The 144,179-nt window shown below is 45.6% G+C and overlaps 2 protein-coding genes and 1 long non-coding RNA gene across 10 annotated transcripts; 1 reads left to right on the top strand and 2 right to left on the bottom strand.

The window, feature by feature from the left end:
* Nucleotides 1–1,028: 1,028 nt before the first annotated feature.
* On the bottom strand, nt 1,029–9,563 carry NKX3-2 (NK3 homeobox 2). Its single transcript, XM_059675609.1, has 2 exons — nt 7,827–9,563; nt 1,029–6,347 (listed from the first exon to the last, which is right to left on the bottom strand). The coding sequence occupies exons 1-2, from the start codon at nt 8,290–8,292 to the stop codon at nt 5,809–5,811; spliced, it is 1,005 nt and encodes a 334-aa protein (XP_059531592.1). The 5' UTR covers nt 8,293–9,563; the 3' UTR covers nt 1,029–5,808.
* Nucleotides 9,564–24,879: 15,316 nt separating this feature from the next.
* BOD1L1 (biorientation of chromosomes in cell division 1 like 1) lies at nt 24,880–71,198 on the bottom strand. Of its 8 annotated transcripts, none has more exons than XM_059675558.1 (26): nt 70,815–71,198; nt 64,273–64,397; nt 59,417–59,607; nt 58,087–58,701; nt 57,140–57,289; nt 54,862–55,028; nt 53,657–53,768; nt 52,759–52,897; nt 51,424–51,496; nt 44,047–49,903; nt 43,236–43,300; nt 42,090–42,174; nt 40,691–40,734; nt 39,332–39,392; nt 37,708–37,778; nt 37,040–37,112; nt 34,677–34,756; nt 34,076–34,160; nt 33,652–33,725; nt 32,602–32,677; nt 32,485–32,519; nt 31,588–31,633; nt 29,732–29,781; nt 29,550–29,634; nt 28,989–29,145; nt 24,880–26,223 (listed from the first exon to the last, which is right to left on the bottom strand). In XM_059675558.1, exons 1-26 carry the CDS (start codon nt 71,049–71,051, stop codon nt 26,106–26,108), a joined length of 8,871 nt encoding a protein of 2,956 aa, XP_059531541.1. In that variant the 5' UTR covers nt 71,052–71,198; the 3' UTR covers nt 24,880–26,105. The 8 variants fall into 8 exon arrangements, 4 of the variants coding, with proteins under 4 accessions (XP_059531541.1, XP_059531550.1, XP_059531558.1 ...); XM_059675567.1 differs by having other exon boundaries at nt 29,004–29,145; XM_059675575.1 differs by having other exon boundaries at nt 29,016–29,145.
* A 241-nt stretch (nt 71,199–71,439) lies between these two features.
* Nucleotides 71,440–118,878, top strand: LOC132221319 (uncharacterized). Its single transcript, XR_009449947.1, has 3 exons — nt 71,440–71,519; nt 84,793–84,911; nt 118,736–118,878. It is a non-coding gene; the product is annotated as an uncharacterized LOC132221319 (long non-coding RNA).
* The last annotated feature ends 25,301 nt before the right edge of the window (nt 118,879–144,179 follow it).

The following is a 144,179-nucleotide window of genomic DNA, read 5'->3' as shown; positions in this document are numbered from 1 at the left end:
TACAGAGAAGAGAAGTTAATTGCCCAAGATTCATCAAGTCAGTGACAGAGCTGCCCCCTGGGGCTGTGGGCTCCAGGCCCCAGGCAGACTCGCTCCCTGGATCTGTCAGGCCGGTGAACACGATGTGACCACTTCCCACCCAGGTAAGCCCTGGGACGCAGGACCACATCGGCGGGAACGCTGCTCAGCCCGGAGGCCTGAGTGTGGCGCCGGGAAGGAGCCTGGGCCGGGTCAGAAAGGAGTCTCCGAGAAGCTCCCGGGCCTGCACAGCCCCTGCGCGGGATCCTCAGGCCACAAGCTAAACTGGCGGTTGCAGAAACCGTGGGATGACGCAGGCGCTCGCTGGGGAGCGTGCAGACTGTGCGGGACCAACCGCCCTGGACTCCGCAAGGTTCCCGCACCCTAACAGGCACTGTGGGCGGGGGCGCTGAGAGGGGAACCCAGGCTGCATGTGGGAGGGTGGGAGAGGGAGAGGGGATGAGAGCGTGGGCTTTAGGCCGGGACGGCGTATGACTCCCGGCACACTCACGAAAGCGTGGAAGAAACTTTAGAGCCCCGAAGCGAGCTTACCTCGTGGGAGGCGCCAGGGACGGTGATGGCGGGGCTTCCGCAGCTATGGAGTATCCCCTTTGAACAAGACTTCCCAACAGGAGCAGAGCGCGTTAACCCTTCCTTGCTCGCTATTCTTCCGGGGCTTATCGGATTCTGGTTCAGCTCTGGGTCTGCCAGAAGCCAGCTCAGAGCAAAAAGCTGCAACAGTCATAGCGCCCCAGGTGGGGTGCAGGGCTGCAGGCCCTTTGCCCAGTTCACACATGTGTGAATTGCCCCCAGAATGGACCTTCACAGAAGGCATGGCCTCATATACACACCCTACAGGTCTGAACGAAGTTCACGGTTCCACATAACCTGGAACCCCACGGACTACCCCTGCTTGCAGGGCCCTGGGAATCAATCTTCTTTTATGAATGCTTTAATGGTTGGAACAACCCGATTTCTGTTGAATAACTTCTATGTGCAACTACAGGGGAAAAAAAACACCCTTAATTTATTACATGATGTAGCCATTTACAATATAGCACATTTTTTTTGCAACCCTGCTTTGTTATTTCTTCATCATTAAAGCATATTTATCCGGAGAATGGAAACCTGGCCGAGGCCCAGCGTCTCCACACCTGAGGACCCTGCAGTGAGCACACAGCTGGACACCTGGGAACCTCTGTCAGAGGCAGTAGTTCAAGGAAGATCATCACACATCAGCCAAATCAGCACTGCCCAGAAGTTCATAATAACAACAACAATAATAATGGCAAGAATAATGGTAAGTCCATACAGGTTGTGCAGTGCCAAAGGGTTTTGAAAGCACACCCACACTTTGTGATCCCACCATCCCAGAGCCAAGCCTGGGAGAGGCACGCTCTCACAGTCCACCCACCCAGTCACCTCAGCTCCTAGGTTTCAGAGCTTTGAAGGACCCTGACTCAGCCTCTGAATGGCCTGTGACTGGGTGCGGGGCAGACGCAGGAAAGGCAATGCCCCAAACGAATGGAGTTATCACTGTTGTTACCGCTGTCGCTGTCGTTCTGTATTCTTTGGCTGCTCCTTTGGGCCTCCCTCGGATTAGGAGCCTCTTTGCCTGCTTCCTTCCTTCTCAGGGCATGGTGGCCGTGGCCTCTGCAGTAGCCATAAGCCACCAGCCAGTGCAACAACCTGCCCCTACCGCCCACAGCGCTCTCCAACCTACAAAGTGCTGTCAAGCATTTGCTGGGCCCTGCAGTCCCCACGCAGCTCTGTGTGCTTCCCAGCTATTATGATTATTAGCTGAGGGAGGTTGGTGACCTGCAAGATTGAAGCCCTGTGGCACCTAGGCCCTGGCCTAGGCCCCAGCACTGGTGGGCCTGCTCCCCAACTCTCCCTTCTGCCCAGGAGCTCCTCCACCAGTTTTTGGGCTTTGGGGAAATACCTAATTTCCTTGCTGCTCAGGCTCTGTTGGCAACGGCAAGAGAACTTCTGTAAAGCGAGGTGAACTCCGTGGACTTGTGGGAGGCCATGTTCTGCCTTTTCCTGGCAACCCTGATGGGAGGTAACATGGTTGAAATGTGGGCCTGCCTGGGACGGAGCTCCGGGGGCTGGTTGGGGAGTCCCAGTCACTGCATCCCAGCACCTCCGGGAGTCTGCAAGCCTTGGATGAGATCCTACCTGGGTGGAAGGCTGACTGTGGCTATCATCACTGCCAGTTCCCGCTCCCCCAGATGCCACCTGCCCCAGCCTGAGTTGGGGATGCAACTACCACAATCCCACCTGTCAGAGGGAAGGCACATCCAAGTCCTCCCTCGGACCTTTTCCAATGAACAGATTCACTGTCACCTCTCCCCCTTTGCTAGAGTGGCCTGTAAGACATTTATTTTCAGAATGGATGGCACCCCTATACACCCCCTGCTTGGTGGATACTCTTGGGGGTCTGAGAGTGGGACTTGCTGGAGTGGGAATCAACTTGGGATGGCTAAGGCCAAGACCCACAGGCTTTGGGGTGGGAGGGAAGCTTGAGTTACACACACACACACACACACACACACCAGCGACACTGGCAGTTCAGAATGAGATTCATAGGCTGGGCCTGGAGCCTTGGGACTGATTTCAGGGTGAGTCACAGCCTTTCTGCCCCCCTTTTCCAGCCATTCCTTCTGCCTTAGTTTACCCTCCTCAGTGTGTGGGTCCCCAGTAGGCCCCCAAGGCCAGCTCTGAGATTCAGGAAGGGCTGAAGGGGACTGAGAAAGATGAAGCGTTCAGAAGTCCCTAGGGCTCGGGTGACAACGCTCTGCTCCCCCAGGCCCAGAGCAGACCTGAGACCAGCGCCCAGCTCTGCAGCTGGGGCGCATGACCCTCCCCCCCCCGCCCCCCGCAGGGCAGGCAGGGAGCAGGACCAATTGTTCGTCCTCTAAAAAAAAGGGTCCAGGCGTGAGTGCAGAAGGAAAAGGAAATGAAAATAGTAACACTACACATTTCCAACAGGAGCCGCTTCTGCGGCGAAGGGAAGGGCCCAGTAAAGGCGACCGTCTTGGGTCGCAGAGCAGCGGGAAATCCTCAGAGGCCAGGCTGGACCCAGGGGCTGCCTCGGGCTGCCGGATCTCAGGGCGCTCCCGCCAAGGCCGGCCACAGGGCGGTTCAGAGAGAAACTGCAACAATCCGGGTCAGATGGGATCCGTTTGAGTCATTTTCCCCGGAAGTTTCTAGCCAGCCCAGAAGAATTGGCCCTGGCAGGGAGCCCGAGAGAGGGCGAGGGGGGTAGGGGCGCTGCCTGGCCTCCCCAGTCCTCACGACTCCAAATCCGCAAGGATGGAGCACAAACCACCCTCTTAGGACGCAGCTACAACCAACTGCCGGTTTCAGAAGAGGAAAAAAATCACCTCCCTCCCCGCAAATCAGTAGTGGCGACCTCTGGAGAGAGGAAGGCAGGAGAGTCTAACATTATCGGAAATGTTCTTTCTACGAAAATAAAAAAAAAAATGGCATGCGTGAATAGGAAACCAAAATTTCACTCTTAAACGTGTCAACAAGAAACAAAATGACTGCGGGAGCCGTTTGGAAGGTAGCTGGGCTTGGGGACGACGGCGTGCACTTCCCGAGGGCCTTGGCCTTTCCCTTTGCCTTTCTCAGTTTCCAGAACCGGGAACCGTTTCTTAAAGGCTCGTGGACACTCTCTGCTCCGCCCGGTCCCTGGGGCTGCAGACGCCAGGCCTGCGCCTTCAGGTGTCAAGGCCCGGTGGTCGCGTGGCGGGGTGAGGTCGCGGCCAGAGGAGGAGGACAGCCGGCCCGTCCCCTCCAGGTGAAATTGAAAGTAGCCGGAGCCTTGTTTCAGCGTTTCCCAGCTCGGGGCCTCGGCGCCTGCCCTGCGCGTTAACCCTTCCTTGCTCGCCCGGTCCGGCGTGAACGAAGGGGAGCGGTGCGCATTTTGCTCGGGTGGATCCGTGGCATCCTGGCGCTCATTCCTCTATAGAATCAGGTAGCAACGAATCCTCGCCCAGCCCTTCCTCTGCTCCTGTCTTAGGTTTCGGTGCCGATCAAATGACCCAGGGCTCCCGGGGAGTGGAGGCGCCTTTTGCACCCCGCTGAGGTCAGAGAGCAAGTGACCCTCCCGGGGGACACCTTATTACAGCCTCATTCTCCCCTCATCGTTTCGGAATCTCAGCGAGGGTTTTTGCTGGCCTATTCTCCAAACAAAATAAAATCAGAATCACTTAGAAAAACACGAGGAAAATGGAAAGCCCAGAGATGTAGGCAGGTGGATGGGGTCAGCAAGTTAGGAGGAGGGATGGAAACTGGCGCAGGTTCAGCTATGGACTCTTCCTGGACTCTGAAACCAACGCCCACGAGGAAAAAGGGAATCCTAGGGATCCGCTCCTGATTAGTGGGACTCATCCTGGGCTCCTGCAAAGTCCCGGGAAGCCGAGATTCCCTGAGCTGCGAGGGTTTACACCCTCCCCGGGGAGGGGGCGGGGGGGTGGTGGCCAGCAAGGGTGCTCCCAGGAGGGGCAGGCAGCCTGGGTCCAGGACTGAAAAGAGGTTGGGAAATGGGACCCCAGATATTTCCATGGTACTGGCTTCCCCAAAGCCCGGCGGAGAGAGGCTCAGAGAAAACAAGGCGTCCAGGAGGGCATGTTAAACTGAAAGTTTATAAATTAAAGGGGAAAATACAGCGAATAGAGCTTCCCAACTTCACAAATCTTTTAAAAGTTAATAGTCTAGTTGAATGCACAGTGCCCTTAGGGAGGCGAAAAGCGGCGAGGTTGACAGGATCACCTGTCTTAGGGGCAGGGGCAGGGACAAGGACGGGCGAATCCTGGGTCAGGACACAGCGATGGTGGAGAGTGGACATAAGAGACAAAGGGCCCAGCGGCTGGAAAACTGCGGAGGACGCCATAGAAAGGCTGGTCAGGGATATTCACATTGAATACAAAAATAACCATCATTTGAATACAAACAACTGAAAAGTGCTACAAGTTTGAACCCCCCATTTAAAACAAATAAAAAGAAATAAAAGAAACATGTCTGCGAAGGGCTGCCAGCCTCGTTCTCTCCTTGTTCTGGGACTCCCAGGAGCTTCCCAGTGTCTTGCGGCCCTGGCCTCCGAGAGGAAAGATGAGGGGGAGGCGGAGGGGAGAGAGGCTTCCTTCCTTACATTCAGCACTCAATAGGGCACCCTCACCCAAGGTCTGCCGCCAGGGAGGGAGGGGCCAGAAAACCAAACCCTTCACGGTTCAAACCAACCCCTGGCCCGGGGTTTCTAGGGGCTGCCTGGGTTTCGCACCCCCTTTATTACAAATGCAATTTCCAAAAAGAATAGATATGTAGATACACATAGATTGGTAGCATGGATACCATGAACTAGTGTGGCCTAGCGCACGAAGCTCCCGGCAGGCCTGAACTTCAGGGGATTCAGGCTATGTGGTCTCCAGGAGTTCTCTCCACTCCGGGGAAACGCCATCCCCACGCAGATACAATCCAAATCCAACGCTGTCGCGATAATAAATAATGTCTAAGGGCTTCCAGGCAGGTGGTGATGGGGGGGGGGGCAGAGCCCCTAGGCCACTGGGTGCCTCTGTTCAAATTGGAAAAAGGCGCCCCCTCCGGGCAGACTCAGTCCCATCTCCAGGGCGCACGTCCCGGATAGCAGAGCCAGGGCTGGATTTGATCCTCCACTTGCCCCCTCGGGTGGGCGCCCCAGTACAAAGCATGACCTGCACAGCCGTCAGCTGCCGGCCGTCTGGAGCTGGGGAGCCGGGAACACTCGCTGCCTCGCCCCAGGCCGGCTCACTGGGTGCCCGCGGCGGCTGCGCACGTAGAAAGCGCCCAGCCCGGGAGGCAATAGTAAGGGTAGTAGTAGGAGGGCTGCAGCGGCAGCAGCGAGGGCGGCCGCAGCACCTCGCCGGGCAGGTACTGTCTCTGGTCGTCGCGCACCAGCACCTTCACCGCCACCTTCTTGGCTGCGGGCGCGGAGGCCAGCAGGTCGGCAGCCATCTGCCGGCGCTTGGTCTTGTAGCGACGGTTCTGGAACCAGATCTTCACCTGCGTCTCAGTGAGCTTCAGCGACGCGGCCAGGTCGGCGCGCTCGGGCCCAGACAGGTAGCGCTGGTGGTTGAAGCGGCGCTCCAGCTCGAAGACCTGCGCGTGGGAGAAGGCGGCCCGCGAGCGCTTCTTGCGCGGCTTCGGCGCCACCGGCTCCTCCTCCTCCTCCGCGCCGCCCGCCGGCCCGCCGCCGCCGCTGCCACCTCCCGCCCCGCTGCACAGCGCGGGCACGCGGGCGCCTTCCGGGCCAACACCGTCGTCCTCCGCCCTCGGGCTGCGGTCGCCTTTGGACCCCAGAGGAAAGAGAAACAAGAGATGGTCAGCGAAGCCGAGGAGTGAGGTTGGGCCTCAACTGCGGGGTGGGGGTGGGGAACGGAAATGTCCTGCGATCCCACCAGGGCGGTGGCGAGGGCCTCCAAGCCCGGGTTTTTGGAGACAGTCTCAGCACCAAGTTCCACTCACTTCCCGCATCTAGGCCTGTCGGGTGCGGCCAAGGGACTCCGCCGCTGTATCAACGCTGTGCGGGCGGCCCAGATCCAGCTCTCTGCCCTGTCTGGGCCCCAGGCTCCCCTCGGCAACGCGGGGCACTGAGCCTGGTTACCCTCCAAAGCCTTGTCGGCTCTCAGAGCTGAGCCCTGTTTGGATTCACCCGCCTCCCTACACTCATGCTTACACATACACATGCGTTGACTGCGCGTCAAGGGAAGGTGTAGGGACAGATTCTGGGGACAGAGGTATTCAGAGTCTTCCGCCTCCCACCACCAGAATTGCTGCGAGAGGTGTAGCAATGGGCTGCCCCCAGGCCTTGGGCAGACTTCTCCCTCTCCCTTTGCAAGGAAATTAGACAGAGGCTGGCGATCGGGGGTGACAAGAGCAGGGTGTCCCTGCCTCCAGTCCTTGGATTCACATCTGACTCCAGTTCCCCGCCCTTTCCCGCGCTCTCTGGCCACAGCACCCAGCAGAGAGGTCCGGCGCTCTGGCCTCTGGCGGAAGAGACAGGATTTGCCTGGGGCCGGAGCGAGGCCTACAGCAGCGTCTACCAGACCGCAGGGCAGGCGTAGGGGTCTTTCTGACCCAATGAGTTGCCAGGAGCGGAGGAGGCCCCTCTCCCTGCTGCTGCTGCTGCGTCTGGGATGACCCACATCAGCCCCTCTGCTTCCAGCTGGTTGTTGGGTTTGCCTCCAGCTCTTGGGTCCTCATCCCAGAACAGCTTCCCAGACCCCGGGGTCTGGGAAGCTAAACAAACCCTCCTCTCAAGCCCGGGCTCAGCAGATCCTGTCCCCTGGCCCGCTCGGAGGTGTCCCTCGCTACCTGTCCTTGAGCTGCAGGGCCTGGCCCTGGGACCTCCAGCCCGGAGTGTCTCTGCTCTCTGAGTGAAGGCCAGGGCACTGGCTATCCTAGATCTCTGGGCCTCTCGTTCTTCCCCCTCCCAACTGATTTGGAGATTTGGAGACAGACACGGCCTGCCAAAGGCACTAGAAATGAACTCAAATCCAAGCTGCAGTGGTTCCCTCCCAGCCCTGTCCGGAGGACGTCTCAGGCCTCGCCCCAGGACGCAGGGCTCTGAGGACGCTCTCGGTTTTCTCTCTGGCTTACATGCCGGAGGGTTAGAGCAGCCCGCGCCAGAGCGCAGAGCTTGGGGTCCGGATCAGCCCCTGGGCCCCAGGGCAGGGTGCTCGCGGCAGGCCCACCCCACTCGGCGAGGTTGACCTCCTTGCCCAGCCCCTCAGCCCGGCCCCCTTCCCCGGGAAGCCTCAGCGAACCTGAGACGCTGGCGGACATCTCGCTGTCGCTCCGGCCCACGGCTTCCTCCTCCAGGTCCTTGGCGGCGGGCAGCTCGCAGACCGGCTGGACGAGGCCCAGGGTCCCTCCCGCACGGCCGGCCCGACTGGCCCTAGGCGCGTCAGCGCCGCGCCGCCCGCCCTCGTTGTCCTCGCTCAGCGCCGAGTCCGAGTCCCAGCCACCCGGGCTCTCCGCGGTCCGCCCCGCAGCCATTCTGGTCCCGGCAGGCGACGCCAGCAGAGAGTCCTCGGCGCCCCCCAGAGCGCCCCCGTCGTTCTCCCCAAAGAGCCGCCAGCAGCAGACAGCAGGCGCCCCAGCCACTGCTACCGGTGTGCCCCCGGGTACCCGGCGCCCCTCCGGCGCGGGTAGTCCGCCGCGCTCCTCTTTCTTGTTGAGGATCGCCTGGATGGAGAAGGGCGTCAAGGTGTTGGCGCCGCGCACAGCCATCTGCGCCTCGGGCCGGAGCGGCCGGCCGGCCGGGCGGCTGGGAAGCGGGGCAGCTCCGAGCTGGACGGAACGCTCGGGGCGCCGCGGCGCGAGTGAACCCGGCGCGCGCGAAGCCCCGGCAGCCCACTCCTGCGCGGTCCAGTAGCCCGCGCCCTGCTCTGGCCCGGGATCAGCGCCGACCCTCACCCCTACTTCCGAGTTTCACCCGGCCCGGAGACCCCCCCCTCCCAATCCAGAGTCAGACGCCCTTCTTTCGCAGCTCAGCTGAATTATCTCATCGCCTAGCGCTCCGAGGGGCGGGCCGGGGTCGGCCCCTCGGAGGGCATTGGGGGGAGGATCCGCGGGGGCCCCTCGGCGGCTTGCAGTCCCCTCCTAAGCGCCTCCGGAGCGCACGACCCAGAGTCACTTTTTCTTTGCGCCTCTGTCTCTTCCCCGCCTGCAGGATTTCGCTCCTGGCTTGTCCTCTCGCTTCCCCGCTGGGCCCACGCTTCCGGAGCCCACCCCCGGCGGCAGCGGTCGCGGCGGCCGCGGGATTCCGAGAGGCGCGGGGCACCTTTTTACCCCCTGCCTGGGTTTTATCTGTTTCTTCTCTCTTTCCTTCCCCTGCGTTCCTTCGGACCCCCCTCCCGCTCGGGTGTCATTCCTCACCGCTGAGTGACAGCCGCAGGCCACGCCCCTGCACTGGGCGGTCCTGGGCGCTCCCGGCCGCACATTGGCTGGCTCCGGCTGGGAGACGTTCACTGAAACAGACAAAACTGGGCGCGTTGCGCGTAGAAAGTCGGGGTCTGACTTAACCCCTTTCCTCCCAAGTCTGGTTCGCGAAGCATCTTCCAGCAGCTAGGAGGCCGCAGACCCGCTGCTCGAGAAACCGAGGGTCTTACCTTTGTGGATGTGCCCACCTATTCCCGCGCTTTTACGCAACACCGTGTTTAGTTGAGTCCAAGTCCAGGGCTCTAGGCGGAAATCCAAGATCACGCAGTTCCATACATCGCGCGTATAGTTCCTGTTCTCTTGGAAGGTGCACAGAGATGAAGAACAAATTGCGTCTTGCACTTTCACACTTGCCCCCTTACACTTTCGCGGCTCTTCACTGCTAATTCTTTACGCTAAAATAATCAGTTCATGAAAACCACTCTTTTTTTTTTTTTCTTTCCAGACCGTATTTTATTTGATTCGCTTTCTGTAGAGGAATTGAAAAAAAAAAAAAAAGGTACAGTTAGAACTAAAATCAGGCGAGAAATTGGAGGGCATGTTTAGGAGAGTTTCTGGAAATTGCGTGATTATTCCCTGCACTGTCAATGCTGAATTTTATTGGAGTTAAATTTTGCACCAGGAAGAAGAAGAAGAAGAAGAAGAAGAAGAAGAAGAAGAAGAAGAAGAAGAAGAAGAAGAAGAAGAAGAAGAAAACCCCTTTCAATTTGTTCTTTAAATATTCTGTTCCTTGTGAGTTGAATAAGATTAGAAGATATATATTTGTTTAAGAGAATTTCTAGGAATTACCATAGTAATGATCCTGAACTGGCATTAAATGCTCTTTTTTTTTTAAAATAAGTAACACATTGTTTTCTGTACAAGAAAGAGCCGAGTTAAGAAACACAAATATTGTGGGTATATCAAAACATTTGTTACTAATTTTTGTTGTTTATTTTTAAATAAAAAAAATTGCACCAGTAAAATGCTTTACTGTCTTCCATAAATTTTGCCAGAGGTTCAACTTAACACCACACAACTGGAACCATTAAATGCGTTTAAGAAACTGTGATTTTAACTTAGTCAAGTGTGGGGACTGGTGTTTTTGGTGTCACTAACATAAATAACATCGCCCTTGTTGCTTTCCTTTTGGCGGCTCGCAGAGGGCACCGCAGGATGGAACACACCCACTGTTCACAGTTTTCAGGCTCAGTGGCGGCTTTGCAGCATCTCTGCTTCCCAGCCCGTCAGCCACAGGATGCCTTTTGCATCCCACATACACTACAGTGCAGATCCTGTCGTGGATTCGGTGGGGAAAAACCTCACGCTCGCAGAGGTCATTGCCCTGTGTAGATCTTCACGATGACATCAGGTTTGGAGAGAAAGGTAGTTTAAATGTGGTGTCAGTATCCCGCTAGTGTGAGGAATCCGAGGCTCTCCAGGCCCGGAGGGGAACAGAACAGAATGTTTCCCGGGCTTCCAAAGAAAGCGTGTCCTTGCCTTCCTCTCGGGACCTGGATTTAGTCTCTAAATAACCCCTCCCCCACCTCCCTAAGCAATGGGTTGTTAGTCTCTGGGGTCCAGCCAAGGAGGGGGAGGTGGACCCAGGATGCCCAGAGGTGAGAGATGGCAGGTGTGAACTGGGTGTCGCAGACAGCTATCCTTTTGTGGGGTTAGGACTTGGTGTGGACACATAATACGGACACTCTGACAGGCAGAGAAGTTTTGGGGCTGAATAACTGAGTCTGAGAGTAAGGGTGGGGGCTCTCCAAAGACTTACTTAGCTGCCCTTTATTTTTTAAAGACCCATCCACCTCACCCCCCGCCCCTGTCCCCCCAATTCAAGTAGGATATACCCCTTGACACAGGCTCGGGCAGAGGCGTTCAAAGCGTGGAAAGCTATGGTTCGGTGATTTTGTGGGCTCGGAGTGTAAGACTGGCGGCCTTCCGAGTCTCCAGGAGGCGCACAGCCCGGGCGCTCGGTCCTCGCGGGCGGGCGCGGTCAGTGGATCGTTAGGTCTGGTGCTTGGCTGCGGGCAGGCCGGGAGGTGGGTGTTGGCCGAGTGTAAACACCAGGGTCTGGAAGCTGCTGGTGGGGAATGCAAAGGCTCTGGGGGCGGTGAGCGAAGGTGGTCGGAGGCACAGAGATTATTTCCCCGGGGACGCGCAGAGTAAAGGAAAGGCCGGCGAGTGGGTGGGGAGGGAGGGTGCGTCTAGTCTCAGCAGGTCAGCGCTGAACGCACGCAGGTCCGGAGATCCACGGGGACAGGGAAGCGTCCGCGCCGGCGGGGACCCGGCTCGCAGCTCACCGAGGGCGATGTCTCGGCGTGGCCGCGAGCTCCTGGACCCGCGGCGGCGGGACGGCGCCTGGAGGGCGGTCGGCGCCGCGCTCGGGCCCGGGAATCCGCGGAACCGGAGATGGGGACCCCGAGTGACCCACCCGTCTTCAGGAGACGACCGGCTCGCCCCGCGCGGTGCCTTCCTCCGCCCGGCTCTTCCCTTACCTTCCCCAACTCCCCTCTTCTGACTCCCGCAGCTTGGTTCCTGCGCGCCCCCTATTTGCCCCAGAAAGCCCAGGTCCCAGGCGCTGCTTGGCGGCGAGGTTCCCCGGGCCGCGTGCGGAGTAGGGGATGCGGGTGTGAGAGCGGAGGGAACGGAGCTGGGGAAACGCCGGCTCTCGGGCGCGGCCCACCAGGGGCCACCGCGCGCCGTGCCCCCGGCGCCCATCACCCGTGGCCTCAACCAGCCTTCGTCTTCCGGGGAGGAGTTGCCTTCTGTGCCCGGGTTGGCCCGAGGGCACGCGCCAGGGGCTGCGCTGCAATGGGAGACCACGCAGGACTCCTCTGTGACGCGGATGACTTCGCCTGAAGACACTGGCCTTTTCTGGGCCGTAGTTTCTAGTCTTTGAAACCGAGGGCTTGGACCTGGTGCCCTCCGAGGCCGAGGCCACCGCTGAACTGCTCGAGCTGGTGTGTGTGTGTGTGTGTGTGTGTGTGTGTGTGTGTGTGTGTGGCTCAGGTGCAAGCTCTCAGGCCAGGTCCAGGCAGAGGCTGCACCGGGAATCACCGTGGTCCCCACCAGCAGGCTCCCCACCAGCAGGCTCCCGAGGGTGCTTCAAGCATCCCAAGCGCCAAGCATCTGGCCACCGTCCCGCCAGCAAACACCAACCAACTCCTGAATTCCTAAGTCGTCTGCTTTCAGACACCAGGGTTTTTTCACACACGTGGTCCAGGTATATCTGACTTCACAGGGAAGCATTGCTATGGGTCAGGGTAGTTTTATATTTTAAACAAATGCTGTGCACCAGCAATGTTCCAGGAGCCGAAGCCTATTGTTTTATTAATTTATTAATTTATTATTTTTTAAATGTATTTTTATTGATTTCAGAGAGGAGGGGAGAGGGAGAGAGAGAGAGAAACATCAACGATGAGAGAGAATCATCCATCAGCTGCCTCCTGGACACCCCACAATGGGGATGGAGCCTGCAACCAGGGCATGTGCCCTGACCAGGAATCGAACTATGATCTCCTGGTTCACAGGTTGACACTCAACCACTGAGCCACCATGGCCAGGCCTATTGTTTTACTTAATCTACACAACCTTGAGGGTGTGGTGAGTAGAAAACATTATTATCCCTACTTTACAGATGAGGAAACGCAGAGTCACATAGTTTAAATGACTTGACCACCGTACACGGCTAAATCTGGATTCAAAACTCTCTAATGTCAGTCCTGTTGGGTTTTCTAACCAGTTTTTCTACGAACCTTCGGGTTTATTCTCATTAAATGTTTCTTATTGTCTTCCTGACCCATTTCAATAGACCCGTTCATCAGAAAAAGAGCCTGGAACTTAAGGAAATCAAAGGAAGAATTCGGGCAGGCAAATCTAATGATTTTTCTGTTTCGTGCCTTTGAAAATAAAAGACGCCAAAGGCCCATGGATCTGGACATAAATCTTGGTATACGGAAAGAAAGAAACACCATCATTATTATAATCAATAAAATGAACCATGTGTAAAGGGAAACGGTTGGTTGCGTTCAGAAATATGGGGACCTGGGCCTTGCTCGAGGATGCAGCGATAAAGACCTCACGGAAGACGTTTCCTCTTTGGAACTTTGGTTTTCTTACGGGTGAAAAGCCCCTGTTGGGGGGAGATGACTTCTCACGTTTAGAACAGGAGGTACGGTCTCGCGAACCCGCCTAGGTACAATGGAGGACGAGCGCCACCTAGCGGGAACCCTTGCGGAATGCGTGGCGTATGGATCTACTGAAACACCGAAAAGTAAAAGTTGGTTTCACAAAACGGAATGCTTTTGCTGTTAATTGTCTCCACAGTCTCACGTTACGAGCAACCTAATAACGGAGATGTTCCTTTCAAAAGACTCATGCGGACACAGCCCGATCCCCACTGAAAAATCACCGCACTCAAGGGCAGGGATAGGTAGGGGATCAGCTGTAGTTGCAGGGCCCAGAGACCTGACCTAACACATCATCCTTGGTTCCTCTGTGCTGGCTCCCCGGGCTGCCTCTGTGAGTGCTCCACCCAGGCTCTGACCGGATGCTAATTTAGGGCACATGTAGTCTGTATGCGTAATTGGAGTCATAGGAAGGTTTTTCAGTTCTTCAGAAACTAATTTTGTCGTGAGACTAATGGGGGTATTTCACCCTAAACATCAGAAAGTTCAGGCATTACAAACAAGCCCGTCTTGTCCCTCAGGTTTTATTTTCTCATTTGGGTTGTAGATGGTGCTATTTCATTTTTTCTGCTTTTGTGGGACGAGGTTAGGAGAAGGTTTCAGTGGATAAACAGGAAGATGATATGTCTGATTGTTTGTGTTGAGATGCTTATAAAATTTTTTAAAAGTCTTCTGATTTTATTACCTTTCTGAGTCTAAGTAACTATACGGGGGACTCTCAAGGTATTATGCCAGGTTCTCCTTGCAAAATTTCCCAACTCATTTCTCTATTCTCTCCCTTTCATTCATTTAATATTCAACAGATTTTCCCTGAATGCCTATTATGTCTCAGATGCTATTCTAGGCTCTGGGGTTCAAGGACCCCTTAGACCAGGGGTGGGCAAACTTTTTGACTCGAGAGCCACAATGGGTTCTTAAACTGGACCGGAGGGCCAGAACAAAAGCATGGATGGAGTGTTTGTGTGAACTAATATAAATTCAAAGTAAACATCATTACATAAAAGGGTACAGTCTTTTTTTTTTTTTTTTTTAGTTTTATTCATTTCAAACGGGCCGTAGTTTGCCCACGGCTGCCTTAGACACTACTCTCCACAGGCTAACATTTCAGTGGTGGAATACCATCAAGAAATAAATGCTTGCCCAACTGGTTGAGCATCGACCTATGAACCAGGAGGTCATGGTTCAATTCTCAGTCAGGGCACATGCTTGGGTTGCAGGTTCGGTCCCCAGTGGGGGATGTGCAGGAGGCAGCTGATGGATGATTCTCTCTCATCATTGATGTTTCTGTCTCTCTAGCCCCCTCTCCCTTCCTCTCTGGAATCAATAAAAATATATTTAAAATTTTTTCTCCTAAAAAAAGAGAAATAAATGCTTAAGTACCACAATGGACAAAACATCAGATGATGTAAGTGCTATAAAAAATTAAAGCACCATGGTTGGGAGAGGTGATCTGGGTTTACTTTTGATGGAGTGAGATGGGAAGCAGAAGGAATATAGGGACGAGATTTTTAGACAAAGAGAAGAACTAGACCAAAGGACACGTAGTGGGAACCATTAGAGTATGCTCAAGGACCCAAGGGGATGCTCCTGGGGCTAGAATGGGCAGAGTGGCAAGAGTTGGGGTCCCAGAGGCAACCGGAGGCCAGACTGTGCAGCCTTCATAAGCCACAGAAAGGAGCCACAGGAAGATTCGAAGCAAAGAGTTAAATGAATATGATCTGCACCTGAAAAAGATCATCGCTCTGGCTGAGGTGCAGAAAGGCTGTGGGGGTTGCAAAAGGAGAACTGTGGAAATCTGTTAGCAGTTACTGAGTCCAAGCCAGAGATGATGGTGGCTTCTATTAGGTGGTGCTGAAGATGGAGGGAAGGGCCGGCGTGGCATGGATTTGGGTGGTATTTATCATTTATTTTTTTTAAATTGTGGTAAAATATACATAACATAAACTTTACCCCCTTTGAACCCTTTTGAGTATGCTGTTCAGTGTCGGGAAGTACATTCACTATGTTGTGCAACCATCACCACCATCCCTCTCCAGAACTTTTCTCGCAAGAGCAAAACGCATTAAACTGCACCCATGAAAAGATGACAGTGCTGGCTGGAGTGGGAGCCTGAGTATCAGGGATGTTAGTTGGAAAGAGAAGTGGTTAAAGGTTTGGGAACTTAGTGAAGACTTCAGAAGTGCTGCCCTAGCCAGTTTGGCTCAGTGGATAGAGTGCCGGCCTGTAGACTGAAGGGTCCCAGGTTCGATTCTGGTCAAGGGCACATGCCCGGGTTGCGGGCTCGATCCCCAGTAGGGGGCGTGCAGGAGGCAGACAATCAATGATTCTCTCTCATCATTGATGTTTCTCTCTCTCTACCCCTCTCCCTTCCTCTCTGAAATCAATAAGAATATAAATACATACATACATACATACATACATACACACATACACTGCCTTAAAAAAAAAAAAAGACTTCAGAGGTGCTCAGGTTATCCGTGACACCCAGGTGATGGATGTGAGTGGAGGCCTTGAGTACTGGAGGTGCCCTTCTGCCTTATTCTCCCAATTCCTCAAACAGCCCAGCAAACCTATGATATTCCTGTGAACACCTCCCCCCACACCCTTGGCTCCTGTTTCTCATACCTACGTGCCATCTGTGCTGTTCCTCGCTGTGGAGATCCTACCGACCCACAGGTCTAGAAAAGGACACGAAAATAAGAAAATATACTATTTTTAAAAATATATTTTATTGATTTTTTACAGAGAGGAAGGGAGAGAGACAGAGAGCTAGAAACATCGATGAGAGAGAAACATCGATCAGCTGTCTCCTGCACATCTCCTACTGGGGATATGCCCGCAACCCAGGTACATGCCCTTGACCAGAATCAAACCCGGGACCCCTCAGTCTGCAGGCCGACGCTCTATCCACTGAGCCAAACCGGTTTCGGCAAGAAAATATACTATTTTTAAAAGATACTGTTCTTCACAGCCAGGCTCAGCTCACGCATTCCTTTAGTTCTGTGTCCTTCTTAGACTCTCTCACCCCACCTGCTGTGACCTTTCCCCCTGGAATCCGGGAAGCCCAGCTAGCCCTCTTTGTCTTTAATTAAATCAACTCATGGAGCAAGTTGCCACCTGGTGATGATAGACAAAGACACATCCTTGGAAAGTCTAGCGTAGCACTTCATACACTACAGCCATTCACAGACCTCTTCGCACAGCTTGCCATCTCTGCATATCCACCTAGATCACTCTTTACTTAATACCTTTATGTAAATGATTGTAATCTAGACCACCAACTTACACCATACATAAAAATAAACTCAAAATGGATAAAGGACTTAAACGGAAGACGGGAAACCATAAAAATCTTAGAGGAATCCACAGGCAACAAAATCTCAGACATATGCCAAAGCATTATCTTCATCGATACAGCTCCTAGGGCAATGGAAACTAAAGAGAAAATAAACAAATGGGACTACATCAAAATAAAAAGCTTTTGCACAGCAAAAGAAACCATCAACAAAACAACAAGAAAGCCCACTGCATGGGAGAACATATTTGCCAATGTTATCTCCAATAAGTGTTTAAATTCCAACATTTACAGGGAACTCATACAACTTAACAAAGGAAGATAAACAATCCAATCAAAAAATGGGCAATGGACCTAAATAGATACTTTTCTAAAGAGGACATACAGAAGACCAAGAGACATATGAAAACATGCTCAAAGTCAATAATCATCTGAGAGATGCAAATCAAAACAACAATGAGGTACCATCTCACACCTGTCAGAATGGCTATCATCAACAAATCAACAAATGACAAGTGCTGGTGAGGACGTGGAGAAAAAGGAACCCTCATGCATTGCTGGTGGGAATGCAGACTGGGGCAGCCACTGTGGAAAACAGTATGGAGTTTCCTCAAAAAACTAAAAATGGAACTCCCATTTGATCCAGTGATCCCACTTCTAGGAATATATCCCAAGAAAACAGAATCACCAATCAGAAAGGATATATGCACCCCTATGTTCATAGCAGCACAATTTCCAATAGCTAAGATTTGGAAACAGCTTAAATGCCCATCAGCAGATGAGTGGATTAGAAATCTTTGGTACACCTACACAGTGGAATACTACAATGCTGTGGAAAAGAAGGCACTCTTACCATTTACAACAGCATGGATGGAACTGGAGAGCATTATGCTAAGTGAAATAAGTCAGTCAGAGAAAGAGAAATATCACATGATCACACTCATAAACTGATGAACAAAAACAGATCCAGAGATAGAGAAGCATCGATCAGACCATCAAACCTCAGAGGAAAGGGAGGGGAGGGTGGGGGGAAGACGGAGAGATCAACCAAAGGATTTGTATGCATGCATATAAGCATAACCAATGGACACAGACACTAGGGGGGTGAGGGCATGAGCAGGGGGGTGGGGGGTGAGAGATCAACCAAAAGACTTGTATGCATGCATATAAGCATAACCAATGGACATAGACACTAGGGGGGTGAGGGCATGAGCAGGGGGGTGGGGGGGCAATGGGGGGATAAGGACACGTATGTAATACCTTAATCAATAGAGAATGAAAAAGCTCAAAAGAAATGATTGTTGGTGAGCTTGAAACACCATATTTTCAAAAGAACCTTTGTATAAATACATACAAATAATATAAGTATATTTGTATGTAAATATATAAACAAATGGAGCACCTCTCACCACATATAATCTTACCCATATATTTTTTTAAAATTTAGATTTTTTAAAATTAATTTCAGAGAGGAAAGGAGAGGGAGAGATAGAAACATCAATGCTGAGAGAGAATCATTGATTGGCATGGCCCCTACTGGGGATTGAGCCTGCAACCCAGGCATGTGCCCTTAGTGGGAATCAAACTGTGACCTCCTGGTTCATAGGTCAATGCTCAACCACTGAGGCACCTCAGCCAAGTCATTTTCTCTTTCTCTCTCTCTCTCTCTCTCTCTCTCTCTCTCTCTCTCTCTCTCTCTATATATATATATATATATATATATATATATATATATATAAACTAGAGGCCCAGTGCATGAAATTCATGCTCTTGTGTGGGATCCCTCAGCCTGGCCTGCACCCTCTTGCCATTTGGGAGTCCTCAGGGGATGTCTGACTGATGGCTTAGGCTTGCTACCCATGGGGAACGGGCCTAAGCCATCAGTCAGACATCCTTAGTGCTGCCATGGAGGCAGGAGAGGCTCCTGCCATGGCCACTATGCTCACCAGCCGTGAGCCTGGCTTCTGGCTGAGTAGTGCTCCCCCTGTGGGAGCACACTGACCATAAAGCCAAAGGGTTGCTCCTGCGTTGAGCATCTGCCCCCAGTGGTCAGTGTGCATCATAGTGACTGGTTGTTCTGCTGTTTGGTTGATTTTCATATTAGCCTTTTATTATATAGGATGCTGATAAAACAGTGTTAGTAAGCTAACGAGATATAGCGGGATGCTGAAGTGTGGGCCTGAAGTGCTCTCTGTTATAAGGACAGATGGACAAGGGCTAGAGAGATATTACCGCACGCTAGCATCCACCTGAGGCTTTCTGATGTTACCAGAAAGACAAGAAAGGAATTGACCCAACAGGAATGTGCACGTAAGTTCACCAAAAGACACATGCCGGAATGTTCATGGCCTTAGCTTCTAGTCCCCAAAACCTGGAACCTTTTCCAAGGCTCATTAAAAGTAGAATGGATAAGTCAGGTGTGATCTGTTCACAGCATAAGATGTTACACAGCAATGAGAATGAACAAGCTACAGCTACATGCAGCCATATGGACCAATCTCATAAATGATGCTTCCAGTGACTCACCATGTGTCCCAGGTGCCTAGAATGAGCCTGGCACTTGGCAAATATTTACTGAATGGATGGTCTCCTTTTAACCCTCTGAGACCAGTGGGACAGGTACAGGAATTTCTATTGACAGATGAGGAACCTGGGGCATAGAGAGGCCAAGGGAATTATTCAAGGTCACGGTAAACACAGCCATTGAATCAGGACGCTTGTCTAACAGCCTGTTCTGTAGGCCTGGCTGGCTCCCCATCGCCCTCAGGTACACAGCTATTCTCTTAGCTTTTTAGCACAAATAACATAGTTCAGTTTCTTTTGTTGTTGTTAAATCATTTTCCGAGGCAGAACTTGGAGATGTTTATTTCCATGATGGGATATTTTGGAAAGGGAAAGGGCCAGAAGGCTGTGCTTTCAGAAAAAAGGGGTGTGGGGAGAGGGTGGGGAGAGAGCTCACTGGGGAGATTTATGTCCAGGAATTGCAGCAAGCTGTCATTCTGCCTGAGTAAGTGTGGCTAGGAACAGGAAGGGGAACACAGGATATTGTGGGAGATCGCAGGCTTAATGGAATGTCAAGTGGACAGATGGGACCGAGCTGTCCTGGGAACCGTCAGAGGAAGAAGCTTGAGGAGGCTTCGAAGAGAGATCTCCACACAGACGCAGATGACTGGGGCTGGGACGTGGACTTCCTCTAGGTCAGCGGTTCTCAACCTGTGGGTCGCGACCCCTTTGGCGGTCAAACGACCGTAGCCTGAGACCATCCTGCATATCAGATATTTACATTACAATTCATAACAGTAGCAAAATTACAGTTATGAAGTAGCAACGAAAATAATTTTATGGTTGGGTCACAACATGAGGAACTGTATTTAAAGGGCCAGAAGGTTGAGAACCACTGCGCTAGATTCAAAGAAGGTTCTCAGGGAAATATCCAAAGGAAAAGGAACGGTGCCTTCTGTCCCAGCCATTTTTCTAGTCAATCTGTATCCAGGTCAGAAGGAAGTAGGACAAAATAAAATGCTGAACAAGACAGATCTAGAGACAAAGAAGCATGAAACAGACTGTGGAGTCTTAGAGGGAAGGCAGGAGAGGTAAGGTGGGTGGGAAGAGATCAACCAAAGGACTTGTATGCATATATGCATAGGCCATGGACACAGACAATAGGGTGGTGAAGGCCTGGGGCAGGGGGTGGGGTGGGCAAGAAGAGGTCAATAGAAGGACATAGGTAATACTTTCAACAATAAAGATTTTTTAAAAAACATGAACAAAAAAAGGAAGTAGGGATGGGGGAGTGGTTGGAGAGTGGACACATTTACTGAAACATGGATTTCACTTAAGGGTTAGCTTTACTTTTTAATTTTAAGATCCAAAGTGACCGATTATATCTTTTTAAACTCCAAGGATGTTTACTGGGAAAGAATCTTTCTGAAGGGCCAGAGGACCCCACAATGACAGGGATGAAGTTAGCAACAACGTTTGAGGGTAAACAGAGACCTAAGAGCCAAAAATAGGCGAAGGCAAGTTCTTGTTGAATAGTTCCTTTTGGTTGAAAAAAAATGGGAGTTTGACTATTTTGAGTCAGAGTTGCTGAAGACTGACAAATTGGTTCCCGCAAATAAAAGCAACTCTGAGCTCTGATGATAAACTCATTTTGAAAGGAAGACATTTTAAACAGAGCCTGGGCCCCATTCTGGGAGAGGTCACAGGGAAGGCATGTTCTAGATGCCAACGAGGAGACGGGTCCTTCAGGAGGTCTAAGCTGAGTGAACGAGGACACACAGTTTCTGCAGAGGGGCTGAGAGAGAGAGATGCCCGTGGACTGGCCATTTTAGAAAGCAGGGCATCCTAGCATGTGTCCAGGCCCTGCTGCCACGGAGCGCTCAGGTGCCAGGTGAACGAGTCCCATACTTGAATCGCACGCTCAGAGTGCGTTGCTGAGCTTACCAGGGAAGAAGGGAATCCACAATCACAGTTATTTTTTAAGACTTTTTTTTTTTTAATATATTTTATTGATTTTTTACAGAGAGGAAGGGACAGGGATAGAGAGTTAGAAACATCGATGAGAGAGAAACATCGATCAGCTGCCTCCTGCACGCCCCCTACTGGGGATGTGCCCGCAACCAAGGTACATGCCCTTGACCGGAATCGAACCTGGGACCCCTCAGTCCGCAGGCCGACGCTCTATCCACTGAGCCAAACCGGTGCTGGCTTTTAAGACTTTTTAATTGAATTTTTAAAGAGGGAGGGGGAGAAAACATCTATCGGCTGCCTCCCGCATACCCCCTACCCGGGATTGAGCCTGTCATCCCTAGGCATGTGCCCTGTCTGGGAATCGAACTGGCAACCTTTTGCTACACAGGATGACACCCAACCAACTGAGCCACCCTGGCCAGGGCATAGCTGTTCTTGTACAGGAATTTAAGTGTGCTCAGGAGGGTGGGTGGGTGGGTGGGTGTGGGTGAGCAGGCGTGTGGGTTGTACCGATCACTAAGCTGTGGTCCCTTCACGTCATGCAGCCATCCCTGCTCTGCTTCGTGGTGGGGGCTGGGAGTCTGCAAACATCATTTCTCCTCAGCTGGCTGGCTCTCAGCTTCTGTCAAGCAGAGCACTGAAAGGAGGCCCGAAGGCTCAAGTGCGAGAAGGAATTTGCTTCCTCTTCTTTGCTCACCCTTCCTTCCGTTAGTTAGCTTCCCCTGGCCATGGCTCTTCCCCCGGCAGTGCCAGTGGGTTCCAGATTCCTTGCTCGCCCAGAACCAGCCACAGGGTCTGTCTGAGGCAGACGGGCAGCACCCTTCTCCAGGTCTGAGTCTCCACTCTGCACCCATCCCCTCCCATCGCCTCCCCACTCAGGCTTCCCTTTTATTTCCCAAGCCCAGGGCGCGGAGGGCTGCTTTCTGAAGTTACTCACTCTGTGTCACATCATGCTGCCCTATTGCTTTTTCGTTCTTAAATAGTGGCTGAAGGCCATTCTGAATATTCAATTATATGTTAAAATAGCTGATGCGGTCTGGCTGGTGTGGCTCAGTGGATAGAGCGTCGGCCTGTGAACTGAAAGGTCCCAGGTTCAATTCCGGTCAAGAGCACATGCCCGGGTTGTGGGCTTGATCCCCAGTGGGGACTTGCAGGAGGCAGCTGATCCATGATTCTCTCCCATCATGGATGTTTCTATCTCTCTCTCTCCCTCTTTCTTCCTCTCTGAAATCAATTAAAAAACAAATAGCTGATGTGGTTCCCAATAGCGCACTGCGCCCTAAGACAAGGTCTCCGGTGCAGGATGCAGTAGGAAGAGAATGGTTGGTGTTAGGCCTTCAGTCCCACAGGGAGGGGTGCCCGGCAGAGGAAAGTGACCTGGAGGTAGAAATTCTTGTCCACTTTAATGTTTGACCTTTGGACAAACGGCTGATGGGGGAGTAGGTACTCATGGAAGGTCTTTAGTGGAAGGTGCCTGGTCTCTCCAGGAACAAGATACACAAAGAAAACCCCTGGGAACCTAGTGGTTTATGGGGCACGGCTCCCTGGAGAACTTCACACTAGCCAGGTCACCCGAGGGGAGATGTCCCACCCTGTCATGGCGTCCATCGTGTGTGGAGCTGCAGGTGTCCTCAGACACTTCGTGTTAGTCTGGGCACCTTGCGTCCTGGTGGGAACGACCCAGGGAAGTAGGTCGGCTGTCCCGAGCTCTCGACCTCACTTTTGCCCAGCGACTACTTACATCCTTGGTCTTATTAGTAAGCTCGATGCTGGGTATCTCTCGCTCACGATTCTTAGTTATTGCAGAAGCCATTTCTTAGATGCTATTAGTGCTTCAGCAAACTAGGGGAGCAAACAAGCAAGAGGAAAGTGTGGGAAACAGGTCTGACAGGATCTAAAAGGGAAGAGATGTGAAGGGCAATGGTTAGAGACAGACCTCAGGGGGTGAGGCGGCCAGTCCAGACTGGAGCAGTCTGACTGAAGCTGTCCCAGCCGCATGCCTCTGGCCTCAGATCCCATTAAAATCTTCCAGTGCCAGGAGTTTGGCCTAGACCAGCGGTGGGCAAACTACGGCCCGCGGGCCGGATCCGGCCTGTTTGAAATAAAACTAAAAAAAAATAAAGACCGTACCCTTTTATGTAATGATGTTTACTTTGAATTTATATTAGGTCACACAAACACTCCATCCATGCTTTTGTTCTGGCCCTCCGGTCCAGTTTAAGAACCCATTGTGGCCCTCGAGTCAAAAAGTTTGCCCACCCCTGGCCTAGACCCTTCTGTGGACTTGGCTTCCTGGGTCATGCATTAATATTGCTTTCTTTCTTCTCTATGTCATAAACATGGGAGGCAAAACATCAAAGCTTTTAGAATATAGATATGGTTTTCAGCCAAGATGCATCAAGAACCACAAAATGAAGTTTCTATTCACTTACATTAAAATTAAAAACTGTTCACCAAAAAGTACCATAAGGAAAATGAAAAGAAAAACTACACATTGTGTATATGTGTGTACATGTGTGTTGGAGAGTATTTGCAACACATATACACAAAGTTTTATTATGCTGAATATATATACTAGAGGCCTGGGGCATAAAATTCATGCATGGGTTTGTGTGTGTGCCCCTCAGCCCAGCCTTCACCCTCTCGAATCTGGAACTGCTGGCTCCCAACCGATTGCCTGCCTGATTGCCCCTAACTGCTTCTGCCTGCCAGCCTGATCACCCCCTTCACTACTCCCCTGCCAGCCTGATTGACACCTAACTGCTCCCCTGCCAGCCCGATTGCCCCTAATTGCCCTCCCCTGCCGGGCTGGTTGCCCCTGTCCTCCCCTGCAGGCCTGGTCAACCCCAACTGCCCTCCTCTGCTGGCCTGATTGTCCACAACTGCACTCCCCTGCCGGCCTTCTTTGTGTTGGAGTAATGGTCAATTTGCATATTACTATTTTATTAGATAGGATGTTTACTAGTATATCTTCATATAAGAATATATGAAGAACTCCTACAAGTCAGCAAAAAACCCCCAACCAAACAAAAAAGCCACAAAGAACAAAATGGACACAAGACATGAACAGGCATTTCACAGGAGAGGAAGAAGGATGGAAATAAACACACGAAAAGATGTTCAATCTCCTTGAACATCTCACCACAGTGCGGTCTTTCCCACCTCCCTCCCAGAGGCACACCTGAAGCAGCCCTGCACTGAACCAGGTCAGGGAAGAGAAGTACACTGCTGGCAGGAACACCCCGTGGCAACAGCATCTGGGAAACAATCTGGCATTATCCTGCAGAGCCGAAAGCAGGCGCACCCTAGGAATGAGTTGTACCCTGGAGCAGAAAGCTGGTGTGTCTTGACGTGGGGGATGGGCTACATTCAAGTCCTAGCCTTCCAAGTGCCGGGTGGGCTGGTGCTCTGGTTCACAAGTTATTGGCCCCCTCGGGCAGCAGCCAGCCTTGTCCTCCCACTTACCTCCACGTGCCGACAAATATCGATTTCTGCACGTACAATGATAGTAATAAGTTTGGAAAGGTCTGCCTGCCAAATATTTATAGGATATTCATAGAAATATTGTTTAACCTGGAAACCATCTGAAGACCATAACAGGCAAATGGATAGCTTAGTACAGTGGTTGGCAAACTGTGGCTTGTGAGCCGCATGTGGCTCCCGAGCTGCAGTTTGCCGACCACTGGCTTAGTATATTGTGATATAGTCTTTAAATGGAATACTATGCACCAATGAAAATGAATGGATGGAACTACATACAACTCTGCCAATTCTTGGTGAACCTCGTCAGAAAAGCAATGGCACCCGATATTCCGTTCTATCAAGGGGGACACCTTCACTATTTAAATGTGAAAATGGAACATGTCTAAGAAGAAATGGTTTTCACAGGGAGAAATTGTAAAGTTCAGGAAAAAAAAATTCTTACCACTAAAGTTTTGGGAAACATTTTATAATTTATATATAAAATCTCAGTAAGAAACCATGTAAAATGACAGAAATAACCACTTTACATTGAGTCAAAAAAAATTTCACACACACTGAATGTAAATTTTAATTACAAAACAAGAATATGAATAAAACATTTTAAAATAATCTCAATTATTTGGCAACTCATCACATCATTGCTAGAGACAAATTTGATCGTAAGAACAGTTTAATCTTATGAAAAATGTAAGTTGGACAGTTTGCTCGTATGGGAGTTGAAGGTGTTTAAAAAAGGACCTGGCAGCAAAGCCAGTCTCTATCCTGAAGTAATTGTGCAGGAGACAACACAAAATCCTGAATCATGATAGCAGTGACCTGATCTTCGAAGCGTTTCTCTTCCGGAAAAGGTGATGGGGAAAGAACAGGGCCTCAGTCTAGGGGCAGCAGAGGGGCACGGCCTCGGGCGGAGGGGTTTCTGCCGCAGGCGACAGCTGCCAATGCTACCAGACCAGAGCCCCTCCTGCCCGTGGGCTGGTAGTAAAGTCACAGATGCGAGAATCGTCTAAAACAAGTCACATTCCTAAAACACCGACCCACGACTGAGCAGAAGAGCGGCGGGCCGTGAGCTAAGCTACTTCACTGGCTGCATGCGCAGAGGCTCCGGAGTTCCTGCCAGGCCAGGCTGAGACAGGTACAGGGCAGGCAGTCCTAAAACACTTCTAATGACTGCACAGCCTTTAAAACCCTTCCATTAATTAAAAAAATAATAAAATAATAAACAGATATATAGTAAAGTTCACAGATAAGTTTTCTCTGTAAAATAAATAAAGTGTTCATTGATTAGCATCATACACAGAGTAAAATACAACCTATTTTTACATGTTTATATACTGTACACAGGGGACCCGCAGGCGGCCTGGTGTCTGATGGGCGGGAGGGTGTGTGTTGGTGGTGTGCCCCGTGGGGAAATCCCAATGTTAAAATATACAGCTCCTTTGTCTTGAGTTCAGATACAAAGTAAACTTATTTTCCTTTATCTGAAGTAAATGTACATAATACCTTCTATGAACAATAGTTTATAAAGCTGTTTCAAACCTAACGAGGAAAGCTTGCACTAGGAACTCAGCACATGCATGCCTTTCCCTGGTTAAAGCCCGCTGACGGCGAGGCTGGAGCGTCCTCCCTCTTCTCCATCGAGACCGCTCGGGCTCAGGACGCCCGGGGTGGCAGGCAGATTACCGCTTCACCTTCTTCGTGGGCGCTTCCTCCACTCTCTGCTGGCCTCGCGTGCGCGTCCCTGGTGGGCTGGCCTCCCTCTTGCGCTTGGTGGAAGGGGACAGCTGTGCCTTCGACCTGCAGTGGACAAAATCCAGGCAGGGGTGAGAGGTCAGAGGAGCTGCTTTGAAGGGTTTGGGAATTCTTTAAAAAGATGGAAGGTTTTTGACCTTGAGCGCCCAGAAGAGAAAGCTGGGGTAGGGTTCTATGGGAAAAGGAGAGTCCGGAAGAGCTGGAGCCGACCCGCTATTTGCTGATGGCCTCACCCAGAGTCAGAAGCCTGGTCCGGCTCTGCCACACTCTAGGTGCTGACCTTGGTCAACTCGACCTCTGGGCCCCAGCTCTTCCATCTTCACACAGCCACTCACGCACCCTGCCCCCCATGGAAACAGCGGCAGCAGGCATGGTCGGCCATGCTGCGCGGAGTTAGCCAGGCATTCAGGCCTGTGACCGACAGGAAAACAGGCCTCGCCTCCGGTCCCGGTCAGGTGCTGGCATGCAAGGCTCCCAGGTGTTGAGGGCAGGCCTGTACAGAAGGGCCGTGTGGGGAGGACAGACCAGTGAGGCCCCCGAGACGCCCTCTGCACCTTCCTAGTCCATTTGGAGTAGGTTTCCATTTGGGAAACCCGTGATCCCCAAAGACAGTTATTTGGCAAGACACAATTCCTCAAGGAACTTAGGAAGAAGGCGTTGCTGTACCAGAACTCGTCTCAGAGGGTTAGTGGCCTGAAGTGCGCAGGGACTCCCCTCCTACTGGGACTGACTAGCTGTTCCTGGCTGCCCAGTTTGGCGCTGGCTGTGCAGATAGCTCTCTACAGTGCTTCCCGAAAGGACAGCAGAAAGCCGGGCCTCTGGAAAGGACGAGGTCCCTGTGGGTGAGTCAGAGAAAGGGGACGAAAGGAGGACAGTGGCTGGTCTTCGGAACGTTGCTAATGAGCAGATCTCATGTTTCCGAGACTAACTCTGTTTTTTTCTGTGAGACAGTTTCCAGTGATTTACAGAAAGACGAATCTGTGATACACAGGATACACATTGGCTGACAAGGTAAAGATCCCAAAGTGTTCACGAGAGAGGAGTCCGGGGCCGAGCTTAATGAAGGCACAGTCTGCAGGCTGAAGGCAAAGGCCCTGAAGACTGGGTCCACATAGTCTACTACGTAAGTTTCAGGTGAAGAAGACCTGGGTCACCAGCAGAAACGCTACGAGGAGGACCTGCTGGGCGCGTGCGGGTCAGGCAGGAGCTCAGGGTCTGCCACGCTGACGCAAGGTCTCGGGAGCGGAGGTGGGCAGTCCTCCGTGTACATCAGCCTACACTTGGTACAGAGCGCTTGCTTCTTAGAGGAGATGTAAGCTGAGGACAGGGATGACCAGGGGCACACACGAGAGAGGCCCAGCAGCTGCCCTTGGAGGTTTAAGGGGGAGCCGCAGGAAGGCCGGCTCTTGCGGAGGCCCAGGAGGGAGGCCAGGAGAAGGAGGCTGACAGGCCATCGCGGCTGTGCTGGTGAAGCGCCTGATACCAGCTGTTAGCGGTACTGACCCGCCCAGGCCCCTCCCCACCCTGAGGATCTGTGCAGACGCAGGGACTGTGAAGACGTGGCGCCTAGAACCCATCACCCTGCCAAGGCACCTGAACCAAAGGGAAGAACGCTTGTGAACCAAACGCTTTAAAGCACGTAAGGCAGAGCACCGATAAGTCAGTGGTTACAGGACCGAGTCAGGGGAGATGGACTTCTGAAGAGGAAACTGAACAGGCAGATACGACAGCTACGCTGAGACACTCACTGCAAAATGCTGAGGAGCCGGTGGGACTTTCTGAGGGGGCCCGACTGAGAGGGAGGCGGTGGTGCTGGGGGTGCCCTGCACCTGACACAGGGCGCTGGGCTCCCGCCCCCACCCCTCCTCTCAGCAGGGATCTAGATTCTGACGTGTCTATTGATCTGAGCTGCCCCCCCAACAAACACACACGGGACCACCTCCCTCCCAGACATGTGGGCACCTCAAGTTTCCAGCTCGACAGTCCGAGTCTCTGAGGAATTACACCAAGGCCCAGTGGCTGCTAATGACAGGCTGGGAGGAATGATAAATCGGTTGGTATTCAGCCTCTATGTAAACATAAGGTACTCCCATGGCAGGTGTTAATAAGTGATATTCTAGAAATAAATATTCCTGAACTTTTTAATCTTGGATAAGAAAATTACAGATGATGATACCAAGATTAACAGCTGTGAATCACATTAAAAGTGGAAAATAGTCTCACTTCAGAAAAATTATTAAACTATAAAGTGATGTAACGTTTCTGAAAAGTGCAGTGGGGCAGGGAACACTGGTGGTAACAGGAACACCGACCCGGCTTCTCTCCTTCAGGACTATGCCAAGCCCCTGATGTTCTAATGCACCCTGAGACGTAAGGGATTGCGCAAACACACTGGACTGTGGTACTATTTCCCAGAGGCTTCTGGCTAGACGAGGGTTTGGGAAACATGAAATTACTAGTTCTGTAAGCTAACAATGGTCTCATGTGGGCAATTTCACGTGAACAGCCCCTTCCGGAGACTGGCTGGAGGCCCTGCCCTCGCTCGTCGGAGCGAAGCTGCTGCCTGTGGGGACTGTGCTGCACGGGCTGTTTTCGCCCCGGTGATCAGCGTATCAGAGACACCTACGCACGGTCGATAAATAACGTGTAAAGGCTTCCACCAAACAGGTCTCTGAGGCCTGGCAAGGACGGTGATCCCCAGTAATGGTGGAAGATGGAAACAGGTTTGCCAAGGAGAACGAAACGTCAGGGGCTTAGAGCACGGGCTCCCTGACACGCAAAGGCCTCTGGGAGCTCTGTGTGCCCGTTACCTCTGGGCCTCTGACCTGGCGGCGGACCTGGTGGTGGCCCCCAAGGGCTCGTCTTCTTCCTCCTCCTCCTCTTCCTCCTCCTCGGACTCCTGGTCTTTCCTGTCCTCGGTGGCTTCAGAAACCGACTTCTGGCGTTTCCTTTCTGGTTCTGAGGATTCTGCTCAAAGAGAAGAGTCACACCTGGATTGTACAATTCTCAACGTGCTTCCCAGGCCAGAGCCCGGAGTTCAGGGCGTGGGGTGTTAGGGAGCTGCAGGCAGAAGTGGTTTTCCATTTCCTCTGGGTTTCGGCGCTTGCGACTCACAACTGTTTAGCTTAGTCTCAAACACATTTGGGAGAGTTTACTTAGGCAGTGCACAGCCAGCGTTCATGCACACTTCACGCGGACTCAGAGCATCTGGGACGTACCACTTCTGACACGGGATTAGAGCAGGTTCACACGTATTTACGTAACATTAATACCAGCTGTGCCCCACCGGAGTTTTCTCACCCCAAGAAAAACTCAGAAGGGCGGTGTTGAGGTGAGAAGGCCCTGCTACCAAGCACTCGCTGGGAACGTACCGGCATCGTCGGAAGAGGCGAGAGAACGCTTGGGCTTCCTTCCTCGCCGCCGTGCACCCGCCACCGTTCTCTCTTCACCATCATCCTAGAAGCAATTTTGTTAGAGTTGAAAGGGTGGTCCGCTGAGCATTTACTGAGTTTATCTCTAAAGGCCATGTCTTGGTGAGAAAATCAACACTTACGTTGCTTCCACTTCTTTCTTGCGGGGCACCTGGTTCTTTACTGGACTCATCTTCAAGAAAAGGAAAACCTCCGCATTAATACTTCACCAGTGTAACAATTAAATGGCAACAGTCTGGCGTGGGTCTATGAATACACCAGTGCTGATGAATGAATTTTCAAACAATTCATCGTGTTTTGTATGAGCCAAGCAAAGTCCGAGTTGCAACGGCTGGCACATATGGATGTGAGTCACGACACTGAAGGTTTGTCACTAATAAGCTCTGTGATCTGGGCAAATTCCTGGAACCTAGTGTTTTTAGCTGTAGGATGAGGAGTTGGGTTAGACCACCTTGATGGTCCCTTTCAGCTCAAAGGCTCTAAACCCAGAAAGGGAGGAGAAGGGATCATGGAGGGGTCCCCCAAGGGCACCAGGAACTGTGGTCAGGATTGCAGGCTCCACTGGAATCTCAATGTAACTCTGTAAATATTACAATCCCATTATATAGTTAGAAAAAACGAGGCTCCAGTAACTTCATTTAAGCAATCTGTTCATCACATGACTGAGAAATTGGGTGATAGCTGGAATTCTTTGACTCCAAATACATTATGGTAACTAAAAAAAAATTTAAAAAATATTTTAAGACTCTATTAGTTTGTATAAGCCTATTCTTCATGTATTTGTTTTCTGTAGGTATTATAACTTCCTGTGTCTTGGTAAGAAAAATGAACTTTAGAGTTTAGTTTGATACACTATCTTCCAATAGCTAGATTAGGGGATCCTTGTAAGATGCTCCACAACCCAGACACTTATCAGTGATGGGACCGTAGCAGTCGCCCTTCCCTGTAGTCAACAGACAAGCACACATGGAAGAGCTGAATCAAGAAAAGGGCCCACAAAGAGGAATCCGCTCTGAACTGGTCATCATCACCCCGATTCAGAGCACCACTGCTAAACAACCCCAAACACAATCACACAGCTCACACTGGAACCCTTCAAGGGCATTCAAGTTATAAAAACCCTTGCTATATGGATTTAAAATATTGCAATATTGTGAATAAAAATTGGCTAAAAGCCAAGCATAAGCAGAATCTCGTTTTTAAAACAAATAAGCAAACATTAATCTTCCAAGAGATAAGAAAAACTAAAGTATGACCACAGATCACATGTGTTAAGTGTGGAGAAACCTACATTCTCCATTTGCTTGACCTTGGTGATCAAAATACATCCCCTCCTGATTTGACCATGATGCTCATTTGACCCAAAATAGCTGCCACACCCATCTTTTTGCCTATGTTGAACCTACAAAACCCCCTAGTGGCTCTTCTTGCTTTTATGTAAAAATTGTTAGACCATGAAATGAATATATACACACTGTAAAAAATTCTGGAAAATGTAGGCAACAGTAACAAAAAACATGGAATGTGCCCATCATCCCAGCATCCGGAGCTAATCAGCATCAACAGTTGGAACCAAGACACAAATACTTGAACAATTTTATCACTTGCATCCTGGCTTTGACACTGCAAAAGCTGCTTTCGAAATTCTCCTTCTGAGTACAATAGGCTCTTGGTAGCAGTCCCCAGCCCCGAGGCTGGTTCATTTCTCCGAACACATGTCCAATAAGTTATGGTTTGCACATGGCAAAGTGCCTTCCCTAGTTTGCATTTTCCTGCCTTCATGCTCCTCTGAAGGCTTCCCGGACTTCGAAAACCAAGAATGGCTCAGATCACAGGGAAAGCCAAGAGCCACAGTCTCTCATGGCTGTAAGGACAGCTGTCTTCTCAGTCCAGTGAGAAACCATGAAACTGTAAAGCTACCCCTGCAGCAGCCTTGTGCCTTTCTTACATCACACAGAGCAACACTGTAGGTACACACCTGCTTGCATTATTTTCGGTTTGCCACCAGGGGGAGACTGTTCTACCTAAATTTAAACAAACAAAACATTGAAGTCAGCATTTGTCATCAGCACATAGAGAGAAGGTTCAGGACCTCCATTTAAATAGACAGAACATTTGGGTCCTATTTTCTGCAGGGGATGAAGAACACCAAGTGAACATGACGCCGTGCTTTTATTGGGGCTGCCACAGCCTCCTCACTGGCCACTCCCCTCCCCGGGACTGCAGGACACGCAGCACAGCCCACTGTTAATAGTCCCCAACCCCCGTGACCATCTCTCACACTGAGAAATGCATTCACATGTGCCTCTTGGGTTCTGTTGTCTTACAATAATTCTATGGTACCCAAAGAAATGAACTCTCAAAGGGTCATATGGCTGGCCCCATGTCATGGCCTGAGAGTAAGGGGCAGAGCTGAGGCCCAAATTCCACTGCCCTTTGTTAGTTCAGCGGACATGTCTGTCCTTCTGATGATGCTGTCACCAAAACTCATGCAGTGGAATCTGGATTCAATGATCTCGCTGGGCATATGTCTCAGGGTCAAATATAAAGAAGCCACTATCTAAAAACTATGCAATACAGCGAATTTCTGCATTTTAATTAAGAGTGACCACAGAGGGCAAGTTCCTAGAAAAGTTTTATGTAACCAAACTCTCACGTGAGGAAGGAAGCAGACTGAAGAACCAACAAGCTGATGTGAAAATATTAGCAATCAGATAGTAGTTGAATAGTTATTCAATATTTTCTTTAAGAAAGCCTTTTAAAGCTTTTCAAATACGGTTAAAAAATGAAATTGTTCGGAATATTAGACGCTGCGGTATACCCTTTCTAGGTCAAGAGCAAACGTGAAGAGTTCTCATCTTCTGCAATTACTTACAGTGACAACACCGGTATCTGCTTTGCAGTCTTCTTCTAAAAAATGCAAAAACAAATCTCACTTAGAAAATCAGTTTGAAAATGTCTTGTGTGAACTACAAACACACCAAGTACCCACTTGTTTTTACTGCTGTTTCCACAGGGTGTTTCCGAGGTCTTCCTCTCTTCCTTTTAATGATCACTGGCTGGTCTTCCTAAGGGGAAAAGGAAAAAATATATATTCATTTTACCTGCCATTACACAGATCATATGTCATTGTCTCAAAATGAGAGTTAGGGTTCCTTCCAAAAGGTCTCCGATCCTGGCTCTGTCACGTAAGAGACACAGGACGTTGGGCTCAGCACTGCTTTTCTCAGTGCTGTCCCCTCACCTCAAACACTGGCCACTGCAGTGCGAACTCTCGGTTGTGAGAATTCTGAGATAACGGGACAGTGCCAGTAGGCGCTTGGTGTTTAACTTTCACTTCTGAATAAATATGCACACCCATTTACATTCGGGTCCAGTACAGTCACTTGTGACCACACATTATTCCTTATAAAGAAGACAGGAGGCCACTGAATTTCTCATATAGAGTATGAGAAAACAGAATGAATGATTAAAAAGTCCGGCAAATGAGGCAATGGTTATCTAGAAGGCCTGGCGGGGGCTCAGGCTATTTCCCTGGATTCATAGGCCTGTCCCAGGCCACTGCGGTTCTGTGCCCCACTGGGCTCTCTGCAAATCCGAATGGAGAGGGAGCGAGCAGCCTCCCAGGAGCCTCTGCTGGGCCTCGAGAATCTGGTCCCCGTGGGACCCCCCACACCTGCTGCTGCTGCTCCCATTCTGTCCCGCCCAGACCCCAGGCACAGCAGCACTTGCACTCTGGCCTGCACTGCTGTTGGGTAGCTGTGCTGAGCTGCCTGTGAGGTACCTGAGTGGCCGTGAGGACAGCTCTGGCTGAGCCTGTGCGGCTGTGACAGAAATAGGCCTCATATAAATGTTAGGATTAAATGAAGGTGAAGAGAACATAATGAATCAAAATGACACTGACAAAATGGCACTCCCTGCAGTTAAAAAAAAACAAACCCAACTTCTTCAACTCCTTCAAAAGAAAACTGAGGTAACAGCATTGTATTTGTTTTTAGTCCTTAAGTAAATGGGAACAAGTATGAAAGCTGTCCTCACTCACCTCCTGAGACTTAGAGTTGTCATCGTCATTCTGCTCTGTCTTCTCGCCAGCAGCTTCGACACCGCTATACTCATCTGCAGAAACGGCAGAGCTCCGTTGGCTGGGGACCAGGGTCCGCCTCCTGCCGACGCTCCCCAGGGGACCACACAGCCCCTGCCAAACACACACTCCACTCTCAGGCCCAGGCCTCCACAGTTAAGGAGCCGGAGTCCGGTTAGCTGGTAAGCAGCACATTTTGGGTAGCACAGGACCCAAATCAGAAACGATGCCCACGCCCCAAAAACATGAAGCAGGTGTGTGACCAGATTGTCAAGGGGGAACGAGTGGCGAGTGCCGTTTCTGTTGGGGATGCCTGGCCAAGAGGCTGTTGCCTGAACAGTTAGTCTCCTCTCAGCACATTTCATCTCAGCAGGCGGCCCCTCACCTCGCTCCTCCATGGCCCGAGCGGCAGCGCTGTGCGTGCCGGGACTGGTTTTAGATGACTCTTCCGAATCCCCAGAGCTTTCTTCCTGCAGAGGAGTTGAACAAGATAAGAAATGCTTTTTACAAACTCATCCATTTAGCCTCCCAAAGTTTTCCCTTTTTATTTTAAAAACAATTCCACAGTGATATTTTAGAATAGTCTGTTGTAAACTGTTTTAAAAAAGGAAAAATTGTTGCTACCAGTGAAAGTATAAAAAGGATACAAATTTTGAAGACAGAAGGACATGAGATAAGGTTCAAGTATAAAGCACCAACACTGCCGGTTTTCCCCCTGCGAAATGGAAATCGCTCTTTTCCCTCACCCTTGACTTGGCGTTTTCGAGAGAAAATGCAGAACAGGAACTTGAAATAAATTTCATGAAATTAAAAAAAAATGTACCTGGATTTTTATTAGTGTCTATCTTATAACACACCTTTGATAATACAGTGATTATTATTAGAGATTCGTAAAGGAAAAGGGGAACTGGAAGGAAGATATGTGCGTGCTCACACTGCAGGAACGGGGTCACTCCTGACACTTAAACTAGTGTGTGGAAAGGTACCTTCGCCTCCCGTGGCTCGGCTTCAGAGCGTCGCCTCCGTGCCGCTTCTATTTTGGAATCCGGGGCATCTGAATTATCGTCTGAAAATCAGTTTGGACAGAATCACAAAGGGATAAAAGCTAAATGGGAAATGAAACACTTGGTTCTGTTTTAGGATAGTCTGAGGCTTCTTTCTGGGGCTTGTGCTTCAGAGAGGCTAAGTATTCTAAATGTATGTATAATGTCATGTGATTTGAACACTGAACACTGGCCTTGAGAAAGCCAAAAAAATAAATACTAATATAAAAATCCACAAATGCTCAATGACAAAACACAGCAGTTCTATGGAAAGGGCTTAGGGCATGTGGATACTCCACCTTCCTGAATGAGTTTCCTATGAGGTGCAGTTAGTGATGAAGACCATGGGCTTGGCTGGGAATCTCTCAGGATCTTATTTTCTTTATTTATGAAATGGTGATAATACCTAACACACAGTTATTGTGAATGTGTATATTACCATGGATAATAACTAGATATAGTATGAACTGAATAATTGTAAAATAGTTATGTTCCCTGACAAAGAAAGAAAAGCATTTATCCATTCTTCCTCACATATTATTTAACTAGTGGCCTGGTGCATGGATTCATACACATTGAAAGGAAATTAATTAGAAGAAATATTATAATATCGCTATTCGTCCTTTCTCTATAATAGAAGTGTCAACCAAATTCACGATTGACAATGACAGATCGAAACACATGCATGCGATTGGCACCAGCGAGAGTTTTATATGTATACTAGAGGCCCGGTGCACGAATTTGCACACCAGTGGGGTCCCTCGGCCTGGCCTATGGGATTGGGCCGAAACTGGCTCTCCAACATCCCCCAAGGGGTCCCGGACTGTGAGAGGGTGCAGGCCAGGCCGAGGGACCCCACTGGTGCACGATTGGGGCAGGGAGGGATGTGGGAAGTTGGCCAGCCAGGGAGGGACCGCAGAAGGGCCCTAGGGCATGTCCAGCCTGTCTCGCTCAATCCCAATTGACCAGACCCTAGCAGCAAGCTTACCTACTGGTCGGAGCATCTTCCCCCTGGTGGTCAGTGCACATCATAGAGAGTGGTTGAGCGGCCTTGGCATATCATTAGCATATTACGCTTTGATTGGTTGAACAGCTGACCAGTCAACTGGACACTTAGCATATTAGGCTTTTATTATGTAGGATTTTTAAACTGCCATTGTGTGTTATATATGTACTGGCCGGTCGGTCTCGCGCATGTACTAGTCAACCTTTATTTTTAAATTGCCAGTGAGCGTCAGATGTACTGGCTGGTCGGTCAGTCTGATGGACGGATGTATGGTCGGTCACTTAGCCTTTTATGGAAATAGATAAGTGTTTACTGAACTTGTACTTTGTGTCAGGTATCTATAAATATAAAAGGCTAATATGCAAAGTATCCCCATGGGAGTTCCACCAGGAGGCGATCGCTCGCTACGATGTGCTTTGACCACCAGGGGGTGGCGTGGAATGAAGGAAAGCCCCGTCCAGCAGCCAGAAGGCCCTGATCAGCCCTAATCGCCGGCCAGGCCTGCCCATGCATGAATTTTGTGCATTGGGCCTCTAGTTAAAGTATAAAAATCTCTGCACTGTCCAGTAATGGTAGCTACTAGCCACATGGGGCTCCTGAAATTTAAAGTAATTAAATTGCAACACAATAAAAAATTCAATCTTTCATTTACATGGACCACATTCAAGTGCACAGCTAGTAGCCACTGTCCTAGACAAAACAAACATAGGACATTTTCCTGCTGGACGGCACTGCCACAGACCAGGAGGAAGCCAACGAGGCACAGAAGGGCCACTGGGTGCCTTTACTCTAGTGCTTCACCAGCTCTGTGGGGCACTGGTTTATGTTCTAAAATAAGGAATTTCATGGTGCCTGGCTGGGCCTCAGGCCCAGGCTGCAGGAGTCCCAGGGGCTGGGTCTCCTCAGCAGATAATCGGGACCAAGTCCATAAAAGACCCTTCAGGCGTCAAGCTGGTCTGGAAACAAACTAGACTCGAACTGGGAAGTAAACAACTACAATTCATCCGTGAACATACAGGCTCAATTAAAAAATCCGTGTACATGCGGACCCAGGCAATTCAAACCCACGTTCTTCAAGGTCAACTAGATTTTCGATCCTTGGTTGGGAATCTGTGTATGCGGAGGGCTGACCTACGTTACACTCAGATTCTCTACTGTGCAGAGAATCCCTACCCCTCGTTCTGTTCAAGGGTCAACTGTACACCCTCTAGAATTTGCTGCTCTTAGCCCACTATTTCACATGTGAAAATAACATGATTTTCAAATATGCCTGAAAGAAGGACATGTATGTTCAAAGTACCCAGTTCATCTTCTGAGGAGGGGTAGTGCTTCTTCCTTTTCCTCCCACGCGTATTCCTTTCGTTCTCCTCCACCTGGAATTTAGAATGACCCTGTTAAAGGCACCTGGATTTGCATCCTGCCCACTGAAATGCGGCACATTAACTTCAAGCCTTCAGAATATAATTTCATATAAATGTAAAAGTCTAGGATAACACTTTTGGCATCTAGATTTGGATTAGTCTAAGCTTGAGTCTTTTCTTTTTTTCAATTCGAGTACAAATCTACATGAAATATCAAACCTGTCTCTGGTTACATACTATACTTCAACAGTTCTGAAATACATTTACAAAGCATTTCTCATGTTGCCATCTCTGCAGTCGAGCTATGCGTGACCATTGACGGCACGTGATGAACTAATTGGCATTTCTCTCCCCTCAGTGGCCCATGAAAGGGCAGATGAGAGGCAGGACATGAAAAGAGATTCTTGAGTGTGAACAGGGACATGTCCAAGTCACCCTGGGGTCTGTCCAATTACCTGAGCACTACCTGAGCAGACACAGATCACAGTGATATGGAGAACTCTCAACCCTCCCCTTTATTTTTGGCATATACACAGAGTGAAGCCTCTGCGCCCACGTGAAAACACGGTATAAAACACGAAATCCCCAAGTGTCTCATAAAACCCACCTCTGTAGGATCTGCTTCAGCACCTTGACCCCGTCCGGCTTCTGTGCTGTCATCTCTAGCACTGGAAATCTCTGAGCAATAAGCACAAAAAAGAAAAACAACCTTAAATATTTATCCATCCCAGTACCTACTGTAGGGGTGAGTGTGGCAGGGGACGGAAAGAGGAGGAGACTTTGCAGACGGCATGGCGGGACCCTCCCGGCACCGCCAGGGAGGCCTAGGGCTTCCATTTCCAGATGTGAGCCAAGGGGGTTCAGGGAGGGAAGAGGACCCCTGACTTCACAGCCACCCTCCTGGCTCCGGCAGCAGCACAGCACGAGTGCCCAAGGGGAACAGGCATCACTTCTCAGTCATCAGGTTAGTGAACACCCAAACCACAGGATAATTAAACATGGGAGAAGGCGTGGGGTGAGAACTGAAAAGCCACCGGGGACAATTTGGCTCATTCAGTTAAGTGGAGGAGGTGTCTCTCTCACCCACACCTGGAGGAACAGGTGCACTCACTGCACATGCACCGGGAAACGGGCAGGATCACGCGCAGGGGCCCTCCGTAATGGGAGAAGTGACAAAAACCTAACGGAGCAAAAAAGTAAGACCTGGTCTATTCACACTCGGAATCCTAAAGAGCTGCCGAAGAAAAGCAACTAGAGTAGACACATGGACAGGACAACCGTTCAGAACACAGTGCTGCCGAACAAACGTGGTAGAGTTTCTGCAATGAGATACCCTCCTCCTAGAGCTCGCACCATAGGCTACGTACTGTGTGTGAGAACATATATAGTGAATACAGAGTGGTGGGTCCCTGTGGGGTAGATTGAAGGAGCTTGGGATTGGGATGGTATAATGTAGATTCAACTGTATCTATAACATTTTTAAAAAAGCATCTGAAGCAAATATACTAAACTTTAAGTTGTGACAAAATTAGGTGATGGGTACGTGGATTTATAATTATTGCTGCTTTCTGCTGGTTTGAAATATGGTGTAACACACGATAAAATAGCTGTAGCAAAAAAAAAAAAAAAAATAGCTGTAGTGAGGATTAAGACCACTTTCCCATTCTTGGATACAGAATGAACAAAACCTATAGGAACAAACCGAACTCCGTGTTCTGTTGGAAAAGAACAACTCCCTCTGGAGTTGGCAGCCTTCCCCGTCATGAAGTCATGAAGTGAGGGCCCACCCCTGGGAGAGACCGACATAAAGGTGACAGCCCTGATCCATGAGGAACTAACCCAGCCAACCCTCAGCTCAGAATTCTCCTGCAATGCAGACCACAGGGGACCGCATGTCCGTATGTGCACGGGAACGGAGCCCAACATGAGGCCACTCGCAAGTTCTAGTGCTCAGGGAGCCCAACATGAGGTCACTCGCAAGTTCTAGTGCTCCAGGCACCACTTACACACTGACTGCATGCTGCACGGCCTTGACTAAGCCCCTGGGCCTCTTGGGCCTCACTTTCCTCAACTCCCGATGTGGTGCCACCAACGTTCACCTGACTGCATTACCTTAATTCAATGAGAGGAGACCCAGGGGTACTTGCCCCAGGGCCTGGCACACAGCAGGCACTTAACAATTGTCATTGTAGCTGCTAGTAAAATGACTACTAGGAAATTAGTTAACTTACCTTCTTTGTTATGAGACTTGCTGTGAACATCTTCATTTGTTCTTGAGCCTGAATTTTCGACCTAAATATACAATGGGAAAGTAGCTGTGGTTAGTCTGAGAAGTCTGGGGGGCAGAAGGGAAAGAAGGGGATGAGCATCCTCTGCTGTTAGTGGGGGCACAAAGGGGCTGGGATGCGTGCTCTTTTCATTTCCACCCGGAAGTTCAAGAGCACAGAGCACCTTCCTCTGGGAGAAGGTCCCGATTAACAATCACCATTCTACCGCGCTTCTTCTCCTTGCCTTTAACATTACTGACGCAAAAGTGTAAGAAAGAAAACATCCCTGGATTCTGATTTCTCTTCCCATCCAACGATCCCGCTTGATTTTTTTCCCTTTACTTAAAATGCTAAAGGATTCTGATGTTCTGTCATAAGATTTCCCTTTGGCAAATCTTGTCAGCTACACCTTTTGTTTCTCTCTTTACTGAGGGAAAGTTTCAGAATAGCCTACAACATTCAAAATCCAATATTAGAAAGGATGGCTGTGCCTGGATGGGGAGGCAGCTGCCGGGACGCAGGGGTTCAGGGAAACTCTGAGGTAGGACAGGGCACATGCTGGGAGCTCAGTCACCTGCTAGCTCTGCAGGGAAAGCCTGAGCCAAACCAAGTGGGCTTCTCCTTCCTTCTCACTCAGCAGCCTGTGCACAAGCTTCCTGCTCCAAACGGGGTGTTTCCACAGGGCGAGGCCCCTGAGGCCACAGGGGGCTGGGAAAGATCATGGCTGCCTGCAGGGTGCGTTTTACAGTATTCACTCCTGGTATGATCTCAGGGCACAAAAGGGATTATGAGAGCCACATGTGAAAAAAAAGTATATACGGCCATCACAGTTTGGTATAATCAGAAAAACTGTACTAAAACATAAAGTCAACTTTAGTTCTCAGAAATATGTTGTGTCCACAGCACTGTGATTAATGACCGCCACAACCCGACTTGCAACGCAGCAATAACCGATGGAAAGGCCAGTTCTCTGACATTTCCTTAGCATTCGCGCCCCAGGTGAGCATTCTAGTCTCAGTGATCTGGGCAGCCTTCCACTTCCTTTTATTTCATGACACTGGCCTACATTCAGTGCTGAAAATTCAGAGTGACTTTTTTTTTTTTTTCGAGGAAAACAACTATATTTCATGACATCAGTAGATATAGTTGGACATGAAAATGGACAAGTAAATATTTTGGTCAGATGAACTCGAGAGGAGAGCATGCTACCGACGGCCTCCTGTCTCCTAAAGTAATGCACAGGACAGGCCTCCCCCATGGCTCTCAGACACTAAACCAAAACCACCCCAACCATGAGGAAAACCAGCCGTCACAGCGACTCACCTTCAGTGATGCATTCACCGACCCAGACTCCCTCTGCTGTTCAGCTGTTCAAAACAACAGTGAGAAATAAGGAAGCTGAGTATTGTGCCTGAACCACAAAGAAACAACTCAGATGTTCAGAGCAGTTAGGCAGGGCTATGATGCTATGCGCCTGGCTACCTCTGTGAATTTTAAAACTCTGACCACTTACTCTCTATGGTCCATGTTCTATCAGAACATCCACAGAAATGGAAGCCACCGGCCTCTTTACTGCTACGGCAGTGTCCCTAATTCACCCCCTGATCTCATGGCCGAGGACCTGAGGCTCGGAAGAGACCTCCACTGACGGGCAGGGTGCAGTGTGAAGCTGGTTCATCAAATGAAAAGTTAGGTCCTCACCGTTGAACACCAAAGTCTATTTATATTCTTTGGAAACTTGAAGTACAAGGTCTACTGCTTCTACTCAACATGACAGAACACACATTTTTCTTTCAAACAACTTCCTTTTACGTAAGTAGATCTCTTACTGAATCATACCCAGACACAGTGATCTGAAATAACTGGGAACAAAGGACTTCAGAACTTCCAAAGTGTTCTTTTTTTAAAAAGTATTTTTTATTGATTTTTACAGAGAGAGGGAGAGGGAGAGGGAAAGAGAAACACGGATGTGTGATCCATCGGCTGCCTCCTGCAAGCCCCCCACTTGGGAATCAAGCCTGCAACCTGGGCATGTGCCCTGGGAATCGAACCAGCAAACTTCTGGTGCATGGGAGGATGCCCAACTGACTGAGCCACACTGGCCAGGGCTCAGTTTTCTTACTTGGTAAATGTCAAGAGGTATAATCCACACAACAAAAGCTCTCCAGGGTCCTCAATGAGTTTTAAGAGTGTAGAGAAGTTCTGGACCAGTGTGTGTTGCTGCCCTAATCCTTCCTGACACAGGGCACACACTGCAGTGGCCACTGATGACTGTGGTGTGGACAGGTTGGAAGGCTCTGCAGGCTGGGAGCAGATTCGGCGCAGTCACTAGGGCCCAGAGCGGGGGTTTAGAGAGGTGGGCGCATGGCAGCAGACCTGCCTATTGGAAATGAGCTGTGATAAACAGCCTCAGCCCCTAGGAGGGCAGCGAGGTGCAGAGACACATTTTGGGGATGGAGCAAGAGCTTGCTCAAAGCACTTTCTGTTTGCCACAGTGACTGGAGCTATCACATTTAAACAGTGACTTCCTATGAAAATGACTGGCACTTCATAAGGAAAGGTTTATGTTAAATATGAAATCTCTCTATCTTAGAAAGCGCAAGGGAAATTCATATATCCTGTCAGCATATTGTGATGAATTGGCTACTGATTCTAAGCCGCAATGAAAGGTACAACCACATGCAAGGGAAAATGATGCAAACACCTGCTGAAAGGAGCTTACCTACTCCAGTCGGCTTTCTCCCACGTGGACTTTCTGACGGTGCTGGAATTTCATGAGTTGTCTCTTCCACTGCTGGTACAAATGTCTAAAAAGTCCAAAGTGCCATAAAAACATAACTTAGCTGTGGTTTTTATAACAAGAAGGCAAGACTAACCTCGAGGGATGTAAAAAAAACCACCCAGAATTTTGTAACAATATAAAAGTCTACTTTCAAGTCTGCAAAATTTCAAAATGAATACATGTTGGCTTTTACAAACAAACAAAAAAAAAAACGAAAAATCAATCTAATTTCATGTTTTACCCATCAATGGCTCTCCTACTGCTTCAAATTAAAACTCTAACTTAGTACAACACTAAGGCTCTTCCTGACCGGCACCGCTCCCCCTCGCAGGGCTGGGACCTTGAAACCACCGCAGTACGTGGATTCACCACGGGCCCTTCCCTCTGCGGCTACAACAGGCTTCCCTGACTGGCAGGCTTTTTGTTCTTTCTCTGGTGAACTTCTACTCTACTTGCAAAATTGCAACGCAAAATCCCATGTCCTCCGAGCCCTCCTGCCGGCCTACCACTGCCCTGCTCACCGCTACCTCGGCACACCGGGAGGGCGCTTCAGGAGCAGGCTGAAAGGGGATACAGCGACTATAAGTATGTAAACCACAAAGGCCATGAGAAACCAGATTTCTTCTAAGTATGACGGAAAGTCACTGGAAATCTTAAGCAGGGTAATGGCATGACCTAATTTATGTTTTTCAAGCTAGCTCCCAGGCTGTGCTAATCAGAGCAGGGCTGGAGAGGAAGGAAGTTAGCAGGGACCCTCTGAAGCAGGGCTGAGACTAGGGCAGTAACTGCAGAACCAGAACCAGATGGACTCCAGTGACACTCCGGACGGGAGCCTACGAGAACTGGCCATGGATTAAACGTGGGTGACTCGGGTTTCTGGTTGGAGCAAATGGAACTGATGATAGCCCTCCATTCGGGGATGATGGAGGCTCTTGGCTCCCCACCACAGGATGTAACATTAACCATACCTGAGTGTCTTAAGTTCAGTGAGAACAAGAGAGCTACACACAGCTTACGTGTCTGTGTACATAGGGTGAAGCGGTATGGACACACTTACAGCTCAGCGCAGCTGAACCATCAGCATACCTCAGTCCTCGAGCTGGCTTTCAAGTCCAGTCCTCCCAAGACATCCGATGGAGACTCTTTGCTGCCTAATGAGATTCAAAGCCATTAAACCAGTGTAAGAACTTGCTTGCAAAATACATCTTGAACCAAAAGGAAACAGAAGGTTCTTATCTAGCACACTGCGCCACTTTGCTGTTTTATTTGGCAGTCAATAGAAAATGACAAAAAGGAATATGTATGAAAATTACCCGAGGAAATGCATGGGTCATGTAAGTTTTTGTGGAGACGGTAAAATTGTTTCTTGCTGTTAGGAGGGCTGCCCAGAAAGTATGACACAGTATATTATCTGTGGAGACATCTATTCCCAAGTGTTTTTCTACAGCGATCTGGCTCCCCATTTTATACAACAGAAAGCTGAGCTTCAGAGGTAGTGTTTTCTACAGGCACCCAAGTACCATGCAAGATATGTAAGTTCTATGACTCCAGTTGCCCATTTGTAAAATAGGTGCTAAGAGTACTGATTTCACAGGGCTGATGTAAGGTGTCCGTTTGGATGGACAAGGAACCTGAACTGGAGGTCAGGGCGGTTCAGTAACCTGCAGCTTCCAGTCCCTCAGCCTCCTGCCTCTGCCCTGTGTGTCCATGAGAAATGAGTCTGAGGCTTTGAGCTTTTGAACAAAAGTTCCTCTTGGAGAGGCTTGATAACTGAGTTTGAAAAATTATTTTGTGACATGCCGGAACCAAAACCATGTTTTGGAAGGTTGCTGTAAATGAGCTCAACATATAATCATCTGTGTAAAATGCTAAAATTTGCCATTAGAGAGATTCTCACCTTTGTCACCCAAATTTTCTTCAGGAGAAACAGTGACCGTGAGGGCTCCTTCCTTCTGGGATGGCTTCACCACGCCATCTCCTGTTTTCTCAGCTGGTGCCTGGACACTCCTGATGGGCAAGTCCTGCTCACATGCGGCTGCTGTCAGAGCCGCACTGCAGACGTCCGGAAGGACGGAGTGGGCGGGAGTGGCGTCGGGTCCTTGGCCATGAATACGTGCGGTGGTGGTGGGGTCCTGCTGGGCAGGAGGAAGAGACGGCTGCTCCACTTCAGCGTCTCTGCCCTGTGGCTCGCCCTCAGCCATTTCAGCACCGGCTTTCCCTGCCGTCACAGAGTGGGCGCTGATGGAGGAGCCCTCCGCCATCTGCCCAGGTGTTTGCTCTGGTCTCAGGCTCACAGGCTCGTCAGCACTCCGCTCCAAGTCCCTCCCTGCCGAAGGGCTGGCTGTACTGCTGTCCCCTGCCGTCTCTGCCTCGGGGCTCCAGGGTATTCTCTTCTCTCCCGACTGGCCTCCCCCTGCAGAGAGTGCGCTGACTGGCACGCCGTCCCGCCTCTCCCCGGGGCTCACTGCTCTTCCTCCTGGGAGTGGCCCGGGGCACTGACAGCTGTTCTCAGCAATAAGGCTGGGCATGGGGGCCTCACACTTGCTCACCTTTGCAGCGGACTGGCCCCCTGTCCCTTCTGGGTGGCCTGCAGTCCGCGGAGTCTCCCCATGCCCGTCCAGGCCGGCGAGGACCAGTGCGCATTCAGCTGTGCTGGTGGAGATGAGGGCGGCCTCACTCACATCCTCCGCCCCTGCGGTGGCAGGCCGGTCTTCATCCCGCAGCCCAGCACCCCTCATGACCGCTTCCCGGCCTTCGGAGGTGCTTGTGGATATCACAGTGGTGTCGCTTATCTCCTCAGCTGGTGTGGCCGAGGGGCGGACTTGCTCCTGAGGGATGGCACTGGACACCGGGCCCTCACAGTCCTCCACTGAGCTGGTGGAGATGACCGCGCTCCCATCCTTCTCCTCCATGGCCGGGCCAGGCTGCTCACCTCCACTCTCTGCAGCGACCCCGGCAATGCAGGCCTCACAACCCTCGGCCACGCTGGTGGAGATGAGGGCACACTCGTCCTTCTCCTCCTTGCTGGTGGAGGCGAGAGGGCTCTCGGCCTTCGTGGGTGCACTGGGCATGGGCACCTCGAAGTCGTCGGTGCTGGCCAGCATGGGGCCGGTGGCTCTTCCTCCAACCGCTGTGACCGGCTGCTGGCTGCCAGCACCCAGGATGGTGCTTGCGCTGGAGACAGGCACTTCGCACTCTTCCCCGAGGCTGGTGGAAATCATGGCGCACTCGTCCTTCTCCTCTTCTCCCACGAGAGCACGGGGGCTCTCCTCTCCCGAAGCCGCACTGGGCATGGGGGCCTCGAACTCCTCCATGCTGACCCCGGAGCCTTCCGCACCTTCTTCAGCCCTCAGAGAACTGGGATGACCCTCCCCATCCATCCTGGCGCTGAGCTGCGCGGTGCAATCACTCACCGTGCTGGTGGAAATCACCAGGCCCATGCCTCGACTCTGGTTGGTAATGTTGTCACTGGCGGTGGCAGCCACGCGGCCATCGCACTCCTCACTCTCCACAGAGGTGATGGCACCTTCATCTTCTTTCTCCCTGGGCGACGTGTGATGAACTTCCCGTTCTGGGCCTGCAGCAGATACCAGTCTCTCGTGACTGCCCCCCACCAGGCCAGTGGAAATAGCGGTCTCTTCGACGTGGTCTTTTCTGGCCAGCGGACTGTCCTTATGACCTGAAGCTGCACTTGTCATGGGCCCCTCACACCCTTCAGGCCCCAGTGCCGCCCCAGCCTTTGCCGAAGCCACACTGGTCACGCTGCTTTCCACGATCCCCTTTGCACTGGAGCAGATCTCTGTGTCTTTCAGCTCCTTGTCTGCGGCACTCATGCTGTCGACGTTACTTTCATGGGTGCCAACGGTGGCCCCGGCCTCAGCCACCACATGCCCCACTGCAGTCCCGATCTGAGCATCCCCTTCCTCCGCACTCTCACACACGGGCACCCCTTCACTCTCCTCTATCCCCGTGCAGGCGGAGGCATGTCCAATCTCGTTGCCTCTTCCAGTGCTAGTCACCACATCCTCCCCTTCCTCATCCTCCTCTTTGGCACCCGTGCTGGTGACAATGTCTTCGTCGTCACCAGGACCGGCAGCGACCAATGGCACGTTGGTGGCTTCTTTGGCTGCAGTGCTGCCCGTCGCACTCTGTCCATTCTCTTCTGATTCACAGCTTAGAGCAAAGCCTTCACTGCCCTCCTCCGAGCCTGTGCAGCTGGCTGGCCCCTCTGTGTCTTCCGTGATCCCTGTGCTGGTGACGGCGCTCTCCCCCTCTGCCCCGTCATTCACAGACCCACCTCCCTCTTGGGGGGCACTGGCTCCCGGCGGCGTGTCATTGTCTGCCAGGACCTCTGCGGCACCCGTCACCAGGCGCTCCTCCTGGGGCCCTGCTCCAGTGACTGCGCACGCCGCCATGCCTTCGCTTCCTCTTTCTGCTCCTGTACATGTCACAGTTCCCTCGGGTTCCTTCTTGGGGCCCACTCTCATCACAGTTCTCTCTCCACTGCTCAAGGATCTCTCCCGCAGTTCTGTCCCGGCACTGGTTACGGCCCCGTCACTCTCGCCTTCCCCAGTGAAAGTCACAGTCCCCCTGACCCTTTCTGAGTCTCGACTGGAAGAACCTTCGCATTTCCCTTCGGAGCCCGCGCTGGTCACAGCATCATCCTTCTCTTCCGTCATACCACTGTTGACATTGTCATTGACTGTGGCTGCCTGGGCAGCTGCTGGGTCTGCGGCTGGCTCTCCAGATCCGGCCAGAGCACACTCCCCACTCTCTCCCTCCTTTGTGCTGGTAAGGAAGGTCTCGCTCTCTGAGAGGCCCTCCGTCACCACGGCCCCACCTTCTTCTGCTGCGGCGAACACGGTGCCTGGGCTGGCGTGGGCCCTGGCGTGCAGGGCATTGGTTCTGGAGCCCCTTGTGAGGCCATTGTCTGCCTCAATGCTCGTGCAAGGCAGCGCCACCTCCCCGTCGCCTGCTTCTGAAGTGGTTGTGGCAGCCCTGGTGTTTACAGGGTTCGAGGTCATGCCTTTGTCCTTCCCTTCAGTGCTGGTGGCGAGAGAAGGCTTCACCCCATCCTCAGCTTTCCTATTCCTTTGGTGTGAAATGGAGGAAGCAGTGCTACCTCCTGCACTGGTGTCTACCTCACTGTTTTCCTTCCTTCTTGCAACAACTGTTAGGTGTTCTACTTCACTTGGGCCTCTACTGTGCTTAAGTTCACCGGTTTGAGCATCTTTTTCGGTGCTCATGCTCACACCAGGGACAACAGCAAGCCCATCCTTTCTGCCACTTTCTGCTGCAGTTCTAACCATCTGCTTTGAGGTGGGCTCTGCACTCAAGGCACTTTCTCTCCTGGACTCATCCATCAAGCCGTCTTCTTTGCTAACATTCTCACGTCCCACAATCATGTCTGTTAACTTGCTACCAAGAGGTACGTTTACTTTCCCTTGTTTACCATGCAGTGTGGTGGCCTGGGAACCTTCTGGAATGTGTCTTTTGCTATCTAGGCTCGCTTTTGCTGGCATATCTGGTGTGGAAAGTGCTCCACCTTCTTTGCTGTGACTTGACCTCAGGACTTCCGATTCTCTCACCAACAAGCTCTGCTGAGGGAGACCCGAGCGGTCCCCCAGGCAGGTGCTGCCCGAGCCACTATCTGAAACAGGCCTTCTGTCGCCTACAGGGACAACATCTGCACCATGGGGTTGTTTCTGAGGCACAGCAATCACAGGACTTAAGGACAGCGATGGGTCCGAATTTGTGGAATGTTCATGAACAGCACCTCCTTGAGCAACACGCTCCTCAGTGGGTCTTGGGTGCTTCACAGTCTTTTGTGCCCGGCCATTTTCTGCCGGGACACGAGGCACCATTCTGGGACCAGCCTCTGAGTCCACACTGGCTTCATGGGTCCCTGGCTGAGGGGGATCCCTCTCCCCGGGACTCAGCTTGGACACAGCACTTTGGACGTGTGCTTTCTTGGTCCCGGCACTTTTATGGTTTGTGTGCTTTTCAGAATTACCAGCAGCCACTGTTCCACGTTCGGGTTTACAGGTGGGAGCAGCTTTTGCATCTCCTGTGGAAGTTCTTAACTCATCCTTTAGGACCATGGCTGTGGCTTTTGGTTTCATCACATTTTCAAGGCCGGTGTCTTGCTGAGAACCGCTGCTGCTGCTCTCCGGGGTTTTCGATACTTCCAGTGCGTTTCCGACAGCAGGCTCCATGTCGGTCTCCATTGGCTCTTGCCCGGGGATCAGTGTGGCATCGCTTCCTCTTTTTGGTCGCGGAAGGGAGGAACTACTGGGAGTGCCTGCAGCATTGGCTGCCAATTTCTCTTCTCCTTTGGTCATTTCTTGGGATGAGCTGCCTCTTCGATTTTCACACACCCTTCTACTCAATTTCTTTTCCATGACTGAGCTATTCCCTCTGGCCTTTTCATGATTACTGTCAACTTCTTTCCCATCCTTGTCATCGGATTTGCTTTCTTCCTTCTTCCTCATGTCCTTACTACTGTGCTTTGTGCTTCTGCTCTTGTGCCCATCTGATAATCTCCTCTCCAGTCTGGAGGAGCCTGACTCCTTCTCCCCCTTGTGTTTGTCCTTTGCCAGTAGCGGCTTTGCTCGGTGACCGGAGTCCTTCTGTGCACCGTGGGCCAAGGATGCCGCACCCTCAGCTGCAGGGTCAGCACCGGCCTCCTCGGATCTGTCCTTCCGCTGTCTGTCTGGGTCACTGTCTTCTGTGTTCCTCTCCTTATCTGGTTTGGAAGTGGTTGTCTGTCTTGTGACACCTTCTTGTGATTCTATGTCACTGGCTTTTAACGGCTTGCCTTGACTTTTTGATTTTGACTTGAGCGCAGGTCTTTCATCTAACAAGCTCTTGGCTCTTCGCTTCTCCTTGAGAACAGCCTCTTCAGGTTTTGAACTGCTATCTAAATGAGTCGAGTCCATGTCACCCTTATCCTCTGAGCAACTTTCACTTCTTCTCTGTAACGGGGTTCCATGTTGCTTGGAACTCAGAGAATCTTTCTGAATTTTAGAATCACCCGATCTTCTCGATTTGTGCTCTGCCTTAGTTTTCTCCGTCAACAGGTGTTTCTCCTTTTTGTTGTTTTCTTTACGCACATTCTCATCTGTTTTTATAATATATTCAGAAACTGGCTTTCCATCTTTGCCTAAAATTGACAATTTCCTTTCATTCCTATGTTTATTCTTCCGTTCAGCTTTATCATCCGCAGAAAGCTTAGGTTGTTGGCTTTGCTTCTGAACGCTGTCCTCCCCTTTGACCCCTTTCTCAGGGGGGTGGGGCTCGGTCTCATCGCCTGCTTTATGCGCACTCTCCCCTTTATGTTTATGCTTCACAGACAACTTGTCTTCAGAGAGAGTTTTGTCTTTCTCAGGCTTCTCCTTGAAGGACTTTGTCTCTTTCTTAGGGAGGTTCTTCACATGCTGTGTTTCAGAATCCTCCTTCCTAACATGCTTTTCACTTTTCAGGGTGCCTTTCTGTTTCGGGGGTTCTTCTGTGACCATTTCTGAGCGCTCTGCTTGCTTTTTCCCATCACGCACGTCCGTCTCCTCCTGTGCCCCTTCCACCACCACAGGAGCAGAGGTCCGCCTTTTGTGTTCTTTTTCCACTCTGGACTCATTTTTGCTTTCATCAGCTGAATGCAAACACTCTGAGAGTCTCCGGGTAGGTTTACTTGCTTCACTTTTTGTATGAACATGCTTCAAATCCTTGGAAGAAGACACCTTTTCCTTTTCACAATGCTGTAAGAAAATAAAGGTTCAAATATAAGAAATACTACAGTCCATTTTTTATATCAAATTTAACACCTGGGTGCATTTCATACGCTGAGTGGTCACATATTTTATACCCTACTTAGTCTGCGTAAGCAGCCTGTGGTTGGGATTATTAATTTCGTTTTTGCACAAGGAAACTGGAACTCAGCATGACTCAGTAAGCTCATACCCGGGCAATGCGTTCAGAGGATCAGTCTAAAATCTAGTACTTCCCCCTACACCTCAGGCACCTTCAAAGAGACTAGCTGCTTCTCCAGAGCTGTCCATGCATGTCGGCCCTCTTTAACTCTCAACCACTATAGTCCACCAATGCCCAGTGGTCATTAATAAATGTAAAATGAGTGGATGACAATCCAATGTTCTTTTCAGTCCAAAAGCGTTTGTAGCCAATTAAAAAACTTTATACTAAAATGAAAGTTTCCAACATTTTAATTTAGACACAAGAAGTTTTTCTTATTTAAATGATGGGCTGAAGTTCTCAGAAAGATCTCTGTGCCTCTGGGTCAGCTTACCATGGCATCTCCTTACAATTTAACACAAAGATTAACGTACTTCTACTAACACAGGGACCAGGATATAGCAACATCTTAAAAAATACTTTAAAAATGAAATACCTCAAAGAAAAAACTAAAAGGGATTTCATCAACCTAATTTTACCTTAAGTTCTAACAAATTAATGTGAATAAAATTTTGGGATCATTTTCCAAAGAAATTTATCACAAAATAAAATTAAATATTTTTTAAAGTGACATTAAAATACCTGAATATACTTAAATATGCCTCAAATTTATAAATAAAGAAATCAAGAATATTTACTGGCTGTGAATAAATAATAAGTGTTAATTCATCTATAGAATTTTAAGTAAGGATTTAAAGCCAATAAAAGCAAAAGTTTATCCCAAGAAAATAATCCAAAAAGGGGAAGAAATGTATTCATTGTCCGTATTTTTACAATTTAAAATGATTAAATCTCAGAAATATGTAAGTGCTCGACTATAAGGAAATGTTTACATTATGGTCTATCCGTTCAATATACACTATGCTACCAGTAAATATAATACTTAGGAAGCTTATAAGGTAAGATAAAATAAGAGTGAATGGTAGAAACATTTTGCAAGAATACATCCACACTACAAAATTATGTGCATATATGGATGAGAAACAAAAGAGAATGAAACAGGTGCTTTGTTATGGGGGAGGGATTTTATTCATTCCCCTTTTCTTCTACGTTACTGTAACTGGCAATTTTGTTATTGCCAATGTAAGAAATGGGGTGGGTGGGGGAGGAAGGAGTAGAAAAGTAGCTACTATCTAGATATAAGATCACATGAATCAACTTGCCAAAATGAGGAATTCAGACCATTATATGATGTGAGGGATTTTTTATTTAACTTGGAAAAGATCAATTGTATTTCTAAGTGTTACTTCAAAGGATGGAAGTATCTAACAAAAGAGCACTGAAAATGGGCTTATTAATCAAGACACACCTCACTTGTTTTGAGTGTTTCTTTGGAATCTTCTTCTGCTTGCTGTTTCTTTTTAGAATTATCTTCAACATTCCTATGTAGGGGGAAAAAGTCAAAATAAAACTTTGAAATGTAAGAAATTTTCAGGAAGGTTAAAAAAAAAGTGCTTAGCTTCCCTTTTGTATAAACACTTGATCCATAAATGGAGACTTGTTATGTTTCAATTGAAATGCTATTCTTGCCCTAGCCGGTTTGGCTCAGAGTGTGGGCTCGCGGACTGAAAGGTCCTGGGTTCAATTCAGGTCAAGGGTACATGCCCGAGTTGGGGGCTCAATCACCAGTAGGGGTCATGCAGGAGATAGCCGATCAATGGTTCTCTCTCATCACTGATGTTTCTATCTCTTTCTCTCCCCCTCTCCCTTCCTCTCTGAAATCAATAAAAATATATTTTAAAAAAATAAAGACTTTTTTAAGAAATGCAAATCTTAGTCAACAGAGAACACAATCCAAATGTGATGTGGAAACACTCTTGGAACACTTACACAGGAAAATATAATGGACACAGAAATTCCTGAATTGCTGCTTGAAACTGAATATATTATGATCTATAATTACATATTGAAAGTCTTACTATTTTTTTTAGTAAACAGGGTAGTCTTATTTGTACAGGTCAATAGGAATGAGGTATTAGCAAATTGAGAGCTTACTCTCTCACAGATTTTTGCAAATCCTGACTTAGGTGTCTTGAAGTCGTAAAAAATTCACACGATTGCATCTTAATGGCACAGCAAATTGTAGCCCATGGCTCACATGATGCTGGAGCCACTCTGCCCCTTCAGCTTTCTAATTCTTACAGAATTAACTATGATAATGCAGTATTACAAAAGAATTTGGGTCAGACCTCTGGTTTATGGGGAGAAGCATGGAATACTGGTGAAGCGAGTCGCTGGAAAGGCGGGAAAATGAAGGCCGTCAGTGTAAGTGGTTCCTGAATGTTCAAAAGGGAGACACTTCCTGAGTCCATCGAGAGCGTCCATAAGCCCTCTGAAACTCTAGGGACAACTGTTTGTTTACTCACATGTATTTTTCCGGGGAGAAAGTCCAAAGCTTCTATCAGATTATCAAAAAGATCTGGGCCCCCTCCACCCCCAGCGATTATTAAGGTGAACACTTGGAAATATTATAAATATTAGCACACTGAATTAGGATACTAAAAACAAAACTCCCAGGTTTTTAACAAGCATGCGACAACATACACACTCAAGTCTGGCTCTGCACTGTCACTTTCAATGCCTTGCTTCTGAAAGCATGCTGAGAGAATGCTACAATGGGACCGTGGCCAGGTAAAATATGTACCTTGAATCTTTTTTTCTTTTTATGCTTAAGGCTACTTTTTTCTCTAAAACTTTCCGTTCTTTAAGGACTTCTTTAATTCTGGGGGCTTTAGGTTCCAAACTCTTTGCTGATGATTCTTCTAAATCCACACTACTTTTGCCTAGGAAAGAAAGGAATCTATAAGGGATTTCACAACAGTTCTAAACAATGTAATAATTATTTTTCATTAAAATTTTCTAATCAGTGTGAAAATGCAAAATGACTTTAAAATCAAGTTGTGCTGGAATACAAATAACATTTTAGATGGAGATGACTTGTCTTTTATTTCAAGTGCTTACACAGGGATGGGCAAGAGTATTAATAACAACAACAATAATAGAACAATGAACAGTAATATAAGAATAAACTGTGTTTCAGGTACTCATAGCTGTAAACCCACCTTTGCCCAACCTCCTATATGCGTAATATACAAATACAGGGTCAGTGACAAGAGGAAGTTCAATTTTGTTGAATATAATACTGCAGACAAATGTTTGACATTTGTGTTGACATGAAGCATAGATTAATTCCACTAATGTCACCAGCACAGCTTGATTACTCACTTGTTGACAAACTATTTTCCAGTGATAATTCATTGCACAGCCATTGGGAAATAAATTGCTAACATGTGAGTGACATAAGCTGGTACCTGATAGAATGTTTAATTTAGAACCAGCAATATAACATTAAAAACTTGACTAAACACATCAGTTTAAAAAATAAGGAACTCTTCCACAACTGAAACTGTAACAGCTTTACTGAAATATAATGTAGATAACTTTGTTTTATAATCAGTCATATCTCATAAGTACTATAAATTTCTAGGATCTAAAAGAGTATGTAAGATAGTTTAAAATATTAAAGTTAACATCTCCTATACCTTGACTCTTAGCTTTTGAAGACTTTGTCTTTTCTGCTTTCTGTTTTCGTTTCTCTTCAAGTTTTTCTCTATTTATCTGCCTTCTTAAAAGCCTCTCTTCTTTTTCTTTAGCCTAAAATCACAACATACCCACAATTATTCTGATTATCAGGCAAAAGCAAAACACTGAAAAAACAATGTTTTTCCTTCAAATGTTCTTACAAATGAATGGGCTCTGCAAAAGTGCACATGCACTACACAATTTGGAAGCTACCAGAATAACAGAGACAGATGTGAATACCATTAGTTTAAAGAATGGGAAAGGTATCATTTTGAGCAATGGTGGTTTAATAAACTGGTTGCCTCAATTGAAAGGATAGCGGTGAAAATATCTCTGAGCATCAGGGGGACACAGCAGGTCTCTGTAATTTTTGGATTATTCATTAAAATGCAGAGTCCAGTGACAGCCTAGTCCTACAGCAAATATGACTTGTTGGTTATACTCTGAGGATGCGGGTTTTGGAGGTGGAACTTTCTGCCATTGAATTTTAAAGCCAGAGAGAACCCAGTCACTGTGTTACTCCTACCGCCCCTTTCTGGTCAGAATTCACTGTCTCAAAGTTTGTTAACTCCTGATCAAACAAACTTTTCAAGAGTTAAGCCACTAGTAGCATTTAGTGTACATCCTTCAAATCATTTTTCTACATAATATATTTCCTCATTGTAAGATGCACAACCTCACAGTTTAATGTTTCTGAAATTTCAAGTCATCTTAAAACTGATGAACATGTATGATAAAGTAGTAGTTTTTTTCCTAAAAAGCTGTTGTCAATGACACATCTTATAATTAGAAGTATTTTAACACCCAGAAAACACGTGGACTGTACTTCCCTCTTAATATTATGCTCATGACTACACCACAAGCTCGATTCACTCTTGAGTCAAACATTCCACACCGTGAAACCTCCGGGTTACTACCAGGTTGTCACTCTTAATCACAATGACACGAACACCTGTTACGTGTTCGTGTCCATTCTGACCAGTGAAATAGCAAGGTGCCTGAAGGCAGAACCTGTATGCTGCCGATTCGTATGCTCACTACTCCGCACCCAGACAAGTCATCTGTCAACCTGACTTAATGTGAAAATATCACTACTCTGCACCCAGACAAGTCATTTGTCAACCTGATTTAATGTGAAAATAACAACAGATCAAACAAGACTCACAATTGACTGTCGCCGCTGTTCTACCGTGAGTTCGTCATCGGAATCACTGTAATACTTCGAGTAAAGGTATGGCTTGTGAACGTAAGCTTGCCGTACGCTTTTAGCTTTTCCTTCACTGGGATCACAGGTTTGAGGTTTTGTTTTATTCTGTTTGTTCTTCTCTTCATCTGGAAGAAAGTCAACAGAAAGGAATGGCTCCATGAATTAGTAATAAAACCAACATTATTCTTGATCAACATCAAGCAGCACAAGCAGTATCCATGTAGTCCAAGTGTATTTGCAGATCCAACAGAGGAAATATCAGTATGAGATATCTCAGAAGTTTAGACATTTATAAATGCTGGAATCCATATCTTGATTTATTTCTTAACGATCATAAGAAAGATAAAGGAGGACGGTAAAAAAAGAGTAAAGCTTATAGCTATTCATGTTTTCTTGAAAAACAGTGAATCCTTATTTGTCAGTAGCCTTGACACGAAGGGCACTCGAAGCTGCGCCTTGCCTGCCCGTGTCTCCCTTACGGAGGACGCAGCAATCAGTAACTGGCCCCCCACCAAGCAGACACTAACACGCCTCCACTTCAGGAGGCAGAGCAGCTTCCCAGGGACACAGCAAGAAGGAAACCTGGGAACAAGGTTTTCCTTTCCTACCACTGGGAACTCTCAAAATAGCTCTTTTTTTTTCCTTCTGGATCCCATGTATATAAAATCTAGCTCTGTCCAGGAAAACACTTGAAAAGACCCAACAAAGCATCTAGAATTAAAAAATAGATCTGCAGCACTGAAAGCGTCTCCTTTTTCCTCTAGATATTCCATCCCAAAGCCAGCATCAAATGTACATGCTATCTACAGGCGGTTGCAAATAATATTCAATGTTTTTGATTTTTAAAGAAATCAGAGAGAGAATTAAATCGCGTGGTAAAGAGCAGCACATGGAGTTGGTTAGACGCAGATGCAGGTCTGAGATAGGCACTGGTGCTCATGAGCTACGTGACCCTGGACGAGACATCTCCCTCAGTGACTCCACTTCTTCACCTGGACTCCTTCCAAGGGTGGTTGTGGGACTACAGACCTTATTACCCAGAACAGAGTAATAACTTAGCCCTGGGCCAGGAGTACAGTAAGTACTTAATAAGGGTTGCTAAAAAAACCAACTGAATAGTAAAGGGAGGTCCAGGCTTTGCCCCTGGCTTCTGGGAGGTCATCTCTAAGCCTCTGGAACACCAGGCCCAAAAGGAGGTTTTGGTCGCCTGGGGGTGTGGTGTCAAGCCAAATCATCTAAGAGTATGACTTAGGGTGGGGGCTTTGGATCAATGGAGCATCAGCTGGATGTCCAGAGGGGCGGCAGCCTTAGACCAGACACCTGGGAGGTAACTGTGATTCTTTGATGGAGACCCACAAAAACGTTGGACATCCAGACTCGGGTGGGCTTCCCTGGTTGGCAATAACCCGTGTGCGCTGTCAGACATCAGTGTTGGGAAGGTAATGCTGTCCATGACTCCACAGGAAGCGAAAGCGCCGTGTTTGGAACTTTCCTGGACTCTGGCCTATGTCCTCTTCCCTTGGCTGATGTTAATCGGTGTCCCTTACTATAATAAGCCGTAACCAACAGTTTCATAGATTTCACGGAGTACTGAGTCCTTTCAGCAAATTACCAAACCTAAGGGTGATCTTTTTTTTTTTTTAATCTTTAAATTCTTTATTAGTTAAGGAATTACAAATGTGTCCTCATTCCCTCCCATTAACCCCCATCCTCCCCCCACCACTCATGCTCTCATCCCCCTGTTGTCCATGTCCATTGGTTTGGCTTATATGCATGCATACAAATCCTTTGGTTGATCTCTTCGCCTTGCCCCCACCCTCCCCTACTTTCCCTCTGGGGATTGATAGTCTGATTGCTGTTTCTCTGTCTTTGTTAAGGGTGATCTTGGAAACCCCAAACTTGCAACTGGTATCAGAAGTGATGGGAATCTTGTGGACAGTACTCCCCAAATGTCGTACACATACACCTGGTACACACACATGATCTCATCTAACTTGTATAATCATCCCAGGGAATGGAGATAAGAAGTGGGGAACCAAGACTTGTTGAGGTTTAGGAACTTACCAAGCTTGCTCAGACAGAAAACCTCGGAGCTGGGACTCAGAAACCAATCTTCCAACTACAAAGCCCCATGCTCTGGCCACTCTACCACACTGTCTTTCACGATACAGCCATGCGAATATACACAACACTCTCGGCGGAAGCTTCAGAGGCATTATTAAGTAAAATGCTTTACCATCTGACGTAATCTCTCCTTCCTCCATGCTATCAGATATTACACCCTCCTCTTCAGTGTCTTCTTCAAAAGATGAGAGGTCACTGGTATGGACAGAGCTAACTGTAATGTCCGTCAGTCCATCCACGTCAGAATCTACTGCAGAGCCATCTTCAAGAAGACAAAGAAACAAAACAAAAACCCACAGGAGGTAAATCATTGCGTTACAGGAACATACTCAGCACCCAATTCCAAATTACACTTCAGATTTCCTTCTTTAGATACATTTCAAAGAACTTCAACTTTAGAAATAAAAATCTCTCATAACCAATATCAAACAAGGTAGAGCTGTTTCCAGAAACTACAAAGGCAAACTATTATCCAGAAAAAAAAGAAAGTATTAATTTATGATATGATAGAAACAAAAGCAAATGTTAAGTAATTAATACATTTACTATGTGATATTTTAAAGAGCAGGATATACAACTATAAATTAAGTTGCTTGAATAATGCATGGTAAAAAATTATGAGTTAAATTATAAGGTTTAGAGCCTCTCTGCTCATTTACTTTGTCAATTCGAACACTAGTATAGAAAATAAATACACAAATGTTATCATCCATTTTTTAGCAAAAGGGATATGTTCCCAGGCTTTGAAATATAAGAATCAAATTTATTGTCCTGGCCAGTGTGGCTTAATGGTTGAGCATTGTCCCCTGACTGAGAGGTCGCTGGTTTGATTCCCGGTCAGAGCACATGCCTGGGTTGCGAGCTCAATCCCCAGTACGGGGTGTACAGGAAGCAGCTGGTCAGTGATTCTCCCTTTCTCTCTCTCTCCCTTCCTCTCGCTCTCTCTAAAAAAACAAAAAACAAAAACCAAAACCAAATTTATTAAAATTTGAAGGCAAATTTGGTATCTCCTGGTGGACACTGTTCTTTACACTGCTGTATATTTTTGTAAGTTTGTACCTTCTTTTGTCCCTTCCATGGCTTTAGCTTTATTACTGTTCTTTTCTGAAGGAACTTTTGTGCACTCTGCTTCTTTATCCTTTGCTTGTTTTTCATCTTTGACTTTTTGTGTATCTTTACTCCTTTTTGAGTGATCAAATTTCTTTTCAGTCTTTTCCTTCTTTTCTTTCTTTCTTTCTCCTTTTTCATTGCTGTCTGGTTTCTTTTCACCTTTGTCTGTTGACTTATTTTTTTGGTCACTGCTTTCCTGTTGAACATCTTTATTTAGCAGAACTGAATTATTACTCTCTTTTGTGTGATTTTTAATTTCTTCAACTGGACAAGGAAGATCACTACATTCTTCAGACCTCGGGGCCGTTTCCTGTCCTTCGCCCGCGGAGTCTGGCACAGTCTTGTCTTTATCAGCCATGTCCTCTGCAATTCTCTCCTTCTCAGTACTAGTGTCAGTGCTTGGCTGGGACGGGAGCCTTTTGGATACCCGCTCACTAGTCTTAGGGTTTGATGTTTCTATGGAGGCCCTGGCAGCAGTAGCTTCTTGGTTAAGAGAAGTGATGGTTTCCAAGATGGACATGGCATCATTGGCCACATTGGCACTGGGCCCAGGAGCAGGGACACCTTGAGGGAAAGACAAGTTTTAGGATAAGTTTATACAAAAAGTCAACCCCCTGGCTGGATCAACGCTACATGCCACGGTCACCTTAGTCTGGTGCACATGCTGTGCAGACCGTTCATATGCTCACAGCCTTTCGGGCACCAGTGCCGGTACTAGGCACACTCTGCCTCTCCACTACAGTATCTCAGAAAGGCACCATGCAAACCTGAGAACAGCCTAGCTCCAGAATAACAGTATCTTCTCTAATTATTTTAATTATTCCCTGCTGAAATATACATATACCCCGCATATGTCACTAAAATGCCTATTATTTTGTATTAGGGCAAAAAAACGTTATGCCAGTTAAGGACTTTGGGTGGTATCTGAAGTAACACAATTTCACTATTGTGCCAAGTAGACAAATGGTTTAAAAACTCAAATATCCAGCCCTCGCCGGTTTAGCTCAGTGGGTACAGCGTCAGCCTGTGGACTAAAAGGGTCTGGAGTTCAATTCAGGTCCAGGGCACATGCCCGGGTTGCGGGCTTGATCCCCGGTGGGGGTCGTGTAGGATGTAGCTGATCAATGGTTCTCTCTCATCATTGATGTTTCTATCTCTCTCCCTCTCCCTTCCTCTCTAAAAAAAATAAAAATATATCTAAAAAATAAATACATAAAATAAAAATAAAAACCCAAATACCCATAAACTGACACTCAGTTCAAGAGGAAAAGGGATGCACCTTGTGTGCTGACGGCAGAGTCCGGCTTCTCCTCCTCCGGGGTCACGCTGCCCCCGGCTTCCTCCTTGTGATTTAGTGTGGCCAGAAACTCATGCACAGCTTTCTCTACCTGCGGTCTGAATGTGTGGTTGATTTTTGGATCCACAACTTGAGAAATAATTCGGTCGATGCCAGACTCCAACATTCCTGATCTGAAACACAGGATAATTTACAGAAAGGTTAAAAATATATATAATATTTCATTATTATCCTATATAATAAAACCCTAATATGCAAATTGACAGAATGGCAGAATGAACGGTTGCTGTGATGCGCACTGACTACCAGGGGGCAGATGCTCAACGCAGGAACTGTCCCCTGGTGGTCAGTGTGCTCCCAAAGGGGAGCCCCGCTCAGCCAGAACCCGGGCTCACAGCTGGCGAGCTTAGTGACGGTGGTGGGAGCCTTTCCCACCTCCGTGGTAGCGCTAAGGAGCAGCAAGCAGAGCGGTAAGGAACAGCGAGCAGGTGGACGGTAAGGAGCAAGGGGCCCTGGACTGTGAGAGCGATGTCTGACCGCCAGCTTAGGCCCAATCCCCTAAGTTGGCAGGTGGACATTCCCTGAGAGGTCCTGGATTGCAAAAGGGCGCAGGCCAGGTTCAGGGACTTCCACCCCCTCCCTCAGTGCATGAATTTCGTGCACTGGGCCTCTACGATATATATTTATATATAAGTATATGTAATAATTGCATTAATTACTTTTAGGTAAAACAGTCTCTCTCCAACCTTAAATTTTCCCAATATGTTCATCTAGGTAGAGAAAGAACAGGCAATGACAAATTCCACAGGACAGCAATGACATCTGGATATACCATCTCGCAAAAATTTCTAAACTCATCACCACTGTCACTAGAACCACCGAAGCAAACCAAACAAAACTAAAACAAAATTAGACACAGCACACTATCTAGAGCCCAGGCTTACAGATGATGCTTATTTACTCCAACCCTGGCCCTAGAGGAATAAATAATCACTAGAGCTCAGTTCTGGATATAAAATAAATCAATGGACTCTGCACTTTTATTTTTAAGCAGAAAAATGTAAGACTTTTATAAGTATTAGAGTCTCCAGGAAAATGGAAGAAAATACACAAAGTGTAATTCCATCAAACTTACAAAAAAATACCTTAAGAACAAAAATAAAACTTAAGATTTTTTTCTTTCTTTTTATTATCTTCTTGCTATAAAAAACTGGGTGATTTATTCATTCAATAAGAATGAGTGTCTTCTACACTAACAGGCACCCTGCTGGCCACTGGGCTGCTGCAAGCCAGACCTGGTCCTTTTTCTCGTGAGGAGACAGACATAAACAATTAAAATACAAGGCGACAGGCACCAGGACACACCATCTACTGTAGGGAAAGAGTGGAACACGGATTTATTAGATATAGCAAGATAACTGGGGAATGCTTCACAATGGAGAAGACATTTGAGTTGGGAAGAAAGAGCTTAAAGAAATATCACTGACAAGAGACAGAAGAGCACACAGGGCAACTAAGTTCCAAATGTGCAGAAAATCATAAGGGTGTGTGAGCAAAATAAGAGGATGTGAATTTATTTTGAGAAACATACTTAAACCTTATTTCTTCCTAAAAAAGAGCTTGAGCTCAACGCTCATTGGTTGAGCGTTGACCCATGCACAGGAGGTCACTGGTCAGGGCACATGCCTGGATTTCGGGCTCGATCCTCAGTAGGGGGAGTGCAGCTGATCAATGATTCTTTCTCATCATTGATGTTTCCATCTCTCTCTCCCTCTCCCTTCTTCTCTAAAATCAATAAAAACATATTTAAGCAAAATAAAAGAGCTTGAGGAGTTCCCTGGATAGTGTCAGAAGAGCACGGGTGCTGGTCCTTTCCAGCTGCTAGACCTCAGGCTCTCTCTGCAGAATGAGGGGGGGGGGGGGGGTCTCTCCTTACTACTCAAATGCCGGTTTGAGTACAGCCCTGTCTGGAGTGGAAGATGAATTTGATTTTCATTTCCTGAGGCACCTTGCAGCCTTGTAATACTATAATGCTATGCTATGTGGGCCAAAGAGAAAAATGAGTCAACCCTGTACAAAGTAGGTAACCTGCTTTTTCAAGTTCTAAGATAAAAAACTGAAAATCCTGCAATGCATCTTAGAGGTGACTTTAAAATGTAGCAGGTGGGGGAAAAAACAAGGACAAGCAATCATAAAGATGTTTTGATTTAAGGCACAAGTATAAAGGCATACAATAAAAAATAAAAACCACCCATCCCAAATTACTGCTTCAGTTTGTTTGCCTATTTTCTGGTTTGTTGTCCACTTTAGTCCACTCTCACAGTGGTCGGTCAGCTCTGACCGTGAATAAATCTGTAGGCCAGCGCTTATGACCCCACCCTTCCCAGTGGGCTCACTCCAGAGCAGCGGTTCTCAACCTGTGGGTCGCGACCCCTTTGGCGGTTGAACGACCCTTTCACAGGGGTTGCCTAAGACCATCCTGCATATCAGATATTTACATTACGATTCATAACAGTAGCAACATGACAGTTATGAAGTAGCAATAAAAATAATTTTATGGTTGGGTCACAACATGAGGAACTGTATTTAAAGGGCCAGAAGGTTGAGAACCACTGCTCTAGAGGCATGGGCAGAGACAGTTACCTCACTATAGGGAAACCACACTCTAGGTTCAAGGATAAAGCGAAATGCTAGCAGCTGGCACTGTCCTGATTAAAGCTATTTCCTTATCTTCCTTTTAAATCCTGTTCAGTTAAGATAATAATTTCAGAGCTATCCAGCATTTTTAGATTCTGTTGTACAAATGAATACATAGATAAAATAAGTTTTCCCTGCAGTGAGTCTACAGATTAGCTATTAAACTGAACCATCCCAAGTTTTTGATAGACTGTTGTCCTACAAAAATGACAACTGTAGATGGTTCAACATAACAGTCAACTGAGTGTTTCTGGAACTATAAGGATGAAAAATTGTTTGAAATTGTATTAATGGTGGCCAGTACATCCTATACCATTAGCCCTGCTAGACACAACTAAATAGTCTCTTTTAGGAAGCTTTAAAATGTTATCAGTAACATAACTTTACTAACAGAATTTAAATAAGAGAAGTTTATTACAAATAAATAAAACAGCTAGAAAGTAGTAACTTATCTAAGAGACAGCTGCTTCCCCTCGTCACCCACCAGCAGAGCACTCCTATACTAACCTCAGCACAGAACCTCTTCTGATGTGCCCCGCACCCCTCACCAAACACCAATTCTGTGGAAACATCGTCTGGCAGCGGTATAGCAAGAATGGTAAGTGCCTGGTCTTACATGGGCGAGACTGAGTTTAGTTCCCCTAAGAACAAAATAAGCGGCTGCTTCCCTACTTTACAGGTTTGGTATGCTAGGAAGTAAATGCAATTCCAGGAAGCTGGCCTTCCATTTAGTCTCAATCTGAAGACAAAGAAAACGAATGTGCTTTTAAAGAAATGTAGTCGTTTGCGGAAGGGAGGCGGCTATGCAGATTGTTGAGTGAAAGCACTCAGTATTCAGCAAGGCGCTGTGTCAGTGTGAGGGACACTGGGGAAGCTTGCCCCCCTCAGGAACCCCCTACTTTCTTGGTTACTGGTCTCCTAAATGCCTGGAAATGAGTCAACTTTCAGGCCTGTCAACCCAACAGACCCCGTTCAGTCTCACCTTTTTCAAGAAAGGCTTTCACTTTCCCCACAGCTGTTATGCAGCCTCTAATGGCATCTTTTGATCTCATTTGGACTCTTTACAGGTTCCTCAAACATCTTTTAAAATGCAGACAACAAAGTTATTGTTGAATTTCTCTCTTCCCTTCTTCCCTGGAGACAGGAGTCAGGCTCCTGGTTCTAGTGTTACCTGTGGCTGAGTGGGCCTTGGAGTCAGTGTGAGCTGTGCGTGCAGGGCTTCCTGTGGGTGACAAGTATCAGCAGAGGACACACTAGGTAGGCTTGCCAGGTTCCCACGGGGCGGGAGGGAATTCAGAGGAGGCAGGTATAAAACTGATCTGCTTAACTGTTTTCATGCAAGATTTCATTTTAAATGATGTGCTGGAATGCAAGTATCTGTCAAAGCGGGAAGATACCTTAACGTCACCTTTTTCGGGGGCTGAAGTAGGGACAGAAGGCAAATATTTCTTGTCTTGGCAAATATTTATATTTAAGAACAAGATAATATTGCAAATCTGCTTTTCTGGGGAATAAATATGACTTTTTTGTCCCTCTAAACATTTCATTTCTTCTCATTCTCTTTATCTTATGTTCAACCAAAAATGGCTGACAGGTCTAAATGCACTTTTCTTGTTCTTTTTTTTTGCAATAGCATCACTAAAAAGCAATTTAAATCACACTAAAATGCAAGAGATAAAAATGGGCTGGGGGAAGGGGGCAGACTGTATCAGAAGATAGAAGATATGGCTTCAAAAATCAGGGAAAGGTATTTTAATTTCAGTGATTTCCAATGTCTTCATTTGAAAAATAATAATAAAGCCTTCTCTTTATAGGGCCAAGAAAATGGTTGTGAAAATAAATGGTACAGAATATGCCAGCATTTACCACCTATTAGTATTCTATCTAGGACTTTTCTAAGCCACATTGTCATTCCCTTCCTTCAGTATTTTCAAAGGGCTGCAGAGAAATCCGACTATTAAAATTGTGGGGGAAATGTGAAGCGACTGGAGCCTTTTAAAATCATACTATATCACAATACAAAAGCACCAAACTACACAAAATTAGCAGAGGTAAACAGACTCCTGCAGAATGTCTGCTTTCAGGTAACGTAGACTGTGGCATTTTCAAGCCCGCCTTGGAACTGTAATTCTGGGACTTACTTGAGCACTTGTTGTCTAATATTGTTTCTTAGCTGGTTCTTATTGAGGTGGGGACTCCAGGTATGAGTTGCTAAGTGGTTAGCAACAAAGTTGTCAACACGTTGTCTCAGATTCTGATAAGCAGGCTAGAAAGAAAAAAGACACAAATGTTGAAAATCTCCAGTGTTATACAATAACAATATTGATGGTCTCAGAATTTGAGTATCTTAACAGTGACAACATTTCTTAGAGCAGGGGTCCTCAAACTACAGCCCGCGGGCCACATGCAAATACAAAGATTGTATTTGTTCCCGTTTTGCTATTTTACTTCAAAATAAGATATGTGCAGTGTGCATAGGAATTTGTTCATAGTTGTTTTTTTTAACTATAGTCCGGCCCTCCAACGGTCTGAGGGACAGTGAACTGGCCCCCTGTTTAAAAAGTTTGAGGACCCCTGTCTTAGAGTATCAACATGGCAACAAAGTTTTACAGCTTATGTTTGGAGATATGAAGAGTACCAAGAAGAAAGAACATACCTCTTATTTGTAGACAAGAGACAGAACACTGATAAATGTTACTATGATGATTTGGCGCAAAGAGAGGGAGAGGAAAAGAGGGAGTAAGCCTTCACTGAGAATGTGGCATTTGAGCTGAACCTTCAAGGTTCCACGACGCAGCTGGGAATTCGAAGGTCTGGGAATCTGAAGGTTGTCTTGCAGGCACCCCCAACAATGAAGCAGAGAGTAAGTGGGTGAGAAAACATGAGGTTGGGAACACTTGGGGCTCCCAACCCAAATTATTAAGTCCAATTTGGTTGGAAAAGAGAATTTGAAAAAGCAGAGAAGTGAGGTTGGAGAGAGTTTGGGGCCAGGGGCTGGAAGGACTTGGATACCTGAAGAAGAAGTCTGTAATTATGGGATAGAGAATGGTAAGCCCTGCACATATGAGCAGAGTGATATGTGATGGCTGAGCTTTCTGATGATTTAATATCCTACAGTGAAAGAGTAAACAGACACTAAATATACCTAGAACAGCATGCCACAGGGGTGGCAGAAATGGGCTGAAAGGCATAGATCTGAGAGGAGTTATGGAGGGACAACCATGGGAACTAGGCATTACATTCGATGTTAGGCAGTGGCTCTCAGGGGGAGTGACTACTCCCCAGGGAACATCTGGCAATGTCTGGAGAAAAATGGGGGAGCCACTACTCACATCTAGTGGCAAGAGGGCAGGGATGCTGAACATCCTACAGTGCAGGGGAACCCCCACACAACAAAGAACCATCCAGCCCCACATGTCCACACTGCTGAGGCTGACAACCCCTGATGGAAGGGAAGCAGGAGAGAGGACACACACCATGCCATCTCCACTGAAAAGGCTACTACTGCCTGGAAGGGATGTTTGGAAGTAAGTTCTCATCCACTCAAGCAGGACCACACACTCCATTCCTAGTTGTTGCCCATCACGCACATTCTTCATGTCTTTCTTTTAAGTGGCTTTAATGCAGATAGATTTGAGTATCTCCAAATGTTTTAAACAAAACTGTACAGCCTCATCTACGGTTCCCTCTACTTGTCCATTTGGCAAACTTCTCAATTTCAGAACTCACCCTAATCTGTACAGTCATCCTGACACCCAAAGGTAGCCCCATGAGGCCTGTCCCCACATTCTTCCTGTCTTCTATACCTTCTATATGTCTATCATCTCAGCAGTTCCTGCATTGCACTGTATTTTGGGGAGGGGGGGTACTTACGTCCCCGCTGAAGGGTAAGCCTGCTCCTACTGCTCTTAATCTTTGTGTTCAGGAAGCTTATTACACTGCTTGGCAGATAAGCAATTAAAATGTGGTTGTGAGATGGGTCACCAACTCCAACAGGGATGCTGAAGGTTTCATCCCTTGGTGATGACCTTGTATCCCTTTCAGTTTCCCGACTTCTGCTAATTCCCATTTCAATCCCACAAGAAACAATCTCATGATCATTTCTCGTGTTCCTCTCTAGTTATTCACAATTAATGGGAACTGAAAAAACTAGTCCTTTCTCTGGGTGATTTTCAGCAGAACTGTAAAACATACTTCTTTCCAGGATTCCCAAGTCTCAGAAATATTAGGCTAAAAAAATCACAATGCATTTAGCACTCTAGTTGCCCCATAACACACTAAAAACTGGACCACAACAGGTAATTTTCCTTGTTTCCAGTTCCCCTGTCAGTAAAAATTAGCCTGGTGACTCTAGATATAAGGATTCCATTATTCTTCTGGGAACTTTTTTTTAAAAAATATATTTTATTGATTTTTTTACAGAGAGAAAGGGAGAGGGATAGAGAGTTAGAAACATCGATGAGAGAGAAACATTGATCAGCTGCCTCCTGCACACTCCCCACTGGGGATGTGCCCGCAACCAAGGTACATGCCCTTGACTGGAATCGAACCCGGGACCCTTGAGTCCGCAGGCCGATGCTCTATCCACTGAGCCAAACTGGTTAGGGCTCTTCTGGGAACTTTTTGCTGTCTCTTCTTCCCATTCCAGAGAGCTCTGGTCAAAAGCTTTGGAGTCATTTTTGACTCCCCTCTTCTCTTCCGCTGCAAATCTAAACCATTAGCAAGTTCTGTCAGCACTAGCATCACAAGACATCAGGATCTGACCACTTCCCACCATCTTTCCTGCTACGATGCCGATGCATTTTCGTCTCCTGTCTGGATTACAGCAACTCATCTCCCTGTGTCTACCCTTGCCCACCTGAAGTCTATTTTCCATATAGCAGCGAATGCAAATCTTTTAAAATTAGGGCAACCATATAATTTATTGTCCAAACCAGATCATGGCCTAGCGTGAAAGGAGACACTATTAATCATTACACATGGCCAATCCATCTAAGATGGAAGCCAGAGCAAGCCCGTCCTCCTTACGCACACCTGCCAAAGGCTTCTCAGCTCAGGTAAAAGGCAAACTCTTTTTTTAAAATGTATTTTATTGATTTTTTACAGAGAGGAAGGGAGAGGGATAGAGAGTTAGAAACATCGATGAGAGAGAAACAACGATCAGCTGCCTCCTGCACCCGCAACCAAGGTACATGCCCTTGACTGGAATCGAACCTGGGACCCTTCGGTCCGCAGGCCGAAGCTCATCCACTGAGCCAAACCAGTCAGGGCAAAAGGCAAACTCTTAAAAAAGCCAGCAGACCAGCAGAGCTGAGAAGGGAGGGAGGGCAGCCCCTACTCACCTCCTGTCACTTTCTCCTGACAGTTTCTGCCTGAGGCTTCCTGCACTGGGATGGCCTCTACCTGGAGCACTCAGCCCAGATAGCTAGCTGCCTGGCTCCTTCTGTGATGGCTCAAATGGCATCTTATTTGAAATCTCCCCTGAACTCAAGACAAATCGGTCCTTCCAGCCTCACCCTGCTTTATTGCTTCCATAGGCCCCATGACATCTGTTTTTTTCTGCGGGGCGTAAGCTCTGTAAGAGCAGGGACGTTTTTTCACTGATACATCTCTGGCATCTAAAACAGTGCCTGGTACACCATAAATATCTGTAGGGTGAGCACCTTTCTATTTTTTTGTCTTTGGTACTCCTTTCAAATCTAAGAAAAAAAAACCAGACAATAATCACAGTGGCCAGGAGTCATTTACACCCCAGAAAGTATCTAAAAACTGGCCTTTATTACCTTTACTGGGGAGAGAGGTGCCATATTTACTTGTTTGACGAGAGCTCCCTGCCTGGGGCAGAATGATGGACCTCAGACCTTCCCTCCTCACATTCTCCAGTTGCCAATCAATGCAAAGGGGTCAGACTGGCTTTGTGACCGCCTAGCTTACTCCAGGGAGCTGGACTGGGAGTCCACAGCAGAGGAGCCTCAGCGCTGGCTGGTCCTGGGCTGCCCAAGGTCCCAATTCTTTGGGTGAGAGGACTGATGTGGTCTCATTCTCAGGTCGCTCTCTTGGCTGGACCATCTGTGACCCCAGTACAGTTTGAGGGGTTCTAGGGTCCCCTGGAGTGGCAGCAGACTTTGGAACTTCTCATCTTGCTTTGAACACAATGGGCCGGATGGTAGTGTTGCTCTTGGAGAGCACCTGGCAGGTGTCAAATGTCTTGATCCTTAACTATGCATGTGACGGACACCCTGCAAGCTATATACTACAGGTCCGAGCTTGGCAAAGCCAGTCTTCAGGGTTCAATTAGCAAAAGCACCATCCCCCAAGTGGTCTAAACCAGCCGTGGGCAAACTACGGCCCGGGGCCAGATCCGGCCGTCTGAAATGAATAAAACTAAAAAAAAAAAAGAGACCGTACCCTTTTATGTAACGATGTTTACTTTGAATTTATATTAGTTCACACAAACACTCCATCCATGCTTTTGTTCCGGCCCTCCGGTCCAGTTTAAGAACCCATTGTGGCCCTCGAGTCAAAAAGTTTGCCCACCCCTGTTCTAAACTCTAAGGTGTTCCTTACAGATGACAGAGACCTCAGGATCCCATTAAAATGATGCTCCTTTGCATGAATAGGGCATCTTATTTCTGCTTTGGCCCACTTGCCAAATTGACAGGAAGATTAAACTCATATAAAAGAAAACTTTGGCTTTTATATGTTCAAACTTACTCTTTTTGAGAGACAGAGGAGACTACAAGACTGTCGGGAGGGGGCATCATTTCAGTTCCACTCTTTTCTAGCATCAAACATCAAAACAGGGACCTTATTCAGTGGTCCCTGAACACTCCCGGAAATTACATATCAGGTTGAGCCACATGAAATTGCCAACTGTCAACCATTCTTGAATGGTAAAAAACAGCGCTTTAACATGTACATGTGCATTTTTCTTGGGAGAAGGTCCTAGCTTTCATTAGGACCTTGTCTAAGAAACTGTGCTTCCCTCCTTCCCCCCAAGACAGGTATTAAGGCTTCACTTTGAGAGGCCCTGTAGCAATATCACAGACACCGAGCAGTAAGGTTTAGTGGGGGTGGAGTGAAGAAAAAGCTGAGCCTTATACACAGTACCCATCAGTATATTTTAAATTTCCATACCCAACAACGCAGATCTGTCCGTTTCTGGGAACTGCAAATTGAAATCTCGGACACAAATAACTGGCTTTATCCGGGTAACGTTTACCTGGCCATGCTTATCTAATATCCCATTTAAAAAAAGGGGGGGGGGTTACAGGCATTATTTTAAAAAAGGTGGCTGTGCATATTCCCTAAAGCAAAGCGAGAAAACGACATACTCCCTGCAGAGATAAACATCCCAAGTCAACTGAATTCTCCGTGGTGAAAATGTCCAATGCCTGAAAAGGCACCCTGCACTCTGGTCCACACAGTGGGCCAGGGTCCTTGTAAGAAAAGACGTGCCTAGATTTTCACCAAGGTTTTCCCAGGGGACACAGCAGAACCGTGCAGTTCACCTCAAAGTTGCAGGGGAGAATTAACGGCTGGGCACGGCAAACACCCCTTTCTCAGAGAAACCGGGCTTCTCAGAACAGCTGAGCATGCTATGAGAAACCCCCCACCCCATCAAAACCACCCAATGGACCCAACCATATCTAAGCCAAAACCAGCCACCCTCCGCCCAACCCAAACACAAGACCACACTCCATACTCTGTCTTGTACCAAACCAAACCAAAAAAAGAAAAAAGCAACAGCTTTCCAACTGTTCCCAACAGAGGCTTCCAGTACTCCGTTCCTCTCGCCAAGATTGCTCCTTCCCGGTGTCCTCGGCTCTGCCTTTGCAGAACCGGGTGAGCTTACCTGGCTCTTCCTTTGCAGAACCAGGCCCCGCTAACACCCCTTTCCCGCTGACATTTGCCGCTAAGCCCCGCCCCCTGGGCAGCCCCCGACTCCTCTTGTCCAGGGAACCGCTTTGCAGACCTTTCCCCTCTCCTCGTCTCTCTCCTGAACTCTTCATTTCCTGTCCTTCCTCCTCCATCCTCTCCTCCATCCTTTCCCACTGGATGGCTCGGGTCTCCCCTCCGCCCCCAAACTCCTCGCTGTGGGGAAGTGACTTGTCCGAAGTTACCCAGATCAGACAGTCACTGGGAGACACTCAAGTTCCCATCTCCCGACCCACCTTTTCGCTGTCCAGCTCTACCTTTGCACCTTTGCACACACCGCCCGCTCCCCCATCCAGCAATGCACCCGACACACAATTTGATTCACCTATCACTTAACTTCTCCAAAGGACAAAGACACGGCCCTTCCCGGCCAGAATTCTCCAAGAGAGGAGCATGGATACTAAGTAAACCAAGAAAAACAGATTCACCGGGGATGAAAGCGCTGCTTAGCGTTTCCAAACGTGTCCCCACAAGAACCGGGAGTCTTGCTCGCGGGGATATCCCTGGCGCCCAAGCCGCGTAGTGGGTGCTCAGCCCCCGTCAGGCAGAACCGAGGAGCCGGCGGGCGAATGAATGAGCGCGCGGAGGGAGCGGCTGCCCGGGAACCCGGGGAGCGGCGCGCGGACGGGCCCCGCTGGGGAGGCAGAGGCGCGGCCGGTCCACGCACGCGGAGACCGCCGAGAAGGCGGCCCAGGGACCCTCCCCTTCCTTGCCCCGCACACCCATGCACGCGCGCGCCCCGAACCTTCGTGTCCACGTCGGCCAGGCAGTCCCTGCGGAACTGGTCGAAGAGGCCCTGGCTCTTCAGGTGATTCACGATCATGGCCACGAGCTGAGGATCTCCCGCGCCGGCGCCCGCGCCGCCCGGCCCGCCCGCGCCCGGGCCAGTCCCAGGGCCGGGAGGCGGCGGCGGCGGCTGCGGCTGCGGCGGGGGAGGAGGCGGCGCGGGCGGCGGCGGCTGCGGCTGCGGGTTGGTGGCCATGGCGGCTGGGCCGGGAGGGTGCGGGCCGGGAGGGCGGGCGGGCGAGCGGCGCTCCTGGGAGGCGGCGGCTGCACCGGTCCCGCTGCCTGAGGGAGGCCCACAGGATGTTGTTACGGGACCAGCGGATCCACAGCAACCCCGGAAGTGAAAGGGAACTGGGGGAAGGGAGGAAAAGGCGGTGACAACCGCGACGGAGGGGCGGCGACGGAAGCCGCGCAGGGCCAGTTCCGGCCCCCGCCCGCGCAGGCGCACTGCGTTCGGAGTGGCGGCGCGGAGCTGGGTCCACGAAGGCTGGCGTTGGATCTGCGCGGCTCCCCGGGCGGCGCAGACGCTGCTGGCCTGGTGCTATCGGTGGAGCTAGGGCCTGACGCATTGGCTCCTGCACGTGGAACCGCACGTGGAACTGCTTGTTCTGACCTCTCCCCAAACCCTCGTTTTCAGGATCCAGCCCAGTTTTCCTGCACGCAGGTAGCTCCAGGGGCCTCCTGTCAGGTCCCCACCCCATCCTCCTTGTCCTCGGGCCCACCTCTGGTTACTCCCAGGGTGCCAGCCAGGTGGACCCGATCCCTGCAGCACCGGTTCCCTGCCGGTGAAGATGAACCCACAGGCTGTTAGTTTTAAGGGTTTTGCTTTTGATTCCTCTGATCATAGCTGGTCACGCTTGCATAGCATGCACTGTGTACCAGGTTGGCGTCAAGAGCTTTGACCTGCATCATCTCACTCAATCTTTGTAGCAACGCTACACTGGGTCCCACCACTACCCTCAATTCGCAAAGTGGGAAACAGGCCCAGAGCTATGAGCTAAATTGCTGAAGGTTACAGAGAAAGCCAATCGCGTGATTCTGGACTATTATCCATAAGATATTAGCACACAATCAAAGCAAAACAAAGATTGCCGATTTTCATAGCTATTGAGTAGAATGTGAAATGTGTTGGAAAATACATCTTGCCCAGCTGGTGTGGCTCAGTGGTTGAGTGTCGACCTTTGAATCAGGAGGTCTTGCTTTGATTCCCGGTCAGGGCACATGCCGGTTCCAAGTTGAATCCCCAGTGGGGGGCATGCGGGAGGCAGCTGATCAGTGATTCTTTCTCATCATTGATGTTTCTATTGCTTTCTCCCTCCCTTCCTCTCTGAAGTCAATAAAAACGTATTGAAAAAGAAAATGCATCTTGGTGAAGTGGATAGCATCCTATATAATGAAAGCCTAATATGCTAATTGTCCCGTCCTCTGGTGACTGGTGGACTGTTCAACCAATCAAAGCGTAATATGCTAATTATATGCTAAGGCCGCTCAATGGCTCTATGACATGTACTGACCACCAGGGGCCAGGGAGGCAGTCAACTGGTCAACCAGTCGCTATGACGTGCAGTGACCACCAGGGGGCAGATGGTCCGACCAATAGGTTAGCTTGCTGCTGTGGTCCGGCCAATCAGGACTGAGCAAGATGGGTTAGACATGCCCTGGAGCCCTCCCTTAGTCCCTTCCCAGACCTATCATGCATCGGTGGGGTCCCTGGCCTGGCCTGCGCCCTCTTGCAATTCGGGACTCCTTGAGGGTTGTCAGAGGGCTGGTTTCAGCCTGATCCCACAGGCCACTCCCCTCAGGCGGGCACCAGACACAGGGCTCACAGCTGGCGAGCACTGCTATGGCAGTGCAAACCTCTCCCGATCAGGACTAATTGGGCGGGAACCCTCAGCAGGCACAGTGGGGCCCAGGATGAGCAGGAGCAGCAGGTAGGAGCTGCAGGCGGCATTGGACTGCAGGTTTCATTGGACTGCGGGTTTTGGCCGGATCCCTGCAGGCCACCCAGAGGGTCCCCACCTGTGCATGAATTAATGCACTGGGCCTCTAGTAGCTTTATAAAATTCATTCCTCTGTGGGTGATGTCATTGCTAGAACAGGAAGAGTTGCACATCCATTTAATCCTAATTCTAGTTTTTATAGCCGTATGCTGTCAGAAACCCTGTTCATATAAACAAGTACTGTACCTGTGGACAGAGTTTTATTGTAGCAATGTCAATTCTTCATATCAAAAAATTAGATTTGATGATCTGTGAGCCGACTATTCAATTAGGACCTCCAATTTTGTTGAAAGCAAAGAATTGAAAACCACCTCACTTGTCAAAGAGTTTGTTTACCTTGTGCTTTTTTCTTTTTCTTAATCTTTCAGTTTTGGGGAAATATACCAAATAGGTTTTACCAAAGCATCAAATGCCTTTGAAGTTGACCTCCCCGCACTCCATCATGAGATGTACCATGTTTACCTGATATATTCAAACTTTGGGGAAAATGTAAACATTTTTCATTGTCATGAAGTTTTTGGATAAAATGCCTTTTGGTGTTGTTGTTAGGTGGTTCAATTTTGTTTTTGCCCAAACTTTGCAGCTAATGATACAGCTCATTCAAGGTGAAACTGTCAAGTATGAAAAATGCTTGTCTTATAACCTAATTAACATCAAACTAGCCAAATTGCATTTACTTTCCCTCAGAAACAGTTTGGCTTAATTGCATCAATTCCCATAAAGTGTCATGCATTTTGAGGCGTATAATGAAGGCTGCAGTGAGAGTCATGAAATGAATCTTAAAAGATTTATTAGTAAAAGCAAGATTAAAATGGTGGGAGATATAATTATTCTATCCATTTTCAAAATTAGTTATGAAAACAAGATGGGAATATGACATATTTTCCCCTTTACCTAATTACCAACAATATATTTAGCAATATAACATGTCACTAAATGTTTATGTTATAAGTGCGTAGTATGATAAAAGGTGAACATGGTGGATGGTGCTCGCCGGCAGGCTAAATAGCCATTTCAGATGGTAATTAAAGAAAATTGATTTTTTGGGGGGGTGGGGAGGGTAAGAGATCAACCAAAGAACTTGTATGCATATAAGCATAATCAATGGACATAGACAATAGGGGGGTAAAGGCCTGGGTTGGGGGGCGGGGGCGGGCTGAGAGAGGTCAATGAGGGAAAAAGGGGACATATGTAATACTTTCAACAGTAAAGAATTTTTAAAAAAGAGAACATTGATTTTATTTTGGAAAAGAGGAAGAGGGATGGGATATCCAAAGGGAAGGGCCACACAGACGCCAGCCAAGGGGGCATTGTGTTGATGATGGCAGCACCCAGGAGCTTAAGTTTCATTCTTATATGCAGTTACTGGCAGGAAACTTTGTCATCAGTGGGTTTGGGGGCTGAGCTGGTGGGCTTGGAATGTGGATGGAATCCAGTAGGTGTGTGATCAGGTGTCTTCAGGACAGTTTCAATTCCTTACATGTTCTGATGCCTGGTGTCCGGTGTTAATGTAAGAAACATTCAAACCAGTAAAGACTTTTTGGTCAAGCCAGTGTGGTTCAGTGGTTGAGCCTTGATCTATGAACCAGGAGGTCATGGTTCCATTCCCCATTAGGGCACATGCCTGGGTTGCTGGCTAGATCCCCAGTGTTGGGTGTGCAGGAGCCGCTGATCGATGATTCTCTCTCATCATTGATGTTTCTATCTCTCCCTCTCCCTTCCTCTGTAAAATCAGTAAAAATATATCTTTTAAAAAAAGAATTTTTGTGAGTTTATTTGAACTCAACTGTCGACAATTACCGAGAAGCAGAATCTCAACGTATTGAGATAATGCTCTGGAGAATGGCGGGTTTTTACCTATTTTTATAAATTACCATCAAAGCAGGAGATGGTGATAGATTAGGGAGGTGGGAGAAAGCAAAGCAGGGAAACCTCTGGTGATGGGGAAAAAGAAGAATGATAGACTCATGCTTCTTTCACATAGGTGGGTACAGGATAGTTAACAGTCAACAATGAGGGACTTTGTGGTCTCCACCCTGGTGCCCTAAGGCATTGGTATGGAAAAAGAGAAGTTACAGTTACCTTGACATTGTAAAGACTTGTTATCATAGATACAAAAAGACAGTAGGCTCAGTTAAGATCAAAGTTGATCTTTGTCTGATATTGATCAACTTACAGTGGTGGTTAAAAAGTGAGTTTTGCAGTAAAGAGCATTCGTGTTGTTTTAAAATTCAGAACTTGCAACAAGGAGTGAAGAGAGAAGAAAATGCACTTTTATTTCTGTAGTCCCATTTCCTGCTATTAGGCAGCTGTGCAGGTGCCTGTGCCATCGTGCTGGTCCTAGGCGGGTGTGCCTAGGAAGGGAAGCCCAGTGGGCATGGGCCCCAGTCTCAGGGAGCCACCATGCTACTTGGAAAGACAAGACTTGCTTGCTAAGCACACATTCTGCATAGAAGATAAAATAAGAGTGGCTGGGTCACGTAGAAAATGAATGTGTCCGTGTGTGGAAGGGCACTGGGGTGGGCTGAGGTAGTCACTGAGGCACTACGCAGGAAGGCGGCCTTCACCTTGCCTTTGAAAGAGATGACGGATGCTGGATGGGCAGAGGGAAAGGAAGGCATGAGCAAGTTGTTAAGTAGCTTAATATTCAAGGCTAGTCATAGAAGAGATAGATGCATACAATTAGAGGCATATTCACCCCTGAAGTGGGCATTTTTCTTCATTTTGATTTACATAGAGCAGCAGATAGCCCTTTGACTAATGAATGTCAGAGAAACTAATTTAAATTTAAGTCTAAAGCAAAGGCAGATTTATTTCCATTTCCTAGATTAGATGTGTAATGCATAAAGGGGAGGTGGAGCCACAACGCGGCCTGCATTTCAGCTTTGCTGTTTTCCATCCAGCTGACGACTGTGGGCAAATTGCCCCACCCGTCTGCACCTTGTTTTCTCATTTGTGAAATAGAAAGAATAAGAGATCTACCAGATAGGGTTTGGGGGAGGATTGATTGAGATCATTTATTCATTCCACGAATATGTTTTAGGCTCCTTATATGCACTCACAACAGGTGGGAGAGAGAGCAGGTGAGCGGGCCGGCTAGCCCTTGTCCTTCCGGTGCCTCCATTCTAGTGGAGCCAGTGGCCAACAAACAAATGCACGAATAACGTATAAGGCAGCGATATGTGCTCTGCAGAAGGTTAAGTAGGGTGATATGATGGAGGGCGACTGGGTAGCAACTTGGATGTTAGGGGAGCTCTTTCTCAGATCTGAATGTCCCGGTGAAGCCAGCCATGGGAAAAGAGGAGGAGCCGCCCTGGCAGGGAGAACAGCAAGTGCTAAGGTCCTGGGGCAGAAGTCGGCTCAATGTGTTTGAGGAGCAGGCATCAGGTTATTGCAGATGAAGAATACTGGACAAGGGGGAGAGCAGAATCAGATGGAATCGGATCAAGTAGGTCTTAGACAGCAAGGACAGGGGATGTGCCCCTAGAGAAATTTAACCTGGTGGATGATATGGTTTCATCATGGACGTGAAGTGCTCACCACTGACTCTGGCTCAGGATAAACACACGGTACATTTCGCTACTGTTACCGTTTCACCGAACCCTCACGGTAACCCGGTGTGGTGGTTACTGTGAAAGGAAATCATTCCAAACCTCATCTGGCGCAGAACTCGGGGGGCTGATGTGATTTTCAGCCCATTTGGGTGGGATCTAGCATTCCTGATAAAGCGCTGAAGTATTTTCCTGATGGACTTTAATGCAATTGGGAATCCTTCTGGGAAGGCAGACTGACTCCACTGTGCTGACTACAGTTCATTGATGTGCCCCGTAACCCTTAACCAGATAGCACAGGTGCCATGAATGCCCTCTAAGCCTGAACTTATCCTAATAACCTTTAAACCAGGCATTCCTCTTGTAAAACTCTAGCTGAGTAGTGCTTATTAAGTCAGATTGATTTTCCTCCCTAAAGAACACCTTTGAGTTAGTATTTTTGAAGTCTTTTCCCTGCCAACAAGCTTGAATTAAAGAGTGGATACAAGTGCATGCTCAATTCCTCTCAGCAACTGCTGTGACAGCATTGTTAGTGTCACCAGTCCACCGACGAGGAAACTGAGGCTTAGAAATGTTAAGTAACTTGATCAGTTCCATAGATTTCCACCCAAAGCCTATGCATTTAAGCACCCCACTGAACTTGCCCCCAGGAAATCCCAACTCAACCCAGTGTTCGAAGCAGCAGCAGCAGCAAAGGAAATCGGACCCCGGGGGAGGGCATAGGTCCCAGTTATCACATTCCTCTTTTATTGCAGTTCCATTATTATTCGTTTTATGCTCTAGTGCTGGTTAAAGACGGTTATTCTGTGATTCATTGTGACCCACCGTCAAGATACCTGCAGGTGGCCCAGAGTAGGTTTGCATTTGTTCCTATGGGGAAAGACATGCAGGGGATGAGTATTGCCATGGCTTTACTTACTCCAAGGAATGTCACTCACAACCATAAACTTACTTTTGCCCACCCCTGTGTGTGTGGCTCATCCACACTCTCACTCTGCTTTTTGATATGTAAGAGTTTGAATTCGTTCTTTAATAATTGAACCCAATCTTCACCAGGATGGAGCTTTTCTCCAGTTTGTCAACAGCCATGACATCAAAGCTTCTGGTCCGGGATGTCACCTACCCGACGAATCTTCAGTCCTTAGAGCCCAGAGCCGTAATTGCAATCACACAGCCAGACTGTGTGGGCCTGCCAGCTGCAGTCAATTACCCTTGTGAGGAAAAACCTGCAGGAGGTTCTCAGGGATTCTAAGCACTCAGGATGATCTGGGACTGGGGGGTGGGGGAAGGCCCCACTTCTAACTAACAAGCATTATTTTCTTAGAACAGAATCGATTCCACAAGTATACACTGAGGTTAAAGTATCAGGAAATTTGTGAAGTAGTTGATGCCAAGTTGGTAGCTGAAACTGGCCACAGTGGGAGCATTTCCAGCACAGACATTGGCCAGTGCCACAAATCAGGGCTTTCTTTCCCCCATGGAACCAGTTTTAAACACTGAGCAGTACATACTGCAAGTGCCCCTATGGTCCACCCCTTTTTCTGCCTAGTTACAGAACAAGTTGGGGACCTGGAGAGAAAGGGGCATGGTTGCCAGGGCAGGTTTTTGGCTGGCATTCAGTTCCCTGTGTTTCCCCCTGTGTCTGTTATGTAGTCAGACAGACCCTTGCGCCCCCCGCCGGTCCCCCCCCTTCATAGTTACAAATGAGGATCGCTATGATTCCCCCCTAGGGTCGACCCCACCTCCATCTCTACTTGCTCTGTGACTCAGGATAGTGAATTATCCATGACTGTAGGCCCAATTCTTCATCACTGTAATGAGGAGAATATTGGCAGCTGTGTGTGTGTGTGCGCGCGCGTTGCATTGAAAGGCTTTGCTTAGGAATCAGTGCATTGTAAACTTTCAATAAACGATGACTTTAATTGAAATTATATCATTTGCTAGATATCCACAGACACTCAGAGGGCTCCTGCCCTGGAATCACTTGTAAGATGCTATGCTAAGTGAAATAAGCCAGTCAGAGAAAGATAAATACCACATGATCTCACTCATTTGTGGATTATAGAGAACAACATAGACTGATGAAAAGGGACAGATCCAAAGACTGAGAAACAGCGATCAGGCTATCAATCCCCAGAAGGAAAGTAGGGGAGGGCGGGGTTAAGGGGAAGAGATCAACCGAAGGACTTGTATACATGTATATAAGCCAAACCAATGGACATGGACAACAGGGGGATGGGAGCATGAGTGTGCGGGGCGGGGGAGGGGAGGTTGGGGGTTAATGGGGGGGGGGATGAGGACACATTTGTAATACCTTAACTAATAAAAAAAAAAAGGTGCTAGTTCTGTGCAGCCTCACATCTCTCCGTGAACCAGCCTGACTTGCACCATCTCCGCCACAAGATGGCGCGCCCTCTCTACCAGTGCTTCACGCGGCTGGGAGCCCTGGCACAGGTGTGATTCCCTTGTATTCCCAGCCACACACTTTCCCCTTTCACTCAGTGCCTGCCTCCCAGGGATACCTCACATGCAGACTTTTGGATTGTTGGCAGCTTTTGTCTACTCTGAATAAAGCTGCTGTCTACATCCTTGTAATGCCTTTGGGTGGATATATGGACTTAGCCCTTTATTCTCTTGAGTCTGTACCCAGTAGTGGATTTACTGGGCTAAAGGTTAGGTGAATATTTAACATCAGTAGACCCGGGCCTTTGTTTTCCCAGTGGAAGCTCCACGAAGCCAGGCGCTCAGGTCTCCTCCATCTCTGGTGCACCCAGAACCCACAGCAGTTCCTGGCTTAGCGTCAGTACTAAGGAGCCACGTTGAGTAGGTGAACATATCTGCATACTGTGCATCTTGGTTCTTGGCTTTGGACTGGGGCTGTCATCTTTTAGGAAACAGTGAGGACAGAACCTCTCTCCCTGTGCCCAGCATCTCTTTGAAAACAAGTCTTTCCAATGCCTCTTTCAATATCTTGAAGTTCACAGACAATACAACCTGCCTACACAAGTATTTTCTTTTTAATCCATATGGAATCCTAACTATTATACAATGGAAAAATGAAAAGAAAGTAACTTCGTATAGTAAGGTAATGTGTTCTTCAAATGCTTGGGGGCTACTATATTAGAAGACACAATGAAGTACACAGACACTTGTAGCTATACATTTGGTCAGTTCACATGCAGAGTGGAGAGGGCGGTGTGATGGTCTGCTAACTTCTATCATGAGTTGCATTGTTGTTGGTGATATAATTTTCCAAAAGATGACAGATTTCTAATAACAATTTTCCCTCAATTGGCTCTGGAAAATTCATTGTATATTAAACTGGGTAAGGATCATCTATTTTGGTGTGTAGAGTGGAGTTGGGGTCTAGGTTCAGACAGGTGTTTCAGCTACAGGAATGTTCTGTGGGCTATATGTGGCATGAAGCACATTGTTCATTGGACAAGACAACCCCAAGCATCCCAGAGGGTGTCCACTGTTCTTGGACCCCAACCGTGAAAAGCCAGTGAGTGTCCTTTGTATCACCATGCCAGTCATTCCCACAAATTTCCAAAATATCCTTGGGGGTGATTCCGTCCCCATGAGAACCATGGTTCTAACTCAACTCCCTGATTTCACAGGAGAGAAAATCATTCCCTTGGGAAAGGAAATACTACCTCCTGGATTACACAGGGATTTAGAGATTAAGCCCAAACCACAATCTCCTGACTCCTTGCTCTGAATCAGGGTTCTGTCCACCATAATAGTCAAGTAGACTCAGGTTCAAATCCTGGCTCTGACTTTAGGCAAATTGCTTCATCTTTCTGAACCTCTGTTTTATTATTTCCAAAACTGTGATTAAAAATGGCATTTTTTGTTAAAGACTTGTGAGAATTAAACAAGATTTTGACTATAAATTTCTGGCACATAGTGAGATCTCAACACATAATAGCTATTATTACACCCTTTTAAAGCTCACTTATTTTTTTATGATATATTTTTATTGACTTCAGAGAGGAAGAGAGAGTGAGAGATAGAAACGTTAATGATGAGAGAGAATCATTGATAGTCTGCCTCCTGCTCACCCCACACTGGGGATTGAGCCTGCAACTGGGCATGTGCCCTGACCGGAAATAGAACCGTGACCTCCTGGTTCACAGGTCGACACTCAACCACTGAGCCATGCCAGCTGGGCTAAAGCTCATTTATTTAAGTGCCAATAGAATTTGGTGTATCGTATTGCTGGAAAAATTATCCTTGAACCTTCCTCTGCAGAGAAACACTTCTTTATCTTTATCCTTCTAATTCTTCACACAGTCCCTTTCCAGGGGAAAGTATTCTTCTAACCTCTTCCCCACCAAAGCTGTTCTAAGCCACATTGAAGAACAAAATGTCTTGTGCTGAGCAGCTCAGAACCCCTTGACACTGAAAAAGAACCTTGAAGCTGAAATTTGGTTTGAAAAGGAGGAAGGCAGATGATGGCATTTTTGAACACTTATTTTGTATCAGATGCATTGCAAAATGGTCTATTTTTTTTCATTCTCTTAACACCCTGAGAGGTGGGTATTGTTTATTACTACCTCTATTTTATAGATGAGAACTATGGCCTTTCTTAAGGTTGCACAGAGCCAAGATGGAAATCAGATCTTATACTAGTAGACATTCTCTTGATTTGGGTTCTTCAAAAGCAGATCCTGAGGCCAGGATTTGGGGACAAGTATTTTATATGGGAGGAGTATTTGTTACCAATGCATTGCCTCTATGCTCTGTGATAAAGGAATTCCTTAAAGTATTTCTCCTTCAATGTGAGCACCATGTTCAGTTTTCTCGGTAGAGGGCGCTAGAGGGACACGGTGCTGATGGTCTACTCTCACATGCACTCTGGAGGGTGGCCTCTTGCATTTGCGAGACCTGCAGACTAGCTCCCAGCAGGCCAGAGCAGCAGGCTTCTCTGCTAGTCCGTGGGCAGAACCATATCTCAGGGATCTGGATCCCTCCCAACTTTGTCCTTGCGTGGGTACTCACCCTAAGCCATAGGGTGCCTGATAGTTTCCTTGTATCTTACAGTTACTCTTTATCAGAGTTAATGATGCTTCGCATTAGTCTTTTTTTTTGTTTGTTTAAATTACTGTGTGGTTTCTGTCTCCGGAATGGACTCAGATTGTCCAGGAGGTGATCCTAGGGAGAAGCCAAGAGAGTAGAGAAGGGCCAAAAGCCAAAAGGAAGGGGTTGATGAGTGGGTCACTACTGGGAGCACCTGGGGCTCAGTCGCATTGGTGTCCCTCTGAGGGCTGGATACGGATCTACCATCTCTCATCTCTCATTGGTTGAGGGTTGCTCTTGGGGACCTTAACTTTTTGATACTTTTGTCCTGCTCCGCATGCCTGAACTGTTCAGGGCATACTTTTGGAACCAGAAAAAGCCCCCAGGCCCCGCCAGCGTGGTTCAGTGGTTGAGCATTGACCTATGAACCAGGAGGTCACGGTTCCATTCCCAGTCAGGTTTCGGGCTTGATCCCCAGTGTGGGGCGTGCAGGAGGCAACTGATCAATCATTCCCTCTCATCTTTGATGTTTCTCTCTCCCTCTCCCATCCTCCCTGGAATCACTAAAAATATATTTTAAAAAAGAAAAAAAGAAAAAGCCCCCAGGTGGAGAGAAGCAGGGCCTTGATGGTGATTTATCTGCGTGCATGAGAACTCCAACTGAAACTGTGGGTGACCTTCAGGCCTGGCCAAGGGCATGTGGGTAGGCCCTGATGCATTTCCTACAGACCCATTGCAGGTGCTGAGTGACAGAAGGGAATCTGTCAGCCAGATGCTGATGAAGGCTGAACTCGAGGGGGGATTTTCTGGAAAAGTCAGTTGCAGATCAAATGTTTCCCTAGCTGGTATAATTTAATCGTACAGTCAGTATTTACTATGGATAATTGGATTTTTCTTTGACCTTGGCAGTCTCTCTGGCTTGCTGCCTGCACTGGAAGACGCCGTTTTTAAACTCTTTTCAATACAGTGAGTCAAATGTGACTTCCATCGAGAGCTGGCAGCCCTGCCATTTTCAGGACAGGCCGATGGCTGGGGTATCCAACCACAGGAAGGCAGTGGAGTTTGTATTTTCTGTGTTGCCCTTTACAAAAACATTTCAGCTGAAGTAAAGGGCTTTTTCCACCACCCTGGGCGTTTTAATAGAAATCTTGGTAGCATTAAGCCCTTTTAATTCTGAGCACCAGCTTCTAAAGTTCAGTGACGCCAAAGCTCTATTCTGGCATGGAACACAGTGGCGATCAAGACGAGAGATTTTCATCAGCGGGGGCACCAGAATGGAAACGCAGGCAGGAGACAGACACATTTATTACAAACGGACAGGGACAGTGCTTGTGGGTAATGTGGGCTGCAGAAGGTCATTTCTATATTAAACATTTGAAGTCATTCACATCTTGCCATAATATTTTTAATCCTCACCTGAGGGCATTTTTTTTCCATTGTTTTTTAGAGAGAGGGGAAGGGAAGGAGGGAGAGGGAGAAAAGGAGAGAGAGAAACATCAGTGTGAGAGAGACACATTCATTGGTTGCTCCTCTCTTGGCCGTCCCCCCCACCCCCCCACCCCCACCTCAAGTGCTCCAATGGTGTTCTGGGATGGAACCTGCAGCCCAAGTATGTGCCCTTGATGGGGAATGGAACTCCAGACCCTTCTATGCACAGGCCAATGTTCTAACCACTGAGCACACCAGCCAGGGCACATCTTGCAATAGTTTAAACAGTTTATATAGTTCCCCAACTGGCAATATCTAAAAATGCTCCATGAAGAAAGAACAAGAAATCTCACTTCTGTCCTGAATTGGAAAGACCTCTGGGACATGGTGTTATGTAGACCAGGGTTGAGTAGCTATTGTATGAGAAAGAAGGAAAAAAGATTATATAGTTATATTTGCTGTATTTACTCAAAAATCTAATAACAGTGCCTGGGTAAGAAAGACATAAACAAGAGGTGATATTTTTTTCAATTTACAATTTTTACATAGTTTTGATTTCAAACTCGTGTCAACGTATTACCTGCTCAAATAAAGAAATACATTGCTCAGTGAAAAATAATCGTTGAAGAGCAAGCTTCTTTTCTCTGATCATTTTTTACAACCTGTTAAGGTAACTTCAGATGGAAAATGCATTTCACCAAATTAAAGCATATACACACAGTGAATCCTTTGCAAACGTTTAGGGTTTGAGCGTGTTTTTTGACGGTGGACATTTTTTACGTCTATGTTGCTATTTGTCATCCAGGCAGCAGGGGGGAGTGTTTCTCTGTTTTTCTTTGTGTCTTTCCCTTCCTCCCCAACTGCATAGGCAAAACCACGCAAGAATTCTCTTATTCAAATCTATGCACAAAATGCACCACAGTTTCTAGATTTATGTTGTTTTTCTCTCATACCCCAAATTTTTGGGGGACTTGAAAGGCTTCCAGGAGGCTGCTTAATGATTTTTCAAAAAGGGGCTGATTATTGGGTTTAGTGGTGTGAAGTTTTTCTTTCCTCTTCTCTCTGTCCCCTTCTTGTCATTCCACTTACTCCCATGAATCACTTTCCACAATCAAGTCATAAAAAAATCCTTAAATGAACAAAATTCACAGCTCCCCCCCACCCCCCCTGCCCTCCAGAGGAGACTCAGGCTCAGAAGGCAAAACAAACAATCAAACAAATAAAAAGAGGGTGGACTTTGGACCTCTATGAAAGCTAATGGGGGAAGAGAACCAGTGTTGGGTGTTACTCTGTGTGCCTGACTGACGCTGTACCTGCCGTAACTCTTTACATCTTCACAACATGTATGTGTCATTAGAGCTATTCTGTGAAGGAGGAGATGAAAGCTCATAGGGACGAGCAACTTGCCCAACTTTCTGTTGCTGCAGAATGATAGAATGGAATTGCAAGCCAGACTGCATCCAAAGCTGGAACATGTCATTATTTACTCTACCCCATAGCAGGTAAACGGAAGGCATGCCTTCCCTAGGGCTCTTTTCCCTGTCCCCTGTGGCTGCTGTCTCCCACGTGTGTACCACCTGGCCACACTCCACACAGTGTCTATTAAGACAGGAAAGAGAGGAAGGGAAGGGACACCACCTTAAGAACTCCCTAAATGGCCCTGCTGGTGGTTGAGCGTCGGCCCTTGAAAGCATGTATATATATATTTAAAGAACTCCCTAAATGTTAGTGGAAGCTTTCTTTGTTGCACATGGGCAGGGGTTCCTTAAGAAAAGGCAGTGATATTGGACATGCCCAAGGTCAAAGACTCCTGGAGCTGTGGACTTGCGTAAGCACCCGGGAAGGCACTTTGCTGTTTACAGAATTCCTTTGGAGCCTTTTGGGTGTGGGCACTTGGGTGTGTGTGTTTCCGAGGTTCCTGTTTTTCTCATCCCAGCTTCCTGGCAGTGCTGCAGGTGAAGGCGATGGTGGAGATGCCGAAATGAACAACTGGGAGCTTTGGATGGACTGGCTGCAATCGTGAGCAAAGAACAGCAGTGAAGACATTTTACCCAAGTGAAGTTTTGGGGAGTGATCTTGGGTGGTGTCCAGCCTCGGTTTCAAATAACATTAACACCCCTTGGGAGGGGGTCATTCCCCTCAATGCTGAGCAGGGCGAGGAGAAAGCCTCCTTTGGTGTTAGCAGGCCTTTAGCATATTTTAACACTTGCTCTGCTGCAATTTCAACAGCGAGGGGCAAGCAGCAGTCTGGGGTCCTTGGCCGGCCTGCCTTAGCTCCTGGTTGGAATTTTCTGAAGTGGTTTTATTTTCCTTTAGTTATCATTCTATGTGTGGCAGATGATTATGGTTTTCTATTTATGGTTGTGAGGAGATGCCCCTTTGAAATGCAATCATTTAAGTAAAAAAGTCCACTTAAAGAAAAATAGTTGAGTAAATAATAGAATAGGTGGTATGTAGCTGTGGCAAAAATGAAGTGGTGCTGAAAAATGAATGGATGCTGTAGTGGATTATTTCTAAACATGTCTTCTATCTCAGGAAATATATGACTTTCACTCCAAAATCATGGGGAATTAGAATTGTGAAGTTTCACAACAGAGAGGGATAATCTAGTCCGGCCTCCTTGTTTTCTAGTTGATGAAATGGAGGCTTTGAGGGATGTGACTGGCCCAAGGTCACAGTGTTCTCTTGGCTAATAATCTCTCTGTGTGTATGTGTGTGTGTGTGTGTGTGTGTGTGTGTGTGTGTGTGTGTGTACTGTTGGGGTGCGGTGGGCTGAGCAGGCAATAGCTCGGTATAGAGCTGGGTAATTCAGATTGTCTTGGAACCATGAAGAGAAAAAGAGAAAAGCGGGGGAGACATTTTTGAGCAAAATGAAAACTCCTAGATAGCAAGGAGGGACAATCCTTAAAAATCTGTTTTCTTGCTGCAGCAGCAGGGACAAGGGCTGGCCAGCCTCCCTTACTCTAGGCACCAGTGGCTCCTTACAGGGAATGTGGTGTTAAGCACAATAGGTCAGCATTGAACTTGGACAGAGTGTGATGACTGATTAGGAAATGAATGTAAGTCATGGACGGCAAGTCCTGACTGTGGTGATGCTTATCAGTACCTTGCCCGCCGGGAACAAACACAGCCGAGAGCTGGGCTTGCCCACCGGCGAAACTGAGCCCAGATGTCCTTGTCCCGGGGACAATTTAATTCTGGTTGTGACGGTCATCTGTGAGGAAATCAGGTGTCACAGGACTCAACCGTGCTCCAGGTCTGCTGTGAGGGTGGGATAGGGGGAGGGGCTGTGGTCCCTGACTCCCCCACAGTGTGAGTCTTGCTTTTTTATGGACATCCTGAGATTAGGAGGTGGGAAGCAGTCCAGGATTAAAGAGGGCTCCCTCTGGTGGATGGGTGTCGGGAGCTCAGGGCAGGGCCCAGGGTAGGAATTTAACAGACATTTGTGGAATGAATAACCAGAGGGAGACAGTCCATCAGTGGGCCTTACATGGGTGCTTGGTATAGAACCAGCCCACTGCTCACCCATTTTCCTGTGTGGACAAACCACTCACCTTTCTCAGTGTCACTATTTCCTTATGCCTAATATTTAGCTAAGAAACTATGTATTGCTAATTTGTTGTTGGGATATAAGAGATGAGTCTAATGAGTGTGGTGGATGCCTTTTCACTCATTCACTCAAATCATTCATTCATTCATTCATTCAACCAGCTTATGTTTATTAAGCATTTAGTGGGGGAGATAGCTTAGGCCTCTCCTTGTAGAGGTTAAGAAAAGTAGACTTTGTCAGTTTTGTAGATAAGTAGACAACCAAGATAATGCTTTCAGATGATCACACAGGTTAGAATGCAATAGTGATCAGATAAAAATAGTAATAGTAAGGATATTGATAAAAGCTAACATTTATTAAATACTTCCTATGTGCCACGCTTGTAAACAGTTGCTCCTAGCATGCACTGAATCCTCACCACCATCCTGAAAGAGGTGTAATCATTATATTTCTTTTTTAAAAAAATATATTTTATTGATTTTTTACAGAGAGGAAGGGAGAGAGATAGAGAGTTAGAAACATCGATGAGAGAGAAACATCGATCAGCCGCCTCCTGCACATCTCCCACCGGGGATGTGCCCGAAACCCAGGTACATGCCCTTGACCCGAATCGAACCTGGGACCTTTCAGTCCACAGGCCGACACTCTATCCACTGAGCCAAACCGGTTTTGGCAATCATTATATTTCATTTTATAAAGGGAAACTGAGGCACAGAGCTAGATAATCATGGGAAGAGATGGGCTATTTTAGATAGCGTGGTCAAGAAAGCTTTCATGGCAGGTGACATTGAAGCAGGGGCCAGAGTGTGAATTTCTGTGTGTCTGTAAAATCCATGATTCCCTCTCTACTCACTCCAGCCCTGCCCCACCATTGTTTGGTGAAGCCTACCATCTCACTCATTGTCACTGCAACTACCTTCTAGCTAGACTGGCCCTCCTTTTAGCCAGAATAGTGTGACAATGATGGGAATGGTGTGACATTGACGGGAAGGGGCAGACAGACTGCTAAAAGAATTGGGCCCACTGACTGCTCCATTGACCTTTCTCATGTGTGACTTATTGGTGTCCTCTGAATTTGAAGTTTACAAGGCTTAGAGCCCTGGATTACATAGTATGGAATAATAGCTTGCCACCATGTACTTACCCCCTGGGAGGCTGGGTGTGTTTTGCCTCTTCCCTTAAACATTACTGTGGGAATAGGGGTAGAAAATAACCCAGTGGTGAGGGCAGTAATCAGAATCATCTCCTCAATACACATAGTGCAATGAGGTTCACAGCCTATTCATCTCCAAGATGCCACTTGGGTCTCCAATGACCTTGGAGAGCAGAGATTGTTACGCATGCTTGGAAGATCAGAGAAGTGAAGGTTGAGATACTTCAGAAGTTTAGTCAAGGTCACACAGCTGGTGGGGAACAAAGCTGGTGCTTGAACTTCTGATAAATGACAAATCTGCTAATTCTTCTGACCACAGGCTATAGGGATGACGTCTTTCTTAACAGCCACCGCCACTGAGTGTTGTAAATGCTTACTCTGTGCTGAAATCTGAACCAAGAGCTTTATGTAATTAACCCATTGAATCCTGTTGCATGGTGCCTGGCACAGTGCCTAGCACATGGTGAAAATTCGATTAATGTTCACTTGTATGACTTTTTTTTGGAAAGGTTAAGTACCAGTGGGGTTGAGATTTAAATGCAGGCCACATGGTTATGGGGTTTGTCTTCTGTCTGGGACACGACACTTAGGGACCCTTAGGTGGGGGTCCCTAAGTGCCTCGGTGTGTGGGGGACAGGGCATACTGAACTGCAAAATTTTGCAGCTTGTCTGATAATACTTTGAGTTTCTCCAGTTTCTTCTTTGAGTTACTCTTCAAAGCCACGTCAGCCTTGGTTCTCCAGTCCTGCAGAAGTGATTTGGGCTGCGGGCCCCTATGTCGTTCCCCTCTGGAACCTCTTCATTTCTCTTTGCTCAGGGGAAGTTGAGAATGGGAGGTCCTGATAGAGGAGGATTTTTTTTCTCACTGTGCCTGAGGGATGCACGTTTCTTGGAAGGGTTGGTGGAATTCTATCCCTATCAATGTAGTTGGATTTGGAATGCAGGTTGTAAGGGTTTCCTGCTTTGTGTTTTGCCAGAGTAGCAAATATAAGTGAGCAGTGTCTTGCTTGGCATTCCCTCATCTCTACTTCAGGATGCAGCTTATGTTTTCTCTGCTTCATTTTGGAAAGAATGGATCATGGACCTGGGGGGCTGTGCTCAGCAACGCAGAGAAGGCAAATGTCTTGGGGGATCCAGACTCCGTCTTGGTTTCTGGGATGTGGTGGAGAAGGGCAGATGACTCCCAGCGGAAGCTGTCATCCACAAGGTAAAATTTTAGCCAAGCTTTGAAATACATTTGGACTTTGATAGATGGGGGAGGAAGGAAAGCACATCTGATAGGGGTTAATATCCAAAATGTATAAGAAATTCAAACAATTCAATAGCACTCTCCCCAAATAACCTGATTAAAAAATAGAGGAAGAAAATTTTTTTAAAAAATGAGGAAGACTCTGAATAGATAATTCTTCAACGAAAACATATGAATGGCCAACATGTATAGGAAAAGGTGCTCAATATCACTACTCATCAGAGAAATGCAAATAAAAACAACAATGAGATTCCACCTCACACTTGTTTACAATGGCCATTATCCAAAAGAAAATAATAAATGCTGGTGAGAATGTGGAGAAACTAGAACCCTGTACATTGCTGGTGGGAATGTAAATTGGTCTTGCCCCAGTGCCAAACAATCCAATTTCTCCTGGTATGTCCCTGGATCACTCCACGCCACTGCCCCAGTGCTGGAGCTCAGAGGGAGAGAGTTTGCGTAAGTCAGTGTGCTGGCCCTTTAAGAGGAACTGCCTGGGACTCCCACAACTCCATGTCACTCAGACACAATCCCCGGTGGGTTTTACAGCCTGAAGTTATGGGGACTTCTCTTCTCAGCACTGGAATGTGCTTCTCATGGGCGGCCTCTGCAGAGATGATCTCCCTCCTGATTAAAAACACGCCACACGTGGGTGTAGGACCAGCCTGTTCCATGCCTCAGCACCTCCTACCAGTTTCAATGTGATTTATTATTTACTTATTTAGCTTTAGGACTTCCATTCAGCCAGATTTTAGGTGGTTCTGGATAATGGTTATTCTGTATTTTAGTTGTAATTTTGATGTGGTTGTGGGGGGTGGCAAGTACCAGTGTTTACCTTTGCTGCCATCTAGGTTCTCCCCACTTAATCACCTCTTTAAAGGCCCCATCTTCAAATACAGTCACATTCTGAGGTGCTGGGGGTTTGGACTTCAATTTTGGAGGGACCCATAACAGATATCAAACTAAACATTTAATATCATTATTTTAATATTCATAATAATCCTATGACTAGTATTACTAGTAACTTCATTTGTTGAGTATCTGGTTTATGGTCACACAGTGGTAAGTGGCAGAGCCAGGATTCATCTATAGTCTGGTATGTCTATCTGGGCACATGGAACATGGCTGTCTTCCTGATGGGTATACTTAGCGAGTGACCAAGGGCCTGCTGCACCTTAGACTCATGTGTAGAAGAACAGCACCATCAGGGAAAGGTCTCCAGAAAGATGGAGAACTTGAGAACACAGGTGGGTTTATTAATTTCTTCAGATACAAATTTTGATCTTAGAATGGAGTGTCAAAATAGGACAGGCAAAGCAGGCTGTGTAGATGGGGATGAATAAGAGGATTGGCATCCTTAGCTAAGGAGGAGATGATGATGGCTTCTTGGGCTGGCTCCAGCCCTAAGAGAGAACAGGTTATTAGTTCTGCAGTCCAACTGACTGGAACACAGGATCCAAACTGAATAGAAATGGTACCGTGAGTTGAATTGTGTCTCTTCAAAAAGGTATGTTGAGGTCTTAACTCTGGTACCTGTGAATGTGACTTTATCTGGAAACTGGATCTTTGTGGATTATTAGTTAAGATGATGCCCTACTGAGTTAGGGTAGCCCTAACCCATGGTTGGTATTCTTATAGGAAGGCTGCATGAAGACACAGAGACACAGGGAAAAGGTGGCCACGTGAAGAGGGAGGCAGAGGTTGGGGTGCTGTCTCTACTCTCCAAGGAACACTGAGGATTGCTGGCCACCGCCAGGAACCAGAGAGAGGCTTGGGATAGGCTGTCCTTTAGAGCCTGTGGGAGGAGCTAACCTTGCAAACATCTGGATATTGTATTTCTAGAACTGTGAGACAATGCAGTTCTGTCATTTAAAGTGCTGGGTTTGTGGAACTTTGTTTAGGCAGCCTTAGGAAACTAATACCGATGAGAAGGGAGAAACACTCAGGAAAGTAATTGCTTCGGATGACAGATAATAAGCATGACTCAGAGAGAAGAATGGAGGTGCAGAATGTGCCTGGGGACTTATAGAAAAGAACAATTTTAGAGAAGGATGGGAATTATGGTCTCAGAATCTCCATACAAATGAGCAGATTATGAGAAATAAAAGAAACTAATGACAAAGGTAGTAGATGGGATATTTTAGAATCCCCAAGACTTGGGTGGAATTCAATATTGGTACATGCTAACATAAAGGGAATATACCTATTATGTGTGGAAGTAATCTGAAAAAAAAAAAAAAAAAAGACAGACACGCTCCTTATGGAAATTGGAGGGCCCAAGAGGGGAAAAGGGTTAGCAGAGCATAGGGTGAGGATATAAATGCAGATACGTGGAATGAGGTGACCATGGTCTCAGAGAATTTATAAGATCCAGTGAGAAGATGAGATAAACATAGTCAGGATTGTACCCTAGACTTTGAGAGGAAAGATTCAGAAACAATTTGGAGAATATCCTTTATTTCTTGTTGGTGGATAATGCAAATTACATAGGTTTTTTTTCTCTCTTCTTCCTTTCCTCCCTTCCTTTCTCTCTCTTTCCCTCTTTTCTTTTCTACAAGAAAATGCCTCACTTATTTTAGGTGAGTCAATAAGAGATATTAAATTTTAGCCTTTAGAAATTGAAATTTACCAGTACCAGGGCCTGGGGAAGGTGTTCAGGAGGGAACCCAGCTGTGGGCACTCCCACTGTATTCTGGGAGGATGTTTAGTTATTAGGTATCATCAGGGCTGTCTGCTGGTTGTGCTTTTCTCATGCTGTTATTCATACTTGTCAAATATAGATGACAGCTTGTTTTGTTTCATCATTATTAATTTAGATTGTTGTATATTACTAGATGAACCTTACAGTGTTTTGTTGGCCCTCTTGTGGGAAATTAAAATATTTGCATCACTTGTATTTTGAAACTATAGTTCTCTAATAACTATATCTTAAAAAGATGGATGTTATTGGGGATCCTAGTGTGAAATAGCAACCTATTATGGTTAAAGCAGCTGTATACATTATCTTTATCCCCCCAAATGTTACACATTTTAGTGTTAACACTAGGGTCAGACTGACTAGTTTGAATCGTGGTCTTACCAAAGCTGTGTAAGCCTCACTTTATTTACAAAATGGGAATAGTAGGACCTACTTCAGTGAAGATTAATTGACATCATCCATGTACACATATAGACAATGCTCAGTAAAATGGGAACTAGTAGTTAGCAATAGTTAAAGAGTGCTTACAATTTGCTAGGCATCTTTTGAAGTCCTCAGAAAACTCCATGAGCTAGGTATTACTATTATCCTTGATTTACAGACAAGAAACAACCTGAGGCACAGGGCATTTAGGCAATGCTCAAGATCACAGAATCATTAAGTGGCAGAGTGGGGATTTGAGCCCAGAAGGTGTGGTTCTAGATCTATTGTTGGTGACCACCTGACTACTTAGGATAACAAGAACACAACATTTCCTTTCCAAATGGATCCTGCAATGAGATCACGGGCAAGTGAGTGGTTTGTGTTCATTTGCAAAGTGTTTATCTCCTCACTTGCTGTGGATATCTGGAGGGGCTGTGTCTTGCTTTCCCCCAAACCCCCAGAATTGAGCTCAGCCCTTTCTCTATGAATGGCTGAGTCAAGGCCTTCCTTCCCCCCATTGACCCTTTTCACCATCCTAGTCTTTGCCGAGGCTGCTAACGTAGGATTGTGAAACAATGCTAACAAAGCACAGCCCCTGGATTCCACTCGGGCTCCAATTCTCCTCCAGCGTAACTTGTCGAAATTCTACGAGTTCAGGCTTCCTCTGGGATGGAAGCCATCCAGTTTAGCATCCGGAAAAATGTCATTTTCCACCAGTACTTCTGAAAATCTATGGAGCTCACTGATGATAGCTTTTTGGTCTTGATGTGAACCCTAGTGATAGCCTATAAGAGAGGAAATAGGGATCCCAAGGCATGATGCTATTTGCTGGAGCTGGCTCAGACAGTGAAGGATAGATTCCAGACAGGAAGGCAGGACTCCTGACACTGTCCAGTGTACCTTTCAACTTGCATTTATGGACAATCTGGAATATTACAGATTTGACAATATAAGCTTTGTTTATATGTGACATAACATTTGGATTAAAGCTAAAAAATCCAAACAAATATTCATACGTTGCCTTTTTAATTAATAGAAACTGTAGCTTTAAAAGGCTATTTTAACAATGAGCATGTTTAGGACTTACATAAAGACATTTGTAGAATACTCATGGGCAATACAACTATGATAATATTACTGAAGGTACCCAGTGAGATCTGTGAAAAGTCTGTACAATTAGTGTTTTATTTTACACACCATAAATCAAGTAAGTGTACTGCAAAAGATGAAAGACATTCAAAACATTCAAAATTGTATCATCATTTGTGGAAATTGCTAAACATCCATGAAGCAAACTAGCAAAACAGTGCTTTGGACAAACTCAAATGATGCCACTAATGGAAACTTTAGAAAAGAGCATTTGAATCCAGGTCCATTAAAATATTACTTTAACAAATGAGCCATTTGTGAAATTGGATTTTCAAACAAATGACTTCTCCATATTTTGAAATGAGTGGCTTACATTTTGCTTGGAAAGGAAGAAATTTGTGAATCTAGGGGAAATATATTTTCCTGGTGACTATATTAATAGTGGTCAAAGATAACAGTGATTATCAATTAATCAATGCCAGGCAAGTACTAGATGTATGACCCAATCCAAGCTGTTGCTCCTTCCCCAGAGCTGCCTCTTTCCTTTGCACATATTTCTAGTATGATTTAGTCTTACCCCTAAAATGTAAATGGCAAATGAGCTCCTAGGGGTAGATACCCCGCCTCTTTAATTTCCTTTTTCAAACAGGTGAGTTGAGTATTCCACAGATGGAATGAGTGGCAGATCCAGGATTAGGACTCAGATCCTTTAATTCCGAATTCTGTGGAAATAACTGGAGATCAATCAAATGAGAAAAACAGGCTTTTTCTTCTTTTTTTTTTCTGAACTTGGTATAGCAAAGGAGTCAGCCACCATCACTTATATTTTGAAAGAGACTCCGGGGCAGGCAGAGGAGTGGCAAACTTTCCCATGGAAAAGGGAAGGCTTCCTGTGAGCCCTGATTGGAGGATGTTGGTATGAGGAACCTCTGGGAGGGACAACTGGAATTGGGGTATCCTAAGCAATTGCTTAGTGGTACATTTTTGACTAACTCTGGTGGGTCCTAATTTAGAAATGGGGACAAAAATTAGGAAAGCTAGCCCTGGCCGGGTAGTTTAGTTGGTTAGAGCATTGCCCCATATGCCAAGGTTGTGGGTTTGATCCCCGTCAGTGGACATACAAGAAATAACCAATGAATGCATAAATAAGCAGAACAAGTTGATGTTTCCCTCTTTCTCTTTCTCTCCCTTCTTCTCACTCTAAAATCAATAAAAAAAATTAGGAAAGCGATCAGTTATTAGTAAAGTCCTGCCTGTTTGGGGCTTTACAGACAAATACATACAGATGTTACAGTAGTCAACATCTGACTTCTTGGACCTGTTGTTAGATAGTGTCTCACTTTCTACAAGTTTGATGTATAGGGAGCAGGTGGGTTTCCTGTGCAGGTTACTGTAGGTAATGGTTTGGTTGTATGGGCCTGCTGCTGTAGACCGCGAATCAGAATTCAAATGGATTCACATGGGTCATTTTTCTATGCGGTGTGGCCAGTGTTCATTTGTGTACTCAGTCTGTCGGTTTGGTTCTCTTCCTTCTAAGTCGGGGAGGAGGTGGGGGGGAGCAAACTTTCTGCAAAGGACTGGAGGACAAAGATTTCAGCTTTGTGAGCCATGAAGTCTCTACTGCAATTACTCAACTCTGAAATTTTAGCGAAAAGGCAGCCACGGACAACGTGTAAACAAGCGGGGTTGGCTGTATCCCAACAAAACTTTATTTACACAACCAGGCAGCAAGCTGTATTTCACCCTGGGGCTGTGGCGTGCCGACCCCTGTTGTATAGTGAAGAGTCTGCGCAAAATCAACAAATATGCAAACAACAGCTGCTGCTGTGTCGTGACTCATTTCCTTTAGGCCTGCTTTCATGCTATTGAGACTTTGAGCATCGTGGTCTAGTTTCTCAGTGGTGTTGTATTCAAGAAGGATGGTTGAACAATAAAAAAATCCTATATTTCATTATTTTTTCCTTCCTCTCAACAGACGTTATGTGGGACCCATTTAATAACTAAAGTGATCCTTCTTATAATGTTGTTTTCCTTCTATCCTATTCCTCTGTGGCTCATACTTCATTTTAAGAGCCTCTCTTATTTGTCAAACCTGACAAAGAAACCCTCTGTCAGGCACCGTGAATCAGCAGAAAGAACCATCTTCCACTCCGTATATCACATGTCAGACAAGAGTACAAGAGAGCAACACTGTGAAATTGGTAAAGGTGATCTGTCCTTAGCCTGGTCTCCTCATGTTGGCAACAGGGTGCCACAACTCCAGGCATCACAGATAGAAAGTTATCCAGAGGTGGTAGAGGCCATTTCTTCCTTGTATCATCTTAAGAGTGAAGAACCCTCTTCCAGAAGCTTCCTAGCAGACTCATCCTCATGTTACAGTGGCCCAATTGTATCACATGCTCTTGCCTAAGTCCATATTGGGCAATGGGGCCACCATGACCGGCTTGGATTAAGCAGTAGTCATCTGCTGAGGTTGGGGTTACATCTTGCTTCCTCTGGTGCCTGTGGCCTTTCAGAGGATGGTGGATGTGAATGAGTGAAGTTGAAATTCTGTAGGAAGGATGAGAGAGAGGGGGTCAACATTGAAAAGCCAATCAGCTGTATTTTTGGCAAGAGGCAAAGGGGCAGGAAGAGAAATGGCTTTGGAGAAAACAGACAACCTATAAGGAATCCATTTCTAGGTTTTTAGCATTCCTCAAAGTAGAAGTAGTCAGGTATTCCTTTTTGTGGAAGACAAAATGCTTGAATTTGTTGAAAAAGAGTTGTCTTTCGCCGAACCGGTTTGGCTCAGTGGATAGAGCGTCGGCCTGCAGACTCAGGGGTCCCAGGTTCAATTCCGGTCAAGGGCATGTACCTTGGCTGCGGGTACATCCCCACTGGGGGGCGTGCAGGAGGCAGCTGATCCATCTCTCTCATTGATGTTTCTGGCTCTCTATCCCTCTCCCTTCTTCTCTGCAAAAAATCAATAAAATATATTTTTTAAAAAAAGAGTTGTCTCTCATCTTTCTCTAAACACATTACCTATCAGGGAAGAATAGGTAACAGCAATGTTATCAAATTGGCAAAGACAATTGGTCCTCTCCAGACCAATTTTGATGCCTGCTTTCACTGTTTCCACAGTATCTCTCTCTAGTGCACTGAGTACCTTGCAGACTTGACCAGGAATGCTTTGAGCAGAGGGAACTCCGGATATGGAGATGGAAATACCTGTTGTGAATACTAGTTATGCCACTTACTAGTCCATGACCTTGGGCAAGTTACCTAACAGCAGTTGGTATTAGTTATCCTACCTGTAATGAGGCAAGAAGTCTGCCTTCTCTGTTTATGTAGTTCTTGTGAGAATTAAATGAAATAATTTTTCAGTGCCTATGGCATATAGACACTAAATAAATATTTTGTTTTTTCTTTGGTTGAACCAAACTTGTCTACTCATTGCTTCCTGAAATCACTTGTTTGTTTTATGATTTTATTCCTTCACATGTAGCTCATGACATTTTTTCTTCTCATTCTTTCATCCCCTCCACTTGCAATGCCTTTTCATGTCCTCTCTACCTTGGCCCTTATCTTTGGTCTGAAGTCTGGCTTGACTCCACCTTGCTTGTGAAGCCCTCTTCTCCATTCCAGATCCAGTGTACCATTTTCTGAAGGAGTCCTCAGTTGCTGTGGGATTAAAGATATTGCTGGGGAAGCCCTCATGGCATCGATAGAGCTGCAGATCACCATCACCCAGGAAGTAAGTGATCCTCAGCATTGTAGGAGCAGCGAAACCAGAAGGCTGCAGCTCTGGGATTGAGGCTCACGTGAGAAATGGAATAGGAGCCCAGGAAAAAACAGAGAAATTATACTGGCAGCCTTGGGCAAAAGTCCTGTTTCCTCCATATGCCATTTTTTTTTCATGGACGAGTTATATATGGTATTTGAGCATCAGTCTTCTCATCTTCAGATTGAAGTTTATACACACCTCTTCTCCCCTCCCCCCCCCCCATTCTTTATGGGTATGTAAACTCCAAAGAGGCAAGGGCTATATTTTATTTTTAATTTACCAATTATATCTAACTCATAGTACACTACCTGGCTTCCCAGTGGGAGCAATACTTACTTATTGAAAATAGAATGAATGTTAAATAAGAAAGCATGGATGTAAACATTTGTTAACTTAAGGTCTGATACAAATGTAATGTATTCTGTCACCACTTCCAAGAGCTTATCACTGATCTCTACACATTGTGGTCAGGCAGTTCATGTCAGCAGGTGGGCCCTGTGGAATGTAAACACACTGTGAGGTCGTGCTAATCAAAATCTGGAATCTTTTAGAGGAGAGCGCCTGTCATGTGTCAGATCATCACCTACGAGTCAAGTCTTGCCTTCAGGTTGTCTAATGCCTGATGTCAGATAGGTAACGAGCATGCCTCCATCTGTCTCCTCCACACTCAGAGAAGACATAGCTTATTTATTAGTATTATTTTTTTCTATGTTAAAGGAAGACAAGTGTTGTTGTTGTTTTCAATACATTTTTATTGATTTTTTAGAGAGAGGAAGGGAGAGCGAGATAGAAGCAGTGATGAGAGAGAAACATGGATTGGCTTCCTGATGCATGCCCCTGACCAAGGATTGAGACTGCAACCTGGGCATGCACACTGACTGGAATTGAACTTTGACCTCCTGGTTCATGGGTTGGTGCTCAACCACTGAGCCACACTGGCTGGGCAGACATAGCTTATGGATCATGATACTTCCCACTGGACATGACATCCACTTTCTTTTAAAACCATCTTTATAGGCAGCTGCTATATATTGAGCAGAACTGATCAAAATTCAATTTAACTTGAAGCCTATGTGTTATCCGTGGTCTTAATTCAAGTGTCTTCTCTTTTCGCTTATTGGCTTATTTCCTGAAGGTCCCCATTGGTGGAATCACTGCAGTCTCCCCTGTGGATCATGTCTTTGTTTTCTGCGTTGGCCTTCAGCAAGTTCTCCTGTCCAAATACAATCTTCTGCTGGAAAAGCAAGGCTGTCCTTATCCTTCAACCCAAACAAATATCTCAAAGAAATATGATTTGGTTTTGCTCCGGAGAAATAAGAGAAATATCAAAGGGGAAAATAAATCAATCCACCTCTGTGAGATTCCTGTGAAATTTATTAGAAACAAGCTCCGGTGAATGCAGAGGTTGCACCTTGAACACCAGTTTTGCTTTCAAGTACGCCGCCCTGCTTCTGTAATGGGCTGCACTTACTCACACTTTTTATTTTTTAAAGCACTTTAAAGACATTTTCTAATTGATTTATGGCCTGGGAACCCATTTGGAACATGCAACGAGAGTGATTAAAAGGCCAGAAGAACTGATTTATGATGAAAGATTAAGAACGGAATATGATCTGAAACTTGACCAAACAGAGATGCACGGCAGATATCTCAGCCGCCTACAATTACCTGGCCGTGTGGGAACTTGTGAGTGAGGGACAAATTATTTCACTTGGCCGTTAGAGGTTTCAAAAGACAAAGTTGATTTTTTTTTAAAACAAAGAAAACTCAGCGCAGCAGATTGATTCTCTAAGGCTGTGGGCTGTCCCAGAGAGCTGCAGACTCAAGTTTACTGTAGGACCAAGGTCAAAAGCCAAGAATGGCCTTCTTGTACCTACAGGAAATGTGACCTAAGCCTCTCTCTGTCCACCGTTCCCATCACTGCCCTCCTGTGGCCCATCAGCAGATGATTGTGAGAGGTTTTCCTCTTTTGGTGTCTCTGGGAATAAGCTGAGAACCTGCTACACTCAACCTAAGGAAAATGATAACCTGATCCACTGGGGAGGATGCTCTCTGTTAGAAAGATGGTCTATTGGTTATGGGTACCCACACAGGCATTTGTGTGATTCATTGTTCCAGGTTTTTGGTTAATCAGTCTCTCAGGTTCACAGGAAAGGTTTAATAATACAATCAACAAAATAGCTCACACATTCTTTATGCTTCAAATGGTTTGGGTTTAATTTTTGTTTATTATTTTAAGAATACATAGATCTATTTCTCAGCTCCAAATTATTCATTCATTTATAAATACATTCCCCTAACAACATAAAATGAGTTATTTACTTTGTACACCTTGTGGTTTAGCCATTTTGGGGAGACAGAAATGTTTTAAAGAAATGGAAGGTGTGACCATTGTCTGCAAGGAGCTGCGGCTGAGACAGAAGGGACAAAGGGTCCCAAACCCTTCCTACCATGTGGCTAAATTCTTCTGGGCAGTGAGCTGAGACCTGAGACTCTGGTCGGGGTAGAGTTTTGGGAATTGGGGCTGTGTGGGGAATGGTGCTGCCTGTTCTTATCATACAGGATCCTGACCCAGAAGAAGCTGAGCTTGAGAACTATTGGCAAAACAAACACTTTCAACTCCCCAAACATATGGTCTCCAAAAGGGGTTACTTTTATGAAGTAAATAGGTTCAAAAGGATGGGCAGATCCAGAGGAGAACCTGAGGATTCCCAGCAGAGAAGGGAGGCTCTGAAATAGAGCTGTGGCCTGGCTACAGGTGGAAGATGTGCTATGGGGGACGTGGGGGTTGGTGTGGGAGACAGGCCAGCCAGCAACTCAGGTGCAAAGCCAACTCAGCAACTCAAAGCCACCAGGTTGCACAGGTCCCAGGAGTTCCACTGTTATTGTATTCAATGTGAATGGTGCCCCTGGCGCTGGGGGATGTGTCAGCTGAAGGGGCTTTGGCAGGGGTTACTGGGTGCGGAGCAGGAGACCTGAGCTTAGTGTTTGGGAAGAGTTTCAGAGGAAATGACATCTAAGTGAATCTGTGATGATGCAGAATTAACTAGAATGAGAAGAGGAAGAAGCAGCTGCAAATGTAAGGGGGTCCTGGCGAATGGCGCCTGAGAGTTGTCCTTGGCGTGGCCTGCAGGTGGCCGAAGGGAACACTGGGGTGTGTGAGGAGGAGTGTACAGAGGAGGCAGGAAGAGGTGAACCACTCTATGGAGATCGTGAACAACACCTGAGAGTGTGGACACTATGGGGAATGGGGAAGCCATTACAGAATTACGCAGGGAGCCCTTTGTCAGAGAATGAAGGGGAAAGAGCACATTGTCAATGGTAGAGAGGATGAAGGTGGCTGAGACCAGTGGCAGGAGACCAGTTAGGAGGCTACTGAAATAATCTAGGCAAGAGGCAATGAAGGTCTGAAAAACACCCCTGTGGTGTGATGGCGAAGCAGCAAGGGCTCCTTGATGCCTTAGCCCAAGTCTGCTTTCAGATGAATCAGGTCAGGTGTCTTTCAGGTTATGCTGTCCAGGTCACTGCTGGCTAATACATGGAAATACCTGAAAATGTTTCCTTTTTAACTAGTGTGGGCACACGGATTGACAAATATCTACAGCAACAGAACCTGGCATATCCTTCATCATTTGGCAAAATGACTCTGCCTTATTAATAGTGGGAGCCAGTTCATAAGTCTTTGTCGCATTTCTAACAAACATTTCTCCTTTCTCTGGGGTTGATGAATTTGATAAAAATTTGGAGTAGGGTGGGAGGCTTATGTGGAGCATATCACTGATCCCACAGGTCGAGATGCAGATGGATTTTAAGTCACCCACTCTAATAACATATGACATTACAGGGAGTGATACACACAAAAAATATTGCAGCAGGTCCCACGCACTATACCTACCACAATCTCCTGAGTTTACAGCCCTCCCACCAGGTTCCTAATATAGAGGATTTGAGCCCAATGCTATAAAAGGAATTACACAGTCTCGTCTGAAAAAGTGGTACTTCGATAAATAAGTGGAGGAGCCAGGATATAGGAAACATATAAAAAACCTTCAGAGGGTCAATGAAGCCTTGGAGACAAAACTCAATAGCTCAGGGACAAGAAACGAAATGGAGTTTTCTTTGTTTTAGACAGAAAATTACAAGGTGCTGTTGGAGGTTATAGCTGGAGTTGGAATAGTCTCTTGCAAGAGTGCAGTTTAACAAGCCAGTGAGGTACCTGACCCCGTCCACATAAAGGAATAAGAGTTTTGTTGGTTTTTCACCCAGACGAGAAATATCCCACCAGAAAGGTAACTTCAGAGAGAGTGAAAAACGTGTATGCCTTGTTTTGGGTGGTGGTGGCATGGGGTGTACAATTGGCAAAACTCATCACCTGGAACTCTTATGATGTGTGTATTTTACTGACTACAGTGCATCAATAAAGATAATGTAAGTAATTTTGAAAAAGCAAAAAAAAAAAAAAAGAGAAAAATTCTGACACTGTCCTGGTGGCAAATGAACATGAACTGGGCAGCGGTGCTGATCAGACCTGAGTGGTTGGGACTTCAGGATCACAAACCAGACCTCTCTTGCTTGGAGGTGAGGGGGGGGGGGGGGGGGGGAGGAGCAAATTCACTCAATGTAGTGGGAGGCCCAGGCCATCTCCGAGTAGCAGATAGACTGGCCAGAGTATGGGCACCATCTATACCTTTGGCTTCCCTGGCCAAGTACAAAACCATTTAAGTCCCTCTGTGAACTTGAAGCTCAGTGTGGGGAGAACAGATAGGGTCCATTTTCTCTTGTCCATGAATCATACACAGAGCCCTGGACTAATGAGTTTTCCTAGACCTTATCTCTGCCCAAAGAGGAGAATAGACATTGATTAGTGATGTCTGTTGTGGGTGTGGTAGGGTGGATTGGAGGCACCTAGGCTTTCCTGCCTACCCCAGGGTTGTGATATATTGTAGACCTTAAAGTGGTGTGTACTTGTGAGGAATGGAAGAGTTTATTCTGAGAGTCCAGCGGTCCAGTCATTCTGTGGCTTCTCACAGAAGACCTGTCACACCTGTGCCCTGATTTTGATGGCCTCTGATTTTCCATGAAGTTCTGTGGGCTTGAAACAGTGTGGTCACTCCAGCGGTAAGGTATTTATTCAGTGTGTTCTGTGTTGTGATGCTCTGAAGGACATAGAAGCAGACAATGGAGATCTCAGGTTTATTAGCAGAGTGACAGTGACTGTTTCCCACCTTGTGCTTCTGAGAGCATTGAGGGCTTGGTAACCATCAGACAGGAGGAAGCTTTGTCCCCAAGTCACTAGTGCCCAGGGGTCTGGAGAGAAAGGACCCGTGGGTGTTCGGTGGAATGGAGTTAATCAGTACCATCTTTAACTGAATTATTTTCCACATAAACCCAAGGTTAAAGGTAAAGTGGGCAGATAATTACTTTACTCCAAGGGTGACTCATTTTCAGCCCGAGGCACTAGATCCAGATTTCAATTTGAGTTCATCACATTCCTCTAGTCCAGTGGTTCTCAACCTTCTTAATGCCGCGACCCTTTAATACAGTTCCTCATGTTGTGGTGACCCCCAACCATAAAGTTATTTTCGTTGCTACTTCATAACTGTAATTCTGCTACTGTTATGAATCATAATGTAAATATCTGATATGCAGGATGTATTTTCATTGTTACAAATTGAACATAATTAAAGCATAGTGATTAATCACAAAAACAATATGTAATTACATATGTGTTTTCCAATGGTCCTAGGCGACCCTTGTGAAAGGGTCGTTTGACCCCCAAAAGGGTCGCGACCCACAGGTTGAGAAACGCTGCTTTAGTCACTCCTGCATTAGCACAGAGGTAATTTCCATCTGGATGGGTCTGTGTGGTGAAGTCATCGGGCAAGATGTTTAGAGGTTTAATAATTAAAGCAGATGAAGATTTGTGAATAATCAAAGTTCCACACGAGGGTGACTTTTAAATGCAGGGGAGGTGGTGACTTAACAATATCATTTGTCTTCAAAACCTTCTGAGTCCACATGTGCTTTGTCTGCATCCCTCACTTCTCAGCTTTCTTTTTCTTCTTCTCTGACTCCTCTGTGTCTCTGACTCCTCTCAGTTGCTTCCACACATTGCCCACTCTCCTATAGTCACTAATTGGCCACAGTGCATAATGGAAACACTGAGCCTTAGATTTAATTAAGAACAGCCTCTGTGTTTTGTAGATGAGGAGACCAAGACATAAGTTGGAGCAGGGATTTGACGTAGTCAAAACAGAAACCAGGCTTTTGTGATTCCCTGTTTAATACTCTTAGTATTTGCCAAAATTATTTAAAAATATCATTCTTCTTGCTATAAAATATTACATGACCCTTGTAAAATGTGTTTAAAAATACAGAAAACTGTAAAGTAAAAATAGAATCAAGTACTGATACTTCACCCAGAGCTAATCACTTTTAACCATTGGGTAGGTATTTCTTTCCAATCTCTTTTCCATTCAAATACATAGAAATTCATCTGTTTTAAAGAAGTATGATTCTATTTTAGAGGCACCTTGGGATCTCATTTTTTATGCTTATGCTTCTCTTGTTAGCACTGTCTCATTAATTTTTATCCTGTTTCAACGAAATATTCTGGAAATATGACTTTTAATGAGGTTATACTATTCCAATCAATGGCCGTACCATAATTTGTTTATCCATTTGTGGAACTTATTGAATGAAATTACCTATTTTTTATTTAAAAGCAGGTGAGTGAGTTTCATTTGTTCCAAATGGGTGTGTGTGTGTGTGTGTATGAAGAGATATCTCCAACAATCCTAAATGAGTTGCTTTTTGTTCAAAGCAATTAACTCGGTACCATGATTGTGTTGATTTAACTATCATGTTTTCCTAGACGCTTTCTCTGCTCTCTGTCCCCATGTCAGGCAGAGAATCCACTTCATTCTCCAACCCTTGCTACCAAGTTGGTATTAAAATCTGATCGCCTGCTCATCAGGCCTGCCTTATTGATCACCCACCCAACTGGCACTGCCCAAACTCCTTCTGAAGCAGGAAAAGTGCCTGCTGGGCACATGCCAAAAGAGAGCAAAAGAGAAACTTGTTCATTGTTGGAAGATGGCACTTTACAGTTTACAAATCCTTACCTGCCCTGGGAAGAGAGGAGAGAGAATGTCCCTGAGGTCCAGGGAGACTCACTCACAGACCCGGTTTTTGGATTTTTTTCCCATTGCAAAGATGAGGCATATGTCACACATTATACGACGGCAAACAGACCTCTGCTGGAATTGCCCCTTTGCTCGACCTTGTTCTGAGACTTTGGTTAGATGACTCGTAAAAGTTTCTCATTTGCCATTCAGGACTAATCACAAGCCCTGACTCAGGGGCTTGGACAAGGATTGAAAGACATAATACAGCTGAAGTGTGGTGTCAAGGGGGTGAAGAAATGGTGGAAAAGACCATCATCTATCCTGCCTGTCCTATTGTTCCCATGCTCAAGGTCAGCATTTATCTTGTCTTTTTTTGTTTTGTTAATCCTTACACAGGATATTTTTCCCCCTCAGATTTTTAGAAAGAGTGGAAGGGAGAGAGAGGTAGAGAAACATTGATGTGAGAGAGACGCACATGAATTGGTTGCCTCCCCCACCCACCCCAGTGGGGGCCCGGAGATCAAAACTACAACCCCAATACATGCCCTTGACAAGAATCAAACTGGAGACCCTTTGGCTGACGCTTCTACAACTGTGCTTAACAGGCTAGCACTGCATGTACCTTTTCAACAAATAATAGAAAATGAAAATTAAAGTGCTATCTTTGAGATGATTATTTTCATATACTAGTATACACAAAACGAAGCATACTTGAATTTAAATTAAGGAATGAGAGCCTTTGATTATTAGAACTTGATGAGGCATCTGACTACACATATTAAGAGCAGAACACTGAACCTTTCCTTTGATAGATGCTTATAGGTCTGAAAAACTGCAGTTATGATTTTGAAGGCCCAAGTCCTGTCCACTGGACTCCCAGGACCATGGCCCCTTTCTGGTCCCAGGCCGGCTCCTCCAGCTGCCCTGTGGCTTTGGAACCAGATTGGAGCTGTTACATCCACTTACTCGGACCAATGTGACCTTTGTTCTTCACCCGGGGGTGTTCTCAGTGAGCCAGGTATCGACACACCTGGTGCAGAAAAGGTGTTCTTCTGCAGAGAACGGTTTAGGGGAATATCTGCTCATCAACAGCGTTTCCTTTGAAGGTGACGCATTGGTGGCTGGCTGGTCTGTGTGCTCCCTCAGGCTGAACAGCACACAGCCCAAATCACCTTCCTGAAGCACGTGTGGCAATTGGCTAATTATTTTTATGATGCCAGGTCAGCAATAAAGGCGACCTTCCTGCTTTGCCCTTTCCCTATGACTCATGATAGGAGGGACCATTTTTAAAGCTGAGTTTAAGCACCCAGCCTGCCGGGGAGGGCAGCCCTGGACATGGGCTGAGTTGCTTGGTACTCCTTTTCTTTTTTAAAATATATTTTTATTGATTTCAGAGAAGAAGGGAGAGGGAGAGAGAGATAGAAACATCAATGATGACAGAGAATCATTGATCAGCTGCCTCCTGCACACCCCCTACCCACAACATGGGCACGTGCCCTTGACCAGAATCAAACCTGGGCCCCTTCAGTCTGAAGGCAAACACACCATACACTGAGCCAAACCAGATAGGGCTGTACTCCTTTTCTTTCTTTCTTTTTTATTTTATAATTTTTTAAATCTTTATTGTTGAGATTATTACAGATGTCCCTCTTCCCCCCTGCCACCCCACCCCCCCCCGCCCCATAGCTCCCCTCCACCCGGTTCCCGTCCTGCCCCAAGCCTTCACCACCCTATTGTCTGTGTCCATAGGTAATGCATATAAGATCTTTGTTTAATCTCTTCCCTCCCCCACCCTCCTTCCCTCTGAGAATTGTCACTCTGTTCCATTTCCATGCTTCTGATTCTATTTTATTCAACAGTGTATTCTGTCATTAGATTTCTTATTCGTTTGATTTTTAGATTCAATTCCTGATATATATATATATATATATATATATATATATATATATATATATATATATATATATATATTTGTTGACATTTTGTTGTTCATCTTTTTTCTTTTTCTTCTTCTTCCTTGTCTTAAGAATACCCTTTAGCATTTCATATAATACTGGTTTGGTGGTGATGAACTCCTTTAGCTTTTTCTTGTCTGTGAAGCTCTTTATCTGACCTTCAATTCTAAATGATAGCTTTGCTGGTTGTAGGTCCTTGCTATTCATCACTTTGAATATTTCTTGCCTCTCCCTTCTGGCCTGCATAGTTTCTGTTGAGAAATCAGCTGACAATTGTATGGGCACTCCATTGTAGGTAACTAGCTGCTTTTCTCTTGCTGCTTTTAAGATTCTCTCTTTGTCTTTAGCCCTTGACATTTTAATTATGATGTGTCTTACTGTAGTCCTCTTTGGGTTCCTTTTGTTTGGGACTCTCTGTGCTTCCTGGGTTTGTAAGTCTATTTCTTTCACCAGGTAGGGGAAGTTTTCTGTCATTATTTCTTCAAATAGGTTTTCAATATCTTGCTCTCTCTCTTCTTCTGGCACCCTCATAATTCAGATGTTGGTATGCTTGAAGTTGTCCCAGAGGCTCCTTACACTATCTTCATATTTTTGGAATATTTTTTTTAGCTCTTCTGGTTGGGTGTTTATTGCTTCCTCATATTTCAAATCATTGATTTTATTCTTGGGATCCTCTAGTCTACTGTTGAATCCCTGTATATTATTCTTTATTTCAGTCAGTGTATGCTTAATTTATGACTGGTTCTTTTCCTTTATTTTTGGCATTCTCACTAAGATCCTTAAAAGTCTCACTAAGTCCCTTGGAGATTTATAGAAGATTCTTGAGTAACCTTATAACCATGGTTTTCAACTCTATATCCAGTAGTCTGCTTTCTTCCATTTCTTTTATTTATTTATGACATGTTTCTTTGTCTCTGCACTTTGGCTGCTTTCCTGTGTTTGTTTCTATATATTGGGTAGAGCTGCTAAGTCTCCTTGAGTTGATAGAGTGGCCTTGTGTAGTAGGTGTCCTATAGGGTCCAGTGGCTCAACCTCCCCAATCACCTGAGGTGGACACTCTAGGTACACCCCTCTGTGGGCTGTGTGCACAGTCTTGCTGTAGTTGAGATTTTATTGCTGTTGGTATCATTGGGAGGAATTGACCTCCAGGACAATTGGCTGTGAGGACCAGCTACAGCTACAGTGGGAGAGCTGCAGTGCAGGAGACACCCTTATGAAGCAGGACTTGCTTCAGTGGGGCTTTGGTACTCATGAGTCTGCCCCTTGAGTGTGTTACTTATGGATGTGAAGAGTTGTAATCTGGTATGGTCTCATACTGACCCCTGGCTCTTGGGTCTCCAGGGAGTTGCAAAGTCAGCCACTGCATGGGCCCCTCAGCAGGAGCAAGAGAGAGATCTGCAGATTCCTCCTTTTTGTATCAGGTTTGAAAGTGCCCAGACGAGGCCCAGCTGTGAAGCAAGGCAGGCTGGTCTTGGTGCCTGGTCTTAGGCCTTTTATTGATAGGCTTGGGGCTTCGTGACCCAGCTGCAGCTTGTTTGACAGGTTTTAGCCTAAGCAAGGATTGGCCATTCATATGCAAAAGCTTTGGCTTTCAGTGTGGGTGGGGTTGTAAATTGCATGGGGTGGGGTTTCAGGGAATCACCAGGCAGAGCAAACAGATATGGCTTCCAGTTAGCCCTGCGACTGGGAAGGTCCCAGCATAGGAACAATGACTGCTGCGAGGACCTCCATCTGGGAGAAAGTCACCTCGAGTTCCTGCCTGCTGGAAGCCGGTCCATCCTTGCTGCTTGACACAGTCGCTGCAGGAAAGAAACATCTGCACAGCATATGTTTCAAGGGACCTGGCGTATATAGCATACTGTTCTTAATATGTTTGCTCCCCTTAGTGCTGTGTGTTTTAACCAAGGTCACCTCTCCGAGAAAGGTTGTTTCCCCAGGTAGGAATTTTTCCCTGAAGTCAGGGAGGGGATGCCTCTCCTAGAAAGGTTGTTTCCCCAGGTAGGAATTTTTCCCTGAAGTCAGGGAGGGGATGAAACTCCTTAACTAAGTGCCAGGCGGGTAGTTAATCACTACAAACAATCATGCTTAAGCTACATAATCTTTACTCCCTGGAATGGAGATAAGAAACACCCTAACCTTTGTAATAGAAATTGACAGGATTAAAATCAACTGGTATAAATACGGATGTAACAAGACAATAAACAGCAGAGCCTCTCTGGAGATCAAGACCAGAACTTGGCTGGAGATCCTGGCTAGGCTGCTGATCAACTGAACGCTGTCTCCGTGTCATTCCTTCTTCGCCAACTCCGTCCACACCTTTGGGGACCCCTGGACCTGCTGGGGTTGGACCCCGGCACCTGCCCCAATGCCAGACAATCCAGTTCCTCCACTGGAGCTCAGAGGAAGTGGGAGCTTGTAAGTTCAGCTTGTGTGCCGGCCTTTTAAGAGGAGCAGCTGGGTCTCTAGCAGCCTCTGTGTCACTTAGTCCCAATCTGGTTTTTACAGCTCCTAGTTCTTACTGCCCATAGGGTCTTCTTTTCCCAGCTCTGGAACCCTGGGCTGGGCGTCTGGTGTGGGGCTGGGACCCCTTGCTCTTCTGGGCGGCCTCCACAGAGACCATCTCCCTCCTGATTAAAAAAGTGGCACACATGAGTGGCTGAACCAGCCTGTTCCATGCCTCTGCACCTTCTACCAGTTTCAGTGTGCTTTCTTCTTTACTTATCTAGTTGTAGAACTTCCATTCAGCCAGCTTCCTGGTGGATCTGGATGATCGTTGTTCTGTATTTTAGTTGTAATTTTGATGTGATTGTGGGAGGCAGAGAGTACAGACGTTTGCCTACACTGCCATCTTGGTTCTTCCTATACTTTCCTTTGTATCCTTGTCCCAGTCCTGGGTTTTGGTCCTTGGAGTCTGAAGGTATATTAGTGTCTAGGGCTGCCATAACAAAGCACCACACATTGAGTTGCTTAAAACACCAGAAATTTATTCCCTCTCAGTTCTGGAGGCTGGAATTCCAAGGTCAAGGTGTCCACAGGGCTGTGCTCTCTCTGAAGGCTCTGGGCAGGAGGTGGACGAGGGAGTGTGCTGCATGCCTTAGTTCCAGCTCTGGGGTTGTGGGTGATTTTGACGTTCTTTGGTTTGCAGTGGTATCATTCCAGTCTCTGCCTCTGTGGTTGCTTGCCAGTCTCTGTGTCCCTGTCTTTCTTCTTCTTATATTCCATTAAGTACCTGACCTACTGCAGTTTCATCTCATCTTAACTAATTACTTCTGCAAAGGCCCCATTTCCGAGGGAGGTCACATTATAAGGCACGGCGGCGGTATAGGATCTCAGCCTATCTTTTTGGGACCACAATTGAAACTATAACAGAAGGTATCTAAGGGTACCTAATTTATGAGTATATATTGTTGATTTCAGAGAGAGAGAGGGAGAGAAAGATAGAAACATCAATGATGAGAGAGAATCACTGATTGGCTGCCTCCTGCAGGCCCCCTACTGGGAATGGAGCCTGCAACCTAGGCATGTGCCCCTGACTGGGCATCGAACCTGGGACCCTTCAGTCCGCAGGCTGACACCCTGTTCACTGAGCCAAACCAGCTAGGGCAAGGGTACCTCATTTATAAAAGCTTGAGGCATTATTTCTAATTAGTTACCAGACCTGAGTCTGGTCAGGAGCCGCTTTAAGTGTTTGCCTTGCAGGTCAGAAGAGGAGGCTCGGCTCCAAGCTTACCCTGGTTGTGTGCACACATGTTCATGAGCAGCCTCCATCCCTCTTCCCAATCCCCACCCCCTGCAAGCTACATTTGTCTGTTTGGGTGAACACAACTCTCCTCATATTCTAACAAGGTTACAGTATTCCAGTGAATAAAGAAAAAGAGGGCTCCCACCTCCTTACTGAGTCACAAGACCCATACTCGAGGGGCTCCCTCATTTCTCCAGGCACCTCTTCTGTGACAAAGTTTAGCTTGGGGGAATAAATTTACAGGGTCCTATTAAAATGACCACAGAAAAGTTAAACCTCTAGAATTACTCATTTCAGAAAAGCCCAAATGCTTTTAACTAAACAGGGCAACTTTAAAACTTAATGAAAACCTTGCAGGCTATAATGTAATGAGAAACACTTTATTCCTTTTAGCTATTTCATGAAAAGTTGGGCATGTCTGCGGTGACTTTCATCCGAAGTGTCTCAGATACCATGCTCATTTTATAAATTATGCTGTCTAGGGGGCTTCCATATCCTGCCCTCATTTTTGTTTACATTTCCAATTCCTGGGGAGGGCCAACCCCCACCTGCATCCAGGTTAAAGGATTCTGTGTAGTAAGGACTGTACTTAAATTGAAGTGTTTGGGGATTTGGGGAATTTCTCACTCCTAATTTATATCACGCACAAAAAAATTTAGCAGGTCTGATTTTTATTATTTCAGAATAAAGTGGACTAGATATGTAAGAAATATATTTTATATATCCTGGAGTTTTTAAAAGTTATAAAATAATTTTGGACTACCATACTGGATGTGATTATTGAATGTCTTAATTTAGTTGTGTTAATGACATTGTAGTTATGAATACCTTATCTTGGAAATTCAGGCTAAAAGAACTGAAGGATAGAGCAATATTTGCAACTTCCTTTCAAATGGTTCAACCAAAAATACATAAATAAAAGTAAAATCGTAACTGTGAGTTGATGGATATGTTAATTAGCTTGACTTTCACAACATATACATTTGTCAAAATATGTTGTACACCTTAAACCTATACAATTTTTATTTGTCAAGTGTACTTGAATAAAGCTGGGGGGGGGAGTATACATAAAGCAAATGTGGCAACAAATATTTGGCAGAGTAGAAAGAAATGTGTATTTGAAACTAGCTGAGAATCTGGGCCTCAGTTTCCTTGACTAGAAAATGAAGTGTTTGCATGGAAGACTTAGGGCAGCTGTTCTCAACCTGTGGGTCGAGACCCCTTTGGGGGTCGAACAACCCTTTCACAGGGGTCACTTAAGACCATCGGAAAATACATATATAATTACATATTGTTTTTGTGATTAATCACTATGCTTTAATTATGTTCAATTTGTAACAATGAAAATACATCCTGCATATCAGATATTTACATTACGATTCATAACAGTAGCAAAGTTACAGTTATGAAGTAGCAATGAAAATAATTTTATGGTTGGGGGTCACCACAACATGAGGAACTGTATTAAAGGGTCTTGGCATTAGGAAGGTTGAGAACCACTGACTTAGGGGATTATGTACCAAGTGTAGACTTCCCGGAGTCTAGGGTTAGTGGTGACTTTTCCAAAGGGCTTCAACATGTTGATTAGGAAGTTAACCATGCTTGCAGGGGACCGGTCTGTGACTTGGCATTCTGCTCAGCTCTGCTGACAAAAGTCTTCTGTTTCATGAAGGATTTTCCTGGTATTTAACCTCCACGTTCTCCAGGCTTATCAATGCCTGCAGCACAGCAGCAACCTTGCACAGGGAAACAGCCACTCTGCATTCTTTCTGCCTGCATGTTTGTGCTCTAAAGTCTGTCCTAGAGATTATTGATTAGGGCTGTGGCCCACTGTGATCCTTAATAGTTGGGTAGCTCTTTGTACTTTTCACAATGAATTAATGAACATTCATTTATTTAATCCCCACAATAGTCGGGAAGTGAGCTAGCTGGCATTCTTCTCATTTGAAGAATGAGGACGACAGGGAACATTGAGCCTACATCACCTTAACAAGGTCACAGAGGATGTTAATGGCTGGAATACAAATATTCTGGTGTCTTGTTGAAGTTTTCTAACATATTTGAATTGAACTGTCCAGATGGGGAAGGGGAAAAAATTTAACATATATACCTACTATGTGCTGGAAACTATATTAGACAGGATTCAAACCACCATCTATTTTATTCCAAAGACTAAATTCTTTGCATTGCTGTTTTCTGGAGGGAGGTTCAGTCAAGGATCAGGAGCCCCCGGGCCAAGGCATACTCATAAGTGCATAGGTGTACCAGTTAATAATGTGGATTTTGCAATCAAAGAAAACAGAATAATTTCAAGAGAAACATCAAAAGTGCTTTATTCAAAGTAATGTCCATCGCTAGCTACGCATTCCCCCCCATCTTTCAGGTAATTTGTGGATACCATCCCAATAGAGCTTTTCTTGTTTTGAGGCAAACAATTCAGAGGCCCAATTTTCCACTTCTTTGTATGTTTTGAAGTGCTGCTCAGAAAGTGCGTGTGCCATCAATCACAACAAGTGGTAATCTGAAGGAGCAAGGTCTGGTGAATACGGCGGGTGGGTTGATACTTCCCAGGCAAGATCTTTTAATGTGTCTTTAACTGGTTTTTAAGTGTGTGATGGCGCATTATCATGAAGCAAAATTACTTTGCCATGTCTTCTGGCCCATTCTGGTCGTTTTATGATCAAAGCGTGGTTCAAATTGATTATTTGTTGTCGGTAGTGATCAATATTAATGGTTTCACCAGTTTTTAGAAGCTCATTCTACACCACACCTTCCTGATCCCACCAAACGCAGAGCATTGTCTTCTTTCTGAAGTGATTTGGACTTGCAGTCGATGTTAATGGTTGACCTGGATCAACTCATGATTTTGTGCATTTGGGATTCTCAAAATAAATCCACTTTTCATCACCAGTCACAATTCAATGCAAAAAAGACTTTCTTTCGTGCCATTGAAGCAACATTTTACTGATGACTTTTCAGTTTTCCATTTGTCTTTTGTTCAGTTGATGTGGCACCCATTTTCCTTCCTTTAAAATCTTTCCCATTGCTTGTAAACTATCGGAAATTGTTTGCTGAGCAAGTTGTTTTTGAGTTTGACATGCATCTTCATCCAATGCTTGTAATTGTTGGTCTTCAAACTTTTTCAGTTGACCTGGATATTCTTTGTCTTTCACATCAAAATCATAACTTTTAAAGCATTTAAACCAGCATTCACAAATATCTTGAGATGGAGCATGTTCACCATAAGCTTACCGAAGTATATGATAACATTCAGCAGGACTTTTCTTCAAAATAAAGTAATGAATTAAAATTTCCCGCAAATGCTCTTTTTTTTTTTTGGCATGAAATTCGACATTTTTAAGCGTAAAAATATCTATGATGTTAACAACTTCAGAAAATTTGACATAGGAAGTTTTAAAGCTTGTTGTCAATATAACAAAATAGCATACATATCAAATCGCATATATATCAACATATGTGTAACTCCATCTGTTGAAAAAAATCCGCATTACTAACCCGTACACACCTATATCTTCATTCCTAGGCAGGCACGTCCATTCAGAGGCCTCTTTATTGGGGGCTGTGGCTGAGGCACTTTCTCCATTTTCGGCAGTACTTTTCCATTTCTAGGCTTTTCCCCATTATCCCCCTGGCTTGTACCTCCATATAGAGGAAGGAGCCTTTCATTCAGGGTATCCCCCATCTGTGCTGCATACACCTGGTGCCATTCTGTAGGGAAAAATGGAGCCACCCCCTCTTTTTCTGCCTCTTGCTTGTCTTTTTGCAGTGAATAAATAAAAGCTTGAATGTTACTTTCAGGTTGGCTTGTTGTCCTAATTAACCACCTGGACACCTGGAAGCTCCACGGCTTTCAATTCATTTCTCTGGATTCTTCTCAACATTATCATGCATAATTATCCAGACTGGCCAGGAACAGAGAGGTGTGATGAGAGTGGATCTCAAACTTCAATGCAGAATTTTCAGCGCCAGCTGTCAGTGTCAACACACTGACACTCAGGTCCTATCCCAGATAGTTATACCAGACTGTGGATGGAGCCCAAGCATGGTATTGTTAAAAGCTCTAGGTGCTGCTAATATTAGCCAAGGTTGTGAACACTGCTTTAATGGGCACCCGAATCACTAATCTGGGACATTAATAAAGTAGATTCATGAGCTCTCCTTAACTTACTAGATGAGAATCATATTGGGGTGAATGCTGGGAAGCTGGCAAGTCCAGGTGAATCTGATGCAGTGGTAACTAATTTGAGGATGGTTGAAAAATATTGGACCAGCATATGTGTGTGTGTGTGTGTGTGTGTGTGTGTGTGTGTGTACTTGCTTGTTGGAGGGGAGAGACCAGAGGCAAAGAAAATAGAAAACTCAAGATCCAAGGAATGACCTCAAAGAACTCCATACATTCATCTATCCATCCATCTGTCCAGGTTGTGTGGCTATGCGGTACAACAGTTAGGAGCATGGGACCCTATCAGAAACACTTACAACTGAATCTTAGCTGTGCCGATTATTAAATCTGTTTCCTTGGGCAAATTATGTAACCTCTCTTAGTCTCATCATCTGAAAAATGGGGACACATTTGCAGGTTGTCATGACATTTAAATAAATAATATTGGTAAAGTGTTTAGCAAAGTGCCTGAAACTGTATTGCCATGTACGGCTAGCTACTGAACACTTACATGTGACTAGTCTGAACTGAGAGAAACTGTAGATAGATAATGCACACTGGATTTTAAAGGCTTAGATGAGAAAAAAAAGAATATAAAATGTCTCATGAAGAATTTTAAAATATTAAAGGTATACTGTGTTGTATATATTGAGTTGAAATGATAATATTGAACACATTGGGTTAAATACATTATTTAAATTAATTTTATTCTGTTTCTTTTTTTTACTTTTTATAATGTAGCTACTGCAATATTTAAAAATAACATATGTATCCCTGATTGGTGTGGCTCATTGGTTGGTTAGAGCATCATCCCATACACCAAAAGTTAGTGGGTTCAATTCCCGGTCAGGGCATATACCCAGGTTGTGAGTTTGATTCCTGGTTGGGGTCTGTGTGGGAGACAACTGCTTGATGTTTCCCTCTCACATTGATGTGTTTTTTTTCCTCTCTGTCCCTTCCTGTCTCTAAAGATAAATTATAAAGATAAATTATAAATGCTTCTTAAATATAAATAGCATATGTGGCTTATATTTCTATTGGACAGAGTTGGTCTAGAACATAGGGAACGCTCAATGAATGTTATGTAATAATGCTATTGTTGGTATTGTTTTATGCATTTGGTTCAAAAGCAGCTAGTGAGCACTTGCTATGAGGAAGTAAACATCAGTCATTGATCAGATGGTGTGCTTAGCATATAGTTAAGGCAAACCATGTAATCAGGAGTGTGTGGGACTTGATTCATCCAGGACTCTGCTGTGTGCCTGACATAGTCCATATATCTATACATATAAAAGCCCAGTGACGGTTAAGGCAGAACAACCAGAATGACCAGTCACTATGATGTGCACTGACCACCAGGGGACAGATGCTCAATGCAGGAGCTGCCCCCTTGTGGTCAGTGCTCTCCACAGCAGGAGTACTGCTCAGCCAGAAGCTGGGTTCATGGCTGGTGAGTGCAGCGGCGGTGACAGGAGCCTCTCCTGCCTCCGCGGCAATGCTAAGGAGCGGCGAGCCAAGTGGTAAGGAGCGAGCAGGTGGGCAGTAAGGAGTGGCCAGCCAAGTGGTAAGGAGTGAGCAGGCAGGCGGTAAGGAGCAAGCAGGCGGGTGGTTAGGAGAGAGGGGTTCAAACCAAGGGTATCCCAATTGGGTCTAAACTGGCAGTCAGACATCCCCAAGGAGTCCTGCCTACTCCCCCATGCATGAATTTTGTGCATTGGACCTCTAGTACAGTGGTTCTCAACCTTCTGGCCCTTTAAATACAGTTCCTCATGTTGTGACCCAACCATAAAATTATTTTCGTTGCTACTTCATAACTGTAATGTTGCTACTGTTATGAATTGTAATGTAAATATCTGATATGCAGGATGGTCTTAGGCAACCCATGTGAAAGGGTCGTTCGACCGCCAAAGGGGTCGCGACCCACAGGTTGAGAACGCTGCTCTAGTATATATATAACAAATGCAAGGTGAGATGCAGAATCATCCCTGAGATATCACAAATTGTGATGATTGCCTGCGGTATCCCAAAGCATACCCAATATCTTGTGATAAGAACGTATCTCTGAGAGGGCACTAGAGTTGGAGAACTTCATGGACTATCAAACTATTTAAAGAAATATGGTTCTAATACATACCATGTAGCCCATCATACCTCCCTTTCCTGAGACTACAGAAAAGGAATCAGTGAGGACAGTGGTACTAATAGTGTCCCCTCAATATTGATGTCCATCTGGAACCTTAGAATATGGCCTTATTTGGAACTAGGGCCTTTGAACATGTAGTAAGTTAACATAAGGTCATATTGATTAGGGTGGGCTCTAACCCAATGATGGGTGCCCTTGAAGAAAGAGAAAGCAGAGATACAGACAGACAGGAGAATATGGTGTGGGAATGGAGGTAGAGGCTGGAATCATCAGCTACAAACCAAGGGATGCCAACAATTCCTGGCAGCCACTAGAAGCTGGAAGAGGGAAGGCAGGATTCTCACTTAGAGCCTTTGGAGGGAGCATGGTCCTATTCACACCTAGATTTCAGATTTCTGGCTTCCTGAGTTGTAAGAGAAAAATTTCTGTTGCTACAAGTCACCCAATTTGCGGTAATGTATTATGCCTGCTCTAGGGAACAAATACATTGAGCCAGGTTTGGACATCTTAACACCTTGTGAGACAAATATTAACCTTTTTGGGAGTACTCACTCCCGGGTCCAGGGAGAATCTCATGGGGGTGTATCACACTGAGGGACGTGGCAAAGGTAGAGATGGGTTCTGGGAGAGACCATTATATCAAAACAATGCAGCCAAAGGGAGTTTCCAAAATGAGGATGAAGGGGCAAGCTAAAGGTCAAAGTCAGAAAACAGTGCCAAGGATTGGTATAAGGTGAATAGAAATAGACCAAAAACGGATTAAATTTTGGTTAGGTTGGCAAAGAGGGAAGACGGTCAGACTGGAGAACTTGGGAATAGGCTGTCATCAATGTGAGAGGGACAGAGCCCTATTCTGTGCTTATCAAGGGCGTGGCAGGACTCTGGTCTTTAGGACATGAACTTGAAGTAGTGTTCCTTCCACCAAGATATGGCTACATATGGGCACGTGGGGAGTTACATAAAACTATAACACATGCATAGTGCATCTTCTTCTATCATTGTAATAAAAAAGCAAACATATGTTTAAGAGTAGAATGTAAAATTTACATAAATGCATAATCTAAAAGATGAGATTTCTGAAGGTTTTCTCTTGTGGTATTCACTTTAGGCTAGTGTTAGAGCTTTCTAGTAGTACACATTTTTTTTTTTTAAAAAAAATGTATTTTATTGCTTTTTTTTTTTCAGAGAGAAGGGAGAGGAATAGAGAGTTAGAAACATTGATCATAGAGAAACATGGACCAGCTGCCTCTTGAACACCCCCTACAGGGGATTTGCCTGAAATGAAGATACATGCCCTTGACCCGAATCGAACCTGGGACCCTTCAGTCCACCAGCCAATGCTGATCCACTGAGACAAACCAGTTAGGGCAGTACACAATTTTTGTTATGCTGTTTCAGGTACCTCCAAAGCTGGGAAGTTGAGAATCACTGGTGTAATGACTGGACAATATTATCATTTCTATACCTATGCTTTCATGTAGTAGGCACACATCAACCATTTGTAGCTCTAATAGCCAAAATTTAAAAAACCAGTGGTACATTCCTTGCACAAATTTTGGACTGTGCTTTGGCCTATGTTTTTACAAACAAAATAGGAATGCCTATATAGAAAGGGCATTTGTAGGAGGGGTGGGAGGAGTGCATAGTAAGGAATGCTTGATGATTCTCAAATGAGCAAACACAAGGCACATCAGGGCAAGAAGAAAGTAAACCAAGTGCTAATCTGCAACTTTTACCTTTATCTACACAAATCTTTCTAATTAAGAAGAATTTGGGATTTGAACGGTCTCTATCTTTTGTAGAGCCCTTCTGCTGCCGATCAGGACTCTGAGACTATGTCTTTTTTTCTGCTACAAACCTATGGTCATATTTACATGATTTTTCTTTTAGTGAATTACATGAAGGCACATGCAATTTTAGTGTCTGAACCATCAAGGGGAAATGACATTTTTTTGAGGCTGATTTCCTGTGCAGAAATAGAGCTACCACTTCTTGCTGAACGGAGCAATGAGAGGATGAGGAACTCTGTGGAGAAACCTGGGCAGCATCCCAGATTCTTTCTTCTTCCAACATCTCCATATCCTTCAATCTACATCTGCTGAGCTCTCGAATCCATCCACTTCTCTTCATCCTTTTCCTTAGATAAGAGTGGAGTCTAATCCTAATAGGAATAGGACTAGAGTGGGAGGAAGTCAAAGAATTTAAAATTAACCTATAAGGTGAAAATTAAAGTTACCCTTGTGAAAAAAAACATGGGGGAAAAAAAAACCCCTTAAATAATGCGGAAGTCCCCTGAGTGGACCCACTAAACTCAAAACCACAGAATAAAGTACTATTTCTCTTGTTTTTCCAATGGAGGCCATTCTTTATCTGGACCAAAGTGTGTTTTTTGACAGTGGAAGGAGGACAAGGTAAATAAGGAAATCTCTTTTTCTAAAAGTTCATTTCATTTCACAGAAATGAAAGGCTGTGCCTGCCTCCCTTGCATTGGCAGACTTCTCACCGGCCATTTCTGGCCGGCCTTGGGAGCCCAGTTCACCTAGATAAGGGCTTTAGCTAAATAGGGCTATACTGACTGAAACATTAGTTCTGCCACACAGTGTTATTTGGGCCCACAATGTATAAAAAGCCCCAATGTTAGACTCAACTGGTCCAAAATACAACAAACCAAAATGTGGGTCTTTTGGGGTGAAAGTGACTGGGGTTATTGATAAAGGACACCCTGTCTTTCTTAGTTCAGGGGGACTGCCAACTGCTTTTTCTCAAGGGTTACATCTGACTTTGCCTCCTCTTCCCTCACCAAGGGTCCAACCATAGACAGTTTTCCTGCTGTCCTTATTTCCACTGGCTGGGAATGCTGTCACTGAAGGTCAGCAGGCCCAGTGTTCCAGATGGGCATCCTTGACTGAGCCCGTTACAGTCCGCCTGTCGCCACTGATGGAGTGGGAGGTGCAGTGACTGGAGCAGGCGTCAGAGTGGACGGACCCGAGTCCACATCCTGGTCCTGCCACAGAGCTGGACATCTCTGGGAAAGTCACTCAGCTCATCTGCTCCTTGGTTCCTCTCATCTGTTAAGTGGGGATGTTCCTGCTAACTTCATAGGTTGCTGAGAAGGTTACACATGCAGCTCCTGGAAGTGCTAACAATGAGCTTCTTCCTCCTCTCTGGCCATTCTCAATGAAAGAGCATTCCCAGAGGTCCCGAAAGGAGGCAGTAACTGTTCCCAATGCACCCTGTGTATTACATGCATAGAAGTCACATGACGGCAGAAAGGACTTTGAAAGTTGCTTTGTTTGAACACTCTTTAATCACAATATCATCTTCCTGTCTTTTCTCAGCCACAATCACCCTCAGATGACTGCACAGCTTGGGCTCAATTCGCAGTGGCCAGTCACTCTTGGTGGTCATAAAGATATATGTGGGCATCTGCCTGGCATGAAGAAAGGATATTCAATTTGTAACCCCTGATTGAAATGCTGTTTCTCAACCACTTTCTAGTTTGTGGTCACATAATTATAGGATTTCCAAGAGGGAAAACCTGTCTTCTTCCTCCTTCTGGTGTAGCCACCCTTCAATACAACCTCTCATTCACCCAACACTATAAGTTCCAGCCTTCAGGGTAGGCACCTGATCAACTGGTAGTGGGTGCCTATGATGCCACATTGAGATGGTAACTGAGCTCACAACTGCACTCCGCAGAGAAAGAGGCATGATTACATTTTTAAAAATATGTTTTTATTTATTTTCTTAAAATATATTTTTATTGACTTCAGAAAGGAAGGGAGAGGGAGAGAGAGATAGAAACATCAAGGATGAGAGAGAATCATTGATTGGCTGCCTCCTGCACACCCCACACTGGGAATTGAGCCCGCAACCAGGGCATGTGCCCTGACTGGAAATCAGACTTTGACCTCCTGGGTTCCTAGGTCAACGCTCAAGCACTGAGCCACGCCAGTTGAGCAAGGCATGATTAATTGATGATGTTTTTGTGAGCATGGGTGGAGGAGTGGGGCCACATGTTCCCCTTATCTTATCCATCCCTCAGCTTTCTGTCATGGTGCTGGGGCCCTCTCTTTACCTTTTACCTTCTTATCAGATATTGTCAGAACACAGAAAGGAAATACAGGAAAGGGTGACGTACAATAGATGAACCATTCCCATCTTTGTGTGCTCTCAGCATTTTGTGTGTATTTTAATTAGTGCCTTTACTTAACGTATAGTCAAAACATATTTGCCTACTGTTGTATATGTCTTTTCAGGGCCACTCTGTAAATGCCTTGAGGTTACAGATAGTTATTCTCCATTCTTGTATTATCCCCACTTCATGCCTCCCATTCTAGAACCCAGTTGAATGCCTGACCAATAATAGTCATTCACTCTTATTTCCTGGTTCAACCTTTTTTATTCTGTTTTTTTTTTTTAAAACATCCACACTACCCCCAGAAATCTCTTTCTAAAATATAAATATAATCTTGTCCCATTTCTACTTCAAACCCTGCCAATTAGCCAAAAGGTAAAGTCCAAGTTATAAATTCTTTATTTTGGCAAAACAAGTCTTTCAAGGTTGTGTTCTCACCCAGTTCTCTGAATCACTAGCCACTACTCTATTCCACTTCCTAGAAACCATCTTAGTTTGCATTTTTGAGCCTTCATATCTGTAGGTTATTAAGTCTAAAATGCCTGCTCTCCATTGCCTACCCAGTGGACTGCTCTTCAAGCTTCAGAAGTGTGTCTTGAAAGGAGGTGAGGAAGGCATCAGGTTAGGCATAGGTTAGGCTTCAGGCTGCTGGGATTCAAATCCTGACTCTAGTTGTGTGACCTCATGAAAATTATTTAGTTTTCTTAGCTTGAGATTTCTTATCTGAAAAATGGGGGTGAGGTAGTTAGTGTGCTTGGTGGGAGAAATCAATGAGCTAATCTATATAAAGTGCTATTCCGATGCCTGGCACACAGTGAGTATTCAGTAAATTGATCTCTTCTCTTATCTGGGATTCAGAAGGAGGCTAAATCCAATGGGGGAAACAGATAAGATTGCAATGCCACGTGACAGTCATTATAATTAGAGTGTGAGGAGGATGCAAAGGGAGCCCAAAGGGCAAGCCCAGGAAAAGCACACCAGACCCAGCGGCAGATGGGAGTTTGAGGAGAGGCTGCTGAGCAGGGGGATGCTGGAGCCAAGGCCTGAAGGATGGTTTGGAAGCGTGGCTCTGTGATGGCAATGCAATGATGTGTGCAGCCGGGGCCCACGGACTTATCTGACCACATGCAGCTTTGTTAGGGGTGAATGGCAATTAACCAAAAGTGAATATCTTTGCCATGAGTGCTTTTTTAATTTTAGTTTTTACATTCACTATTATTTGTATTAGTTTTGGGTGTATAGCATAGTGGTTAGACAATCAGGTACTTTACCAAGTGTTCCCCCTGATATTTCCAGTACCCAACTGGCACCATACATAGTTATTACAACACCAGTGGCCCAGTGCACGGATTTGTGCACATTGAAAGGAAATTAATTAGAAGAAAGATTTCTGTGGTAATTACGTTACTACAAAAAATTCCATGTCAAAATAGTATATATAATATAGTATTATAAAATTAGAACATGCAGGCTATTGGCACCAGTGAGAGCTTTATATGTATGGTGCATGTGTGAGTCAACGTTTATTTTTAAATTGCCAGTGCACATCATATGTACTGACCAGTCAGTTGGTCAGATGGTCAAATGGATGGACAGTCGGACACTTAGCCTTTTATATATATAGATTATTGACTATAGTTTCTATGCTGTATTTTTACATCCCTGTGACTATTCTGTAACTATCAATCTCTACTTCTTAATCCTTTCACCTTTTTCACTCAGTCCCCCCAGCCACCCCCTTCCTCTGGCAACCATCAGTCTGTCCTCTGTGTCTATGAGTCTATTTTAATGCCAGGAGTGTTGATTGTGTGTTTGTTGTTTTTGGATGTGGAAGTCTCCTGGATAGACCATTGGCATGCCAGGCACCTTGCCCCTTTCTCACATGCAGAGGACAAACCTGGAGGACCAGGGTTCAGGTGGCCACAGCTTTCCTCCTAGTGGAAGGACAGGCAAGAGAGAAGTGTATGTCTCTCCTCGTGAGTTACAGCATGAAAGTGTTGCTCCAAGGGAAGCTTCTCCTTGATAGAATAAATAGAGATGAGTTTTATGGAGCAGCCTTCATCCCCTTCTTCATGGAGAGAGTGGTGAGGGTGGGTATGCCAAGGCTGGATGGCCCTTGGTGAGAGAAGAGCAGGCTCTTTCATCGTTGACATCCTGGGGTAGACCAGTAGCCTGGGGCTGTGATGAGGGCTCACATTCCATAGCTACCGTTGCCATGCATTAAGCAAAACCAACTTTTTAAAAAAATACTAGTATATATTTTTAATTGATTTCAGAGTGGAAGAAAGAGGGAGAGAGAGATAGAAACATCAATGATGAGAGAGAATCATTGATTGGCTGCCTCCTGCATGCCCCACACTGGGGATCGAGCCAAATCCAGGCATGTGCCTGGACCAGGAATTGAACTGTGAACTCCTGGTTGATGTTTTACCACTGAACCACATGGGCTGGGCAGGGCAAAACCAACTCTTGATCTCTCTCTCCCTGTACAAGAGCATCATTTATGATTAGTCAAAATAATTTCCTCCACTCAATGTAAAAAAGGAGAAGCTATTTTTGTTTTAGGGAGAGGACTCCAAAAAGAGAGGTCCTCATGGAATGTTTCAGTGAAGCTCATTTTAATTGGACAGGAACCTGATAGCTAGCAGAGTGCATGGAGGGTAGAAGGAAGAGAGGGCATTTGGAGGACCTGTCATAAAGAAAATTATGGCACTATTATTTGTTAGAGATTAGAAGAGGCATCATGATTTTTTTTCTTTGAAATCAAAATTGGGCATACATGTCACTTAGTAAAAAAATCATGTTTGACATGTGAAAAGGCGATATGAATGTCATAAGAGATATCAGTATGTGAAACTTAATTTCATCAGAAAGAAATGCGAGAGAAAATAAAAAGAAATGTACTCATGAGTAATTGCCCTGAGGCTGATAGGAATAGCAAGTAAAAGATGGATAGAGGAATAAATGTCCCATAAGACAGACATTTAAGTCAGGTCCCTGCATGGTAAAAGAGCACTCACTCTTTTATATTCCTTCAGTTAGCTTCATTAGGATCTTCTCTCTTTAACAATTTGATTCAAAAGAGAAGCAACCCATTAAAATGTTATTAACTGTGTGGTTAGGAGTCTTGCAGTCTGTGTGCAAACATTTGAAGGGTGCTGGGAAATTGATCATTAGACACTTGGGTGTCAAAGTATATGCCCTTAAATGTTCTCTTGTTTCATTCTGTGTTTCCCAGTGATCAGGCTCAGGACCAATGTTTTTCACTGACAATGTTTATCTGTCAAGATCAGTGACTGCTGGTCCTTGATTCTTGGTTATGAGTTTGAATTTCTAGGCCCCCTTGCTCACCTTGCTCAGACATAAGATTTGCTTCCCAGTGTTCTTCAGAATCCCATGTTACCATCCAAAGTTTGGATTTGTTTGTTTTCCCTTCCCCCCTCTAAAAATATTCTTTTCTATAATTAAAAAAATAACCTAACAAATGCACAGAATGAACCATTTAAGCAGCACAAGTGGTACAAAATTCTACATGTTAGGATATGAGTCTTCCCATTTGACAATGTAGTCCCTCTTCACTGGAGAAGAGGTCAGCATTAACATATGCATTCATTTACATTGTATTCTGGAAGTTTTCTTTGTAAATTTATGCAAAAACATGTACATATAACTTGAAACAAAATTGAGACAAAAAGGTCCATGGTTCTGCACTTTTTTTTTCAGTTAAAACTGTATCTTGGCCCTTTAGTACAATCAATGACCTAACTCAATAACTCCCTTTTTCAAAGGGTTGGTTGACTTATATTTTATCATATTTCTGTGGTATACTTGATTTAATTAATCCTATAGGTTCATGTTGTTTCACCTTCCCCCCAGCCAATGCACACAGTGCTACAGTGAATAACCTTGTGCATACATGTTTGCACACATGGGCATGGATATCTGTAAGATATTTGCAGGTTACATTTTCAGAAGTGGAATTGTTGGGTCACAGTATCTGTTCAACTTGCTTCATTTTGCAATCTTTATTTTTATATCTGTCCAATAGCATAGTTGATTAATCAACTAGTTAACTAATTGCTTTTTAACTACTTAACATCATTGTAAGCATACAAATTTGGTCAAAGGTTAAAGGAAAAAAAAATGATTAAACTTTCCTGGTCATTAAATTGGCATCTTTTAAATGCTAGGTAAAGACAATTTTCTTTCACCTTTTAAGTTACTCCTGGAATTTTTACTGCTTCTGGATTGGAACTGTGTGCTTCAATCTGAACTTGACTGATAAGGGGATAAGAATCAGATTGAATCTTTGCAATTTATGACAACTCTTTGTCCATGTGATGGGTTAAGTGTTCTCTTGGTTGATCTGTTGGTCTATCCTTGGTCTTACTGCCATTAGGCCATTTGTACCTCCTGTTAATATATAGACATGTAGCATCTTGTTTTATAGTCCAAATTTCCATTATTAAGTCAACACTTTGAAAAGCTGTGATAACTTTCATCCTTCTCTCAGTTACACGTGGCATTTCATATGTTCATAGAGCAAGTTGAGAATCTAACCTGGGCCCTGAGATTTGTTCTAATCTTGGCAAAATCCTGCATTACAGTGTAGGATTCCATATCAACAAAGTCCCCTTTATCTAACTCTGTTTCACCCACACCCACCTTGATCCAGTACCCTCAGGATCCAATTCTGTATGTACTCCCTCCAAAATGCTGGCCCATGTTGATCACATCTTGCAGCTCCCTTGGAGTATAGCTCCTTCCTCCTCCAGCAGTCCAAACACTTCCCTGGCTGGGTGATATTGCTATTTGACCCTAGTAATTGGTCTGGTAGCCAGGTGGGAAGACAAAGACAGACTTGGGAGTAGGTGGTGGGGTCATGTTATCTTGCAAGGTGGAGACCTTTGCATCATTTTTTAAAATTATTTTTTTAAGTGATTTTTTAAAAATATATTTTTTACTAATTTCAGAGAGGAAGGAAGAGGGAGGGAGAGAGAGAGAGAAACATAAGTGATGAGAGAGAATCATTGATTAGCTGCTTCTTGCATGCACCCCACTGGGGATCGAGCCCACAACCTGGGCATGTGCCCTTGACTGGAATCGAACCTGGGATCCTTTAGTCTGCAGGTCGACGCTTAATCAACTGAGCCAAACTGGCTAGGGCCTTTGCTAGGGCCTTAAGCAAGTGCAGGAGAACAGGGCTTTCCCATGAGGAATGGGTCACTTCTCCAGGTTCACAGAGGCCAGAAGAATCTGCATATTTTAGATTTCTGAAGACTTAGACACCGAGGTCTCCACCCTGCATCCAATCAGGGCTCTGAACAAGGCTGAGCAGACTTGCCAGGACTGAGAATTCAGTCTTCTCTGAATCCTTATCCCTATATCCCCATGACCCCTATGCTTAAAACCTGGGTCTGATTCTTACTTCTTCTCTGGCTTCTGGCTGCAGAGGATTTCCTGTCCTGTATGCTTCCAAGGAGGTCCTCTGGGTGTTGCACATTACCTTAAATCTGTGACTGAGCATCTTTAGCTTTTCATTGCATTTCTCTAATGTATCCCTCAGCAGAAGCCACCCACTTCCACAATTCTTGAAATCATTACCTTTCCTGAACATCTGCAACACTTGAGATATTGCCCCTGTTAGTTCATTTCCATCTACCGATATTATGTCTCAGCTCTTCCCTGTGAAAACTGTAACAACTGCAGCTACAATATGCCTATGGCTGTTAGTACTCCATCTACATTTGTCCTGGAGTCTTCATTGCCAACCAGCTGGCAGGGGAGCCAGTTCCACAATCCCATTTTATAGTCTGCTCTTCAGACCACTCCTAGCACTAACAATCTCTGGTTGTTTTCCCTGGGAGATACTCTGAGATAAAGATTTCTGGATAAGGAGTTTACTGAGGAGTATTTTGGGAAACAACAATAAATATAGTGAGGTCAGAGGGAAAAGTTAACTTGCAATAGACATTTCAGGTGATTTCATGGGGAGTTTTCTCCCAAACTTAAAGGGCAGCAGGGTGTGTAACCCCTATATCTCTCAGTCTTTGAATGTGGCTGCCCCTGAGAAAGTGGTGTAACCTGGGGTGAGGCAGCTCACTTATGCTGAAGGTCATGGGGAAAAACTCACTTGTGAACTATCAGCTACTGGCACTTTCTGCATCCGGGAAGCTGTGAGCGTCAGAAGAGATTCTGCAGAGGAAAGTATTTATGAACAACTTTGTTTCACCAAAGCAGATCACGTAGTAGCCACATACAGTAGAAAGAGCAAGGCTTTGACATCAGACTCTTACCAACTCTGTCATTTTCAGCTTATTCCTTTTTCTTTCTGAGCCTCGGTGTTCTTTTCTGTAAAATGGGGATAAATATGTTTATTTATTATTCCTTTGCCTACTGTTCAAATCCATGCTTGTATAAAACTCTTTTGGAAGTGACATGAAAGAGCCCATCCGTTAAGCTGATGAGGGTTATCTCTGCTGGGGTAAACATTTCAGCTCACTCGGCTGGTCGCATTGGAATACCGAGTCTTGAGTTTTCCAAAGTGTCCCATCATCATTCTCTGCCTTCCAAGTAAACGTCAATGACAATTCACTCGCCAGGGGAAGATCCAATTGCATCTCAAGAATTAAGATCGATATGATCACTGTAAGCAAACCCTGTCTGACCTTATCCTTTGTAAGAAGAAAAAGAATCAACAGGGCATTAGAAGTGTCAGCACTTTTAGTTTTGAGAGGTGAGAAAGGGAAAAAGTTTATGCAGGGCTCATCCATCATTGGACTTCAGGAAGGTCATTAATGTTCAAACTAGAGATAAGGAGGTAGCTTATTTATTCTTTTCTGCTGTTGGAAATCTTAACACCAATTCAGTTCAGTTCAGTTCAATTCAACTCGATTCAATTACATTCAAGTAATATCCATTAAGTGCCATCATTGTGTATGACTTCATGTTAGCTGCAAAAAAAATCCCATCTCTGACTGTTCCTTATGTTTATTTCATTCCAGACTCTGTTGGGTGCTGGGAAGAAACATGTAGAGAAAGAAAAATATACAGACGCAGAAAATTATTGTGATAAATACTAAAGGGTATGGATATAATATTGTAGAATTACTTCAGAAGGAAACATAAACTATGTATTCATAGAGAAAGAAGGTGATTTTTGAGTGGGAACTTCCAGGATAAGTAGGAATTTGCTCATGAGTGTTGAAGGGTTTGATTTATTCATTTAAACAATTGTTTATTGAGTATACTACCTGCTGGACCCTAGGGCAGGCACTGGTGTTGAGGAGGCAAGAGGGGCATCACAGCTGCCCTCAGGAAGCTCCCGAGTGTGGTAGAGCAAGTGCAGGCAACACGGTTGAAAGAGGTTGTAACCTGGTAGAAAAGACAAGAGCGTTGACACAGAAAGGTCTCCTTTGCAACTGTATCCAACATAATTTCTTTCTAAGACAATCTTTGGTCTGATTACAACTGTTAGGTTCTGCCTTCATTTTGGCAGCAACATTCCCTGAACGATGCCAGGGAAGTGGAAATAAGTAAGGACATGTGCAGATATATGGTGTCAAAGAAGTCTCCAGCATGTTTATAGATTATGGTGCATGCGTGCAATGGGATACAGCAAAAGTGTTCAACATGGTGCAATCAAATACATATCACATGGAAAGTTATTTATGATATATATTTGAGTTTAAAATGCAGGTAACAATATATGATGTACAATGTGATTCCACTCTTGTAAATTTTTTATTGTGCATTCACAGAACAAAAGTATAAGAAGGTGCCATAAAATGTCACTAGAAGTTCTCTTTGGATGAAGGGATTATGAATTCTTCTCTCCTCTCCCTTCCCCTCCCCTCCTCTCCCCTTCTTCTCCTTCCCCTTGCTTTCCCTTCCTTTCTGTATTCTTTTCCTCTCCCCCTCTATCCCTTTTTTCTTCTCCTCCTTCTTATATTCTTACTCTTCTACCTCCCCTTCTGTTTTGCCCATGTGCATTTCCCCCAACAAATCCATGTTACTTTAGGAATGAGAAATAAAGCAAAGAAAAAGTTAGTTTTAGAAAGCCTTTGAACCAGATAAGGATTTCTATAGCTATGACAATCCTCCTTTTATGACCTTTGTTTATCAGGAGAATCCAATACTGTTGGAAGGACCGATATCATTACTATTATTGCTGTTATTATTTTATTTCCATGGACTGATCATATTTTGAGGTTTTAACTGGTGTGCTTTCCTCATTCCCAGGTTATACAATAAGACACAAATAATCTTCTGCAGAGCTAGGAGCAAGGGCTGCACATGTTTGCCACAGAAAGATTTTGATGCCTTTTATTTTTCAGAAAAAATTTTCTTATTGGTAAATAAGATCATGAAAAAATTGCTCACAAGCTGGGGATGGGAACACGCAGACTGGAAGGTGTGCTAGAACGGAATGGAGAGCCTCCGTCTGGGAACCCTGGGGTGTGTGGAAGCTGAGTGGGCACAGTCTCAGTGTCCCTTCACCATCCACGAAGGGCCACCCAGTGACAGTCACCCACCTATCATCCCGCAACCTTGTAGTCTGAAGTGATGCTCACCTGAGCCTTGAGATTGCACTCCATTCCCATGCACCTATATGGACATTGCCCCCCTCTTAGCTAGAGCAACTCACTGTTGCATTCCCATTTTATTGATGGAAGAGTAGAAATTTGAGGAGGCTGAGCAATGTGCCTAGAAGTTACCAGCAGGGTTACAGCTAGAAATTAAGCCTCATAAATCCCTGTGGAGACCTCTTTTCAGTAGTGCATAATACTGCCTAATATTTGATTTGTGGGGGACAGTTATTCAAAGCCAACAGTTCTGTCCCTCATTGCTCCTTGGGCAAGTACTCCTTCCTGTGATGAGATATAAACAAAGTGGTGACAGGTTTCCAAAGTTGTTGTGTCATTTCTAACTGGGTGCTCTCCTCCTGCAGCTAGAGGCAGAGTTACTTCTGATGAAATCCTTGCTGTAAAGTACCCCAATCAATTTTCCTTACAAATGATTTCTAATATGTAATTATGTAATCAAGCACTCCCATAAACAAGCCAGGCCTTGACATAGAGTGATGGGGTGCAGTAATATTTTAAATAAAAGATGATTGCAGAGTTATTTATTTTGAAGTTCAATTTTCAGGGTTGGGAACTATACATTAATGGCAGTTTAGAGATTAACAGCAAGCTAAATGTGAAACGCTATGAGTCAATGCCTTCGATGTAAACAAATGCAGGAAAATAGTACCCTGCAACTGTTTGCAAAGTCTAACAGAGTCACAGGGCTTTCTGCAAAGCAGAGGGTGCAAAGAGGAACAGATTCATCAAAATCTGGCAGCGATTTTTTTTCAAAAATAATGGCTTTGTCTACAGATGGAAACTGCTAACAGCTTTCCCTGTCCACCACGATCGCCTTTCCATCTGCTCGGGTTTTATAATCACGTCGCCTTTGGAAAATTACAATGCAGAGCATATTCTCCTGGTGGTCTGTTGTTGAGCTAAATATTCTGGGCTATGAAATGGTGACAACAGTTGAAGAGTTTCCTTGTAAAAAAGCGTTACAACCATTGCATGCCAACGAGCCGCCCGATGCTGCAAGGCTCTGGCAGGAGGGGAGCATCAGACTGCGTTAGCAGAGCACAATTTAGAAAACGCACACGTACATTCAAATAGCCGCCATCTAGCACTCGCAGTGCCTTGGGATAATGGCTGCTTCTCCCCGCCTCCTTTCTGGATTTTTCCTTTTTACTCTTTTTTAAAATTCCAATTCCCTTCCAAAAATGTATTGTTATCTAAGTGCAAAGACACGAGGGACCTGGACTGCTCCTCCAGCCTGTGATCTGCTCTAGGAAGAATGTTACTCATCTGTGTCTCCGGATCCTTTGCCCAGACCCCAGCTCATGGGAGATGTCCAGTGCCTAACTGCTGTATCAGTGAAAGAATGATGTTCTCTCTTTCATATGATGCTTTCTACCTTAGAAAACCTTATCTACTGGGTAAAACATCTTCACTGACACCACACTCCCAGCAACATATGAGGAGCTCACTGTCTCCTTGTGTTCCTTCAGGTCCTTAAAGAGGCAGATACAAAGATGGGATTAAGGATGAAGAGATTGATTATAGAAACTGTCCTTGAGAGAAAATGGAGAAGAAGCAGTGGGGAATGGGGGAGCCATCAGACCATGACACCGGTTTGACTCCAGTGGAGAAGAGAGGAAAGAAGGTTGAGTGGCAAATGTCTTTGAATGACGTGCTGTTTGAAGAAAGTTTTAGCAAAGCTGGCAGAGAGTCTTTGGGCCAAAGTCACTGGCCAGAGCAGTCCTACATCTTGTAGAAATGTACCTGCCTCCCCCAGAAGAGGTCCTGCCACACTGAGCCTTTGGCTGGTGATGCCAGTGTGGTGGTGGATGTCAGACAGCATGACTGGGACCCTTGGTCAATTACATTCCATGCAGTGGGAGATCCGAGAGGCACATTCTCATGGCCACCTCATCCTATTTTACAGATAAAGAAACAGATCCCGAGAGGTTAGGAGACATTTTCAAGATCTCATGACAAGTGCATGGGAATTATTGCCAGGCTCCTGAACCCTAATTCATGGTGGTTCTTCACAGACATATCACAGCTTCACTTTTACTACTGACGCCCGCCTATTTGATTAGGGTGTTTGATGGGGAGGGAAGGACATGGGGAAGTAAAAACACACGGTAGGCCAAATACTTGGCAGGAACACGGGAAGAATCAGGGACGGGGTTTCTTTCACTCATGGTAGAAAGCAGAATACGGTATAAGGCTGGAAAGTGGAGACCAGAAGCCTCACCCTAGGGTGGGAGTATTTGACTTCCATTCTGTTGTCATTAAAATATACCATATATGCCCCACCAGCGTGGCTCAGTGGTTGAGCATCGACCTATGGACAGGAGCCCACTATTTGGTTCCTAGTCAGGGCACATGCCCAGGTTGCAGGCTTGATCCCCAGTAGGGGGCATGCAGAAGGCAGCTGGTCAATGATTCTCTCTCATCATTGATATTTCTCTCTCTCTCTCTCTGAAATCAATGAAAATATATTTATCAATAAAAATATATTTACATATATACCATATGTAAAATCAAACCACTTGACATGACAATTAAATAGCAGGTTATGCTCTAGAGAATCACACATGCTTCCTGAAGGTAAAGATGCTCTTGGTTCTTCGTTTCAAGGCTGGTTTCCCAGCACCGTGGCATTGCTTGGCACAGAGCATAGTATAAATACTTGTCTTTGTTGAATGAATGATTGCAACTTTAGACTTGGAAGGGATCTTAGGGAACATCCAATGTACTTCAGAGGATAATGAGACATTGAATGCTTGTTAAATCACTTCTCAGAGGAAGCGAGACCCTGAGACACATGGCTCCCTGCACAGGAGTCTATCCTCCTCTCATTTGGGGCCACCCTGAGAGGAGGGTTCTACTTTGCCAGCCCAAGGGAAAGTAGACAGACATCTTAATATTGGACTCTCTAGCGTCTCTGACCAAAATAAAAGCTCACCTGTTCATTTCTGGAATTTAAATTTGGTGAGTAGATTAAAACCAGATTTTCAGACAAGAATGAGTCATTTGGAGAAAAGCAATGCATGACACATGTAGGATGAGACTGATATTTTGGAGGAAACCCTAAGTTTCAGATAGTAGGTAGCAGAGAATTTGAGGGGAACTGACTGACATGCATATTAATTGCCATTTTGTATCTTTTAGAAAATACTGGCCCTGAGGCTCTTCCTGGTTTGGTGTTGTTTCATTTATCTTCTTAGTAAATATTTATTGAGTACCAACTCTGCTCCATGCACTATGCCCCTCTCTGAAGATTATTGGAAACAAGACCCCAATCTTACCTTGTGGAAGAGATAGGCAGTAAATATGCAAACACAACAATTCATGAGATTTGGAAATGTTTTTGGAGAAATACCCAGAATAAGGGAAGGGAGTAATTCTATGATGATGGGAAGACTCTGAGGCAGTGAAATTGGCTTGGGACCTGAATGATAAGGAGTTACCTTGTGAAGATCTGAGGGCAAGAATTCTAGGGAGGAAAAATATGCGTGAAAGCCTTGAGGCCCCAAGCAAGACCCCAAGTGTTTTAGAAGCTGAAGAAAGGCCACCGTGAATGGGACACAGTGTAGGGAGATGGCAGGAGATGAGATGAAAAATAGGCAGAAGCAGATTCTGGTTTACATGGAAAAAATGAAGCCAGTATGCAGGAAAGCAATGGTGGAAACAGGGAGACCAGCTCAGTCTGTTGCCAGCATCGAGATGAGAGCCGGTGGTGGCTGGAGCTGAGCTGGATGGATAAGTTGGAAATAGACTACTGACACTACAGAGAGAGGGATTCCTGGCTGATGGGTAGCATGTGCAAGGCATGGGGTTAAGGACATGAAACATTGGGGCGCACATGTGGTTTGCAAGGCTATAGTTTTGAGTGTGCATTGGGTAGCAGGAAGAGATTTAACATAGGGAGGACAATGTCTATTTCACAGAGCTATTGAGGGGCTTGATCGAGAAAACAAGCCTCTCCATGCCTCAGTTTTCTTCTCAGTGAAACGGTGTGTGTGTGTGTGTGTGTGTGTGTGTGTGTGTGTGTGTGTGTGTGTGTGTGTTACAATGCAATCACTAAGATCCTTTCCCTTCCGTGATGCCCCCTCCACTACCCAGGATGTGAAGATGTGAAACCTGATTAAAACGTCTTGCTTCTGTGGCATCGGCTATGTGGAGGCTTTCCCTCATGGGTTCTCATAGCCGTAGGTGCTGGGAACACCCTCTTGAAAGTCAGAATGACAAATGAATAATAAAATAGGTATTGAAAATCACCATGCATTGGAAGCCCTTTTCACGGGCAATATAAAACAGGTTCTCATAGCAGACACCTGGCGCAGACTGTCTACTTCTTGTTTCCCTGTCTTCATCAGAGATGAATCTCCCACGGATATGTTAGCCATCTCCTCATTTTCCTGAGCACACACAAATCCTCTCTGCAGAAAACAGCAGAGGCCAAGAAATAATGATTACTAGTCTGGATTTCTGTTTTAGGTGGCTGCTCAATGATAGTAATAGTGCTTACTATATCCACATGTGAGTCCAAGCAGTTCATTTGTAGTTACTCATGTGACCTGCACAACTGGGTGATATTGGTGATAGTATCTTCCCCATTTTACAGATGGGAAAAGTGAGGCTCCAAAAAGTAATTGCCTGAGGCGGCATAGCCTTTGTACAGCTGCTGTCAGTTGGGATGTAGCAGAGAGTGCACCAGACTCAGCCTTCAGGGACTGGGCTCTGTCTTTTGGCAAGGTATGACATTGGCTTTCATAATACTCATTCTTGCTTCATTTTATCATCTAGGGGAGAATAATAGCTACCTTAGGGAGCTGTTGTGAGCACTGAGAGAAATAGTGTAAAGGTGCAATAAACATTAATCCTCTCAACACAAAAAATGCTTTGTAAACCATAGTTATAAAAAATTTAATAACCCTCATTAACTATTTCTAGGCAATTAACTTGGTTTTGTACAAAAATCACATTTAATGTGACAATATTTGTAGCATGGGAGAATGCATAGGTTTCTTGGGTTTCTGTAGGTGTGTGGGGGGAAGTGTTGAGGTAGAGAGTCTCTCTGGAGATTAGAAAGCAGTGAGTCAGAAATTTGAACAAGTTGACAGTAATTTCAGACAATATTTTCTTCTGCTTTATGAAGTCAAAAATGGAAGAAATAAACCTAATATTTATGAGGTGCTAAGCCATGTTCCAGGCACTTTGTGGGAGGAGTGGGTATGGCAATGCACCAGACTGTTGAGCCCCTCAAGGAGATTGCCATCTATTGCCTAGTGCATAGACTAGAGGGGTGGCCTTCTTCTGGGGGCACAGAAGGTTTCCATTAGCAGAATCTGATGTGTGTGTGTGTGTGTGTGTGTGTGTGTGAAAAAGATAGATAGATAGATAGATAGATAGATAGATAGATAGATAGATAGATAGATGATAGATAGTTTGCTTCACATTAGTCAAACAAGGTCTTGGCTTAATGACATTTGAGAGACCTTGGCCAAGACAGAGAAATCCATGCGAGGATGAAATGAATCAGTGAGTTTGTGATAAATCATAACTAGTTTTTATATAGATTATAATCATATACAGGTAGCCAGACATTAGTCAGGGTGCTTCTGGAAATAGGTTAAACTACCCAAAGGCAGTGATTCACTACTTTATGCCTTCTTTTTATAACAAATATTTCAGAGCATGTTCTTTACTTCACTGAAAAGGTGATGCAACCCATTCACAATGTAATTTCAAAATCCAATCAATAGAATACCCAATATAACAAAAGGAAAAATTAAAGGAAAGTAATTTAAGATAAAGTAATATGTATAATATTTTAGTATGTAAATGCTCAGATGTGACTACATGAAAGAGATACTGTTAAATAATCAAATGGTGCCCCAAATTCCCTAAGGGATACACCTGGGCTCTTAGTGTTGGCTGCTGATTGGCCCCAGTTTTTCTCTATGTGGCTTTTCTCTGCCTGTGGTATTTCACCATTCAGTAGTTTAGCCCAAAACTTTACACGCCCTCTGGCTTCCAAGAGAGTAAAACAAAAGCACCAAGGTTTTCAAATGCCAGGCCTTGAGGTCACACAGCTTCCCTTTCTTTGCATTCTATCCATCACAGCAAGTCACAGGGCCAGTCTAAAATATTAAAAAAAGGGAGAGGTGGGAAATAGACTACTCATTTATGGGAGAAGTGGCAAAGTCATATTGCAAAAGGCCATGTGGCATCAAAGATCATGGTTGCCATTTGTACAAACAGCATACCATAGGGGGATAAGAGCCCTGAACACTAAAAATAATCATCTGTACGTTGACTTCTTCCTATATTCCAGGCACTGTGCTAAGGCTTTGCATGTATTGTGTTAATCAAACCTGGGGACATAGTTCTGGACAAAAAAGACATGAAGCTCTTAGTCTCACGAAACTCATCTTCTAGGTGGTGGTGGAGGAACCAGCCATTCTGTCAAATGGGGATGTTTTATAAGAAGGAAAATAAAGCCAAAGGAAGAGGACACAGTGCCACAGTGCAGAGCTATTTGGTACAGGATGCTTGGGCAGCCTCTCTACTAAAGTAACTTTTGAGTACAGACCTGTGAGAAATGGATAAGGAGGCTGAGAGGACATCAGGAGAGATTTCCAGGCATAGGGAGCAGTCAGGACAAAGTGAAGGAGGTAGACATATGCTTGGATGGATCAGAAACAGCAAGGAGGACAGTGTGAGGGGCAGAGTAAAAGGGAACACTGTTAGGAGATGAGGTCAGAGAGGGAGGGAACCAGGCTGGGAAACCACAGGCCATTAGGACTCGGTAAGGACTTCTAATTTTATTCTGAGTGAGATAAGAATCTATTGGAGAGTTTTGAGCAGAGGAGAGAAATACTTTGACTTACGGTTTTAAAAGGTCACTCTGGCTGTGATGTGGGAAGCAGAGTGTAAGGGGGAAAGGATGGAAATAGGGACACCCATTGACTAGCTGAAATGCTGTTGCAATTATAATTTTAAAAAAGCTGATGGTGGCTTGAACTAGGGTGGTAACTGAAAGTGGTGAGAATTGGTTTAATTTTAGGTATTTTTCAAAATTAAGGTTAACAGGATTTGTTGCAAATAAGGTGTGGGATGGGAGTGAAGGAAGAATGTAACTTTTCAACCTGGGAAATCAAAAGGATGGAGCTGCCACTGACTCAGATGGGAACAACTATGGGAAGAGCTGGTTGGGAGAAAAAGATAAGGAGCTGAGTTTTGGAAATGTAAATTTTGAGATGCCTATGAGACATCTACAATGCATCATAAGTAGGAAGTTGAATGTAGGAGTTTAGAATTCAGGGGCTATGTTTAGGTTAGCGATGAATATTTGCATAACATCAGCATATACGTGGTATTTAAAGCTGTGGAATTGGATGAGTTGACCTATCCAAGGGAATAAGTGTAGATAAATAAGAAGAGATAGCCAAGGACTAGGTTTTTGAAAATGCCTCATTTAGAAGTAACCAAAGAACTTATATGCATATATGCATAACCCATGGACACAGACAATAGGTTGTTGAAAGCTTGGGGTAGGTGGGTGCAGGGTAGAGAGGGTCAATTGGGAAAAAGGGGACATATGTAATACTTTCAACAATAAAGGTAAATTGTATAAAAAAGAAAGGCTATGGAAAAGAAAAAAGTTAGGTAAAAGGGGAGGTGCCAGTAAGTGAGCTTGAGAAGAAGCCGTTGTGCTTGGAGAAGAACCAAGTTATGTCCTTGAAGGTAAATAATGAAATATTTCAGGAAAGAGGTAGAGATCAGTCATGTCAAATAAAGTGGATGGATTGAGTCTGGACAGAATTGTGCATTGATTTTGAATGGCAATGTAATGGCTAATCATGGCCTTCATAGAATTAGTTTTGGTGAGGACATGGGGTTGAAAGCCTTACTAGAAAATGTGCAAGAGAAAGTAAAGACAGAACATGACCACTCTTATGTGGGTTATGTGCCACTGAATCAGCTCTGACTCCTGGCAACTCTGAATGACTGAGGTCCACACAGTCCTGTTCTCAACAGCCCTGCTCTTAGGAAGAGTTTTTATTCTGTACAAAAAGTAAACTAGCTGGAAGGTGTTGATGGGGGACATTATGCCATATTTGTATGCTGCTGGTGATAATCTAGGAGAAAGGAAATAGTTGATGATAGAGGAGATGGGGAAATTTTCTGGAGCAGTTTCCTTGAGTTGGTGAAATGGGATAAGATCTAGTAGACACATGGAGGGATTTGCCATAGATGGGAACATGCCAGTTCATCACTGTATGGAGGAAATACAGCATGCACAGCCCAGTTAAATAGGATGCATGGTCATCAGCGAAGAGTGAGGACATGGAAACAGATGACAGACTTTTGAAGAGAGATAAGAAGGTAATAAACGGACAGTTGGGAAATTGGGAGAGACGGTTGACTAGGGGAATGTGGGATATTTCATGAACAGCGGTGAGGACTCTTGGGAGGTTAGTGCTCATGAATTCAAAGTGGATTCAGCCTAGGTCTGCAGGCATAGAATAGGTGGATAATTGGCTTTAAACATGGTTTACAATTTTTTCTTTTTTTTTCAGGCAAGAGATAGAGAGAGAGAGAGAGAGAGAGAGAGAGAGAGAGAGAGAGAGAGAGAGAGAGAAGTTGGGAGTGTATGTAGGGGACATTACAATGATGGGTTATGGAGTTTAAGTTGAATAAGAGCAAAGCGAGTGAGGGACAGTGTAAAGATGGATTGGATTTTAATGTGTGTGAGATTGAGGGATTGTCGGAATGTGAGCATAGCAGGAGAGAGCTGGATATGGTGTTGTAGTGTGTGTGGAGATCTTAAAGTTGATATTATAGAGGGATAGCTGAGTGTGGTAGTCTGGGCTATGACAATGGGTGGCTGAGACGGGAAGGAGGACACAGTTGTTGGAGAGAAAGAATTGCGAAGTGGAGTGTTGGATGGATCATCTATACTGATATTGAATTTTCCAACCTGAAGCTATGTATATTGCCTCTTACGAGGGTAGTTCTATTCCCAGAACACTGAATTCTCAGGGAAGATTTATTGACTGAATTGTTGTTCCACATGACAATCAAATTTCAACCTGAGACTAGTTTTTGATGTGCACAGGTGAGGCAGAAATAAATGGATCCTATCTCGCCATGAGCCAAAGTGAGGATACTAATCTCTAAAAATAGAGTATAGCAAATTAGCTCTTAGGGGGAATTACTTGGCAAAGTCTCTCTCCCTGGACCCTGCAAGCACTTAGCTTCCCAGAGCTTTAACAAAATGAAATCACAATGCACCAACAAGCATTTTTGTCTTTAAAAATAGTATTTCTGTTTCTTATAACCAGGTCTTTGGAAAGAAGATAAACATAAACAGAGGGTGTTATGTACAGAGAAGGTGATGAAGGGGAGAAGAAGCAATGGAATTTGGATTTTCCTCATCATTATAATGGTCCCTGGAGTTAAGATATTTCACTTTTTTGTTCCAATTAAAAGTGAGACTTTTGGAGTTGACCCTCTCTTAAGAAACAGTGAGTACTGTGAGAATATACTCCTATAGTTATAGTGATAAATGCATTGTGTTCCAAACCTTTGGGGGTTGGTTCCTATGGAAGGTGGAATGTACTAGTATTTTCCCTGAGAAGCAACGTTACATTTGAAAATTAAATTCCTAGCCAAGTCTATTTAATCACAATGTCCCTAAAAGAAAGAGCATATGCCTTTATTAGGAATATAAGCATAAATATTGCCTTTTTCTTACTAACTTCAGGAGGTAGGAATTATCTACATTTTATAAAATTAGAGAGCTGAGGCCCTGGGAGAAGAGACTGAGTGCAGAGCTGCCATTCACACCAGGCTGGTCTCACGCCTTTACATTACACTCTCTGCTCCCTCACGAGGGCCCTTCATGGCACCTGCAATAATGGGGTTGCTAATTGAGGTTGCTGCTGGTGCCATCATGGTGCCCTCCCAGAACGTCCCTGTCAGACAGAAAGAAGGTGCCCGTTAAGATGTGACAAAATAGCTAACCTCTTCCAGGCTCTTCTCAAGAATAATTTCCACTTTTGGTGATAACATTTTTTTTCAAACAAGAAATTAATGCCATTTTATTCCTTCCTGCGATATCACTGGGCCCCATTTTAAATGGGTATATTTCAGACCACAATTAGAAAAAGCCATACTGGGTAGAATGCCAAATCCAAGAACCTCAGCCTGATTAGAAATGACTATCAAAACCAAAGGGAAGAAAATAGAGAGAGACCTGTGAGAGACCTTATTCTGGCTTTTAATAGTTGGAAATGAGATAGAACTTATTAAGTGAGTTAGATAAAGATGAGTGTATGGTCGACCGTAGTTCCTTGTGCAGGAGAAAATATAAAATCTCCTAATGTCCATTGATCTCAGTAAGAGTTACTTCATTGTCACACACCCAGCACACATCTGTCAATCATAACAAACAAACAAACAAACAAACAAACAAACAAACAAACAAAGAGGAATTACTAGTGCTTCAGGAGGTTTTGGGTTACAGGTAACTTTTTGATGAGAAAGTCAGTATTGGGAATATTTTCCAGTGTAAAGTTTAAAAAATTGATCAAATCTCTCCCTCAAAGGATTAAGCTGTCTTCCAAGGGTTTATTTTACTTTTATAGGAGAGAGATGGGGAGACAAAATAATAAAAAGAGAGGATGGAAGCTCCTGCAAGAGACTGGGAGATAGGGAAACGCACAGAAGGAGAGAGAGATTGGCAGCCATAGAGAGAATAGGCGCCATCTATTATGTGACAGAAAGGAAGCCCGATGGTCTGGCGTGGCTTCCAGCCAACACTACGGACTTTATTTGCTGTTTTTGATCAGAAACTTTGGGGAAAGACAATACTTTCTAAATTGAAATTTTATTCCTTTTTAGCTGTGTAGGTGGGAAATAGCTTTGGATTGCTGTGTTGGTCTTAAGTGTTCCAGGTACAATTGTGTGTCACTCCTATATTGCAGCCATCTGTTGGTAATAAATCTCTGCGTGATTGCCATCTGTGGGCAGAGAAGGAGTGCAACATGCTTCTTCATTTAGGGGCCTTTGCATATATTTTTGGTTCTAAGAAGTACCCTGGCACTGAAGACATGAATTCACTCTAAGAACCTTAAGTCCCATGGAAATATATATTTTTAGACAGTACTGCATTGGAGTTAGAAGCTTCTAGCACCACAATTGAGCTTGTGTGAGCATGGGCAAGAACTTAATATAACTCTGTGTCTCAGTTTATGCATTCACAACAAAGAGAATAATGCTTTGATAGGGTTTTTGAAAAGGGCAAATGCAGTTATATTTGTAGAAGGCTTAGCCTAGTGTTTGGTGCATAATGTGTTGCGTCTGTCAGGGTTGGTTTAGGAAAGCAACAATCCTTACTAATAGCATTTTTATAAGGACTTTCATATACAGAATTGATTAAATAAGGGTTGGAGGATGAAACATGTAGAAACCAAACCAAAATAGAACAAAATACAGAGGCAGCGTGGGAATAGCACCTGGGGAAAAGGAGGGGAGAAGTTGGGTTATCAGAACTTGGAGGCTGGGAGGAGGGCCTTGGGACCCAAGCGTATGGGGGTAGGGGACACTGGCCAGCCAGAGCTAGTATTTCGTTGGAAGTACAATGAGACTTATCCTGAGAGTGTGTGGGAAACAAACAAACAAACAAACAGACTGGAAACTGGAATGAACTGTAGCTGCCCAGGTGAAGAGCTTTTGCGGGTGTGACACAGGAACAAAAACAAAAGGAGCTTGTCTCTTCATCCTTGTCTATCCTTTCAGTCTCTCCCTAGTGTCCTCTGTTGGCAGAGCATAAAGGAATCAGCTGACACAATGGAAATGTAGTTTCTGGTCTCAACCCCAGCATCAGAGTAGAGCATAAAATTGTGGATATGAAATTGAGAGACAATAGACAATTAACTGGGACATAGGCACTCAATAAACATTGGCCAGTACAATTTATCTGGCCTCTCCTCCCCTCCCTTCTTTCCTCCCTTTTCTTCTCCAGTAACCTTGATCCCCTCAGCACCACCTCTCTCCTCCCTCCCTCCCCCAATATTCTCAGGGAGAAGAAACTAAGGATGGTAAGGGAAAGGGAATGGGTCATAACAGGAGACAAAGACATAGCGAAAGGAGCCTAGTATTCTCATAGGAGGTATGAACCATCAGCTATAGGATCATACTTCTTTTTTGGCAGATTGGGGTTTTTGGAACAGCTTTGTGGGACTCCCAAGAGGAAAATTTGCTGATGTCTACAGTGAAAAACGATTCTTCTATTAGACAGGAAACTCTTCACATGCAAAATCAAGGTGAAGTTAATGCTTACATGTGCAGTAGAGGACAAATGGCTGCCAGTTGAACCTTTCCTAGGAAGGAGGGCAAGAGCATGTGTAGAGATACCTGCTGAATGTGGCTTGAAAAGAGGGCACAAGAGGACAGTTGGGGGTGTGGCCAACTCATCAGCTTGCCCTTTCATTCACTGCATGTCTGCTTTGGAATTGCAATAGGTGTGCTCAGGGTTCAAAGACGTTCAAGACACAAATCTCATTCTCAAAGTGCTCAAGGAAGGCAAGTACACAGTGCCTAAAATACAAGGCAAAGTTACAGAATCAGTACTGTTGAGGTGCAGCAGCAATCCTGTCTCCTTCACTGGATCAACCCCATTTCTTGTGTTCTTTTTAAACCTTATGGATTAGACTATGAGGATAGCAAGTGGGTTCTCTGAGTTTCAAGGTATAGCATAATTTAATATTATCAAGACAACTCAGGGAGGATAGAGAAAATAGACAATTATAGGTTCAATATATCAGACACCACTCTATAAGGCTGACAATTTGGGATTCATCTTATCATCCACCCATACATCCATCTATCCATCCATCCATCCATCCATCCATCCATCCATCCATCCATCCATCATACATCATACATCCATCCCTTTATCCATCCTTCCATCCATCTACACATCTATCTACTCATTCCATCCATCATACATCTATCCCTCTATCTGTCTGTCTATCTATCTATCTATCTATCTATCTATCTATCTATCTATCTATCTCTATCAATCTATCTATTCCATCCATTCATTCTCCACCCACCCTTTACTTTTTCTCTCTCCTCCATCTATCCAGCCCACAAATCTCTAGAGAGTGATGTGCCTACCTACAGTATGCTGGACCCAGTACTAAGAGCTGGGACTATTACAGATGACTACAATGTAGTTCTTACCCTCAAGGATCCCACCATCTAATGATGGAGACAAACAAGTAAGTACTAAATTATAACAAAGTGGTAGGTGATTTTTAAAGTACCATGTCTTGGTCTGATAGATGTTGTTAAAAACAAATCTGAAGCAACAGGAACCTAATTCCTAGGGTGTTCAGTATAACACCTTAACAAATGGTTAAAAGCCTGGTCTCAGATCCCGAATCCTGCCATTACTGGCTCTGTAACCATAGCAAGTTCCTTACATTTTTTTGTGTTCTTATTATTTCATATTTAAAATGGGTCTAATAGTATTTTGCCCATAAGATTGCTGGTAAGATGAAAGGATTCAACATATATAAAGCACTTAGAATCATGTCTATCACATAGAACACATTAAAAAGTGTTGGCTAATATTTGTATATTACCTTCGAGTTTAAGTCCATCATTGTATTTAATCTTTAATACCTTTTCCAGTCCTACATAAATAGTTATGCTTCCAAACAGGGATAGTGAGGTCCAGGGAGGAATTTTTTTAGGGGAAAGTCATAGAACTGCAGAGCAGTGGAACTGGAAATCTATCTCAGTGTTTTGTCTCTAATGTTCTTTCTATTACGCCAGGAAGCATCATGTATTGACTTGGTAAAGTTCCCCAAGTGCCATAGCTACTGACTGCCTGCAGCTGGGCTGACTATAAACACAGCCAAATGACACAGGTTGCAGCATAACCAAGTCACTGCTGCTTTGCCTGCATCTGCCACTCAACACAAGGTCCCTGCTGATCTGGGGACAGAAGGAGTGGGTCAGGGAGCTGCCAAACACCAAATACATATCTTAATTGGTTGCCAACAGATCCCTCCATCCAAGTCCTTGATGGGAAAATGCTCCCACAGGAGTCCACAGCATTAGGAATTCAATATCCTTTTAAAATCAAAACTGGCTTTGGAGTTTGAAATCACTCAGGAATGAGATGTTTTTTTTTATTGCAATTTCATTTAGAATATGGATAGATTTCCTTGATTGTTTCATTCACCCTGTGAAAATGCACCTGACCTCTGCATGCAGAGAACTATGAAGCTTAGAGAGAAGTAGGAAATGGTGTGGAAATCCAGTGTTTCCCAGCCAAGGAAGCACAGGCCACGCATGTGGGTGCCACAGAATTAAGTGGGGTCATGGTGATTATAAAGAGGGACATGGGAAACAGGGGGTCTGTTCATTGAAGTTCATCTCTTGAATGCCCTGCACTGAGACCTGGGACAGCGAGTGAAATAGCCCTTGCTTTCTAGGAGTTGCTAACTAGCTGGGGAGAAGTGTAAACATGGTTATATTACACTGTAATATGGGAAGACACGACAATACAGGTAGCACGGAAGAAGAAACGATTTCTTATACATCTGGGAATATGAGGAGGTTTCAGTAAGTAAATGCTATCTAAGCAGGGTTTTAAAGCATGAATAAGAGTTTTCTAGATAGATTATTTTAGGAGGTGCATTCTAACCAGAGGCATAAGCATATCTAATGACCTGGAATCATGTACTTGTTTAGCTTAACACAAATCAGTTTTTTTTGATAGTCCTTGGCACATTTAAAAAAAATATATTTTTATTGATTTTGGAGAGAAAGGGAGAGGGAAAGAGAGACAGAAACATCAATGATGAGAGAGAATCATTGATTGGCTTCCCCCTGCATGCCCTTACCGGGGATGGACCTGCAACCGGGGCAAGTGCCCTTGATGGGAATCAAACCCGGAACCCTTCAGTCTACAGACTGACGCTCTATTCAATGAGCCAAACTGGCTCAGGCCAAATTGGTTTCTTAAAGATTTGAACCAATTGCCAACACTTGGTATTTTCTTCTCAATTTTTTGCCAAACTAGTGGGTGTAAAATAGTATCTCATTGTGGCTTAATTGCATTTTTAAACTACTCATGAAATACAGTATCTTCTTATCTGTTTGTTGACAATTTATGTATTCTGTACAATAATTGTCATTTCTATTTTGGTGCGTTATGGAGTAAAGAGTCCAAGTGGTACAGAACTAACATTTGTTTAGCACTTATGTAACATTTTGTAGGCACTTTAAATACATTTTTTAATATAATTCTTTTAATTGCCTGCTTTTTAAAATGAGAAAATGGAGGTCCATAAAGCATGTATAACTATCTCATGTTACTTAGCTATTGTATAACAGAGATATGATTTAATCACGGTCTCTCTGACTTCAAGGAATAAGCTTGTTCTATTTCTATGGGTTTGTTTTATGGTTGCAGGAATTGCTGATGCAAAACCCCCCACCAGC

This window comes from Myotis daubentonii, chromosome 1 (genome assembly GCF_963259705.1).
Source record: "Myotis daubentonii chromosome 1, mMyoDau2.1, whole genome shotgun sequence".
Taxonomy (NCBI): Eukaryota; Metazoa; Chordata; class Mammalia; order Chiroptera; family Vespertilionidae; genus Myotis; species Myotis daubentonii.
This window is presented reverse-complemented; position numbering and strand designations above follow the sequence as displayed.

What these genes read in the sequence shown, in the direction of transcription:
- NKX3-2 (XM_059675609.1), bottom strand. Translation starts at nt 8,292, where the DNA reads ATGGCTGTGCGCGGCGCCAACACCTTGACGCCCTTCTCCATCCAGGCG. An exon ending in GATGTCCGCCAGCGTCTCAG is followed by an intron (nt 6,348 to 7,826) that starts GTTCGCTGAGGC and finishes TGGGGTCCAAAG; the next exon opens with GCGACCGCAGCCCGAGGGCG.
- BOD1L1 (XM_059675558.1), bottom strand. Translation starts at nt 71,051, where the DNA reads ATGGCCACCAACCCGCAGCCGCAGCCGCCGCCGCCCGCGCCGCCTCCT. An exon ending in AACAGCGGCGACAGTCAATT is followed by an intron (nt 53,769 to 54,861) that starts GTGAGTCTTGTT and finishes TTGTGATTTTAG; the next exon opens with GCTAAAGAAAAAGAAGAGAG. An exon ending in CCGAGCCACGGGAGGCGAAG is followed by an intron (nt 34,161 to 34,676) that starts GTACCTTTCCAC and finishes ACTCCTCTGCAG; the next exon opens with GAAGAAAGCTCTGGGGATTC.